Source organism: Pleuronectes platessa, chromosome 5, assembly GCF_947347685.1.
Source record: "Pleuronectes platessa chromosome 5, fPlePla1.1, whole genome shotgun sequence".
Lineage (NCBI taxonomy): Eukaryota > Metazoa > Chordata > Actinopteri > Pleuronectiformes > Pleuronectidae > Pleuronectes > Pleuronectes platessa.
The window spans coordinates 17,224,214-17,368,392 of NC_070630.1; the positions used below are offsets into that span (position 1 = coordinate 17,224,214).

Genomic DNA, 144,179 nt, shown 5'->3' on the forward strand with positions numbered 1-144,179 from the left:
TCTTTCGATAATCCTCACATGCTCTTTCTACTTGTTCTCCTCGTGCCTGCGTGATTCTCCGGCTTCCTCCCCAGGCCCAAAGACAAGCAGAGGGGATAGAGGCTGATTGGAGGCAGGGTTCTTCAATCTTTTTTACTCTGGGTGATAGTTTAACAAAAAGAGAGCTACTCATTTATTTTAATATTTGTAACATTTAGTCGCATAGCTAATTTCCATCCAGACCAGCTCAATAAGCTTCTTTTGTTTGACACAAGTGATTACACTTTGTATCCAACATCATAGATTCAACGGGATGAACATGTTTGTTTCTGTATGTATTTCCTTACATTTAAGCGTGAAGCCCACACTAATGAATTCATTTCTTCTCATTTAGTTATTTTACTTCATTTCCATCTGTCCACATATCACTGTATCCCATCGTGTCCCGTCATCATCTGCAGTTCACATGTATGTTGTTTGTACTGTCTTTTCCCCAGTTAGTGACCAGATTGGCACTGCATGGAGTCAACAAGGGACCTGCAGGAGTGTACCCACTCTGGTTCACTCTTCTGGTCTCATTCAAATGTCATCTGCCTGTCTTGTTCTAAACTTAGACCGAACCAAGCAGATATTTTCAGAGCTGCTTGATGAAGGATCTTAAAGTTTTCTGGCTCTACTAAGTTCCAGAAAGGCTGTGGATGCTGTTGAGATTTGAGCTGGATATCATTTTGGAGGCGTATAACCTCCAGCTCCACCGATTGACACAGAACAGTTCAACCATTCGTCCTGAAATCTCCCTTATGTCCACATTCATGAATGTGTCAACAATAGATGTCACACGGGGCTCATGTATCTATCTGCAAAATCTTGCCTGAACTTGGACATTAGATCTCAATACTTGTGTATGTTGAAAACGTTGGCTGCCCTTGCATGGCTTTCCAACATCTTTGAGACTGAGGCTTGGTGCAGAAACCTTCTGTTTTTCACTTGCCGAATGAGAAATGACAGATTTCTTTGACGCCTTGAGAGCACTGATCAATCACATATGTTTTCATCTTTACCTTTTAACTATAGGTTCAAGTGATTCAGCTTCTCAGTCACCTCTGTCAGGGACGCAAGATCAAGCAGCATCACAGCATCAGACGACAGGGTGGTATCCTCCTCACCTGATTCCACGAAAAAGCCTTGGTTGCAACGAGCAAGGAAAGAATGCAATGTAGTATCCTGCCCCTGCTTAGCCACCTGATTTCAGTGTGGAGAAGTCAATCTCCATACTCAGCAGAAGCTTCCTCCAGGAACAACTTGAAGCCCCTGTGTTGTTTGGCTTTTGCTCGAATGGAATTGATCATCTTTTTTTTTTTTTTTTAAAGATTATTTTTTGGTATTTTATGCTTTATTGATAGTTTTTAGAGACAGAGTTGAAATGGGGCAGAGAGGGGAGTGACATGCAGAGAATGACCGCGGGCTGGAATCGAACCCGGGTCCGCTGCTGGCCGAGGCCCATGGGGGGGACGCCCTACCAACCGAGCTAAGGGCGCCCCCGGAATTGATCATCTTAACAACAGGTATCACGACATATGGCAAATCCCATCACCTTCGTGCACATAGCCTGTTGGTGAATGATACAGAATTTATGAAAATCCTAGTGCTGTTTGCAGTGGGCAACAAATCCTGAGTGACGTCCTGTCAGAGCTGGTGCTGTGTCAGTTGTTATAGACACCAGCTTTTCCACGAGGTATTGATTCACAACATTATAAATATCAATACCTCTGGTTGTAGTTTTCAGTGGAAGTAAGGTTCAAAACTCTTCTTTACTGGAAAATCAACCAACACCATCCGAACAAAGACTACTGGCTGCTTGTTCGCTGCAGTAGGCCGATTTGTCACTGGATTGAAAACCATTTTCACCTGTCAATGACCTGTTCTAGCTGTTTGACTGTATTCCCCGGACAATGCTGACACTCTCCTTGCAACAGTGGCAGATAATCATTTTGTGTCAAAGGAGTGTGGGATGTGTGTGAGCTTGTTTGGATACAAATACAGTATAAACTGGTTTACCCAGTGACTTTGTGTTATCAAATTCATGTGCTATCCTTTGAACCTTGGGCGAAATACTCAGAGACGCTCCAAGAGCTACTGGTAGCTCGAGAGCGACATGTTGGAGACCCCCCCTCTAAAGAAGGTGGGACGTTTTTTTTGTCTCTGTATGTTGGTCCTAGATGGGGAAAGTTAGGGTTATGGTGATGGTCTTTTTATCCATAAAGGATTGGTGGTATGGATGGATTGATGGAAGGATGGATGATGGATGGATGGATGGATCCGATGCTCAAATAGATCCACATTTTTTACCCACATTTTTTCGAGCATTTATAAATGTTGTAGCGTAGGTTTTCCTAAATTGAAACAATATAAGAGTTGGGCTCCAGACAGGGATTCTTCACCTGTCAACATTTATAATATATCCCGGTAGGAGAGGTAACCCGGATAGCTCATTTACCTAGCTACACAAAACATCCAAGGAAAATAAATCACATCCATAAATTAGGTTAATCAGTATATCTTCAATTATATTATTTACTCAGGTTATGAATGTTTCAATTTTAACGTCTGTCAATGGTGAATTATGCAACTGTAAAAAAATGTTTTTTAATTAACTGATACTAAAGGTAAAAGGAGAAGATGAATTAGTCTGAGAGCGGGAGAGAAAAGCCAGAGCTGGGTGGATCCTCACACGAGAGGGGAGGAAAAGAGATGGCGAGATCAAGGCAGAGGTTTGTGACCGCTACATTAGCCTCTGTGCTCGTCTCCTTCCAGTGCCATTAGCATATCATTAGAAAGCATCTGAACTCACAGATGTTGGACTCTTAGCCTGGCAGGCTTGCTGAGAAGCCGACACACACGCACGCAGGCTCGCCGCTATTCCAGTACGCTCTCAGTGTGCGCATGCAAACACACACAGACACTCGCTGTGTGAATTCCCAGATGTTTTATTTTGGCCCATGGCAGGATTCAGAGGAGAGGAGAATGGAGCTGGCACAGATCTGGATAAGAGATCTGGCTGAGAGATGCACAGAGAGATTCTGCATCCAGCATGTTTAAGTGCAATATATTAAAAGATGCGTCTGCAACCGCCACACATGCCAAAGTCTGTCCACTTATATTTTCCTGTTTGCACAAATCCAAGCGCTCGTGTTTAGATCTGTGTTCATGTGCATAGGTAGGCCTACATTGGCATCAGCGCACATTTGAGCGTCAGTGTGCATATGTGAAGCACGTTCATATTATCGAGGCAGTCTACAGCCATCTGCCAGCCTGTGGGGTCGGTGCTGTCTATGATCTGTCAAACTGTTTGTATTTAGTCTGCAGTGCCAGAACCTGGGCAGACCGATTAGACGAGGTGTGTGGAGACGCAGGGCCGTCGCACAAGAGGCTAATCATTACCTGACAGGAACCCGGGGATGGCGTTTTTAATGGTTTTGGCAAGAGGCCCGGCTAAGTCATCTGCCTGTCGGCATCTCCATGGGGTTTATCAAAGACAAAGCAATAGGAACAACATTGTTGACACAGATTGTGTAAAGTCATAAGAAAATACTTGTCCTCTTCATAAAGTATGTTGACAAAAAATGCCAGAGTAACCTACTTATTAATACAAGAGCGAAAGCAGTGAATTCTGGGATTTGTTGTAGAAGTTTTGAAATTTCATCTATGAACAGAAGAATCTTGGAAATGAGGCGTGCTCTGCGCAAAATGTACAGGTCATTTCCTAACACAGTTTTATTTATGGGTAAAATATATTCAAAAGTGATTTTGGTAGATTGATTGGACAGTGCTACCACATAAACCTATATTGTTAATATTATACAGACAACGTAGTGATTGGCAGTAAAGACCTCACACTAGCATTAGGAGTTGAGTGCAGGTTGCTGAGTGTGTACTGCTGTACTTTGAAATTGTTCAACGTCATGGACAGAACTCCTTGTACAAACATATGTCATAAGAGATTTTACAGATACAATCGATGCATATTTACAGCAAACAACACGCTTTTACCACGAAGGGCATTGGGAGCATTCAGTGGGATTGTGTGTGTGTGCACATTTTGTTGTTGAGAGATCATTTCAGGTACAAGCTATACAGACGCAACCCATTCAACACTCCAGTAGTTCTTGAAAAAAAATATCTCTATGCCTATCCCTCATCCACTATATCAATACCTATAAACTGATACATGTTTCCATTCCATACAATTTAATATACATTTTCAAATCCTATGTGATTTTACAGTTTGGTAGGTAATATAATCATATGAAAGTTTACAGAAAACACAACTAAGCATTTTATTCATTGGCAGCTTGGTCGCCTAAATGACTATATAGTATATTACCCCCCCCCCCCCCCCCCCCCCCAACACCTCGGTTTAGTGTAGAGATTTAGATCAGGGTTAAAACAAAAAGGTTAGAACAATTGTAATCCGCGGGAACTGAATGTTTGTACATCTTTATTAAGATTATAGATTTTATTTAAAACATGACACAATGACAGTCTTAACAAATTAAAAGCGTATTTTCAAAACAACAATGAGCACAACTTCACTGGCTTAAATTGTGAAGTATTATCTACCTCGCAAAAAACGGCTTCTCAGCCTGACGTTAATTCTCGCCGCTAGTCATATGGATGCAGCACACTGTCACTGTGTCACTGAATCAAAACCATAATACCATTTATTAACAAGTCACTGTTTATCGGCGCTGTGGGCTGTGGTGTGACAGGTGCGGGAGACTGAGTGGAGCCTGTGAGCGTTATGCGCACGCTCATTCAGTCAATCATCCCTACGTTCTATGAAGACTTTCAAAGTTCCTCAAAGGGTTGAGGAATTGAATTGATATTGCTCCAGCCTCGCACTGCTAAGAACCAGCGGCAAAGAATATTCAATGACACTTTCTCACCCTTTTATTTGCGCTGAAATGTTTAATGGTCAGACACACAGGGGCCATCAACGTCCACTTTTAAGAGAAATGCTTGTTTTCTGAAAATAAAGCTCCAGGAAAGTTGCATAATAATTAAAATAGTTTCCAACAAGGAGAGACACGGATTTGAATAACAATGAGAAGAACAACACCCATGACTCTGTTGCATGCCCACTGCCTTCTGTTCATTACTGCTGGAATATTCCATCCGTCCTTTCAGTGACAAAATCAAACTGAAGTGGCTGAATGGTTCCTGGCGCATGATACAAATGCACTGTTCACCATTGACCTGCATTGATCCTCACCTTACTTAGAGTAATGTGATGAGTCCCAAGCTGCAACCCCACAATGTAAAACCATCAATTGATTTGTATCTGCTAATGTTCTTTTTGTCTGTTTCCAATAAGATACAAGATAGCTGCTGGGGTTATGGGGAGGGAGAGGGAAAGATAGGACTGGCTGTTGAAGGTATGGCAAAAAAAGAGATGTACTTTGAAGATATAAGGATAAATGCAATGTTGCCTGATGTGGTGGGTTAAGTCGGACGGAGAGAATGACTGGGAGGGCAGGAAAGACATGAGAAAATAAAGGGGAAGAAGGCCTGGTGGATACTGATACTGTGCTAATGACACGTAGAAGGAAACGCAGGAGGGTTAAAGGAAGGATGTTAAGTGGAGGGGGGGTACAGTTAGGAGCAGCAATCCTAGAGCACACGGCTGAGGTGGAGGATTGAGCTGTATAGGAGGAGGAGGATGAGGAGGGTGGGGAAGGAGGAGGTGTTGGCAAGAGGGACATTTAGATTGATGAGTCATCACACGCAGGGGATGGATAAAGAAAAAGAGAAGAATGGATGGATGAATACCGAGAGATGAAAGTGGAGGGGGAGGAGGGCTTCTCTTGTAACCTTTCAGTCAGGAGTGATGACTCTAGTTGCCAGGATGAGAACTGGGATCGACACAACAACACATCTGCAGCGCAATCTGTAATGACTTGTTAAGACATGGGATAGATAGATCGATGGATGGATGGTTAGATAGACAGACAGACAGACAGACAGACAGACAGACAGACAGACAGACAGACAGACAGACAGACAGATAGGCAGACGTAGGGGTGATAGATATATGGATGGATGCATGAAAGGATAAGTGGATGGATCGATGGATGGATGGGTAGATTGTTTATTTTCTTTGTCTTTTTACCCCTCTGCGTCTTTATACATATTCTTATATACTTATATATATATATTTTTGTTTTTGTTTTTATATATTTTGTTGTACTATCCACTCCAGCAGCACAAGAACACTTTCCTACTGGACACTGACACAATCATTGCATTCTGTACCATAGGGTCAGACCCATTCCTGTATCTGTAATATGTTCTCCCTATGTATTTTTATAATTTATGTATGTATGTCGGTTAGGTGTATAAGTGTATAAATGTATAAGCTACTGGATGACCTAAATTTTCGACGGGATTAATAAAGTATCCATCTATCTATCTATCTATCTTTTTTTGAAAATCACTGACTCTTTATCTCATCTCCACGGTCTCAGGCTGTTGATGAAAGATTCAGGCAGTAATAGTGATGCTAGATTGAATAACAGTGCTGAGTGTAAGAGTGATGTTGATGTATTGTTGGTCACAGCACAATGCAACAACACACATTCATAATGACACGGATAGATTCACAGGCACAAAATGTGTGATCTCCAATTCTTGGAATCTGATTCTTAAATCTTCAAATTTAAAGAAAATGTTACAAAAAGTACAAATAGACTAAAGCCCTCTTTGGATCCATTGGGTTATATCATACCACATGTTGACTCAAAATAATAAATAAAAAAAAGTGATGAAAACCTTCAACTTATTGAGTAGCAGAGTCTCAACCATGCTCATATTCATTATCTTAGATTATTTTAGCATGTTAATTGCTAATTAGCATGTGATTAGTGGGTTGTCTGGTAATGGCAGGGCTGGCAGTTTAATTCAAAGTATATGTTAAAATATAAATTGGAAACTTCGAACCTCAAATGTTCTCGTTTGTGTGTGTGTGTGTGTGTGAGTGTGAGAGAGAGTGAGAGAGAGAGAGAGAGAGAGAGAGAGAGAGAGAAAGAGAGAGACTGAGAGAGAGAGTGAATGAGTGAATGTCGTGTAAACGCAGTCTATTTTCCCAGCACCAGCAACGACATAACAAACACAAAGTACGAGGATGGATGATTAGAAAATTATACATTTTGCATTTATGTAGTCACAAAAACATTGTTAACAGATTAAACATTTGAACTGATGGGGCCAAGTCGAAAAGGCTGAGGTTCACAATTGAAACATGAGTGAAACATGAACGTCTGTAGAAAATATCATGACAATCCAAGTTACTGACAGCCTGATCAATATCAGCATTGGATTAACTTCCATCAAAGCTTGTGAGTTTGGTCTGGATTCAGACGAAAATCATTTCTGGGTCGAGGCATCAATAACCATGATTTTTTTCCAATTCCTGACTGTTGTGAAAACATTCTGTAGCTGTTTGGGTCATGATCCGACCAGTTTTGGCAAAGTCTTAAAGGCAGTCAAGATGCAGGCAATGGGCCCGATAGACCCATGTCATGTTTCAATTCTGACCAGAGGAGATTTGGCTTTAGAGCGTTCCTGTTGCAGTGCCATCTGGACTATAATCTTCTTCTGATTAGAGACATTTTGCACCATGTAATTGTTCAACAGAGATAATTGGACAGTTTGTGGGAATCATCAAGAAAGATCCAAAAGAGAGGGAGAGATTTGCTCTTTAATATCACTTATTTTCACTCAATATGGTTTGAGTGAGAGTAGAAACATCACACTGTCAATTACCACATTCCTTTAGGACTCTGCCGATGGGTCTTTATTACCAGGGTGGTATATTGACTGTGAACCAAGTAATTGACTTTGGTCCATTCAGCAGACTAAGAGAATGCCGGGAACAATGGCTATATGGATACATTGATTAACATATATTGAATATAGATCTATTGATCAAAGTTGCTGTGAGATATTGGAAGACAAACAATATTTCTTTATGGTGGCATTATCCATGCGCAATCAGCAGAACGAAAAGGATTGTGTGTTTGTGTGTGTGTGTGTGTTGGTTGTTACTTGCACAATTTCCTGAATCTATCATTTCCTTCCTCACAATCCTTAACTTTGGAAAAATCCTCGCAAGGACAAATATGGATTCAATTTGTACTTTTTTTTTTTCAAAAGACATCCTGTGATGGATTATCCTTATACTCAAGGTTGGTTCATTCCATCAGCTGGGCTTCACAAACTAATAATCTGGTAGTTTTGTAATTTTCAGTTGAACTGATTAGTTTGCTTTGATGGTTTCGTCTACAACTGGGTTTACTCTGGAACTGGATTTTGGAAACATAAAATGGTGGAAGGTCCTATTACAAACCTGGTGGAAGGTCGAGCACAAGATCCACTATCATGATCATCTTCCTTTGAGGTCTACTAAAATACTATATAATAATTTTCTTCTTATGTGGTGCCTGTAGCTCAAGAGGGTTGTCTGATAACCAGAAAGCCGTCGGTTCAATCCCTGTCTTCCTCATTCTGAATACAAAAGTGTCTTTGGGAAAGATCCTGAACCCAAGATGCCCCAGATGGCTGCTCGGGTAGTGTGAGTGATGTAGGATCATTTTAACGGAACAATTTTGAAAATTTACCCTCTAAACGTTTGGTCTCGAAGGACTTTGATGGGATATAGTATAGATTCACTTGGGTAAAAATTGTTTAAATATTGTGATGCTTGCTATTGGATAATTGTTTCATGATTATGTATATATACTGCTGATGCAGGACTATTCTGGATGAGATATACCGTATCCCTTTAAAGATGCCTTTGGACACCTAACAAGTTAACCCTCAGTAGAAGGAAACTCATCCCGTGGGGAGATCTCAGAAAAAGTGCTGTGTGAGTTCCATCATGGAGGCAGAGCAATAATGAATTAACATAACTGTTATGTACAAGTAATTGCTTTTAATTAAGTTCATTCTGAACTCCCGGTAATGCTGTTTAAATCTTATTTTGTAATTTCGATTATTTTGTGGCTGAGTGGCATGAGACTAAATACACTGACCTGCCTTTCACGGTTAGTGGTTTTATTGCTCTGGCTGATCTGTTTATACCTATCTACTGTTTGTTGCGCGTACTAATTAAGCTTGTGTAGTTCTCTTGAGAATAAAAAGTGTAACTGTACCACAACCCACAGCACCATGATAAAACCCACTCAGTAAAAACCTCAGGTCCCAAGTTGGGCTGTATGAGACTGAAAAACCTCACAGCCAACACACAGTACAAAGTAATTTTCACATTCAGCGACTGTTCATTAATAAGTAAGAGAGCAGAGTCAATGAACTCCCCTTATGAGACATTTTGTTTCAAAAATCTACATTTGCAGTAATTGTGAGCCAGAAATAAACTGCAATGAATCACCATTAACAAAACAAACAGTCAAACAAATGATGGTGATGATGGGTTACCTGGTCTGCTCTGACATATTCAGGAAAATGACTATAGATGAGCTGGCTGTTTTTTTTAAGCTGTAACCATACAGCGGAACCTCTCATCAAGCTCCTACTGTGAGTTATGGTGTATAATTAATCAGGGGATGAGGCTTTTAAACATGCGTATGTGACAAGCCTGGAAGAACTCAGGCTGTGTTGCTGCTGGTTTGGTCTTTTATCATTTCGTTCTCCTGTTTGGAACATCATGAGAATAAAGAATCACAGTTCTACCATGCATTAAATTGTGAGGAAGCCCGGGCTCTGTAATAACAGCATGATGGCATAGGGACAACCATACTTTATTTCCTTGATAATCAGAATCTGTCCCACTTTTCAATTCAGCCAATCAAGGTTGTAAAGTTGGTACCCCTGGTTCAGTCTATAGGAGGCGTTAGTGCTTCACATGATTACACCCCTGCCAAGGAGGTTGTGTTTTTCATCTATGTTTGTTAGCAAAGTTACTCAAAAAACAATTTCCATGACATTTTGTGGAGTAGGGGGGCGTGACCCATAGAAGAATCCTATACATTTTAGATTCTGGATGTTTTTTTCCCCCTTCCTTTGACATAGTGAGCATTTTTCAACACTTTCCTTCATTCTCAGTGAATAATTCATGGATCTTGATGAAAATCAGGCATGTTTAGGGGACTGATATCTGGAAGTAGTCAATTTAAATTCCCAAGGGGACTGTTGGGCCTAAGTAGAGGAATACATTCTAATGTGTGACATTCTAGTTATTCATTTGAGGATTATTATTAACCCAAAGAAATATCTTTAAAACTATTTTACTATAGACTTGCCAAAATAGTATATTAAAAGTAAAATCTCAGAAACTAAAAAACCACAATATGCACTGTAAGCTTTGGATGTTCCTGCACACATATTATTCTCCTATGGTGGCTGGTTAGACGCCACCATCTGCAAAGAGGATTTTGCCAATTAGCACATGTTCAAACTAGAAGCAAGTTCTGAAACAGTGAGATCTCCTGGTGTGGTGTTTGTTTGGAGCTGTACCTGCAGACTGCGCTCACTCTGTGTAACACGGCATGAGAACAGGGAGGACATGTTCCCCTCTTCCTCCTGCAGCCTGCATGGAACAGTGGGATTTCAGCACCATGGACAGAGCCCGTCAGTCTGCAGACAGCAAGGAGTTGAAAGGTGCTGCGTTGGATTGGTGCTTTTAAAGTTCAACTGAATAATGCTGCAAAGATTAATCAAATATACTATTAAATTGATTGCTTGCTATTTCGATAATCTGTTTATCATTTTTTTATTGAATCAGGCTAAAGTAGAAACTCCATTGTTTCAGCTTGTTAAATGTTATTGTGTTGTGAAGTGAAAATCGTTGGTTCCTGGACAACACAGGACATTTGAGGACATTTTGGGGGTTTGAGAAACACATTTGTTTACAGAATTTTCTGACACTCTTTCGACCAATCAATAACTTGATAAATCCAGAAAATAATCAATAAATGAATCGATAATTAAACAAAATAATTGATTGCAGCCCTAATTTCAACACAGCGTTTAAGCATCCCCTTTTAAGTACCATGGTCTATTGAAACCAACATGTTAACACTGATCAATTCAACCGAGCCTATGAAAGCGGATCTATCTATAGCCACGGGGCACCAATAACTATAAGACACGCTCTTTGGTTGGCTGTATTATCTGTTTGGTTCATAAACCGAGCTTCAACACGGAATTGGAGGCCATCCCTGAGTGTGATGTGATCTCAAGTAGTTTAATGAACACCCAGTCTGTATAGCAAACAAAATGCTGTGTGAAATGTAAGAAACGTTGAACTCGCCTCCAGCCTTATTTGATTTATGCTCTGCAGTCGACCGGGAAAACCCCTCAGAGATGGACAGAGCGCATCTTTCACTGGGACAACCGTGAAGCATCCCTTTCGTTTTGCCATCTGGAGAAATGAGACTGTGCTCTGCACCGTGTAACTGCGCGATCCCAGACCGTCTGTCAGTTTTATACTGACCTGCTACCGGGCAGGATAAGATAAAACCCCCTGCGACTGGGATACAACGTAATGAACTCTAGTCCAGTCCATTTTCACAATTTTATGCTCCCGTTTAAAACCGTTAATTTCTGGCTTTGTGCTATGCAGTTATGGCACTGCACTTGTGCTATCTGTTGTTTTTTCCCCCGTGGCCAGACGTTTGTGCTCACGAGGTCGTGACGTTGGAATAAATATGGTTTTAGCGGTTCCCCAGGGCGCCATCAGCGTCCTGCAGATGTACACGGCTCGAGGTTGTACCCTCTGTGTCAGCTGGCCTGCATGATGCTGCTGCTGCTGCTGTGGTGGGACAGTCAGAGTCAGGTTTGGCTGCACAGTGGACCCATGCGTCAGGGTGGATCATGTTTATAATACAATCAGCTGGGTGCGCAGGCAGGACATCTCTCTTTCTCACTGAACTCTGCCTCAGCATTCAAGACACAGCCCACCTGGAGTCCCTGAAACACGCTCACGTCCCTGCTGTCTCTCTGCCCTGTGCGCAGACACGTGGATTTATGTTGCGATGTGGGGGGGTGGGCAGGGACACGGTTTGGTTCCAAGTGCCTCGCGGAGACCAGCACTGAGTAGCGCGCAAAGACGCACGCACACTCGCTCAGACTGACCCCCTTTTAAAAAATGTTTTTACGCACAAGTCGACCAAGCCATATCGATAAGGCTACAGCTATGAATTTAGTATTACAGCAAGTTGAAGACGGCAGAGAGGGAGGGGAGATCGAGAGAGGGAGGTAGAAACGGACCGTCTCGTAGAGAGAGAGACAGAGCGAGCGAGCGAGAAAGGGATGGTGTATGTATATGAGAGAGAGAGAGAGAGAGAGAGAGAGAGAGAGAGAGAGAGAGAGAGAGAGAGAGAGAGAGAGAGAGAGAGAGGTGCGCGCATGTCCAGTTCATCCATGCAGACTCTTCTCCCAGCTCGCCAATCATTCTAGCGAGTGTCCCCCTCTCTCATCGTCTCTACATGTGCACCGGGCGCGCAGCTCTCCTCTCCTGAGCGGACACTGCAGGGGAAACAGAAAACGAACGAACCCCACAATGGAATAGGAATACTTCCGGACAACACGAGGGGGAAGACAACCTCTCTGTCATCTTTCTTCTTTATTCCCTTTTCCCCCCTTCTGACACCTTTTTCTCTCTGTCTCTCTCTCTTTCGCACCCTCTCCCGCTCCGTCTCCCTCGATGTCTCTCAACAGTTTCTGAAAGGGATTGGAGGAAAGAAAGAAAGAAAAGAAACATGTGGATTAAAATTTTTGCTTGGCACTTTCTCGGGGTGTTTTCCGCCCTATGGGGGCTGGCGACGGGGGCTTTCCCCAGCTCAGTGCAGATAGGTGAGTTGGGAGGTTTTGCTGGTTTTTACGCTCGGAGACTCACATCTGACACACTGCGCCTTTTATTAGTGGGGTTTAGTTGCTGTGGGAAGGGGGGAGTGCACCGGGACCCTTCAGGAACCAAAACACAAAAAAATACCACTGTCAACAAATGCATGCAGGGTTTATTTGACAGAAAACAAGGGATTATAGACACATGCTCCCCTCGGTCCATCCTCATACCCTGTCTTTAGCCATCTGGTTCTGTGTCTCAGATGTGTTCCACCTCTGCTGTGACTCATAACGTTTATAAATGCACTCAAACTCTTTCACTCCAATCCATTCTGTATTACTTAGATGCCTTTATTTTAAAGGTTGTTGTGTTCATGAATGTTTCAGCAAGCTTTGTTCCCTTCTAGTCTTCTTTTCTTCACTGTTTAGACACTGCAGTACTCTTGCTCTCTCCCTCTCTCCCCCTCCGTCTATCTCATTTCCTCGTCACTCTCTCTCTCTTTCTGTATCGCTCTCTCTCTCCCTCTCTCCCCATTTCTATCTCCCTTCCTCATGTCAGTGCAGGAAAATCCTGTTTTTGGTTCATAAAGTTAGAAAAATTCAAAATCAGCATCATCAGTGGTTTGCTCAGTGCATACAGACCACACATGAATGGGATCTCTCTCTCTCTCTCTCTCTCTCTCTCTCTCTCTCTCTCTCTCTATCTCTCTCTATCTCTCTCTTTCTATATATATATATATATATATCTTTCTCTGTCTCTAATGTACACTCACACACACTCCTGCAAGCATGTGTGTGTGTGTGTGTGTGTGTGTGTGTGTGTGTGTGTGTGTGTGTGTGTGTGTGTGTGTGTGTGTGTGATAATGAATGCACTGCATCACTCCGTGTGGGGGGCAGCTAGGAGGTCCTATAATGAGATTCAGCTCCTTGACACTGTCTCCCTACAGCTGCCAATAAACTTAATACGCTAAATATTTTCTGCTTGGCAAACACACACACACAAACACACACTACACACTCCTAGTGTTTTTGAAGCATGTATGTGTGCATGAAGAGTGTGCACATGCATTCATAAAAATCTACACATATTTGCTATGCATATAGCTGCAAATATACCTCTACATGCACGTACACCATGTGACTACACACTATTACATTTAAGCATGCCTACATATGTGCACGCGGGGAACATGTATGCTTGCACATACATAATGTACTGTATGTGGTCATGCAGAAGAATACATCCATCCACGCTTCCCGTCTTGCCAACTGACCGACCCCCATAAAACGCTCAAATGTACTTGATCACTCACTTGGCTCCACAGCAGCTCACTTGAGGAGTCATTTGCATATCTCTGCATTGCACACAAGTCTAATATCAGTGGAGGCACAAGCAGTTGCCTTTTTGTCTATGTGTGCGCGTAGGAGAAAGAGAGTGATAGAGGCAGACACTGACACAGACGAGGGTGTTTGGGAAATGTATTTGAACGACTGGTGCAATACCGAGTCATGTTGTGACACAGGCATGGCCGTGAATGTGTGTGTGCACGCTAATGTGAAAATCCAACCCTAAAACAAAAACGTGTTTTACTGCAATCCAGGTTCGTACCTGTAAACATGAGACTTTGCTTTTAACTAATCAGTAAGTGCAAGACATGCTTTGCACATCACCCACACATATGCAACATATGTTTGTGTGTACATGTGTGTGTGTGCTCAGTGTCTGCCCTCTGTGAGGTGCATAGAGATGTTTCAGAGAGACACACATAAAGCAAGGAGGAACTCTGCATGAATGAGACACATGCAGACAGACAGGTGCATGTAGGTATTGACGAATGCTTCAGTCAATATGTCCTGCCCCCTAACCCCAGCCCGGTTGTCTTTTGTCCCCTCCCTCACTTTCAACCTCTCTCTTGACGCAACGCCAAGACTTCACAGTCTGCAGGGGGATCCAGCAGAGTCTGATTCACTTCAACTTAAGTCACATCAGACTTCGTTTCACTTCAGTCCTAAGTACTACAGGGAGTAATGTGGAAGTGTGTTGTTAGCGTTACAAACAAACGTTATTCTCTTTCACATACATCGCTTTGTCAGTACAGTTTTGCCAGTCGCCCATTCACACACACATTCATACAGATCATCAAACTGCCGAGACAATATGCAGTTCAGTATCTTGCCAAAAGACTATTCTGCACGCAGGATGGAATCGAACTGCCGACCCTCTGGTTAGGGGGAAACCCGTTCCCCACCTGAGCAACAGACAACTTTGCCAATTGCCTCAATTCATTTAGCATGTTTTTGCTATTTTGCATTTTCTGTTACTGATACTGATACATTGAAATCATTGATCAGACCTGAGATGAATCCAAAATGTGTGAAAGCTTTTCTCAAACTGTGGCAGTGATCTGCCATTCTTTACCAAGGACACCAGATCTTTCTCCTTTTCTTTCAGGTTTAACCTCTCCTAACCTCATCCTCTTAAAACCTCTAACTTCACCTTCACAATTTCTTATCATCTCTTTTCTCCCCTCTCATTCTTATTCTGTCAGATGGACCATATTGATGTATATCCTCATTTTTAAAGGCCAACTGACACTTAGCACTCACCTCCCTCTCCCTTTCTTTTTTTCTACGGCCCAGTGTTACTCCTTTATTTAGCTGACACTTTTTGATCTGGCCTTCCTCCTATGATTTCCTTTATATTCTCCCCTACTCATTATCTCTTTGACTGCCTTCCTGTCGGCTTAGTTGTTTCTCTTCTCTTCTCTCTCTCTCTATCTGTCTTTTTCTTCAGTTTCATCAGTGAAATGCACAGTGTGGGTATCTGCAAGTGTGTCTCCACTCATGTTTATATGCGTGTGTGTGTGTGTGTGTGTGTGTGTGTGTGTGTGTGTGTGTGTTTGTGTGTGTGTGTGTGTGAGAGTGAGGATGTGCTGAAAGACAAATTACCTTTTGTGACAAAGCTAATGAAGATCTTGGCATTCTTCTCTCCCTCCCCCTCCTCTGTTTTCCTCTGCCCTCCCTCCCAATCTGTCTTTCTCTCCCCGCATTACTCTTCTTCCTCCTGTCCGTCTCTCCATCTCTCGCCACGCTCCCACCCCACCCCTCTCTGCCCTACAATAACTCACTTCCTCTCCTCTCCGTCATGCTCCTCTCCTCCTTGCCCCCTCTCTCTTTGTCCCTCTCACACCAGGCGGGTTGTTCATTAGGAATACTGATCAGGAGTATACAGCGTTCCGACTTGCTATCTTCCTTCACAACACCAGCCCGAACGCTACGGAAGCGCCCTTTAACCTGGTCCCGCATGTGGACAACATAGAGACCGCCAACAGCTTCGCCGTCACCAACGCATGTAAGTTTTCAAAGTGAGAATAAAACAAATGTGTACCTCTTTCTTTCTCTCTACCTCTGTGGGACTACCTCTCCATATTTGTTTCTCGGTCTCTATCTGTCCTACTCTCACAACGCTGCTGGATAAGGATTGGTCTAATGAGGGATTATTTAAGTGATAAGATTACGATTTCATTATCTCTGTCACGCACAATGCAGCAGCTGAGTGTTCTGTGGTGGACTGTCATGTCGCTGTAATGTGCAGGCGATGCCACTGATTAAGTTTGCCAACAATTATGGCCCCACATTGTTTTTTATTCACACTTTTTGCCCGTCCATATGTTATTCTCATTTATTTCCACTTAGCGCCATCCATCCCATCTGCAAAAAAGATAATGTGGCCCATCACGAAATGCTGCAGCTTATTACAACTATAAAATTGGTCTCGGAAACTGTTGCAGGCGGCGGTGGAAATGAGTCCTTTGTGTTCAGAGCGGAGGGGAACAGTTGGTACTTGTGTCCTCGCTGATCTTTTGAAGGATGTCTGTCTCCGTCTGTTGTCTGGGGCTCGAGATCCAATCCTTCACATGCCCTCTCGATCCGGAGGCCTGCGTCAGGGACTGTTTGTACTAGCAAGTCAGTGTTTACAAGGCTGCTGTGGGAAGCCAAGAGATTAATTGTGTTAAGTTTGAAAAATGTCATAGTAAACGAAAAAGTTATATTATGAGATAATAATCCATCCATGCGTCATCTTTACCACTTAACCTTTCGAGGGTTGCGGGGAGAGCTGGAGCCAATCCCAGCTGACATTGGGTGAGAGGCGGGGTTTACACTGGACAGGTCGCCAGTGTATCACAGGTCCAACATACAAATAACCATTCACACTCACACGGTCAATATAGAGTCCACAACATAACTATTACCAGTCTGCATATCTTTGGACAGTGGAAAGAAGTCAGAGCACCTGGAGAAAACCCACACAGAAACAAGGAGAACATGCAAACTCACAGAAGGACCACGGTAGAACCAAGATTAGACCCAGGAACCCTCTTGCTTTAGGGCGACAGTGCTGAAAAACGCACCACCCTTCCGCCTGAGGGTGGTGCGTTTTTCAGCACTGTGCGTATAATCACATTATATATGAATTCCTGTTAAATAATTAATGTTAGTGATGTCATAGAAAACCGCATTGGGTTTCTCATGATGCCTCAAAAACATTTTACGGACTAGAATGGCACCTACTAGAGAGTATTCGTCTGCCAAGGCCCAACAGTCCTCTTAAATCGAATCAAGCCGCACCAAATTGCACACACTCATGAATATCAATTACCTCAATATGCCTGATACTGTCATCACGATTCATGAATTATTCCCTGGGAAATCATTGAGATTGTAAAAAAAGGCCCATCTCCCTGTGACAAAACATCAGCCCCCATTGTTCATGTTCGTTGGCCCGTAACACCCCCCCCCCCCCCCTTTTTCCACCATGTTTCAAGTTTTTTTCGTGCATCTGGCTTAGAGACAAAACAGCAATAACAACAACATGTCCTTGGAGGAGTTGAACTAGTTGAGAAGTTGTTGGCCCATTCCGACATTTTCAATTTGAATACATACTTTCAACTTGCTTTGAAACATTGTAAAACAGATATTGGTCTGTTTTGTGTTAGAATATTTATGAATGAAAGAATAACAACAAACAAACATGACACGCCGGAACATTTTTCGTCAACAACATTATCTCAAATAGATTCTATGCTTATTTAATATTCTTTCTCAGGGCTCTGTGCTTTCAGCTCATCCCACACTGTTCTCCATAGTAACACACATGGCTGGTGGAAGCAGGCTACGCTAACTCTATTCTAACAGTCTGGGGGTTAGAGGGCCACTTGGGGGCCACTTGCAGCAGCACTCGTTGAAAGCTGCACACTTTACTGAAAATGATCATCTGATCATATTGTGTAATCACAAAGAAGATAATTCATTGTTCTTTTATCTTCTAGGACTGTGGCATGTTCCGTTTCTTGGCTTTTAATCACAGTCCAACAGTTATTTGTTTCTGTCTGTGTCTTCACGTGAAAGAAGAGAATTGATTATTTGTTTTCTGACATCCCCTGAGTGACACTGGTGAAAGCCACTATAATCTGAATGCCTTAAAAGTGCTTAGCTGTGTCTCTGTGTGTGTGTGTGTGTGTTTCTGTGTGTGTTTCTGTGTGTGGGGGTGTGCTCCTGAGTGTTTTCCCCATTTTGTTTATGTTTGTGGTTGGCAACCCATCTCTACAGGACGCCCTGTGCGTAACTCTCTTGCTCGTCTGCTTCCTGGTGAGAGAAGTGCTGCATGAGGGGAGATGATTGATCGCTGTGTGGCTGCAGACACAACAGGTGCTCGTCTGCCAGACAGCGATTGCCATTCTGTGGAAAACTGACTTTAGTGAGAAGTATTGTTTCCTTTAAACTGGCACAAAGAGCTTTAAACTGAAAATGAAATAATGCCAATGTCAAAAGGATAATTACAAAGACGTAATTGCTTTATTTCATGTGACCCATGTGGAAATCATGTTAATTACAGCCCTACCCTCAAGTATAAAAAAGGTTATAGACTATTAAACACATATACACCACAGAAACAATAGTATTGCCGATTTTCGATGTAATGCCTGATGACTGAAAACAGTTCTGTGGCCACTGATGTAACTATTTGGTTACATTCATAGATTTATCAGAGACATACAGTTAAGTGTGTGTACAGGCTTTGACAGTTTGATCCAGAGAAAAGCAGCTGTTTGCAAACTGGGCAACACAAGTGAAAGAGACCTGTCCTTCCTGTGTGCCCACCACGCATGGGAGGGAGATCAAGGTGATATCTGTTGATTAAAGAAAAAAGCATGAGATCATGAAAATCAGTTTGAACAAAATGCCAAGTTGTTCAGTGGTTTCCATCATTGTAGGGTGTGTGTGTGTGCCAAAGGGCTTTTTGTTCTCCTCTGACAAGCTGAATATCACATTGTATTGTATCGCATCATATTGTGTGATCGTGTCCTTCAGACCATACAAGTGCACCGCATCCCCTCCTCGACACTGTCATATGGTTGGTCTTACTTTCCCCTATCTTGCTTCTGTGAAAGTGATTATACTCTGATGTTTTACCTCCATATCCCATCAAACTTTAACAGCTCAATGTCAATGTCAAGTACAGAGCGGGAACAGAATCAATACAGTATATCACAACGGTGCAGTCCTTCTCCTCATGGTATAGTATCAGTGTGTTAGACAGGATACTTCAATTTCCTCCAAGTTGTAAAGGAAAGCGGACACGAGTCGCTCTACTGTCAAACAAGGCTACTGAAAAGAACAAGGATGGTTCACCTCAAAGGGCCTCGAAGTCCACACGACTTTAAAAATCACTTGGCTGTTGATTTGTGTTGTTTTAATGTATTATTAAAATGAATTTAGGCATCCTATATCCCTGGCCAGCCTGGTTAGAGGGTTTTAATGCAGCCAAATGCAAGTCACAAACAATCATAAATCAAATCAAACAGCGTAGTGGTATTTCCATGTTTGTTGTCTCCCACCCACTGCACTGTCGGGCCACATGAATGAACCTTCAATGGTTGGAGTTAATAGTTCGTCCGCCTCCTCCCACTCAAAAAGAAACCTTCCGTGCTGCATCTATGTCTGTTTCCCGTTGATCGGTGTGAGAGAAGGTTTTACATCAGGTGGCTTTTTTATAACATCAGGGGACGGGGATGGATTTTCCCTGGCGATGGGGGAGGGGCTGTGCCGAGGGGAAAAGGTGAGACACAATCATTTCTGAGGGTAAAAAACAATCCAGCAGGTGTTTTATAATCATGCGCCCACACCTTTAGCTGAACGATATATGTTACAATGGGCGACAGAAACTTTGCCCTCTCTTTCTTCTCTCAGCCTTATTTCTATTACAGCCTATCCACTTCAACCGCAGGGACCTGTCAGGGGTTTAGTTGGAAATAAATCATGCTTTACCATGTGGAAGATATCTTGAATGTTTTTACGGTGCAGCCATAAAAACATTTGGCAGGTCTTGGGTTTTAAGATTTAGGCACAACATGTTACAGAATTAGTATGTGACACTGTGTGTGAGGAATATATTTTCTTGATCTACTGCGAAGGAAAGATGCAGAAAGGACAAGGTCAGCAATAATTTGTGAGTGTCAGCAAATCACATTAAAGGCAAACTTCAACATTGACTGTGTTTACGTGCCTACCAGTATCCCAGTTATGAGGCTTATCCTGGTTTTATCCTCTTAACATCCTGTTTATTTTAACTGTGTGCCGATTCTTGTAAATACTCAAGAATCAATGCACCGAATGTGGATGAAATGTAAAGACAATTTATCCCTGTTGGAGTACAGTTTGCTCAAAGCCAAAGTGACTTGTATGTTTGAGGAAATTAGATATCCTGTTTTAAATTGTATTCATGACCCAGTGTTAAAGATTTATGTCTTCATTTGAAACACATGAGGGCTCAGAGCCAAAGGTGAGTGACGTCAGAGAGCACTGAGAGACTAATAGGTTGTTGGCTCATGTTGAAATCACTAAAGTATCTAACTGATGTCATAGCTAAGATTGTTGGAAGGTTAGTGTGTGTGTGTGTGTGTGTGTGTGTGTCTGTGTGTCTGTGTTTTCTCATTTTACTTTAACTTTCTTTTATTTGTCCTTTTCCAGAGATTATATTTTCTTATACATTGTCTGTTTACCTTTCTCTCATACCTTACACACACACACACACACACACACACACACACACACACACACACAGTTACTGGACCACATGAGAGGTATTATGAAAATGAAGCTCTTCCATGTGAACTTCCTGCTCTCTCTCTGCAGGAGACTCTATCTTTCTCCATTTCTCGGTCTTTCACACGCTCCCGTGTCGCCCTCATCTCTATGGACCCTGCCTCCTTCCTTTGCTCTCCTCTCCTTTGTCATATTTTACTGTCCGTCTTCTCCTCACAGGCGTGGTGAATGGATCTCTAAATTAATCCCTGATTCTTGCTCCGGGCACTGAGCAACGCTCCGAATTAGAATAGGGAATTCTGCCTCTGACCTTGGCCAGCTCCTCTCTATTCTAGTATTCAGGAAGCGTGAACGGATCATAAAAATCCCTGGTCCCATTTGCTTTTTCCTATTCACTGAGGAATACAACCTTTTTCTCTCCCAGGGTCACACATCCATAAATCCGCTGCCGCTGTCTTTCTTCCTCTGTTGCTTCCTGTGTGCACGTGGATACCCCTGTGTCTTTATGTTGTGTGGTATATAGATGTCTGCGCGCTGTAGATGTGTACGTCTGTGTATGTGTGTGTGACTGTTTGATGTACCTCTGCCAGAGAAGCACAGTATTCCAGTGGGCTCACGACTGTTACTCTATTCAGTGGCTCATAGAAAATAAGGCACATGAATCCACACCATCAAAAGCTGCAGTGAATGTGTGTGTGTGTGTGTGTGTGTGCACGTGTGTGCGTCTGATAGTGCGTGAGTGCATGTGCAGTGACATTTATGTCCATGCGTGTGTCACTGAGGTGCATGGGTGATGAGTGTGATGAAGAAAGCGATATGGGGAATAAGGGACGGAGGAGAAAGAAATGGAGAGAAAAACAATTCAAACGAAGAGGTGGTTTGTGGGGCCAGAGACAGGAGGAGGAGGAGGAGGAGGAGGAGGAGGAGGAGGAGGAGGAGGAGGTGCTACAGCTGAGGATGAAATATTCTTTTACTTTTTAAAAGCCACACTAACAGGAGAAAAATGTTTAAATTGGCAACACACAAATATTTTTTTTGGTAATTTAGAGTCAATTGTGTAAAAAATGTTTAGTCGAACAAACTTATTATCATTACCAGTTGAAATAATTTGTAAAAAGTGACAATTTGTTCAGTGTAAAACAAATGATAAATTCTATTCTATTGTGGACTGTACTCCACAGCCGTGCCTGTAATAATGATGATGTGTGGTAGTTTAGAAGCTTGATTATTGCAGTGATGCATAACCTCATTTGTCATCCAGAGGTAGAATAGATTGTGCCTATAGTGAATCATTCACAAATCTATACCGTTTATGTATTATTGACTGCCACAGATTGCATCTAGATGGAGGCTGCACCTGATTATCTGACTGAGTGAAGCTGTTTAATCGGAGTTTAATCCCCTGGAGCTTTCAGTCTTTTCTTGTCCTTCTGTAGTTTGGAGTTAAGGGCGATAAATCAACTTGGAGATGTGTTGGAGAATAAGATTCTGAATACATTTTTGACCCAGTTGTTGACGACCCAACCTTAACTCTCTTACTGTATATATTGTTGTTCTATTGTTGTTTTCATATTGTTGTTTGTACAGTGCACAAACCACACCAAGGCAATTTCCTGTATGTGCAAATATACATGGCAATAAAAAGAATTCTGATTCTGATTCTGATTCTGATTCAGGTAATAGAGTATGTTATTACACATTTCCCCTTTAAGAAGTTTCCACATAGCTCTGTGTCGGTGTGCGGGTCAGCTGGATGTGTATCTCTTCCTGTGATCACCTCCCTGATCTCTGACATGTTACTCTCCTCTTGTTTCTTTTGGTTCAGACTTTGCCTCCATTTGTGGATTTTGGACACTTTGTTTGCACTTATGAAGTACCTTAAGACAGGAAGTTTGCCTAAGAAGTCTTTAGCGAAGCAGCTTTTTTATTTAATTAAATTGTTCATAGTCAAACTGTGTAACTGTATTATTAAATATAAATAACATACAAAATTGTTCAGCCAGTTTAACACGTTGTTAAGTCCTATTATTTTTCTCCGATGTGAGAGAATTTATTATTACATCCATTCACATTCATTCATGCGATAATATAATTGACATTAACAATTTGCTTTAACTAACTGATACTGCTCAATGTGCGTATTTCATAAAACTTGGTGGCGTCTCTGTCCATCTGTAAAAGAAATGCATTCTGTGCGCTGAACACAGGGGGGCAGAGTCCTTGTGTGAAACAGAATTACGGGAAACCCAAAAAAGACCAAAGTGTGTGGAAGTGAAGCCTTAGACCCTCAGATGAATTTTCGTACAAATACTTCCAGTTCCATCACAGTTCTTGCACCAGTAGGTCAACTGGTCATTTACACACTGACCAATCACAATGTGAGTTTGTCGACATTATCGTTTACTACAGCTCTGTTGTCTTGTTTGTGTTGTGTTGTCTTTTCAGGTGATTCTTCATCTTTTGATGTCTCTTATCACTTTGCTGTGTGTTAAAGATGCCAAGTAGAAAACTCTCAACTCTCTATCTCTGTGTTGACAAGTAAATGGAGGCCTCTGTGGTGATTTAGTTGTTAATTAAAAAAGGTGTTAATGACTCTAAAGACACACACGTACACACAAACACATGCACACACACGTTTTCACATCCTCCCTAGATGTCCACGCTTTGAGCTTTGATCAAATAGATTGGTTGTGCACCCTGCTACAAATCTGTAGTACCCACCCACCCACACACAAACACATATACAATTAATTTGACATCCCTCCCTCTCTCTCTCTCTCTCTGTACATTAATTTGCCAACCAGTCCGTATATATTTCCGACTCCCGCTACATGCAGCATTCCTCTGTACCTATTCCGAGGCCACTACTTTCATTAAGCAGCTCAGTCATCTTGTAGATGGTTTGAGACGCTCGATAATAGCACTGTACCGTCATCTTTATCGCTGGCGTTTTGCGTGGTCATATGTCTTTTTAATGGCCACACTGGGGGAAATAGAATGAAATGATATCTGAAACCGTGGCAAAGGAACAGAGATTTACATCGCGGCGAGCCTTGGTTTATTCATGTTACCTTCCTGCTGAAAGTGCTGGGTGACTCCGCCTTGGCCCTCAAGGCATTTCCTGGCATCAAGACGCATCGGGGTTTATGTTTCAGAGGAATGGAGAGGTAATAATGGACTGATTTGAAAATCGTCCTTTTCACAGATACCTTCACTGGAGCATTATTTTCTGTCACCAGTTAGTGATAACACTGCATTTTGATTGCTTTATTATATTTTAAAGTTCAGTGGTGAATTTGATCACCTGAAACACATGTGGTAAAGAGGAACAGTACACACAGAGAAGCACTGCAGCTCGGTAGATATATCTCTATGCACACCGCGTGTCTCACATCGTGTCGTGAATCCTGCGCCTGCAAGCTGCAGAGATGGCAGCTCCACTGATGAAGAGGTTCAAAGCGGCCTCTTGAATTAAACGGCTCTTATTTCATCCAGTCAATTTAACCACTTCAACACTAGCAGTTTCACAAAGTATCTGGACTGGACTTCGCAGCAGTGTCGTTGTTTCACTTGTGGGAGTTCGTCTGACGTCCTAGTTGTCAGAGCTGCACAGACAGGACGGACAATACGGAGAGGATGAACGGAAAAGGCTGTAAGTTATGAAATCAGTTAGACTCACTCTCTCGAATAAACACACACACACACACACACACACAAACTTGCAAAGCTTGAGGACTGAAAGTGAATGTGTTGGCTTGACCACAGCCACCGCACCTCTAGTTTCCCAATAATGATTTCCTCCTAAACGTCCTTTAAACATCTTAGAATTTAGTTTTGAAGACTGATAAAGCTTTTGCTTTCAGATCTTTCTCATAATCAGTTTAATGCATTGTGTGGTAGTACTGTTGCAGAGTAAAGCTGTAGTAAGGAAAACCCAACTGTATTGGCAGTGAAGGATTTGTTTCTGCAGAGAGATATCTGGACGTTGTCATGAAATATTCAAGTTACTCACGGATTGTGTTTCAGCAGTACTGAAACCCTTCACTTGAAGGCCAAGTGTTCACAAACGCAACCCGCAACTACTAGGAGCAATGTAAAAAACCCAGGACTCTATTTAACTAAAGCAAAACATGCTTACCATACAACACAGAGGTGGACTGTTGATTTTCTTTACTAGCTTCAGCTCAGGAATAATCTCTATAAACAGATTCTGCATGTGAATATCTAGATTGACCAATCACGTTTGAGCCGGCTTTGGTTTCCCTGCTGTCTGGTTGGAGAGAAAAGGGGGGGGGGGGGGGGGGGCATTTACTGATATGCATCAGCTATCACCTTTTTAATTCACCTCTATTCGTAGGCAATCAGCTTTTAATATAGATAAGCCAAAAAGTTCTGTGTACGGCGAGTGGAAGACTTGACCTGGCTTCCAGCTGTCTACACCAGAAGCCCAAAATATTGTGTGTTGTTAATTAACGCTAAATATGCTTTAGCTTAATATGTGGCATAAGTGGTTGAGTATCTCAGCACAGTATTAGTTTCCCCCTCTTATTTTTATTTTCCTTTAATCACTCTCGGCCGACTTGCTGTATCCACTGCGTGCACGTGTGTGTTACTGCTCGTGTGGAGTCCTGTAAACGCTCCCTGAAGAATCGCTCTGTTGGGTCGTTTCATTCTAGCCTCAGCGGTAATGACCAAACATCAAGCAATACTGTTAGACCATGTCCAAATGAATAGGTTTGCTCCAGGTAATCTGATTTAATTTAGTGGTGTGATAAAACCGACTGATTCTCAGTGCGTCTCGCTCCTTTCATTAAAATCTCCACTGCCGCCAGGGAGTTAAACTGACATCCCTGCACTAGTGATGGTGAGAGGGTTTTTTTTAAGGACAGGAAGTCATTTTTGCATTCACAGCTAATGCAGATGGCTGCGTCTGCTTCGGCAGGATTAGACTACTGTATTTAATAATATTTGTCGACAGCATTTTTGTTCTTTATTAACGATTTTGTGACCTTTTTTAACAATATGTGAGACCTAGTTGTTGCTGAGCGTACACAGCATGTTTTATTCTTTAAACATGGTGCTACTTACAGTGTGATACTGTGATATTAGTTTTGGTTTTAGTATCACATTGAATACCAGATTTATTAAAATATAAATCTACATTTATGGTTTGAACATGGCTCATAACACCACCCACTGTTTTGAACCGTCTGGGACCCTTCAGGGCCAAAGCTTATGTAGAGTTAATCATTTGGAACGTCTCTCCATCATGACATTTATAAATTCAAAAGTTAAACACCCTCTAATCAAACAGCATATGGTTAGGGTTAGCTTTTGTCTTTTACTTCAGTGTTTTTCGGAAACAGTCATCGCGCTCCCTGCTTCAGTTTAGCTCACCGTTTTTCTATCAGCTCTAACACCGCCAAACCACTGGCTTAGCAACCAGCTGCATGTGGAGGATTTCGCAGGTCAAGAGCCAGATAGTCCCCTGATAAAACAATGGAGGGCTAAAAAGAGAATGAATATTGAACGTATGTTCATCAGGTCAGCAAGAACACAACTCAAATTTAATAATTGTTCAGCTGCAGATCTGAATCTTAAAAGCTGATAATGAACCAGTGTTGTGTTTTCAGCTTGAAATTACATGGAGCCCAAGTGGCCAACACATATGACATGTATGTAGGCTTAAAACATGTCACCAAAAACGCCCCAATGCCTCCAATGACATTTCAACCAAACAATGTCGATACATGAATTTAACATCCCGAATATGTTTCTACTGCAGACATCAGCTAGCAATATTTGTTCATAAACTGTAGATGCACAAAGACCATCACTTGTTACAGTGACTCCAATGAAGCCATTCAGATACTTTAAAGATTAAAGATACTAAAACTGCACTGAACGTCATTAATGAATTCTTTTTTGTGATTCTGCAGTTCCTTGAGGCGAGAGGAGACAGAGTGAGTCTCTTCACAGGTTTTATAGACGCCCTACGCCTGAAGCTGAGTTAAATCCTCCCACAGCCTGCTGGGTAGCTTTGTCTGGTTCAAAGAGAAAAAGCTCTTATTAACCGGCTGTGGTCAAACAGGAAGATTTTTTTTAAATCTACATATGAATCTCAGGTCAGGCTGCTTCCAATACATCTGTTTGCTCAAGCCTCCGTACTAATGAAGAGTGAACGATATTATTATCACTACATCTCAGTGAATACCACGGTTCCTTCAATGGTAATGCAACTTCACTTGGATAAAAAGGCAGACTGTGTGTCTTTAACACACCAACTGACCCACACATACACACTTGTACGCACAAACCCCCGCACATAAGAGGCTCTGTCTGTCTAATGTGTTTCATTAAGAACTCTATTTCCCCACTGGGTATGATCGCTGCGCCGTAAACAGAAGAAGGGAAAAAAAAGGTCTGTTTCCTCCGTCTTTGTTTTTGTTAGTTTGGGAGATGAAAAGCATGAGAAGAGATGACAGTGGATTCTAAGTGTTACGCATCGCCGTGGCAAAACACAGGGATGCTTATAGTGAATGGGGCGCTGTTCACAGTAATTGTCTGCGGCGTCTTTTTGTTGTTCTTCACTGTCTCGGCTTAGCTGCCGTTGTTTTCATGTCCTGATCAAAGCGTTTTCCACTTGCTCGACTTTTTTCTCTTTCATTCCCCGCTCTTTGCTTTTTTACACCCAGAAGCACATGCATGCACTTGCACATAATCACAAACACAATATTGCGCTTTGCCGTTGTCTCTCTTGTCTGCCCAGCGCTTTCTGAATTATATATTTGAAAAAGCAGTTTTCTGCTTTCTGCTTGACATTTCTTCTTAATTATAATGGTCACCACGCTCTCACTCTCTCTCTCTTTCTCTCTCTCTCTCTCTCTCACTCTCTCTCTCTCTCTCTCTCTCTCTCTCTCTCTGTCTCTGTCTCTCTCTCTCTCTCTCTTTCACTATAATATGGAGACACACACACACAAAATCTCATCCCTATATCCTCGTATGTGTTCGTATCCATGGATTTATGATGTGGATGAAAGGAAGGGCATTAGTTAATATTGATGAGTGCTGCCACTCAGTCTTTCTCACAGAGGCTCACTTTGAGATGAGAGGTGTGACCTTTACACACAAACACAAACACAAACACAAACACACACACACAAATAAACTGACAATTGCAAACAAAAAATACACCAATACCACCCACGCAGGTTCAGGTCATCCGTTGCTGAATTATTATCACAATAATTGATCTATTCCCACTTCACACTTCTGTGTGTCTTTCAAACCTTAAAGCCAGTGTTGGCCTTGCACCAATTCATTTTTCATGGCCCATTGGTATTCATTGTGTTGGATTCCTATGCAGCCAAGAAGTAATTCATCACACTTACAAATGAGAAGAGACAGCGCAGGAAGTAAAGCAGCTACTAAACAGATCACGGCTGTAAGAGGACTCATATGACAAGAGAGAAACACTCATTGAGAAGAAGGAAGGTATTCATGAACGTATGAACACACACACACACATACTATTCTTATCTGACAGCATTTGTATTCTTAAGTTCACCAGTTTACCTTCTGTGTTCATGCCAATGTCTGTGTGTGTGCGCGCATGTACGTGTGTGTGTCTGTGTGTGTGTGTGTGTGTGTATGTGTATGAATGAGAGAGTGAGAGAGAGAGAGTGTGTTTCTGTGTTTCGAAAGTCACATCACGGTTTGCCCACTCACATTCTGGCTCGTCTTGCTGAGGTAGTGGAGTGCATCAAATAACACACACACGTACACAAAGACACACACACATGCACATACACACACGCACCACAATCGATCTGGCTCTTCAGACAGACAGTGATGGATGGGCAATCCCTTGCTTCTATTTTTACCTCTGACACTCTGTGTGTGCGTGTGTGTGTGTGTGTGTGTATGCCTTCTCATCTTCAAAAGTATAGAGACCTGAAGAAAATCCCTTTATGACAACACAAACCACAGACGAGTCTGTACGTCTGTGCCAAGAGGATATTTGCAATAGTCTGTGTTCCATGACTAGTGTGTGTTTTACACACCCAGCAGGCTTTTCCTGGCTGAGCCACGTCTCTGTTGTTCGGCCTCATGACTCTCGTACATCTGAGACAGCAGTGACACACGGCACCGCTCGCTGCCTCACGAGGAGGTTCCTGAGTGTCTTACTCTTTTTTTTTTAAACTCCTGTGATCAGACAGGAACACGTCGAAGCCCAACACAGTGACGGGTGACAGAAGGCTGGGTCCTGCTTCAGAAGCGTGTGGCTCTGGTGCTTGGGTATGCAGTGTTAACGTTCCACAGTGTGTCTCGTTGGGATTTCTCTTCAGCATAAGAGCGTCGGCAAGGCATGTACGTTTTCCTGAGGGTTGCCTGAAACATGAACACAAAACCATTGGTTGTGCAGGGGCCTAATGATCTCACATACTTACTGAATATACTGTGTGATCGCTTTGTAAAATATCAAGTATTATTTTTGGTTTAAACTTAAACAGCAAAAAACATTAAACATACTTTTAATACTTCAATGCATCAGTTGTTTTAAAACAATAAGGTATAAAGAATATATCACTAAGTCTGCACTCTCATGGATATTTTTATAATCATTTTGCTTATTTTTATTAGTTGGATTTTATCCTGCGATTTTACTACTTTTGGTATAATATAATAAAAAATGGTCTGTTGATATATGGCATGAAACTAAATTACCAAAACGTATTGTCCCATAAAGAATATCTGATCCTCATGTACCGCTACATTCAGGAGCCAGTAGCTACACAGCTGATGTGTGAGTTCAGCAAAGTTGAGAATGAGGTTGAATTTTGTTTTAGTGTCCTGTGTATAAGGACTTAAGTGATGTTCTGGTTTATGTAAAATTTCCTCCAAGTGTGCTGATGTTTGGGTCGGATGGTTTTGAAAGACTTGATTTGTGCTTCAGGAAGGGAAGTTTAGTTTTTTTGCAGATTTTATTTGCGAGGCTCCAGTAAAAAAGGATGAATATTTTACTTAAGACCGAGCTGTAAAATAATTGATGGACTGCTGCAACTTTACTGTTATTTTCGTTTAAACCCCTGAGGGTTGGGCTCTGTGTGCAAGTCAAAAAAAAGTTAAGTTAAGGGAAGTTGCTGAATTCTTCTTCCACCAGTGGATATGGTCACCCTGCTCATGATGCTTACATCTTACATTCTCCAGCTCCTTCTTTTAATGCTGAGAATTGTAATTCTGAAACCTATCATAAGCCAGTCACAGTGAATAAAGTTTCTTTACAACGGGATTGAGGACTATAATATAAAATAAACTGAAGTGTCATGCACTCACACTCAATTAAAAAACAGGAGAATAACCCTTATGATATTGAAAGTAGTCCGGTCAAGCTGTGTGTGTCGAGAACTGTTGGTCTGTGCGATAACCCCAGTGACACTTGGGAAATGTAAACTAGCTGAGCAGCCACATTACCTCTTGGCAGTGCATACTGAGTTCAGAACAAGGTCAAAATCTTCCCATCTGGGGCCTTTTTAGTTGGAGGAGTCACCCGAGGGGGCGTGCTAAATGGGATCACCAACTGCCCGCAGGACTCCACTGCTGTTGTTTGTTTTTTTCCCTTCTCCCTCTGAATTCCTCAAGGTGGAGGGCACTGCTCACTGTCCGCTCCACATTAATCTGCTGCCTCTCTAATTATCTAAAATATAACAAGAATAGGAATTTGTATGTTAAGGATTCTGTCTCTGTTTATAGCCTGATTCTGTTTATAGCCTGTGTCCATCCATCCATCCATATGTCTGCTGTCCATTAAACTGGTTTTAATTCAAGCAGCTGAGCACCATTCATTAGCAGCTATTATTGTCTGTGTCGATTGGGCAGCTTGAGGGAGACACTCTGCTCCCAAGCCCTTGATTGAAAAAGCTTTCAAAATACAGTTTGTAATTACACATATAGAACTCCCATGAAAACGTGAAAATAGGTGTGATAGCGTGTTCGGTGTGTAAAAGACGGAGTAATTACTTTTCTCTGTTTGATTTAGCTCTGCAGCCTCTTTCTTTATTCTTAGTATCAGGGCTACGTTGAAGAAAAGGCTTTTGAAAAATACAATTACGTGAATAAAGGTGAAGGCTAAAGAATACATTTCGTAGAATCACAAGAATAAAATCCTGATATTACGAGAAAAAGTTTGCAAGATTAAATTCCAAATTTTATGAGGATCAAAAAAACAAAAACATCTTTAGGAAATAAGAATAAACCTGTGATAGTTTCACTCACGTGGTTTGTGAAAATTGTGATTAAGCATATTTTAACAAGACGCTCCACAATCTTTCCTTTAACACATCTTCTTTCTTGAAATATTCTGACTTTGTTCCCGACATATTCTGAATTTATTCTTGTAAAATTATTATTATTTTTTATCATAATTATGTTTTCATTGATTTTATTTATGATTTTCGGTTTTGTCATGCATTGATGGCTGGCTGTACAATTTGCCCCTCGGGTATGATAAAGATTTCCTGACCAATTAACATGACTGACATTTCAACTTTCTTTCCCCATTTGTAAAAACTTTTCTCGTAACAATTTTTTTTCTGGAAATATCATTTTTAAGTTTGTTTGTTTGTTGCTTTCTTTCTTTCTTTCCCTTAGAGAAAAATGTATGATTATCATCCCAGACAGCTTCTTTTGGTGCTTGTAAGGCAGTAGGTGAGGGTAGATGGCAGAAGATTTGGGTCAGGGATGTGTTCGGTCTCTGCTTGAGAGGGAGGGAGGGTTTTGATAGAGAGAGAAAGAAGAAAAGAAAGATAACAGCTCATGGCGCTGTGTGTGTGTGTGTGTGTGTGTGTGTGTGTAGTGTGTGTGTACAGTTCTTTGTCGCCATTATAATCGCATCTATCTTCTCAGTGAAAGGCAGACAATGTTTACCTGCTGTGTGATGTAACACACTGTTTTGTGCATGCTTCTCAGCAGTATATGTATATGCATGATATGATAATTGTGTTTGTGAGTCATGAAAAGGAGCATTAACCTCTCAGCTCTGAGTTGGTATAGTACACTGTGTTTTATCATGGCAGTGAAAAAGACTGTGAATTACTGGCACTGATGCACATACACTTTAACTCTCACTCATTCATATAAGTATAATCACACACACAGACACACACACATATCTATCTTTGCTCATTCCCCCACAGGCTCTAGTCCTCAAACACATACTCAAACACAGACACACACACACACACACACACACACATACCCCCCCCACACACACACACACAAACAACACACACACACACACACTCACACTCACACACATGGTCATACGCTCAAGGGGATGATAGGGTGATAGTACAGATGGCATACTGGAGTAATATTCTCCATATGGGAAGGTAATTTCGTCAGAGCAGTCGTGTGGGGAGAAGGAGAGAGGCAGATTAGATCTGCAGAGGGAGAGAGAGGCTTCATTGCTGTAGTACATGGCCACAGGATCATTCAGGACTTAATTTTGTAATTTAAGATAACTGCTCTTTATTTTATAGCAAGAAGATGGTAGTAAATTAAGCTATAAAAATAAAGCTAACACAGCTCTAGGTATCCATTTAGCTATTAGTTATGTTTAATCTGTATGATATTCAAATCCTGCTGCATAGTGACATGTAGCAAATATCTTTTAAATAACAGACGCAGAAACATGTTTTGAAGTTGTTCATCAAGGTCAAAGCCTTAAACAAGAAACAAGAAACAAGAAAAGAATATGAACTCTATACATACAGTGGTCTCAAAGTCAAACAATGACTTTCATAGTGATTAGTTGACTGTTGTTAAGAGAGCACAAGAGATGAAATAATGCACATTTAAGCTTTGTCTCCACTGCTGCAGATATTTCTTGGAACAGTTGTTTTCCCCTCTGTTTAAAAAAAATCACTGTCCACACGACCTTCATTTGACAAAATATCACTTTCCAGACGAGAACACAAATACGACTAAAAAGGCTCTAGCAAGAATGCCGGGCCAGTAGGTGGCGTCTACATCATTGATTCTCAAGTACCAGAGAGGTGGTGCAACGATGCTAAATATAGCTGCAAACTTCTAATCAGACCTAGCAGTGCCAGAACATAGAGAAACTGGAATAAAGCTGCCATTGTTTTTGCTGTTTCTGGCACGTGCTTAAGCATTAGTGGGCATGTGTAAAGTTAGGTATGACACCATCGTTTCCCATATGCTCCCTTTTATATAATCTGCACTTTGGATGGCGTTTGTAAAAATCTCTGTTTTAGGGATTTAAATTGCCGATAGCGTATGGTTGAAAGGCCTAAACGCAAAATACCTGCATTAGTATGGACAGGGCATTAAATGCACACATACGAATAATACACAAATACAAGCTAAAAGTACTAGAAGTGCTACAAGTACAACCCTCCCGAAAAAAACAAGCTAAAAGTCTATTCAGAGAGCTACGGTGTGATCATGGCTTGGAGGTAGGAATGCGCTGCTCCTTCCATCAGCCTATAGATCAGCAGCAGAGTCTTGAGCTGGAATGGAGCTGCAGCAGGGAGAACGTTAACAGGCTACAACTGATGACCTCAGACAGGGTGGGGGCTCACGGGTTACGCACAGTCACAAATACCTGCGAGAACACAGGTGCATTCCTGAGCAGGTGCCTCTTTAAGGTTGATTTCAGAGTCAGCACCCTGGAGAGCTCCTCCACTGGACCGTTCTATTCAGTCAGGCTCACAGGAACACTGCTAAACTAACTGAGCCAAAGATAGACTGTGTTGTCCCAGTGGAAAATTTGCTTCAGACATCACAGATACGTTCATCACACGTTCATCTACACAGATAAAATGTACAAATAGTTCAATATAAAGCAGTGATGGATGGAGTTATTCATATATTTCAGCTGAGGTGGTATTTAGGACTTTGATAGACAGCCAGCAACGGAGTGTTTCAACCGGGAGGAGCAGGACACGACAAAGGTCTTCTATTCTATTCTGTTTCTAAGGAGAGGTATTATCAAATTTAACATCTTCCTAAGGTTTTGGTTCACAGGTTTTGTTATAAGGTATTATTATATGGTTCTGTCTCCACATATTTCCGAAGCTAAAATGAATCCAAATCCTGTGTGCGACAAAAACAATTTTATTTTGAGAACCGTCGGGTTATACCTCCTCTTTCGAGCTTACCAGATAAAGATTATTTTGTGATACTTTTTATTATGTGGCTGATGGATATATTGTAATTACTTTGAGGATCTTTTACTGAAAAGCCGAGCCACTCTGCTGCTTCTCCCACTCAATATATCAGGAAATATCTCTCTGTATTTCTGTGTGTCCCTCGATTTTCTCAACAACCGCTATGCTGATTAACTTAGGACTTGGCGTGTGGATCACTAACGACCCATGAAAGTGCAATATCATCTGTGAAGGGTTTTGGACGAGTGCTTCTTCAGACTCCAATCACCATTGTTTTGCCTCTTATTTTCACAACATAAATGCGTGTTTCTGATTGGCTGCACGGTGTTTCAGCGTCGATATGAAAACGCTTATGTTTTTGACTGGTACGTTTCTTTTAAAACCACTAAACTTAGATTTTCACCTCAATATCAGCCCGACCACATTTTGCTGAAAAAAGCAAGGCATTTTGTAAATCATCTTTAATGCATTTGTTGTTTGTTACAAATCTATCTTGCAGTGTGTGTAACCACTCGACACATTTTAAGGTATAAAACATTCGATAAGAAATGTGCAGACCCTCTTCTACATGTCAGATAGTAATAGAGACACTGAGTGTCATTACTCTGCATACTCGTCCAAATCACTTCCACTTTTGTAGAAACAACTCAAAAAGACTGGAGGCTATAGATTGTCGGATCTTTTTATAGAGCAAATCTATTTTTCATGAGGAGACTTCCGCGTTTCGAGCTCCAAAGACCTTTTGAGTGTTTGCCTGCTGTGGATGTTACATACAGAACAATGCTGCCAACTGAGAGGCAATGAGGGGGCGCAGTCACTGAACACACACATGACACTAACTTCACATTAAGCTGGGAAACATGTCCTTCGTTTTTTAGTGTAGCATGATGGGATTTTTTTTTCCTCTCCGGCAGATTATAGGCGCCAGACTCCAGCAATAACCGAACCTCCTTCGTTTTTGCTCATCCGACCGTCCATCTAAACGCGAGTCATGTCCTGCACACGTCTTTGCACATTTGTCTCCATATTTCATGTCGTGTGTTCAATTATGTGCCCTCTTTGTTTGTAGTTATCTGCATACAAACAGCTTAGCCTGAAGAAAGCGAGAGACTCAGTCATTATCGAACACGGCTCCTGCAAGCCTGATGTGCAGATTAGGCTCTGAATTTGTGTCTGCACATGTGTGATGATGTGTGTATATTGTCGAAGCCCAGTGAAGTGTGTAAATAGCATGGTTTCTGCTATAGGCGAATTACTGAGTCTGACCTATCTCAGTGCATGAATGTTTCATGGAAACACTGTATATCTGCTAGAAATGAACAATTAATTATTTGAGCACCGCAATTGAGACGCATAAAGATATGAGCACTTTATTACAAAATGGGGAAAATCATTGTTGATGCTTGTTTGTTTGTTTATCTTTTAATATGTTATGCATAACAGACATGTTACTTGTTGCTGTGTAATTAGGACAAAGCCCTTGTTTCCAGACTAAAACAATCTTTATGTCATACATAAACGCCAGAGTTTCAAAATGCCTTACCTGAAATACCAAGAGGGTTTTTCCTTCAATCCTGCACAAGCTTTAACTGCTCATAATGTATCTATCTTGTTGTGTCATCAAGCCGTTGTTAACTCCTGTAATTACTGTAAAAACTCCTATTGGACGTTATAATATAATATATGTCAACGTTATGTGACTTGATGGACAGAATTCGCCGAAGCCTGTTCGATGTGGTTTTGGTATATAATTTAAAGTTAGGAAGTTTGCACTGTTATGTGGTTTGCACTGTTGTGGGGTTCTGTTGCCAACAAAAGGTCATAGGAATAAATACACACTGGGCGGTGCAGCAAAAGAGAAAGTTACAGACTTGCTCATCCCAACGGCTCCAACACACATTTTTTTGTTCAATTATTGCTTCCTATGAGTGAAGTCTGGTGGATGTCAGAATAATGGTGTCCATGAAAACAAGTCTTTGGTCTTGACTTTAGAAACTGTGAGTATATCTAGTTTTTGGTTTGTGTAGCCCTTATAAAAATGCAGAGCCGCAGCACATAGGGCAAGTGTTTTTATTCTCTCAACTCACTTTAAGTTCATGAACACTGAAGAAGCTGCTCCGACATGTTATCTTCATAACTGTCATTCACAGTGATTTTCATCATTGTCTGTGTCGTTGTTCATATCCATTATGTCAGGAGCTCATAGAATGTATCCTTTTTTGTTATCATGACTAAAGCTAGCTTTTTCAAACATTATATAGCAATGAAATTAGATTTTCAGGACCTATTTTGACAGGACTTTTGACAGTGCTCTCCGTACTCTTTCTACAGCTTTCAGTACTTTTTATGCAGACTTGTAACATTGCTCATCGCTGTGATGCCATTTTCTGTCCATTCTATCCGAAGCAGTGAACTGATGCACACTAATGTAGAGATCTTATATACTGGATATAAAATATACACACATTTTTTTCTCTACAAGAACTAAGCCAGGAATTCCCTTATCTTTAATCATGTAGCTGCACTCCTTCGTCCATTGGAGACCGCTCTGCACAACCTCTTCTACATTTAATCTTCATCCAGTAAACAGCTTCACTGGAGCACTGCAGATCGAGTCAGTGCCTTGTTCAGGGGCACCTCAGCAGTATCGATGTGGAGAGAATTAAAAACACCATCTATTTCTTTTGCCTACAGCCACACTCGCACCAGTCTTCCTCCGTGCTGGGTTTAGTTTGACATTCAAACATGTTTTGCATGGTTAATTCTCTTGAGCTGCTGCAGCCTTTTAAATGACTGTTGCTGTAATAACATCCTCGGGTTTGCAGTGTGTTGTGGTGTGGAGTGTTTGACCGTCGAGCCGAAACTCGGCTTGTTGAATTCTCTGGATGAGAGGCCTCGGTAAAAAATAAGTCTAAAATATGAATTGTGATATTTTGTAAATGAAAAGGGGACTGAAGAGCGTGCAGCAACCTTTAGAGACATTTGGAGCCAATTCATTATTCCTTCACCGAGAAAGGGCAAGATAAAAATTGCACACACAAAACCAGATAACTTACAAAATAGATTAGATTCGCAGTCGTGGTTTAGAGGTCAGTTTAAATACTTATGTGGGATGTGAAAGCTTTGTAAAGATTTCTGCAGATGGCTGAAGATCAAAGTTGGTCCTTTATGTGCAGTCCTGTCCAGTATAAGGCTGAGACGCACCATAGCCCTTAGAACCATGACCACCACGTGTCTCCAGACCCCATAGAGCTTGAGTGTTTCATTATGACTTTTGTTGCTGTGTTTGCAGTGTTTCACTGACGCTGTGAATTATTAGTAGGTGCATCTGAGCTTATGAAGGTCTGTTGCAGTGGAAGAAGGGAAACTAATAGGCACAAATCAATGGTGATTTAGATATTAATGATAATGATAATAGGAGCGTGTGTGGTCCATGTATTAGTCATGTTGGGGGGACCTTATCTCTCTTCATAGTATGGACAAAAACCAAGTCCCTATAACGTCAATCATTACTTTTTAAGGTGAACTTATATTTAAAGGTTAGGTTAAGTTTAGGTGTAGGCAAGTAGTAATTCTGTTTAAGGTTAGAACAAGCCTCCAGGAAATCAATGTAAGTTCATGTTAAGGCCTTTTAAGTCCTGAAGACACGACTGTGTGTGTGTGTGTGTGTGTGTGTGTGTGTGTGTGTGTGTGTGTGTGTGTGTGTTCGTGTGTGTGTGTTTAACTTTCATCTGCAGAGGTTGACTGTGCTTGGGGACACGGACTGCTCACTGTGCTGCTTCCCCACAGTCTCTGTATGTGTGTGTGTGTGTGTGTGTGTGTGTGTGTACCCAGGGGGATGAAGTGTACTTACACTCAGAGGAAAAAGAGGGGGAAAGGTTCTGTTCTCTAACACAGTCCCGTTCTCTAACTGTCTCGTCACTGCTTCCTCTCTCATTTTACTTTTTTTTAATTCAGGTGCTTTAATCCCTGTGAGCCAAAATGGTTTCTAAACATTCCAGGTATATGAATGGAGCAGACGACATATCATGCAGTGTTGTCTCTGTCGATTTGAATTTGGTTTATTGCTGATTACATCATGCTAATCACCCAGTGTGTCTAGTTTATAAAGTGCAAACCAATTAAAAATCAAGGCAATCACAATGTTTGGCAAACAGACAAGTGCCCTGTAAAATACCAATACTAAACAATATTGACACCAATGATCTTTGGTTTTTCCCTCATGCCTTCTCACAGCCCACTGCGGTATGAGCATGTGTTCATTAAAGGTAAAAAGAAAAGCTGTATATTATTATAATATATAAACATGTTCCATTTGAATTAGTTACAAGTGAGCAATAGTAATTAAGGGCCTGTAGAAGAGTATTCCCCATATGTAATGATCATGGCACATTACTAAAAACACCAAATAAATACTTACTACTTTCCAGATAATGACCCCATTATCCCAACCAGGTCTAGGTTGGCTGGTTGACCTGCTGAAACATGAGGCTCTATTTTTACAACGTAAGCTCACGATATAAAGCACAAGTGCATTTAATCACCAAATCCATATTTGCTAGTTTGACAGCAGGAAAATAAGGTCGCTGCAAGCTTGTATTTTGTCTCATGATGATTAATTAAGAAAGTGTGTTCTCTTAATTAATCATTTTGGGAATAACATTCAATAAACCAATTGATTGATATGATGAGGGTTGAGCTGCCTGGTAGTCAGAGGAAAGGTTTTTCTGCAGAGGACACACACCATCTGTGTATACGTTAGGGAGGTCTGTATCACAATCTTCACAGTGATCCATAAAATAACAGGCTTTTTTTTAGCAATGGTTTTACTCAGAATAGCAATGCACTAACATACAACTGAGCACAACTTGTTTTAAGACGCTGAGTTGGGCTGCAAGTGCATTTACTATTTAAATGAAATATCTAATAACGACACTAGCATCGCACGTTGCACCAGGTGTAAGATAGAGCCCAAGCTGTTTCAATAGATCTGACCCAAAAATTATAATGGTGACTTGCACTCCTCCATTTCCTAAAATGTTTTTTGAGATAGAAAGTGTCTGACCGTCGCTCTCCTCTAAATAAGAAAGTATCACTAGTGTGTTCTCTATCATTTCGTGGGAGAAAACTTTGCTGTTCCACTTAACTGCTACATTCATTCATCTCATGTTTACCAGTCGCGTAGACCTGAAATATGATCGAGCAGGCTAATTACCTAACATCAACTCTCCACCCTCTAATTCAGCACATTACACAACATTATTCAGCGATAACTTTTTAATTAGCGTCATCTGTTGTGCTATGCAACATTTTTAAACCACTTTCCCAAATTGTTCTCTGGAGTTCACTTGAGTCCTGCACAACTTCATTAGCATTGTCATAACCAGACGAGTTTTGTTCACTCGTTGTCTTTAATGATTAACGTTGTGTTTGTGGATTCCCAAACCTTCTGTCTAAGACAGGCTGTGTTTACCCAGACTGGGAGCACACACACTAACACTAGCCACAGTCAGATGATGTAATGACTGTGTCAGTGGATACATACAAACCTGTGCACATAATTTTAGCCTATTCCTAATGGTGCTATATATTTGTATGTCTTATTATATCTCATTGTAGCTGTGTATGTACCTGCTATTTAGCTTTAGCTATAGAGCAGAGGTTTCAGACATTTTAGCCTCCGACTCCCATATAACTGTTCCGGGGCCATACGACCCCATTATCCCAAAGGATATTGATTTGAATGATTTGGCAAGCAATCATCTAACTACAGCCTTTACTGTGGAGCTGTAAAAATAAAAGTCTTTAGTTAGTTTTTGAGTTAGTTTGAGTTTTTCAGTCTCGTTGTTCCGTTACCAATATTACCAGAAAGGCTGGGTCTGGCATCAGCATATATTAGCTTCACTCAGATAAAATTGTTTTTTTTGGAAGTCCCCTCTTCTTTGCCGCTCCAGAACAGCAGTTGTACAGTACGGCCACTGGCAAGTGCTGCTTTTAGAATGGCGAAGAAGAAGTGTTTCCCGGTACTGTAGCGTGAGTGAGAGCTGGATAAAATGTCACCGATTTGTCAAAAATCCCTCAGGTAAGATGTGGAGACAAAGGAACCTAGAAGACTGATGATTATTTGCATGATTTTATTTTCAGTCTAACTAGTCTGTTATGTTAAATATGATAATGATTATAGTTTTTGAATATTTGTTATATCTTTTTTATGTCTCCCAACCCCCCTGGGGAACCCAACACCTCGTCTGGAAACCACTACTATAGAGCAGTTGGTGAAAGTGTTAAGATGGTGCCACCTCTGTACAGTATAAACTGCACATGTACATTATTATGTTCATACCCTATCTTCCATTTCGTCTGTTGTGCAATAGTAGGAGTAGAATTGACGTTGGCTAATTATTAATAATCATGAAATATGATTATTAAAATAACAATTATTTCTTAAAAATAATCAAAAATGATAAAGCTATTAATTAAGAAATGTAACACATTTAATTAGAAATGATACGGTTATCCATTAATAATAGTTAAAATAATTAATGAAAACAATAAAATTATCAATTAAGAATAATACAAATCTGTGATCATTGCTTATTGTTGCGGGGCACCACCCTGGTTACAGGGACCAACGATACAATCTATAAATATCAGTCTCATAATGATAAATGTCAAATCAATAATCTCAATATTTAATATTAATAATTATTTAATTAACAGTGAAGGCTACTAAGTTCGAGCACAGGCAATCATAATCCAGCTGCAATCACATACATATGCACAAATAATCACAGACTACAGATACTTTAATTACAAAAGCATTTATTAAAAAGGGGAAATAAAGTTAATGTTATTCAATGATTCATCATTTTAACAAGCTCCGATATTTCAAAGATAACAACAGCAGCAGCACTTATCACAATTCAGAAAATACATGTAAAACCGGCGGTCTACCTATGTATGTCTGTCTATGTGTATGTGTGTGTGTCTGTGTCAAAGTGTCTCTCTGTGTGTGTGTGTATGTCTATGTGTATGCATGTGAAATAAAGTTAGTGTTATTTAATGATTCATCATTTTAACAAACTCCCATATTTCAAAGATAACAACAGCAGCCGCTTATCACAACTTAGAAAAACACATGTATTCATCTATGTGTATCTGTGTGTGTGTATCTGTCTGTGTCTATCAATGTGTCTCTGTGTCTGTGTGGGTGTGTCTGTGTGTGTGTGTGTGTGTGGGTGTGTGAGAGAGCGAGAGAGAGAGAGAAAAAGAAAGGGGGCGTGGCGATGACGCAGTCACTTGGTGACGTCACATCTAAGATGGCGGCCGATCATGATTCGTGGAATCAAGGCCTAAAAACTCTCAAAATGGCGGATTGACTACAAAACAAGATGGCGGAGCCGTTATGAATTTAGAGCCAGAATGGGAGGAGAGGGAGAGAGGAGGCGTGGCAATAATAAACTCAAAATGGTGGGTTTAACTTGCGTTATTCAAAATGGAGTCTATGTTAATGACACCATGTGGCCGGAGCTCACACTGGTGGTCGTCACATGAATTACACCAAGGGATTTTCAGACAAAGAGAATTCTTTGTCTCTGCTTCGGCGTTCGGCCGCATGGCTTCCAGATGTGTCCAGCCTCTCTGAATATAGATTTAACTATGTTACATGAACTGTATTCTAAATACAGATCGGATGTGTGTATAGGTCGGTTTAGAAGGAGAGAGAGAGAGAGAGAGCATACATACAAGGAGAGAGCAAAGCTCTTAAAAGCACCGTCAGAGACAAGTTACATTTACTTTACCACTCAGCACCCAAGTGGCGTTGTGTGCTGAGGTTTGAACGGTAAAGTCTCTTTAAAGTTGTTCAAACGGTCACAATGAGCTGGAGACGCTGCTCACGGCGCTTAAAAACTGTGGCACAAGGCCGTAACCGGAAACCGGAAGTGGCGAATCGCCGCTAACACTAGAGACTCGGCGGTCTCATACAAAACAAATACATTCAAGTATTAAAACAATACGCTACGTATTAGATTAACATCTGCCCAGACAATAAAGCCTCTTACTGTACCACCCTCGCGGTGTGCGTGCGCGTCGGGCCAGTGAATCACGTGGTCTCTCAAGCGGTCTTCGGCCGCTGGACCGGACAAACAGCGGATTTGCTCGTGCTGCTTCGATGGGATGAACGTCGTCCTTCTTCTTCAGGGATGTGGAGCTCGTGCTCCTCAGCGGAATGAATCTCGCGCTTCTGCAGGGGTGAACAGCGGTAACGCCGCTGTGGATTTGGAAAGAAAGTCTGTGATGCTCGACCGGCGAGCGAGTTCCTGTGCGCGGCCTCTTCAAGTTAAAAGGGCAAAAGTCCTTTTGAAAATAAAAACGTCGACTGAATAAAGAAATAAAAGAAATGAAAATAAAATAACTCTGGTTGATAAACTAAAGTTAAGGTTGCCCCCGTTAGCAACTGAATCAGCTGAGAGGCCCCGAAGGGGGCCTGGTGTTGTCTTCAGAGCAGGGTAAAAATGGCAGCGATGTTTGGGGTCTCAGTGGTTTTGTTCTACCTGAGAGGTCCTCCTCCTTGAGGAGTTGGTCATAGGATGATGCTGGCTTTAAGCCAATTGAGTGTCAGAAATGGATCTGAGTGGGCGGGGCTTGGAACTGAGCAGGGGCTTCTGGGAAAACCCCAGGACATTTTTCCACCACCAGGGGGAGATTCTTGAGCCTGCAGGAGGATGTTTTCCCGCCCAAAGTTTAACAACCCTTTGTTCCTCTCGGCTCCAGTGTCTGGCGGCCCCCCGCTGGGCTCTGGCCCAACACGTCATTTCACTTGTACAGTTAAAACATAAATGTGAAACTTGCGTCTATGCAGAGGACTATATTTTTCTCTCATACATTTGAGTAAGAAAAAATGAATGAGAACATGTCGAATTGATCCAGATTCATAGAAAGACAGTGATGTTAAACTGAAGGTTAGAGGAGCAGAGTCAGCTGAGGAGCAACAGTCCAGAGTCAGTGTGTGGGAGCAGGAGGCCCATCATTGAATAAATACAAACAAATGAGATTTGGTTCTTTTAATTAAATAGCTGCCTATGAGACTCTCAGGGCCTGTGTCCACCAAGCACCTTTTTTTTTTTTTAAAGCCAGCAGCAACACTCAAGATGCTCGGGGTAAGTGCGAGTCACGGCTCCTACTGTTGCTACGCGACGATGTGAGACTCCTGGAAGCACAGACCTCTTTGGGTAAAATAGTTTTTTTTTAAACTTTAATCACACTTGCACATTGGGAAAAAAAAATATGCTCAGCTCTTAGCACTCTGAGAAGCATCTTTTTTTTTCCTTTGCAAACAAGGAGGAAATGAGGCCAGTGAGGACGGGTTCAGAAGATTTGAATTGTGCAACAAACCTCACACATCACGAAATTACATTTTCTAAAAATATGGCGTGGATGTTTGGAGAGTGAGCCGTTTATGATGCACCTTTTGCATTTCACAAAGACCAGGTGCAGTGTAGCATTATGCGGTAGTAGAAACATTTATATAACTCGAGCATCAGAGACTATGCAAATCTATGTACCAGTCTGATACCCGGTCTTTCAAATAGATTTGTCTCAAACAGATTATACTGCAATTGTCTTTTCCAGGAAATCCTTTCTGCAGTGTGATGTACAGCCACTACTTAATACTCTTTTTAGATAGGCGAGGAAGAAGTGATCTCCGGTAGTGTAGCATTAGCCAGAGCTAACTAAAATATCAGCAATCTGTCAATATTTCACGCTGGCAGTAAAACTGTGACATGCACCATATGCAAAACTTCTGTTTCAAGCTAATTAAAGGAAGTAATTGTTGTGCATTCATTTATTTATTTGTGTTCTTTTTCAGATATGACTGTCAAACTAGATAATAAAAGTCTTTCATTGTTTTCAAAGGGTTTAACCTGTGCCAGGTCGTACAACAATGATCACAATCATCACTTCTATAAAGGGTTATCAACATACAGCTGTTTAAATAGTATCAAGGGAGAGGACACTGGTATCGGAAGATCTCTTTTTTTGATTTGGGTGGCCTGAAATTGGAAAAGCACTTTTCTACCAGATAAAGTGATATACAGTTTGTCTCTCAGTCCTCTGCAGATTGCAGTAAAGTTGCGGTGTAATACCTGACAATCAGAAACAATCTGGGGTTCAGTGACTTCAGCTAAATGACACTTCAACCCGAGGACACCAGGAGGTCAAATCACCAATCACAGTTTGCTTTATTGTATTGTTTCTGTGGTCTGAGAAATCAGTTGAAATTTAATTGAGCTGGAAAAAACAAACAAGTAGAATTTAAAAAGAGATGCACTAATTAGCAGATTGAGGAAAAAGGAAGGATGGAGAAGACAGAGGAGACAAGCGGGAGAGTGAGATGGATGGATTGAAAGAAGGATGAGGAACAGCGGGGTGAGGAGTGAGACAGCAGGAGAAATGGGTGGTGGGGTGTCATTTCCTCTGTTAAATTACTGCTCTGTTTATCTTGGGAGCACATTCAATCACTGCAGAGCTGCTGAGCTGGAAGGGAACACACACACACACACACACACACACACACACACACACAGCCACACACACACACACACACAAACACACACACACTAGGACAGGGACCATATTTATTACTTTTTAGGACATTCCATCTAGTAATGTTCTTTCCTTCATCGTGGTTGTGAGGATGGAAAGGGATACACGTACACACCCAGTCGCCCAGACTTGCAGGACTAAGTTTTTGCTCCGATGTTTGAATGACGAGGACATATGTCTCTCTCTCTCTCTCTCTCTCTCTCTACCTTTTCTCTCTCTCGCTCTATCTTTCTACCTTTTCTCTGACCATACAATATTTTATAATCAAAGAGACAAGGTCAGAAATAAAAAACAAAAAAGAGAGTGACAGAGCCATTTAGTCCCGAAACAGAAGGCAACAGTGCTTTCACGGTACGAGAAGATTAAACACAATTTTCTCTGACAGATTTGACTTTCAGTTGATCATTATAAATAAGTCAGTAGCCAACTTTGTTCAGAAGAACTGCAAAAAGTACAAAATAAATCAAGGTTGGACAGACAACTGTGCGATCCAACAATTGCTGTGCCAACCATGAAACTCAAACAGAAAACCTTCATTGTTTCTGAGTTACTTCTCTTACTTGCTGCTTCCTGAGCTCTACAACTGAGCTTTTGTTTTCTCCAGGGAAAACACCAGATGCAACAGTACCTCTGACATGGGACACTATTCCAAATCCTCACTGCTGCATTCAATGTTCTAAATTAGTAGGAATTTGGCCCAAATTGCAGCTAATGTTTCCAGACAGCTGCACCAGTTGAATCAGCAAATGCTCATAAATGAACTTTTTTCCGGGTCAGATTCAGACACAAAACAGAATGCCTAACTGGTTCAAGTCAATTTTCTCCTTCTTCTTCAGGTCTTGGTTCATCAAATACGTATTTTCCATTCTAAATTGTCCTCATGTTGTATCAATCATGTTTAAGCACTGACTCTGAATCTTTTGTCCGTCACTAAAGTTTTTGGAACAGGTTGTTTGGAACAGTGTTCCTTGTTGCATATTCAAACTGAACCACTGACATCCTGTTGTAGATCCTACGGACTAAGAAGCAATCGGAATAATTGCAGAACTCCTTGATGAGAAGATTCAATTCTCTTTGCTCCTGACGGCCTCTCGGGATTTGATGGACCCAATGTTTTGTTTTTCTTTGTGAAGGAACCACAAAATCATCCTCCGTGCTTGACTCCACTTTATCTCCCACAACAACTTTCAGAGCGGATTTTTATTTAGATTTTTATTCAATGACAGATTTAAAAAATACATATGGACTTGGTGTGCTTAAGACTGAAGAACTGTGCTTTTTGATATTTATATCATCTGGTGCTGAGTAACATCTTTATGCTCCCAGCCCTCCTGCTACATGCCTGTTTGTGGTCTGATGTTTCTGACATGGCCTACAGTTAGTAATCTGTGGAATCCCAGTACAGAACACTTATCATGTTTAGGCGCAGCAATCACAGAGGCATTCGTTTCAAAAAGGCCTGTGCGCAAACCATGTCGAGCAAAATGGCTCTATGCACCTGGGGCTGTCGGGCCCGGAATTGACAAGTGGAGAATATTTGAAGGGTTATGCACGGCTATAAAAACTGCAAGGAAAATAAAAGGCACATCACAAGAGAGGAATGCATGCCAAGTGTGCCCTACCAGAGGAAAAGTAGGGTTCTCTGTGTGAAGGCAGATGAAAGTACGGTACTTACATACAGTATGAGTCAAGCATAGTGAGCGAGTTTCTCCTCCTCTCCTCGCTTTCTTCTCTTCTCCTCCTTCCCCCCCTGTCTGGTGTGATGAATGGTTTTGATATTGGCCGTGTGTGCCTTTCTTTTCTTGCTCTGTGTGTGTATGTGTGTGTGTGAGGGTGTGAGTGTGGGTGTGTGTGTGATGAATGACTGTGTTCCTACCGGACAGGCCCGCAGGGCTTAGCTACTGTTAGTAGTGCTTAAAGATGACTGGAGTAAAAAGGCTCTCTGTCACATCTTTCTCTTTTTCTCGCTCTCTCCCCCTCTCTCTCTTTCTCCCTCTCTCTCTCTCTCACACACACACACACATGCTCACACACACACACACAGATTAGCCCTGTTTAAAGGGCTGTGTCCTGGGGGTATGCAGCAGAGCACTATGACAGGTGACATGTAGTTTCCCTCTATCGCTCTTATCTTTTCCCTCCCTCTCTTCCTCCATCTATCTTTTATCTCTGTGGATGCAGACCTCATTCGAGAGGCAATGCAGCACATTGTCGATATAATATATGCTGCTTCCAACGTGTGTGTGTGTGTTTGTGTGTGTGCATGTTTGAGTGCATGTTTAACTGGTATATCATGTAGTGAGCAGATATACTGTGAGCCACATATTTGCCGCGAGCCTTTTTGTGCCAGGTTCAGTATTACAAGATTTATAAGACGCCTCAGTGAACTCAGGTCCTCAGGACATTTTTTAATAATGTTGCGATGATAACAAGCCTTGTTTTATTCCTAGAAAGGCCATGAGACTTAGAACGTTGGGATGTTTATAGTAACTGCAGCTTGAGTGTTTTTCTACCATGATGACACAATGATTTACTGGAACAGGCCTAATAGACCTAAATGAATATTTACATAACAATGCAGTTGAAAACCTCTGTCAGCAAACTTATAATTCAAGGATCCAGATCAAGGAGACTCCATCCATTCTGATTTAAGTGAGTTGTAAATACAGCAGAAAAACCTGCTGTTTAATAGTCTGTAGCTTTTTTGGTGCATTGTGTTGAAAATAACAAGGAACAAAAGGGACTTAGTATTTTTATTCCTTCATAATCTGACAGACAGGCAGTCTGTCTATTGTAGGTGCTGTATTAGAGCTGTAGTCCAAGGCTTTTCTGCTTGTGGTTAATCATCTGAATATCTTTTCACAGCTGTTTGTGCTTAGTATGCAATAGATTGATTTAGCCCTTCACTCAGATCAAGGCTTACGGGACCACCACTGGTTATAGTCATTTATATACTGAAAGCAGTGGCATTCATAAGGCCCCTTTCTAAGGGTTTCCGCAGGGTCTTTAAAAGTCTCAAATTTAATAATCTGAATTTTAAGCATTAAAAAGTCTTAATTATGTTAAAAATATCTATATAAAATATCTCATGTATTTACTGTCTCTGACTGTAGAGAGATAACGTTGCATTTGGAGAGTTATTCTCACTTAGGGGAAATGGTGGTTATTCTGGGACTCTTTACAAAGGTCCTCAATTTAACTGGTTAAAACGTGCAAGCACTTTTATACATACGTCTTTCACACATCCCACTCACACTGGGGCAGTGTCTTGCCAAATTGGTGGACAGAAATTAAAACATCGGCAATCAACCTGCCAATAAGTGGATGACCTGCCGGACTTCTTGTGCCGCCCACACAATCACTACAAATCCAGGAAATCCAGAGAAACTCTTGACTTCAGCAGTTTTGTGGGTGGTAACTTTGTTTGCCTCTTTGTAAAAGCAGTGACTGAGCCCAACTCTTGTGACCGTGTGCGATTGTCTGTGGAGGATGAGCCTGATGTTCCAACTAATGTGCTGAGCTAACACATATGAACTACAGACGCTAATGAGACGTCACCGCACTGTGTTCACTTCCCAATGTCTTTACAGAAAGGAGAATTGCTGATTGGACATGTGCATGGCTCATTGGACTGAGATGGTGCTAGCTACAACCAACGTCAATGTTCAATCGCTTTTGCATGTTATTCCCTCTCCCCCCATCTTCTCGTCATACTCCATTTTCACTGTTGACTAATGCAGAGACATGCCACAAACTTAATAATCGGATGTGATATTTGAAGCTTGAGATTTCCCTAATGTGCAGGCCTTCCCACCACATCACAACAGGTTATTCAAATTATACAGAGAAATCCCAAAATGGCTATTTAGGAAATGTCAATTTCATAGTCTTGCCACCAATTTGGTATTTACAAAGCAATGGGCTTTTTTCTTTTTTCCAAAACATGACTTTCACTTAAATGATATTGGGCAGAAGTCATGAATGTTTTTAAATTATCAGTCTCACTGCTCATACAAGCAGAAAGTAAAAGCCAATAGATTCTACATCCATTCCTTTGTGAACATACAAAAAATATAAAAGACATTCGTGCCTAAGCACAAATGGAAGTTGTTATTTCATGTCAGATGCAAGTCTATGGACTGCAAGAAAACAAGTTTCTATTCCACTAATACATTGTCTAAGAAATAAGGAATTGTTGCTCCTGTGGAAATATGTCTTTGACAGGGAGAAGTGCTTCTTTATAGTTGTCAGGGTGAACAGTGGGAGAATTGAACACAACACAGTGACAGCAGAGAATACAGCAAATACAGCCCTTTGTGTAAGGTTATAAAAATATCAGCAAAATAATCATTTGTTTCATGCTTATCTCAATCTTGAACTTCTCCCAGATTCATGTGCAGCATTGCATATAATTGAAAAAGAGATTTGTTTTTGTTGCTTTGTAGTGTATAAACACATCGACAAGACAGATTGGGAAACACATTTTATCAATTTTATATAACTGTAGGAAAATATCAAAATATAAATTTAATCAAATATTGAAGTCATAATGGGTTCATCAATCACTACAGGAGAATCAATCAAAGGAAAGAAGTAGATTAGCTGTCAAAGAATGTTGCAATAAAGAAACCATAGTTATCGTTGATCTTCCTTGTTTATTTTCCATTGTATCTGTTACTAAAGGCCGATTCATGCTTCTAGCCTACGCCTACGCACGGGGCCATGCGGTTGTGAGCATTCATAGTTGTGCGTAGGTGGGTGCGGTGCCGAAATGCTAGGGCTCCTAGAGTTTCTATGCCACTGTGTTGAGTTTCTTAAAGTTTCTGCTCCACTTATTTAGGAGTTCTCTTGCATTTCTGTTTACTCTAGAACAATGGCGAGTGTTATCATGTTGGAGTTGGAGCTGATAGATGTTGAACAGCAATGACTTTTTCTTAAAGAACTGCAAAGAAGAGAAGAGAGACACCGGAAAAGATGGTCTCTACTACCATTAAACCAAGTGTGGAGATTCAAGAAATACTGTCTGCAGGAAATGCAGTGCTACCAAGTGGACCAATCACAGCTTCAATGCGTAGTTAAATTTTTGGGGATGTTCAGGTCAGGGTATGGCCTAGGGTTCTTTGTACGGTTCACATAGATACGCATAGATTAAAACTTTTGGAATTGGTAAAGCAGCTCGCAGTCATGGTTATGATGCAATCACATGGGGCAATTGCGACAGTTCACCAACAAAAGGGATAAATTGTTATTGTGGGTGTTTGCTAAGAGAATACATATCTCGCTCAACAATAACAATTCTCACTCACAAATGTGCTGCAGATCGTTGTTCCTCCTCTGCTTATTACCTCATTCTCTTTCCATTTTCAAGCTTCAATTTGTTGGAGCTCGTTGTCCGTATACTCCTGCTTTAACAGGTAGAGATGGCCATCACAGTGAAATGCTTCATCGTCCACGTCAGAAAAAGATCCGACCATATATAGTTATTTTCAGTCTAAGTCTAACTCTTCTCTTCAACTCTCTCTTTCTCCCTCAAGTTTCCATCCCCTTCTTCCTGCAAAAAATCTCAAGGGACTTGAGAGTGAGACATCTCGTTGAGCGAGACATGTTACGTTTCCAGAATCTTAGTAAAGACCCAGAATAACAGTTTGAGCCTTTTATTGGTGAAAAAATATATATTTTATGGGCATTTAATTGACGCAGTTGCCCTGTAAGGGTTAGACTGTTAAACTGTTGCTCCTGCCTCCATGCATGGCTGCCAGCGGAGGCCATCTACTTAATGGATTCCAAAAGTTATTGTACACTCATATTTATCAAAATAGGACCAAAGTAAAAATTTAAACAAGATTACAATTTTCATTTATATAGTTTTAAACTGTAAAAATAAATTTGTTAAAATCATCCTCAAATGGGAAATACGTTGTAGTCGATTGCCAGTGAGGTTTTTCTTGCTTGACTGGAGTTCAGAAGAGAGGAGGCCATATTAGCATATTCACTTAACTGCAACCCCCACCCAACTCTTGAGCACCTGCCCTCATTTTAACCAATCACTTTTTCTTAGACGCTCTATTCATTCAGCCTGAGGGACAGGGCCTGGAGGAGCAGAGAAGAAGAACAGGTGCAGAGTAGTGGAAAGATGTAATCAAAGAGAATAAACAAGTGACCGTGGAGTGTGGCAGTCTCACCCAGGAGCCTTTCCTCCCGCTGTCCCTCACCTTTGACCTCATATTCAGCCCTATATTCCCCACCAAAAACATATATATATACTGGATGGCCTTTGAGGCAGATCTGTGCAGTTTGATACTAAGGTCTGTATTTGCTGTTTTCATCTCTACACACACATACACACAAACAAACACACATAGAGCTGTTAGTGCACTTGAGGACTAATTTCCAGCCTTTGCTGACTTGCTGGGTGACAATTCCCTACCCTCTCATTCTGCTTCTTTGTGAATATCTACTTCCAGTAACCGATTGCTCCTGCCCGCGGTCTCTGCAGTGTCTGGCTGGCAGAAGAGGCTCTCCCTCTCGTCAATGTCAGAGCCCCCTGGTGGGTTTTGGAACCGTTCTCATCCTTTCTTGCTCTTTCTCTCGCTGTCCTGGTCTTTTTTCCTTCCTTCCCGCAGAACAGCCCAGGCTCCCCGTCTCTCTGCAGGAGGCGGTTTTGTGAAAGAATAGAACACAGCAAAGCGCACAATACCTGACCACTCTCGATAATCGGTGGCCTGTTGATGACGCTATTGCGGCTCAGTTACCTTGTTAACCTCGAGCTAGTGGAGAGGATCAGATATGAAATCCATAAGGTGGCTGATTTCCCTTGCCAGACTATCGATTGTGAAGCTGTATCTTTTATCTTGTCCTCATAATGCTGCTGATGAGCACACTTGAGGGCTGGTGCCAGCAGTAACACCTCACCAATTAAAGACTGCATGCTGGCATTTTAGATATTTTAAATGCATCCCATTAAACCGGACGGAAGCCAATTACAACACCCATTGGTGTAGATATAACAAGCATATTTCTTTTGGAAAGAAACAGGGTAATTCTCTAAATGTAATTTATGGATGTTGTTTTGGCTTCAAACAGCTCAAACAGCTCCAGTGCATTCTTCTTATTCTGGCTCATATTCTTGTGAAACAGCGAGCATGCTCTCTGAATGAATATTGATCTCAAGGCTTATAGCTTGTCACCGTAAAATTGTCTCTGAAGATGGATGACGAGTTATTATCTGGGTTAAGAATAATTGTATTTATTTATCTGGGAATGGCTGTATTGTAAGGGCATGTGTACAAGTGTTTCAGATTGTAGTTGATAACATTTCTTTCCTTCCCTTTGAGTTGCCGGTGTTATTTTCTTGCTTTTGAGTTGCCCCATTGTTCCTTAATCCATGTTATAGCGTAGGGGAACAAATATGAAATCCATACTGTGACTGTTGTCTCTGCCAAATACAATTGATCTCCTGACTTTGTATTGTCCTTATAATGCTCCTGTGTACTTGTGCACAGGTGCTATTGTCAGTGTAAAACTATTGTTTCCCACTTTAACAAGAGGACACTCATATTGATGTGTTTTTTCTGTAGAACACAGTCACAGTTTCAACCAGAAATGTAGCGCCAAGCTCCTCACACGTTGTTATAAATGATTCAAGCAAGAAACGGAAACTGCATTCGCTGTATTTTTGGGGAGCTGCGCATATGTGTCCTTAAATTGCATTTTTTCTAAGATAATCTACAAAACAAAAGACTTTCAATAATTGTCTTTGGCTTGTTGTCAGTCTTTAGCCAGTACTTCACCTTGTATAGGAGTGTTCTCTTTGCTTTTCACAATGAAGTCTAGACATGATCTTTTGTTTCTACTATGCCTCTGGTCTGGAGAGCTGAGAGTGGCTATCACACACTGGAGAAAATAGGTAGTACTCAGCGATCAAGTACCATCCACCTATAGTGAGAGCTATGCCTCTGAAATGACTGCACAAAGAGAGCTCCCCATTCTTCTCCAATGAATGTTCAACTAACTAACGCTGCCCAGAAACCCAGGGGCATTCAGAGACATTTTAAGGGCAGTGGCTCCATTAACCCCCCCCCCACCAAAACTTTAAGGAAAGGTCCTGATCATTGTTTGGTTTGGTTAACTTTCTCACAACTTCTCTCTGCCTTTGTCAACTCCTTGCGGAGGACAGTGTGGGTGTAAACAATTTGCAACACCTCTGTGGCTAAATACTTCCGCTAATCAAAGTCGGCAATTATCTCTCTGTCTAAGTGCATTTTGGCAGCAATTAAACTTGCAAAGAATTATGAGCTGACTCTAGAGCTCTTCAGTGCCTTTTGGAAAAATGTCTATTAGCTTGAATCAATGTAGTGTTTACTGATATATTTTTGTTAAGTAGCCAAAGTAGTATTGCAGTTTTCTTCGAAATTTGTGTATTAAAGTGCCCCCCCTTCTAATCATTCTGTAGCTTTAGTATTTGTGCAGGAGGTTTTAAATATATCCTCTTTTGCCTCCTACGCTATTGCCAGAGACACTGTTGTATTTAGTTTTGTAAAATTTTTGACATATAACAAATAGCTGTTTGTCTGTTTTTTTGCAATCTAAGCCTCATATTTTGCCTATCATTAGCTAGCTTAGCTATGGATGGAGTCGGATTTTTATTGATGTTTCCGAGTTGGGCTTTTACTATTGTTGTCATCATGTCTGAGATAAACCAGAAAAGTTGTGTTGTGTTAAGTTGAGGACTTAACGATGTGTGCTAGCATGCTCCAGTGCCTCCTTCATTCCAGGGAGCCTCGGTGGAATCCAGCTGTTGCTGTTGTTTGGTTGGCTCGCATTTGTTTGCTTTGCACAATAGCAAATGGCTTCTCCTGCTTTCTTGAGATCAGGAAAATCTGTTATTCTATTGACATTGGTCAAACTATAAAGAGAATTGGAGATGACACTCTGGAGTTATGTATGTCACACTCATATGATCAATGGAGAGATGAAGAAAATTCATCCGGCGCTGTCACTTTTGTGTTAATTTGTTTAAGAGTGGATTTGGACTGAATACACTCGCTTCATGTACTTCTGACCATGTGCTTAGGTTTTTAGGATAGAGCACTTATTGAATTGTCTACATTCTATCATGTTAGCACAATGGTTGCCAAAGTCACATTTGTAAGTAAACATTAAATGGCGATGAAGCCATGTTGATTTTTTATTCTTCATAAGAAGATGTCTTGGTTCTAAGAGGTCCTGTAATGTAGGGGCCCATTGGAAAGACATTTTAGGAGGGGTGAGAAAACACTTCTGTAATAACTGAGTTACTCTTGATGAGATCCCAGTTTGAGTTTAGTATCCTTTTCAAAGGATTTTACACAGCTAGAGAGAATATACTTTGCTTTTCTGTAAGCATGCTGGACTGTTTGTGTTTGATTCTGTTCAAATAGCCTGACAATGTTATCGCCTGCTTTTCACACTCTGGATCTGTGTCAAAAATACTTTGAAGTACATTCTGGGAGATTCATATAAATGTAGGAAGATACAGCTTACACTTACTATTTCTGTCGTTGGTTTTCAAGAAGCCATGAAAGAGTCCCTACCCAGAACCATTCCAAATCAATCAAATATAGTCCATATTCCACCCCCACCATTTTATCTGATATTTATCACTACATTTATTTAGACAAATTAAATTATTTTACCCATAAACCCAATAGAAGGTTAGCATATTAAGAAGCAGAACACATCGCCATAACAGTACCCCAAACCTGAATATAGAGATGGTCTTGGAAAAGAAATAGATTTGATTTAAGAGTCCATTCTGCAGTGAGCTGAAGAATAAACTGAAGGGGAGCCAACAAGCCTATATCATTTAATAGATATGGTCCATGTTTACATGAATTTTATTATGAAATAGCCATCTGACTAAAATGACTAATGGCTTTTACCCTCCTTCAATCTTGGCCTGTGCTACACTGTAGGTCACCCTGAGCAATAACAGGACAAATATACAGAAAGTCTGAACATTGGTGTGTGTGTGTGTCTGTAGTTGGTTTATTGTGCTTGTTTTGTGTGTTCAGAATGTGTGACAATATCTGTATCTGTAAATATGCAACCTTTTATGTTGTGCTGCTGTTTGGTACAATGAAATCAGGAGCAAGTTTATCGCTGAGCATCTGTTCTTGCTGTCACATGAAAACAACACCAGAGAAGCAATTATACAACTAAGAAATGAGCCTGTAAAGTATTGTGTAACTTATCAAGACATTTTCTACCCCATTATGCAAGTTTGACATTAATCTCAATTTGAAAATAAAGGGGGGTCGGGGATGTGTGAGGGATTTCCAGAGGAATGTGAAGTGAATCAGCGAGCGGCAGGGGCAGCTGCAGAGGGAGATGCATTAAGGATGCAGGCTGGACATGCTGTGTGGAGTAATGCAGATAAAGACGGGCTGTCTGTGAAAGATTTATGAAGAAGTCTGTGCAAAGACAGAGCAGCTTGACAGACAGGGCGAGCAATTAAGAGCCCGAAAAAAAAGACACAAACCTGTACAAAAAACAATCGAACATATGGAGATGCTGAGAGAACAAGCGAGAGGAGGTCGGTGAAGGGTAGAGGTAGAGGATGTCCCTGGAGATCTATTGTGTCCGATGCTTTTACTGTGGCCATTCTGCACCATGCCGCCGGTCCACTCCTCTCATTAAAGCTTTATGAAGCAAGCTTAGCGCACGTTTATTACAATGACGCCACTGCCTGGCAAATTCAGTGGTGTTCGGCGGTGAAGGCGGCGGAGGGTGTTGCGGAGAAACAAGCCCGTCGGGAGGTGCATCAGACAGAGAAACAAGGGAGATGAACAAGCCAGAGAGGCAAAGGCAGGATCATAAGGCAGAGATAGAAAATAAGGGAATAAGGGAGTGAAGAGGCGTGGGACAGGGGGAGGCAGCGCTGTAAGAACAAGCGGATAAATGAAGAACAAGACGTACGTTGAGATTTTTGTTATGTGCTCTGGGCCCGTGTACTGTTGCAGATGGCTGTTTAAAAATAGAATGGTTGGGGATTAAGGCTGTCAATATTTCCTTTAGTTGTGATGGAGGCCCAGGAGGTGGGTGAGAAATACAATTTGCAGACAGTGATGTCACAAACTGCATCTAGGCCTGAAGTTTTAGTTGAAGAAGTTAAAAGAAAACGTCAAAGTCAAAAGTTGGCATTGGAGCAGCACATTAGACTGTTCCCCGGAATGTCAGTCCACATGTGTAATGCTTTTTGCTTCCTTCTATTTCCGCTCCGTTCCCCAGAACAGCTGATCCCGCAAACACAACTTAATTTAAATCAAGTGAATTGCATTTTCCATGACACTGTTGTCAAAGAAACTCAATTGTATGTTGATTTTCTTTTTGTCCTTAGACAGTTTAATGACATAATTTCTCTCAGCCAAGAGGCGTCTTTTCTTCTGCAGTAAGCTGCCATCGTGAATAAATGCCAAGTATAATTATCCCTGCGTGCTCTCCTGTTTGCTACAAATGTCGTCATTTCCCTGTTATTTTGATTTTAGATAAACATTCGCCTCTCACCTTCTGAGCACTAAATTATAACGTCAGCTCCAATGATGCAGTTTAAACCTCTCTGTGCATGCTGGAGTGTTCTGGTGTCTCAGTTGAATATAGCACCTGTCATTAAGTAGTTCATCACACGCTTCTCATCTCAATAACCATCTCTCCATCTTGTTGTGTTGGTTTATTCTCTGAAGTGTCCAATAAAAGCGGGAAAAGCCATAAAAAAATAGCATCTCTGAGGACACTAAGTACGTTGACTTTGAGGACACCGTGACTCAGCTCCTTCTGAATGACGCATGCTAAGTGCATAGTATGCTAGTACTCTGAATTGAAGACATTTAGCTCCTGTCATAATCAGAGACTAAATCCCTGCCTTATCGCTTCCTGGGTGCAGAGGCCTCGACTTTGTTTAATTGCCACAAGCCGAACCGTCAAAAGCTGCATCTCCCTCAGTGTTTAGCCCCGCGGAGGCTTATAGCTGACAATGGAATTACTCTGAGTCCCAGGAGGACGGAGAGAGGGAGGATGAGGAAAAGGAGGCAGTCGTAGCGGAGGATACGCAGAAATGTTGGGATGCTGGGAGCAGAGAGAGTCGGGATGGATGCAGAGTCTTCCCCTGAAAACGAGAAGCGAAAGAGAGCAAATGGCCTGAAATGACGTGATTCACAAGAGAGAGGGAGAAAGAGAGAAAAGTGTAAGCTGTGATTCCCAGGCTGTTGCCCAAAGCAATGTCGGTCTTGACGGTTACGCCAGTGTGAGATATAACATGTGGGCCGGACGGTGAACTATGACGCAGGAGAGGAATCACGCTCAAAACATGCCTGTCGGAAAGAATCTCGCTGAGAGGATGAATGGAGGGGTGGGAATAAAAGGATGAAAGAGCATGGAGGCTTACAAAGAGATGCTGTGAAATGGAAAATGTAATTTGCTTAATTCTTGGAAAGTTTTGTGCACATTTTCGTTGTTTACCAGTTTGTTTCCCCCTTTTACTTGTGTTCAAATACATTTTGGGTGGACCAGTGCAGATAAATGTCAAACCAGAGCAACCGACAACTTTGTAGACAGAAGATAGTGCAGGACGTCAGTGCCTCTCTGTCATGGATGAAAGCTTCAGGGTGTTTGAAGACTGAGGTGCAATGTTGCTGTGGAAAATGACCGGAGCTCGCAACTCAGTCAAGGTTTTTTTTATCTTTGTGTGTGTGGGTGTGTGCGTGCGTATGTGTGTGTGTCCATGCATAGATGAATCTTAAGGATGTTAAACTTTAAGCAGGTGGGGTTATTTGACTGTAATTTCCTTCACAGCTGTATAAGCAGCCGTGCAAGTTTTGGCCAGTGGGAATGATTTTATGCTACTAAGAAAAATTGAAATTGCTTGCCGTGGGCTTGTAGTATAGTTCTCCCATAGACTGTTTATAAAGATGGACGACACGTCTGCACCTCCTCCCACTATCTGGAAATGAAGCTGAAATGTTGCAGGTCGAAACGCTGCCTTCTTGCAAATTTGCAGCCTGAGTCTCACTGTAGTGATCTGGAATTGGAGCCGCAGTATCCTGATGCAAGCTCTTGACCAATCGCGAGTCAGTCTCAGCTGACAATCTTGGCGTTACACCCTGTTATTGTATCCTCGTATAACTCTTTAAAACCACCTTTACTGAAAATATTTGCATTTGATAAAACATCAGTGTGACTGAAGCTACATAAAATGACAGACGCCATTAAAATTTGTGACAAGTATTTTGGATATATTCTGGTCCATGTCCCTTCCACTAACATGGAGGAGGCAGGCTCCAAGACCTATAATGCAGCCTACCACCAGGTGGCGATTGAGACGCTTTGGCTTCACTTTTGTGGTGCTGTCCTGTCGTCATGTCATGCGTGTAAATGTGTGGGCTCATGCTTCATAGCTACATATGGGATGGTGGCGAAAGTCATTTATCATATTGTTTCGGATAAAATATTAGTTTTTCATTATAAATGATAATGTTAAAGCTGACACATGGTGGAGCTGTCATTCATGTCAAGTGGTTGATATGTTTAACCAGATTCCACAGATAAAAGGAGTCATTTACAAATACAATGCAAAGCTTTGAAAAACTTTAGATGTCTGTTTCTGATTTCCTTCAATTGAATCTTCCTTTTTTCTTCCCTCCTGATCCCTCTATCTCCAACACCATCTCTCCTCTTCCCCACATCAGTCTGCTCCCAGTATTCAAGGGGGGTGTTTGCCATCTTCGGCCTTTACGACAAGCGCTCGGTGAACACGCTGACGTCGTTCTGTGGGGCCCTGCACATCAGCCTGGTGACACCCAGCTTCCCCACCGAAGGAGAGGCCCAGTTCACCCTGCAGCTGCGGCCGTCCATCAGAGGGGCTTTGCTCTCACTGCTGGACCACTACGACTGGAACCGCTTTGTCTTCCTCTACGACACAGACAGAGGTAAATTCATATTTTATCAAAGAGCTGCGGGTACAGAATTAAATGCCGAAGAATTTGACTGCTTTGCACCCAAGGCTAGGCTTATAAAGATCCAGTGAATCCAACTGGGGCTGGTTGGTCCTTATTATGATGTAAAAGTGCAAAATTAAAAAAATATGTTATGCTGCCTGTCAGCATGAGAAGAGATACGTCCATTTAAAACGATGAAGCCGTCACTGCCCATAAACTTTGAAGCATCGTTAATGTTTGCATATATCGAAGCAATACATCAACTAGAGGTCAGCATTGAGTCAAGAGATCAAACAACAACATACATGATAATGGGAAAGGAGGATGCGATAAACTCTAAGCTACAATAGCCCCCCCCCACAATTTACAATGGTACTACTCCGTTTTGCCTGTTCCATCCATATCCATTAGCTTTCGGAAGCCGGAACAAATACAGACAAAATAAACGCGGAACACAAGGCTCTGTTCATTTCCATATAGTTATCTAATGTTGAGCCTAAATGAGTCTTTAATAAGTGAGTTCTGTGACAGAGGGACAGAAATGTATGAGTTGAAAAAGTTTAACTAGTGTTTTTTAACTAAGACCTGACCTTCAATTATCTGTTTCCTACCCCAGTTCTCTTCCTTGTTGGCTGTAATTTAGGGTATTACAGTCGACTGTCATTGTAATCAAACAATCGAGTAAAAGTGCAGCAGCATTGTGTTGTGATGACACTGCCAGAGATTCATGAGCTCTGCTGTGATAACAAGAGCTAACTGGGTATATCTGCTGTCTTCAATCCCTGGGCCTAAATTCAAAACTCTGTTACAGAAGATTAAAATAGATTTCAAAATTAGTCGGGTTCAAAACACTTTCTTTGCATGAAGAGTTGGCCCTTAATTTGGGCTCATAGGGAAAGGGCACGTGGAGAACAATATTAGAATATCATCGAGTTGTGATCATCTTGTTAAAAGTCGGTTTCCCAGGGATTGTTTTAGCCTTGATTTAACTCCCAAATGAAGCCTTGCTTTCCCACGGATTAAAACACAAAGGCAAGAGCTGCACGATTTCCTGATGGAAAGATACGGCTGCAGAAAAAAAGGTGTAATTGGGAACTTTTTGTGAGAATCTTGGTCTCGGCCTCAACTCATATAGTTTTAACCTCCCTGTCATTTAACCATCCCACGTACCATGTGAGGCAGGCACAGCTGACAGTCTCAGCCTCTAACTGCTGTCATGGGAATTCTTGGCACGTAATCTCTCTCTCTTAGTTTCTCCATCCCTCCACCCCGCCCCATCCTTTTTTCTCTGTATCTCTCTCTGCCACGCACATATGCAGACACACAAACAGAGTCTAATTCCCAGCCACAGGGAGAGACACACAGGTCAAACATGACGCAGCGTCCCCAGACCACAGAATAGTGGCGTGTCCGGGAATCTGTGAGCGGCACAGTGTGTGTGTGTGTGTGTGTGTGTGTGTGTGTGTGTGTGTGTGTGTGTGTGTGTGTGTATTTCAGTGTGCTTTGTCTGTGCCTCTGCCAGCCTCCCTCTGGTCCAGGTTGTCTGGGTTAGTACCCAGGGGGGAGACGAGTGAGCAGGAGAAGGAGAGAGGGGGAGCAAGGGAGACAGGTTAGGTGAGCGAAGCTGGTGGAACTGCCAAAAGGAGAGGAAGTAAAGACAGTATGCGAAACGAAGGGAGGAGGAGACAAGCAAGGTGGAGGGGGGACGAGACCAGAAGAGGAGATTGGAAAGGTTGATGGGAGGTAGTGAAGGGGGAGAAAGGGGGAAATTACAGAAAGGAGGAGAAAGAGGACAGAGAGGATCACAAACCTCTGGGGATATACAGTCGTGTATAGCAGAAAGAGGAAGGAGATTGAGAAAAAAGGAGGGATAAGAAAAAGGAGAAGGCAAATGGAGCGAAGGATGGATGCATAGAGTTTGGGCTGTGCTCACCCGCGACTTGGCCGAGGCAGGGCCCTTCATTATAGGCTCCCATCAGGCCCCGCTGCCGGTAATGTGGTGGAAAATGGGCAGAAACGTTGTGATCTGTTTTATGCTCCCTGCTCTGCTGTGCTCCACACACACACACACACACACACACACACACACACACACAGGTATACGTATCCAGATGTGCATAAATTCGTATCCAGTAGATAAATGTATGTGCGTGCCTGAATGAATGTAAGCACAGATGTTACAAACAAATCACATAAACAGCTCCCTGGCAAGTTCAACCGTTGACACAAATACAGTCATTTAAACTTGTGTGTTTTATCACTGGTAAGACCGGGATGGTAAAAACACAATCACACAACACAAAGAATAACAGGCTCCAATTTTTTACTATGACAAAACTCAATAAAACACACATACACTGCCACACCATGATTGCTGAGGCTTCAGATGTGCTCTTTGCTTCAACTCAACCAGTAAAAAGCTCCCACACAAAAATAGAAAATACAGGGTAGTATTTTGTACTGTTGCACTGTGTGTGTGAGAGAGAGATATTGTGTTGTTGTACACGTGTTTCACTGTGTTTTATGAGGACGTTTGCTGTGTCGATCTGTCAATTTCTCTTCATGCGGACGGGACTTTGGATGAATTGTGACATTTTATGTCCTTTTTATCCAATTCGCATACTATCTCATGGCGAATGTTTCGGATTACAATCGTTATTGTGATAAAAAAAATATACTGTGTGCCAATACTATGAATAAATAATGCTGTAATATTGAGTTATCTTTCATTGTCATATCTTTCCCCCTTGATTTGACCTATAAATCCTCTCTGGCCCAATATAGCCTTCACCTATTACAGCGCTAACTCTTTCTTTCTCTTTTTTTCTTCCTTTCTTCCCTGTTGTCTAGGTTATGCAATACTGCAGGCAATTATGGAGAGAGCAGGGCAGAACGGATGGCAGGTCAGGACACACACAAACACGTGCATTTTTGGTAACAGACCAAACAAACACAAAATCGCTCATAATCTCCTGCAGCATACATATGCAATTGACCCAAACCACACACGCTGCATACACAATATTACATTTTGTTTTTTTGTGGTTGCCTTACTCGCTTGTCCGTGTTCCTAAATGCCGTTTGCATGTATATGTATATATACATACATATATTCATACATGTATTTTCACTCAGGTGAGCGCCATCTGTGTGGAGAGTTTCAATGAGGCAGCGTATCGCCGGCTCCTGGAGGACCTGGATCGACGTCAAGAGAGGAAATACGTCATCGATCTGGAGCCTGAGAGACTACAGAACATCCTAGAACAGGTAATGGTATACAAATATTAACCAAACTGGGTTAGCACACAACGTTAATTACACAACTGCAATCCAATTTCCATATCACACCATTTTTTGAGTGTTAGTACTTTAACTTAAGGAGTATTTAACAATGTTGCAGTGGTACTTCCACCACTTATCAACATATGCTGATCAATCAAACAAAGAAAAGACAAGGTTGCAATTAATTAAAAGCAAAACCATAAGAATATGTTATATAATCAGAGTTTGTTCTAAATCTTTGGTGGATAAAAACACCTCAATCAAAATGAAGAGGCTCAAACTGATAGACATTTAAATCAGGTGGAGATGATTAGTTTTCATTAACTGATCAGATCAGGAAACGTCAAGCTTCCTCCACTTGGTTGTGGCAAAAAAAACTGCTCACTTCTCACAACTGATATGAATATGTTAGTGTTCCTTATTCTTATTAAATAAGAAATTAGAAAATGGAATATCAATATTTTCCCACAGTATTTTTACCATTGTTCAAAACGATTCAGCTGGGACTTGTAGCGCCTCAAAAGATTCACAGAAAGGCAGCTTTGCAAGAAAGCGTTCAGAGACTGTCTGTACTGTTCACTCAAAAAGACCCAGGGAAGAAGGTGTGGCGCACTGGAGGCGAGCCTGCAGCAGGAGCTGGCTCAGAGAGAACAAAAAGAGCAGGAGGATGAGATTCAAAAGCATCTGGAGGAGATCAAGAATTGACCGAAATGCATCGGCTATCATCAGCTTCTGAATGTGTCTGCTTTCATATTGGCCAAAATGACCTAAAATACTAATAAAAAGGAGTTGCTGTTTGTGCTCGGACTGTAAACAGTGCACAGTGAATGGAAGGTGGAGACTTGGTCCAGATATCTGGTGTCTGCATCTAAAGCCTCAAAATATTGGCTGTTAATTCTTTGTCAAACGATCGCCAGTGGGCTGCAACCACACAGATACACATCATTAGCACCTTAGACCACAGTCCACAGAACAGGCTGCGGTTAGTAATGAACATGAGAGAAAATTGTGTAGCATTTAGAGTCAGTACTATATCACTAATTCTTGTAGTATAGCATTGGTTTGTATTTTCCACTGTGTTACTGGTGCGTGTCTGCCTGCTGTCGGCTCCGGTCAGCGAGCTGCAACACAAGTCCTGATGCTTTCTGACATCTGGAAAGAAAACAAGGTTTGAGATTTCCCCTGCAGTTGTGAAATGAACAAATTGTGGCTTCCCCAGCAGCCACATCAGTGTGTTATGGCAGTAAACACACCATACTGTCCACTTCAGATTTTGAGCCCGTATGAACATACACACGCAGACAAACACACACACAGCATATGCACACACTCTGACAATCTATGCTTGTCCAAGTTCATTAGATTATCTGTCTTTTTTTGATGGTTAAGCCTCGAGGTCTGACAGGTGCTGCAGATGTGTGTGTGTGTGTGTGTGTGTGTGTGTGCCCTTTGACTCAGGTTTCAGAGTGACATCCCATTGGTTCTGCCACCTGTCATAACATCTGATCCTGTGTGCACATCGGACAAACTCAATGTCACATACATTTACACAGATGCAAGAAAAAACGTACACACACATGTCCAAGCTTCTTCATTGTGAGGACGTTCATTGATTTGATTAATCCCTAAGGATCTAACGCTAACCTCAACAATCACAACTACTTAACCCGACTTTAAACCTACTTCGGAACATAACAGCGGTTTGAATGTGGGGACTGGTCAAAACATCCTCACTGGTCCTCACAATGCCGGCACATACAAGCACACACACATAATGTACCCTGACCTTAACACTGTGTTTTTCTCTAATTGGACAAGATGTCATAACTTTCACCTTAAGTCTGAAAATTAAGCGTAACCTGATAGACATGCAGACATACACTCATACACACACAAACACATGCCAATCATGCAATCATAAAACTCTAATACCACTAATACATACACATATTAGTACATGCTACAAGCTAGAGACAAACAAGCAGGACACTCACACAAACACAGAAGATTCTGCAGTACATTCACATTCAGCTACACAATCCCACATCAGCAGCAGCATCCTAGACACAGACTGACAGACTGTTTTTTAATTGGCTTCCGTGGTGACTGAACAGACAGACGGACACACACGCACATCCACGCACACACACACACACCCACAGAAGTGTATACTGAGAGGCGTACAGACACAAACACACACTCCCATCACAGTGGCCTCTGCTGTGCTGGCATTGGCTAGTGTTCCTGCTCTGAGACAGACAGTGCTCTGTTTGTCTCGCCCTGCCAGCTGCGATCTGAGTGCATTGGTGTGTGCGTGCATCTGTCTGTATCGGTAGAAAGCTGTTGATATGTGTGGGTGGAGGAAAGAAAAATCCAACGTGAGGAAGTTATTGATTCGGTTAATGCATCAGGTTAATTCACAATGCGCCATATTTCACTCTATCCCAACTGTGCGGATAAAATTATGAAACAAAAAACGTCACACGTTTCAGTTTGACTTCACGATGGAACCAATGTCACACAAACACAGCAGCAGGAGCAGCACATAAGACCGTAGTAATTGTGCTTTAAGTGGAACAGAAAAGGTGTTAAGGTCAATTCAGTGTCAAGTGCCACCGACTTCGCGGACTCTTTTATCTTTTAGTTATCTGTGATTCACCACATACTCACCAGGCTTTAGTGGCAAAGGTTAAAGGGAAATCTGAAAATGTATTTTTCTAATACCTACAATAATTGCTAATACAAAAGTGTAGATATTATTATTCTCAATTTGTATTAGACATTGATTGGTTTGTAGCCTGGCATCTGACGTTGGCACGTTGTCAGTTTGACTATTGTATTGGCAAACTTTTCCGATCAAAGGGCAAAGAGAAAACGTTGCTTTTCAGTTTGAATAAAGAGAAAATATTAACTGATTAATTTCTTTCATTTTGTCGCAACTGGTAAATAAATGTATTGTGACTACCAGTAAAATTAACATGCTCTTCATTCAAACATATCAATAGTAGGTGAAGACTTCAAGCATCCCTCTGAGCCGCTTTCTATCTTTCTCTTCTTTTATTGTTTAACGCTGTCTCAACTTCCTGCAATTGGTCTGAAAGTGAAGCACAGATATACCAAGACACAAATGCATATGAGTCAGAATGGTCCCAACAACCGATGAGGTCACTGCAGGCTCATCTCTACCTCTGCTTTGAATCATAATAGCCATATTCACAAAAGCAAGGGAGCCACAGATCGGTGCAAATCTCCTGAAATGAAATGAATCCTGAATCTCCCTGGTTTGTTAAACTACATGCGTGTCGTTGAACTGAACACCATCTATCTCTCCCTGTGTTTCTTCCAGGCTGTCAGTGTGGGGAAACATGTGAAAGGTTACCATTACATCGTGGCAAACCTGGTAAGAACCCTAAATGCCGTTGCTGTCAGCTGATATTTTGTGATGTGTTTGTGACTGCGCTTTAACATGAAATCAGACAGCAGTTGTTTGAATCTACAACAGGCTGATAAACATTATAAATGTGAAGCTTTAAACCAGCTAGAATCTGCCTTGATATAAAGTCAAGATCCTACTTTCCCCTGATGCAACAGTGGATTTGTCCTAAAGCTGTAAATTGTTCTTGAGCTCTTAGCAGAACAAGCAAGCCATCTTGGCAAGCTCGATGTTTTTAATATTCCCACCAAATTGCAAATTTCCCTTTGACGTCAACATTTGCATATTACCATTAGTCTCCTCTTGACAGAGCCTCAGCTGTCGGACACCATGAAGCCATGTCAGTAGATGAAGTATTGCTACAACCTTAATCCCTGAAATCTGTTGAACAGCAGGTCGCTCAGGGACTGTGAAAAAAGGGACCACCCCGCTCAGGCCAAGCTACACAGGCTCTCAGAGCTTTTAGCAATTAGCATCCATCAACCCAGGATAACCCTCACATGTCTTTACTCCCCGCCTGCCTCTGTCTCTGGCCATTTCCCAAATGGATCCCACTTCACGACTTCTTCACTGTGAAGTGTTGCACTGCATGGAGTCACACTCACAGCTGTGCATGTCACTCCGTATTAAGTAGGGTTATAAATAATCAGGTAAACTGTAACAATATGTGGAGTATGATAACGTCAGCAAAGGGGCACAAGCTCACCCATTTCCACTTTTCACCATCAGATGTTGAATGATTTTACTTTGTATTTTCTTTCTTCCTTTCTTTCTTTGTGTGTCTCTCTCTCTTTCCTTCTTTCTCAGGGTTTTAAGGACATATCTCTGGAGAGGTTCATGCATGGCGGGGCGAATGTGACTGGTTTCCAGCTGGTGGACTTTGGCAGGCCTATGGTCATTAAATTGATGCAGCGCTGGAACAAACTGGATCAGAGGGAGTACCCTGGATCTGACAGCCCACCTAAGGTGAGAACGCATCCTTGAATTTAGCGATTGTCATTTGGAATAGCATTGGTTGCAATATGGACAAAGGTGCACACACATACACTCATATTTAGTTTTGGTGACAGGTCTTCTACTCTATATTCCCTATTCTTTTACCAAATTCAGTGTTTTCTTTCATTCTCCGTGTCTCTTCCTCTGTCACTTTTGTGTGCTTCTGTTTACCCTCTTTGACTCTGACCTTCTTCTCTGTATCTGTATTTGTCCCTCGTTCCTCCCTCAGCGCACCTCTATTGACTGGCTACTGATCTGCAGCCAAGCGCAGTTGATTTGAGAATATATTACCTGGAAATATGTCCAGTGCAACGTCCGATTAAAAATGCATCACAATGCAGCTTTTTGTCCCTTGCTCTCTTGACTCATGCCCACGTGCATGCAGATATTTTCAGGAGATACACACGACATAGCAAACTAAAAATGATAAGGTCATATTCCATCATTACAGGTGTGACATTTGTCACCCAGGGACCTGTGTTAATGGACCAATCATTATCGTCGGATTCACCTGATGAATTCTCATTAGCAGATGTCAATTGTCCCGTAACATTTACACAACGCTCTGTCTGTTAAATGATGTAGCAGTTTGAGAGTGGAAACCCAGTGGACACGTTTAAATACACAAACTCAAGTCAAACACAACTGTGAGTGTTTACATCTTTCACAACAGTAAATATATTTGATAAACTGTATTCAAACATGCTTTCCTTATTGCAGCCCCACAAGCTTGAGCTTTCCCTTGTGCTTTTTGCAAACAAGGAAACAATGGTGAATGATTTAACACAATGATGGGAAACCAGATACCACCAGTGACAACAGCTGCCTCTAAAATGCTGTAGGCTAATTGGTGCTGTGTAAAAACTGAGCTCAGTTAGCCCTGGGCCATCTCATAGCCTCAGGCCAAGTAGAACTAATAATGTGGATTGTGAAAAGCATGGACTTGTCCCTCTTTGCATCGGAGACTGGATTTTGAGCTGTGGCTGCTTTTAGCCATCAATCAAAACTTCTTCAACCAGTGATTCTAGACTGGTGTGCCTTGAAATGAGCTCTTGTGTGCCTGGAGTAATAGTATTATGTAATGAAAATGATCAGTGACCTGGTAAAGTAATATGTGAACTTCATCAAAATTCAGACTCAATGCTTGTGATCACACAGATCTTCTCCAAGTGACAACAGTTTTTTTTTCAACTTCTTCCATTTCACGTTCTACACATTCCCTTTGATTGTGCAAGTGGTTGATGTTTGTGTTAGCATTCTTAATACATAATCGGGTCTGTTATCACTAATTGTGCATGTTAAAATAATTTAATTGTTGCCAGACAACATTGCAAAGCTCATTTTATAAGTTAGAAATCCATGTCCAAATAGATCTTAAGCTACTGTCTTAATATTTAGTTTCAATTTTTTCGCCTTATTTGTAATGAAAAAATAAGGAAATCACTTTTTGGGTATGTCATTACTCTGCCTCAGCCATGTTTCATGACACAGTGTATTGTGATATTATTTATACAGCACTGCAAAAATCATTTTGAACTTCACATATGTATAGAGCACTTGACCATACCCCTCTTTTGACTTCCTTTCATTTTCACAGTGTCATATGAATAACAAAAAGTCCCTATTGTCATAATGCAGAATTCCTACATGATTTGAAATAACACAAGTCTAAAGACGTGCTAGCCGCACTGTGAGGCTTTTCTTAGGTACAGTGCTAACAGGCTAACGTTTAGTTGATAGAAGTGCAACTGAGGCTCTTGGGAAAGTAATTTGTTCTGCAGGTTAGGCTTTGGTCATTATTAGATTTTAGGGCCTATTCAAACACTGATCTGATAATGATAATAGAAGAAAAGTCAGGAGAATATCTTCTCATGACGATTCATCCTATAAAAGTGATCATACCCACGGTGTGAAGTATGAAAAGAGGAAATCTGTTTAGACTTGGTGTATTTGAGTTGAACTTGGAGATTTGAGCTGATCCTAGAAATGTTTTAAAATCCAAAGTGTTCCTGTCTCTCCCCAGACGGAGACAGAAAACTGTGTGATGGTTGGCTCCGTATTCCTGTTGTTTTCTCCTCGATTTGAATTCTATAGTCATCATCTGTCAGTCGCTCGCCTAAAGGCTTCTTTAGTTTCAAAGGGGAGAGATGAGAGGAGGATGACATGGTTGCGCAGCCATCCAAAACACGCCTTGTGGGATATAAATCAAGGGATGTCAGTGAGAGGGGGAACTACCTGCGGAGGCATGGAGAGTATCAGCAGAGTTTCTCAGCTGACTTCCCTCTTTCTTTCCATTTTAATCTCGCCACTTGTTTCTGCGGCGATGTGAAGGCGGCCCGCTGTGTGTTTGACTGCCTCTGTCTGTGTGGTGCTGTGTGTGGGGTGGGTGGGGGTGCTGCTGCTGAGTGTGTGGTGGTGCTCCCCGCTGTGCCGTGTCTTCCCGATAATGAATTTGTCAAACAATCCGTCAGGTTCAACACCACTTTCAAGGGTTTCATCAAGGATCAAGGACTGATGGTCTCTTAGCCTCTTCTTTTATTGATCCTCAGTCTGTCTGTCACATTTCAAATACTTAATTTTGTGTGATTTACTCAGAATCAATTCTGATGTGCTGCATTCATAAACTCCTCTTTGAGATAATGGGTCCCTGGGCGCAGACATGTTAAAAGCCACTATAGCCACAAAGAACCTCCGTCCATGGTCGTTCCTTTATTTGTAGTCATTTAGCAGTTTCTAACAGAGGCACTGCCCATTGTCTGGCAGGCTTGTGCAGCCATTGTGGCAAATGAGGTAGAGTGGGTTGTCCACTCGCCAGAGGGTTTGGTGTTCGATCAGTGTCTTTTGCCAATGTGTCCTTGGGCAAGACACTGAACTCCATATTGCCCATGACGGCTGTTGTGTCAGTGTGTGATTGATGTGTGATAAATAACTGCGTATCGATGCTTGTATGAATGTGTGTGCAAATGGGCGACTGTGCCTTGTAGAGTAAAGCTGGTAAAAACTTCAAAATATGGAGAACAACTCCCATCGAATTAAAATGGAAAACCTTCTTAGACATGATACATAGATCTTGTAAAAAAGAAAAAAATAATACAGATCAAAATACCAGTAATATACAAACATTCAGCAGTAGAATGTGAATATGAAATTAAATGTAACACTCAAGGCCGTTAATTGAATAATTATGTAACAAAAATATTTTATTTTCATTTTTGAAAGTCAAGAACAAATTTACTTAATGAAAGTAATTTCCTGTGTTTTTATTTTATGTATTTTTTTGCATATCATTTTAATAAACAAAAACTGTTTGTCAGGATAAGACCAAATAAAATCATGTTTATAAATCCTGTAATGACTGCAAATGTTATCATATGTGGGAACTCTCTGATGAAGAGGAGTTTTTCAACAATATTTGACCATTTTAATGGATGTCGGACTTTGCCCACAGACTGGATTTAAAAGCAATAACCTGTCTAAAAGTGACACATTTACTGGGATGTTACATTTTCACAAGCTGCCTGCTCCACCTTCACCGGTGTTAACTGTGGAAGTCAAATAAAAGACAGAGCGGTGAGATGGATTAGGACTCAGGTCAGCATGGCTAATGTGGAGTTAAGGTGGTCTGACAGCTGCTGCAGTAGTAGAGCTGTTTTAACTGGTTCTTCCATAGGTTCACAGTATAGCTGATGCATCAGCATCTTTATCAAACATTCTATCTAAACTGATGAAGCCCTGTAGCTACCGTCATTGAGCAGATCAGTTGGACGATTTTTTTAAATGACACTGACCACAAACACGTCATACTTCACAATGTCTGTTGGATTCCAAGACTGTTATATATCCCTTTTATTAATGTAATCATTTTTTATGTTAGTTTGGTTTTTATCAGTAAAGTCTTGAAAAACTGTTATAATTTTGTATTATATATATATATTTATATACTACAAATATACTAAAAGCTTATTGTCAGTGTATAATTTAAAGGTTTATGTTGTAAACCTCAGCTCGGGAATATTCCTGTGCAAAGTTTGGATCCCATTACATTTTCACAGGACACTTTTTAATGCTTCTCTCACATTTCAAATATTTTGCACAACCTGAGAACTACAAGTTTGAGGGGATTAATTTCTGATATACCATGGACTTGGATTTACAAAGGATTTATTTATCTGCCCGTCACCAATGTTTCCACAATCGTCAAAATGGTAAAATGTTCTCTTCCTTCTGTCTGTCTTCTCCCCTGTTCTTCAGTATACCTCGTCTCTAACGTACGATGGCGTTCTTGTGATGGCCGAGGCCTTCCGCACCCTGCGCCGTCAGAAAATTGATATCAGTCGCCGTGGCAATGCCGGTGACTGCCTGGCCAATCCAGCTGCTCCATGGAACCAAGGGATAGATATGGAGCGAGCTCTCAAACAGGTTGGCATGAGTGTGTTGTTTTAAAGTTTAGCATGGACGGCTTGGAAATTACAAACACACAAACGCACACACACATACACACACACATACACACACTGCAGTGTAGCAAGGTGAGCAGTTTGTGTCTCAAAGCACAAAATCATCTTCTGCAGTAGAGTGGTTCTTGCTTTAGATTCCTTATGATTTTTTAATCAATTTGAATTTAGGCTACATGATTTCCTTTGACATCTTAACATCTTATTTCAGAGAGAGAAACCCACATGAAGTTTGACCAGTGATATGTTAGTAAGAATTACAGCAGGTAACAGGGACAGGTTGGAACAAACAGAGGCCTGACATATGAATGTAGGAAAATAAACTAAATGTGAATGAAAGGTCAAAATATATTTAACACTGATCACTGTATCAAGCACATTTATATTGTGTTATTCAAGTTTCTCTTATCAAACAGGCTCACTGGGGCAATGCTAATATACTAAGGAGGCTAAATGTTCACTTTGCTCACTATCTTGGTTTATCACGTTAGCATGCTAACATTTGCTAATCAGATTTGTTGTATTAAGATTTTACAAAAAGAGTACGTGCATAATATATATAATATGTGAGCTGATAATGGAGCTTGTGGAAAATGTGAAGTTGATGGAGCTCCCACACACTACATATATACTTGCAGGGACATTGCATTGACGTAGAATCTTTTGGACTTGGACTTGTAACAATGACAATTACCAATAAGCTCTGCAGCTACACTGCAAAGACCAAACCAAAATGAGACGGCCTTCTCTACTGAGGAATGTATTTGCGCCACCAGCTTGTCACAATGCAATGATGAGGGTCACATTTCATCATAGTCTCTTTTTGAAAAGTAGCTTGTCGCCAGCACCCAATGAATCGGGGGATAAGTTTGCCTGGGAAGAATCCTCCCATTGGATCCTTCATTACTCAGGAATGGGAGGACGCGTTTTCTTGGCTGCATTTGGAGGAGCCGTTGAAATTGGACAACCTGGTCGCGCCACTGTGACGCAATCTGTCTTCAAATGCAGCCTCTGAAAGATGCAACCCCTGACCTGGGAGACTTACTCTAACTTTAATTTAGTTATGAAGTCTTAGCTCTATGACTCTTGTTTTGTCCCCTTGTGGAGAAGAGAATATCTTTTTACTGACTAATGACTTTTATTATTAGAACCACTACAGCTGACATTCTCACAGGACTATCCATATTCATATCCTTGATGCTACTTCAAGTAAAAGATTAGAACATTTGTTGATACTTTCTGCAGTAGCTATTCATTGTGTATTTCTCCACTCCTTACTCTGACTGTTGTTATAAATCCAGGTGCGCATTCAGGGCCTGACAGGGAACATTCAGTTCGATCACTATGGCCGGAGGGTGAACTACACCATGGACGTGTTTGAATTAAAGAGCAACGGACCACGCAAGGTGAGCACTCCGCATGGATAGGAATCCATATAAATGATCCTTTAAATTTGTGAGTCTAACGCCATCGAAAAAAACATACGACCGTCAGCCTATGTAATTTTGTGATTTACTTTTAACCTCCGCTGACAGAACGTACTCGAGACTGACTGTTACTGAGAAAGGATGATTCCTGCAATTTTTTGTGTTTGTGTTGATTTATCCCTCATGGTGGTTATTTAAATTTTTTAAATGGATGCATTTACTGCCCAATTATCCCCATAATTTCGAACAAATAGCTGTGTTAGTGCCGCATTAATATCGTTCAATAACACCAATTGAGCCGTCACAGCGTATGTTTTAGTAGCTCTTTGGAGAAGCTAACAGACAGACTGGTGCAACATAAAACACTGCAGTGACGTCAATAAGAAAAGTTTCAACATCATCCCTCTTCATAATTGGAAAAAGTATGGCGCTAAATCTCTCGTTTCAAGTGCTCATAATCTGTCTTTACTGGGAAAAAAGCATACATGAAGCACCTATAATGAAGACATAACATCATGTTCCAGCTTCTCAAGCGTTCCTTTGACAGCAATGTGCGCTTATTGAAAGTTCTTGGCCCACACTCAATATCACTCAATATCCTCTACAGTTCTTATGGGAAATTTGCTGGAGTGAGCGAGTTCTGTTGAAACTTTTTTAATGTTTCTATTCCTTTCTTTCCATCTGACTCAGGTTATTTTTTCTTATATCTCTTTTATTAGTTTTTTATCTTCTTGATCTTGATTTGTTGTCAGCCAGAGATCCAGGGTCATGTGAAGATGATCACATCGAGGAGATTTAAAGTCTAATGATGTAATCTTAACAGAATAACGTCCTAATTGAGAAGAAAGTCGTGATCGAAATCATTGTAGTTGAACAAGAAAATTTATTATAAATCGAGAATTGAGACTAAATTTGTAATTTAATTAGAAAAATCTCACAGCTTTACAAGAATAAAGGAAAAAAAGCATTTTCTCGGGGGTTATAACCAGGAAGGAGGATTGTTACGATTTAATTATTGTAATATTGTGACTTTATTCCTGTAATTTTACAACTTTTTTCTCATGATATTACAACTTTATTCTTGTTAAATTATGACGTTTTCTTTTATAAGTGGTCTGTTCTACTGTAAAGGCTGATTGATTGAATTGTATTTTTTTCATATCACTCTTATTAACACGCTTCCCCTCCCTTTTCCCCTCTTGTTTCTCTCAGATCGGCTACTGGAACGACATAGACAAACTTGTGTTGGTCCAGAGTGAAAACACCTTATCCAATGACAGCTCAGCGATGGTGAACCGCACCCTGGTCGTTTCCACAATCATGGTAAAGTACCTTGACCTGACTGCTTTGATCTCTGTTTGGTTGTTACCGTTAAAGAGACGTTTCACCCAAATCTCTGTTTCTCCAATTAATTCCAATAAATCACGCTGATGAAAATCTAGGGTTAATTTGCCTCGATGGCCTCACAAGATATATTCAGTGTCAGAAATCATAGGAGTGTAAAAAAGGGAGTCGAATTTGAAAAATCAGGTTGGTACTTGATGAGCTGTACAAGTTGAAGGGAGCTCTCAGAGCACACCCAGGAGGGAGTGGCACTTATCCAGCTGGAAGATTGCACTAATGTCTCATTGGAAGGCAAAACTAAAACTGACCTCAGATCACCATTTAAAAGTGACCTCAGTGCAGTCCCCTCTAATGGCTTCCCCATAGACACCGGTCTGCAGCCCAGTAATTATTCCTCCTTGCTCAAATAAGGATACAAAAAGGCTAATCGCTGGATTTGTGCACATCCTCTGCTTACATTTTATCTCACGTCACCCATCTGCAGCCTTTTTATGGTGGCCATCCCCTTCCTGTAAATGTAATCAGTCTAATTCAATTGGGCATGCAAAGTGATGCAAGTGAAAGCAACTCAAAAGACTAATTTGAGCCCAGAGATAAAAAAACAAAACAAGCCACAGATGCTTGAGCTTCAGCAGCTCAGCATTTTGTTTCGAGGAACATTGATTCATCCAGCAAACACATAAGTACGACACAAATATCTAGTGGTGGTCCCTTCGGTGACGAGACATGAACAAATATCTGAAAGATTGTTCAAAGACTTTGCTGTGGTCATAAATCAATATACTTGAGCGCCCCTAGTGGCTAGACATGGTCAGGTCAGCACAGGGAGGATGCATCGAGCCAGACCCAAGACAGGCAAAAACAAACAATGTCAAATTTATTAGTTTGTGACAAAAACCTCTTTTGAATAGATGCACATTGAGTCAATATACAATACCTTTTAGAACAAACGTATTTGCGGCTATTTGATTTGTGTTATATTAATTTTGTGCGAAACAATCTGACTTCGCTCTTGAAATATTTCGAAGTTTGTTCCTTCCCTGTTGCTCCCCTCCCATGTCCGTCCGTCTGTCATCTGACTTTTTTCCAACGCTGCTATGCTGTCTCTCTCTCTCTTTGTCTCTCTCTCTCTTTGTCTCTCACCATGTCTTGCTGTCTGTCTTTAATTCCACCCATCTCTTCAATCCCCCGCCCGCCCATCTCCCTGTTTCCCCCCTCCACCTGCACATTTCTCTGTGGATGGTGACCTCAGCAGGCCTTGGCTAATGTTAGCTCAGCCGCCTCCTCCTCTTTGCAGCCTCTGATGATGAGGAAGCCTCTGCTGCGACACTGACGCCGGGGTCTGCAGACAGAGCAGAGCAACAGACTGAAAGGCAGACTCACCTGAGTCGTAAACCCTCGGGAAAGACAGAGGACAGACAGTGATAGGCTGAGTGTCTCTCAAGCGCAGAACAAGGACACCCGGTGCTCTGTGTCTGTTTTCTTTTTCTTTCTCTCATGACTGCCTTTCTTTTTTTCTTGATGTATATTTTATTCTGTTTAGAAGTGGTTTGCCATCTATTAAAACAGAATGACAGTGGCACTGGGATGCCTTCCTCTCTGCAGAGCAAGTCTTCAGCTCATAACTAAAGCACAGCTGGACGAGAGCTCTGCGAGGGATACTGTGGCAAAATCACCGGACCACTGGATGTCCCTGTTCATTCTTATTTTACTCTTTCTGAGGACACCGCAATCACCACACTATTCTCTTTTACTCTTCAGAACTACTACAGGAGAAATGACCTCACCAACATTTATTTTGTGTCTCCTGGTCAGTCCTGCAGCCCTCACTTTACTGCTCTCCCTCCATCTTTATCTTCCTGCTCTGTCACACTGTAAATTGACTCCATCTTGTCTACTGTGTTTAAGCTTCTCCGAGAGGTTTTTTAAGTGTAAACATCTGGATGGAACGGTATAATGGAAGAAATTCTTTTATTTTCAGATAATAAACTTTAGTGCCATCACTCTAAAACATAATGACAGCCTGCATCAGGAGGATTTGAATTTTGACATTAAAATGACACAATTTAACACTGACATTGTCATTTTATTTTATAAATATTAAAGGTATCAATGTAAAGTTATGTTCTAAAACCCTCCTGAAATACACATGGATGTGACAGTTTCACCCAAATGTAGGTCGTTCATGCAGGCAAGCACTTAAGCCTTCATTCAATAAGTCACTTACACATGTACAGCACATTACACACACATGCACACTCATACAAGTGAAGCCAGTGTGAGCAAAGTGCATTGACAGGAATTTGTTGTTAAGCCCTTGGACATTAACAATTACTAACGTACACTTGCTGGTCTTGTTAACGCTCAACAAAGCCCCCCCGAGGATTTCACAATCTTTTGTTTGTTTTACTCTGGTCTTAGTTTGCTGCCTCGTAAAAAGGCTCCTTTATTATTGTGTTTAATTGGCTTAGGTAATATTAAATTAAACCTATAGGTCTTAGTTCAAGCAGTTGGATAAGTCTTTAAACTTGCCCCCCTGGTGTATTTATAAACAAGAAGTCAATGCAAGCTCTTCATGAGGACCAGGACAAAAGGTTCAGATGCAATTCAGGAATGTGAGAGTTTAGTTCATCCAGACCTGGTATGAACATCCGTCCTGAGAGATCTGATCAAAAGTGATCAGCTGAGTAGACCCTTCTTCACAATGATCGTAAACTACAGGCCTGACATATGAATGTGGGAACAAAGATATGATACAAAATGTGAATGAAAGAGCAAAATATAATTAACACTGTATCAAGTGTGAATCACTGTAAAAAAAACGAATAAAATATGAAGAGCAATTAAATCATAATGATAAAACTGTTAGTGAAGCTCTTTCAAGTGACATGTGATGCATTTGTATTTACACATCAAAAAGAAAGAGGCCACATGTTTCCAGCAGACCACCTTCAAATGTGATCGTCAACTTCCTGTGGCCACTAACGGATTAGCTGTACATACTTCAGATTGTAAATATCTTATCTTATTGTCCAAATCCTTTTATTGAGCTTACAGAATATTGCATAATCTCTTTTTAAGTGTTAATAATATATTGTTGATATTTTTTTTCTTTAATATTTTCTGTTTTTTTTTATTTATGCTTGCACAAAACCGACCACAGAAAATTCCTTGCATGTGTAAACCGATTTTGATTCAGATTTTGATTGTGAGTGATCAGCTCTCAGGATCCATTTGGGTGCGTTCAGACCTGCACTTAGCTCTGACCACTTTAGGACACATGTTCAAATGTGAACGGGGTCAAAATGTACAATACTTCTGGAAATGTTGGCTTTGGAAACGATATTTATCAAATCCAACTTGAATTGTGACTAACACAAATTATTGTAGATTCTGGTTGACTGGTTGATCGATTGAGCGGCTGCTGACTCTTTCAAATCATTGGCTAAACTGGCATCCAGGTGCGTTTTTGGTCCGCTGGTTCGTTACCTGGTTTGCTGACTTGCTCAGCTGCTAACTGGCCTCTTACTAGCTTTGTGTCTGTGTAGCTGGATGTAATTGGCAGGTTGACTCAGTGACTAGCAGACTGTGCAGTGAGCTGCCTGAATGACTTGTCTGACTGACCTTTATGGCTGAGTAGGCCACGCGTGTGACTGGATAGAATGACGTACTGTAATTTGCAGTAATTAGCGAATGAATGAAGTGATTGACCGACTAAAACATGGCCGTGACTAACCGACTGCCTGGCGGTCCTCTCCGGCCATCTCCAAGAATGCCTGTAGGCTGATTAAACGTCTCGGTGGCTGGGGAACTCGTCCTGTGATGGTCTGGCTTTTTAAACGCTAGACCGATTGAGTGATGGCAGCCTGAATCAATGACTGGACATTGAGGTGACTGCCCAGTTGGATGCCTGTCCTTTTTTCACTGGCTCTCTTATTGGCTTACATAGCATAGTCCTGTCTGCCTCTTTGGCTCCAGTGTGAAGTGTTTCATGTCTTATCAGCTCCAACCATTTGCTTCTACAAAGCTGTTCTCCCTCTTCCACCCACCCATTTCCCCTCTTTTCAGCCCCTCTCCCCCTTTCTCTCCATTTTAAGTTCTCTTCTTCCCTTTATCTCTCCTTCTCACCCTCCCTTTTTACTGTTTCTATCTACTATTCAGCCTGGAGCTATCTCTTACTGTATTCTGAACTGCTCCTTCAGTGTTCTTCCATAGTTTCACACTGCCAAACCGCCATGCATCCCTATCGCCAGTCGATTTTCCACCTTTTTTCTTTACCTTTCCTTCCCTTTCTTTTCCTGTCAACTGCCTGATCTTTGCTCCTATTTTCTCTCCCCCGTTCACCTTCCATTTGTCTGCAATGCCCAGACTCATGATTCATGATTCTCATGATGCTTTCTTTACCAGCAGTAACAGCAGGCACTATCATCCAGTGCACACAGACACACACACACACACACATGCACATAAGCACTATATTGGCATTACTACCACCACACTGAGACAAATGTGTCTGGGGCAAACTGATAACACACCTTAAGGAGCTCTAAAGGGAAACCGTGGCACTGTTGGCTGAGTTCCCATTGGTATGTGTGTGTTTGTGTGGGTGTGTGTTTATTTGCTTACATAATACTAACAAAGCAGGCGGCTCTGATTCAAACACTTGACCTTATAAGACGATAAATCAGAGGGTAATTTAATGGAGGAGGAGGAGGCAGTGGAGTCGGCTAGATTGTCCTTGTTAACAGAAATTAAGGAAATGATTCCCCGTGAGCATTTGAGCTTTAAGATGAAAAATTAAGTTAAAAAAAAAGCACTTACAATTTCTAATGGCATATTCCCTGATATGACAACCTCCCACTGTAGGATCCAATCAAGTAGTCAGAATGTGTGGAGGTAAATAATCAATACACAACAGCTGTTTGTGCTTCTGAGCAGGAGCTTGACAAAATGTCATCATCGGGGTTGATGAGTGATCATCCGAAGGAATCATTCAACAGTTTAGTTATTCACATTCTTGCCAAGGGTTTAATGAGCAGATCAATACCAATGTCACATCTGCCTATTTAGTAAGAGGCCATCAGTTGGTTAGCTTAGCTCTGCCAGAAGACTGGAAACAGGCGGGCTCCGACCAAATGCAAACAACAATCTTTTATTTTGTATTATTGTATAAGCTGAAATATACAGCAAACCTATCTTAATATGAATAAGGGATATCATATAGACTTATTACACATCCTCACAATGGTGAAAAGATGCTCCATACAAAAGTTTTAGATTAATCTTCATCTATGAAACCAAATCCGAGAAACGCCCAAATCAGAGAGGTGGGAGCTCAGGGCTGTCTCTCCTATAAGATAGAAGCAAAGACTTTAGATGTTTGTCTATTTAGACTGATTCATTCTGCCTTTATGTACAAAAAGAGATGTGTCCGTTTCAATCAATGTGATTTTCACTACCATACCTCTATGAGTCCTTTACGTTGGCATGGTTGTTGAACAATTCAGTAGAGGGGAGTGCAGAGTTTCTGACGTCAACAAACATCGCGACAATGAAAGAGGTTGTGATTAATGAACCTCTGAAATAAAAGGTAAGACAGATCCAACTTACCCACTCGCGAAGTGTCCCTTCTGAACATTCAGCCATCGTGGACATTTCTCCCCGGTGTCCTGCGATTGTCTTGCTTGAACTGTTGGAAACACTGCCCCCCCAGGATTTCCAGTGGTACTGCTCCATGTTATCCGTCTGTATGGACACCGAGTTGTGTTTGCGAATACGTATCTAACATTGAGCATAAATGACCCCTTAGTCTCATGGTGACAAGACTCCAGTCTTTGAGTGATACACTAAGATAAACATCTCAGAGACAAATCTCAGAGAAGTAACGATCTTCTCATTTACCACTCACACAGAACTTATTATCATGCAACCTATATTATGTATTGTGTATTTTAAAGGCTGAGAATTTTTTAATTAATTTACAGTGAATGAGATGATTGACTAGAGTACTGACTTCTCTATCAGCTTATGGGTTAATACAAATGTCTGTACAAAGTTGGATTAAAGTCTTTGTTTAAAATGGCACCAGATTCTGGAATTTCACTGGATCCAAAACCCGGCTGCACTGTACCGCAGCATTTTAATCGGTTTCAGTAATTATAATCTTGTTCATCTGGTTACAGTTCTTTCTTTTTGTAATCCATGAGTTTTAATTTACTTTTATTTTGTGGCAGGTTTCTGTATAACCTTTGACTTTGTGTCTAAATGGAGTTATTTTAATATAAGCATGCACCAGATATTACAGGCAGCTTGGTGTTATTCATCTGAAGCAATGCACCAAATGATCTCTGCCATAAATGAAGCCTTCAGGCATGTATCAATAATACATGTTGTGTCCCTCAGCAGCTCATTCCACACCGGGTTGGGAACTATGAAGTTTATGATGGCAAAAAATAACACCTGATGATTAAAAACAAAAGAGGTGTATATGTACAAGTTTGAGGTTACAACTCATCTCATCTGTATTGTGCTTTAAGGCTATTATTATTAAAATCTGAATGTCTTTAGTGTGTATCTCTGCTACAGAGAAGTCTTGGCGGCTTTGTTAACAGAGTGAATTAACTTGAAACTGTTTTGCTGTTCATTAAGACTATGATTCATGTTGAGTCAATGTAAGGAGCCCCCAGGGACCTGCTAATGTCTCTGATAATGACATTTTAGAGAAAATGCTCTAAAGTGAAACATTCTTTTTTTTTTGTGCATTTGGTGACGATAATGATGATGATTGTTCTGTGCAGCATAAATTAAGTTACCAGTATTTGTGTTTTGTTTTTTTTGTATTTTGTTTTAAAAAAACTTATGCTGATGACTGAATAATGTGCACATTTGCATGCTTTTTTTGTTTTGAAATGTGTTTCTTTCACATGTAAATGTATGATTTTTTCTGCACTTAACAAATAAATGTTTTACCACTGCTGGGATTGCATACTAACAATTACAAATGTTTGACTATAGCTAATAAACCATTTAAATGAGGAGAAGTACATTTGTTGATAAATAATGCTGCACTTTTTTGATTTTGAAACAAGAGTTAGCCATGTACATCAGGTATAATGTTTACCATGCTCACGTTTTAGTTTGTTGTCTTCATGCTAAAAGATGAGCTTTTTTTTTAATGATGAAAGTAGTACTTTAGTAGCAGCTTCTAGTAGTAGAAGTACATCTATGTGATTAAATCATCTTACATCTCGGTACATGTTAATCTGTCGAATAATCATGTAGATGTTGAATAAAACTCTCCACATTTATCTGTTAGTCATACACGAGTAGGAAGGAAATTGTTTTACTTGAAGATCTTTGTTTACTACGGAAAATAGATCAATTTCTAAATCCAGCTTCCCTCTGTAGGTCTTGTTTGTATTGATCACATTCCATTGTATGGCTTTTTAATCCGTCTGCCTGTCTCTGCCAATCGACACATGCTTTCAGTGTGATTCACTCTGGTGGAGTGTTACCGTGACCCCTGTGAGACCAACGTTAATACTCACCTGACACCTTTTAAGCCTTGTAAAAATCTCTTTGTTTCCACTGTCCACTTTCAAATGTGAAGCAATTTCTCTGCATGAAGAATTCAATACAAAATATGTTATCGCTTTTATTGTGTTTCATGATCTTCATAAACAGTTTCATAGCTGGGGAGGGTTTGACGATATAAATAAAGCCTGCTTGATTAATTAGATGAGATTAGTCTTTGATTAAAAAGGGTTTTGAAAGCATTTTAATGGGCTTGGTTTCAGTTGGATTACAGGGTGAGCAGCCTCAGGCATAATACCATAACTCACTGCGGCGGATGGATACGCTGTCACTCAAATCCCTTTCTCCTTTTCCTCCTGCTGCTTTAATGTGTGGGCATGATTCTCTGTCAGGACGAGCATGCTTGTGTCTTTGTGTGTCATCATTAATACACTCAGCATTTCACTAGACGGCAGTAAAGCCTTTCTTTGCTCTCATCCCACGCACAGATATCGTTCTAAATCATTCCACTTCTTGCCACACGTTACCATAGCAGTCCTCCTCCTTACATTTTCTTTCATGCTTTTCCCTCTCTCTCTTTTGCATCTTTCTCTTTTCAGCATTAGTGGTGAGTCAGGTGAATGTCCCAATGGAGCCTTCACCAGTCAGACAAAGGCATTGGCCCTAGAAGTCAGAAATACAGGATATCAAACTAAATCTACCCGATTTTATAAACTGTCCAACTGTTTCTATCAAGTTTTTGAGTTTTTTGTGTTTTCTTGACAAGATAATTCACCTGAAAGACACCTATCTCCTCTAACAGCTTAAAACATTTGAAACGTAATGTATAATGTGTGACTTTTAAATTATCTCCTGATAAGTGTATTTTTTGTTTTAATGTTTATTGTTTAGTTTCCTGTTTCATTTCCCCTTATTTTCTCTTCAATTCCATCTGCAAGGAACTGAGCTCCTCTCGGTATAATAAAAAAAAGGAAATATAAGTTTCTTTTGAAAATGTATACACTTATATTTTTTCATTGCAAGTTGTTTTCTTTGAATAATTGCTGTCATGTTCCTCCAAACAGATATGTCTTTCTCCCCTTATGCTGCTTTTGTAGGAGGGTCCCTACGTGATGCTGAAGAAGAACTGGGAGCTTTACGAAGGCAACGACCAGTTCGAGGGATACTGCGTGGACTTGGCTTCGGAGATCGCCAAACACATCGGAATCAAATACAAGATCCAGATCGTACCAGACGGGAAATACGGAGCCAGAGATCCGGAGACAAAGATATGGAACGGCATGGTTGGGGAGCTTGTGTATGGGGTAAGTTTGGATGGAAAACATTTGGACTTATATTGTATATACTATTCTATAAATGTGTCTCTCACTCAAATGTCACTCTTTCATTATTCTTCTAATGCCAGACTACTTATATTAGTTATATCAGGAGCTTTCAGATCCCAATAAGATGCCTTCAAATTCCTTATTTATGTATTTGAATTCAACTCAGCCTCAGTTTATTTATAGTGCACATCAACCAAAGAGTCCCTGGCAGACTTCACAGAATAATGTTCATTACAAACACTGTACACAACTTAGGAACCTCTCATGTCTCAGTACACATGCAGAGAGAATTCCAAGCCCACAGGTAAGAATGTCAGTGGACACCAATATTCCAACATTAGCCCGATTATGACAATAGTCTGAATAAGACACTTATACAGCATTTCCTGATTACCTTAACCTGAATAAGATCATACTTGGAATATAGTATTATGACCCTTAGTCGCATTATGCAGACATTTATACGTCTTACTCACAATATGCCTTTGGTTTAATTGTCTGACGTAATGTTGACATGAGCCAGACGATGCTCTTGTAACATAAAAACAGTAATATATATATATATATATATATAATAACATTTAGCTTGAGGTTACAAGTTAAGAAATTGAATAAAACAACAATAACAGAATTTATGTTATAAGTTGTCATTGAGCATTAATAAGTTGAATGTTCTTCAGCTCAGTTAAAAACATTTTTCTATTAAGTCTTATTTCCGTCCTTGTTGATTTGTTAAACCCAATTTGTTTCTAAATGTTGTTACTGCTACACCTGAAAATGGGTCGAATATGTAGTTAATGAGCAGGCCTACTATATTGGCAGTTGTGAACCAAGGGGTTGAGAGGGTTGTCCACTAAACAGAACGTCAGCAGTTTGATCCTCAGTTCCTGGGTTAACAGTGAATGAATGATGTGTGCCTGAAAAAGCACTGCGTATAGAAGAGTTGTATGAATGTGTGCAAATAGGTGAATGTGCTTTGTGCTTAAAGCCCTTTGAGTGGCCGATAAGACTGAAAAAGCTCAGTACATATAATTTACTGTAGTGTAAGAGAGGATAACTGGTTCAAATGACAAATCACTGTTATGTTCTCCTTTACAGACACGTCACACATTTCTGGACAAAAAATATCAGATAGACTCAAAATATTGCACTTAGACCATAAACCTATCTGGAGCTCTGCGTCTCCTTAGCTCCCACGTCAGTCTCCTTCTGAGTGGCTCTGTCTAGACGCCTACTCTTTATTTCTTTAGAATTTGGCGAGCTGGCTAATTATGCCGCCGTTGACGCACCATGCACTTCCTGCAGATTTTACATCACTGTCTCGATGAAAACTCTATCAACATGCAGAGGACAGCGTCAGTCGGCCTTTAGCGGGAAGCTGAAAACGGAGACGCTGCTGCAGAACAGACCGAAGCGACAGAATCAATTAGCCACCAGAATGTGTGTAGTGGAAGGTGACACAGCAGAACCGCTGCATTGACTAATCAGGTTGGATTTGTTCCAAACACCCGCAGCCCTTTGCAGCGACTCCTCTGCCACAGTCAGGAGATCTCTGCATGTTATCCTCTTCATCTCTTCACAGTCGCTTTTATGTACTTGCCCCTTTCTCTCTGTTTATCTTTGTGGCTTTCTTGTCCCTCGCTTTCAAGTTGAGTAGCATTCGACTCTCGCTTTGCAACTCAAATTTATTTCATCCATTTCTCTCGTGCATTGTGGATTATTTTCCCATATATTCCACTGCCCTCTCCTTCCCTTTTTCTGTTCCATATCTCTACTGATTTCCTTGTCATTGTTATGTTGTTTATCCTCCTTGCATCTTCCCTTGTAGCGGAGGATGTTATTTGATATGCTGTTTGTGCACCCTCTTTTACCGATAACACTGCAGACGCTGTTTAGACACACTTAGCTACTCAGAAACAGATACTCAGTCTGCTGGAGGAATAATGCTTTGGACTTGCAGATTTTTGCTGGTGTGTGCGCACACATGCAAATGCTCACTGATTGATATTCAGGCCGTGTCCTGCTACGTATGAATTACTTCCCTGTCATTCTACTGGTTTTCACTGTAGCTTCGCTCTCTCTTTCAACAAGTCCAAATTTCAATAATCCCCCCCTTGTTCTCTCACCCCCATGCACCAATCCGCTTTCTTTGCCTCCCGTCTTTCTTCCCCTCTGTCGCTCCCGCTTTAAACTCCACTCATCCCATAGTGATCCTGTCTACTATACCTGCCCTTTTGTGTTTCAATTTCCTCCTCCATCCTTTATCTTTCTCCCCAGACTCTCACCTTGTTGAGAAAAAAAAGAGTTCACAGACAGTTCCCGCTCACCTGTTTTACATGAAGTTGCTCCAAATTTACTGCACTTAAAATAATGTGCATACTTCTCCTCCCTTATTGTTTTTTGCAGAAAGCAGAAATCGCTGTGGCCCCGCTGACCATCACTCTGGTGAGAGAAGAAGTGATTGACTTCTCGAAGCCTTTCATGTCTCTGGGTATATCCATCATGATCAAGAAGCCCCAAAAGTCCAAACCGGGTGTTTTCTCCTTCCTGGACCCGCTGGCCTACGAGATCTGGATGTGCATAGTGTTCGCGTACATTGGAGTCAGTGTTGTGCTGTTTTTGGTGAGTGATCATTCAAACCTAAAGTCCAAGGTCGAGCTGGGTTGTGGGATTGTGACATGTGGAAGAATATTGTTATTGAAAGCTTGTGTTTCCCTGGAATTCCAAAAGTGTTCTTTTAAATGCAGTGCTGGGAGGCGGAGCTTACACATTCCTTAACCCCCAAATGTCCCCATAAATATCGTGACGTTAAAATATATATGTAAGCATTGGCCCTGCAAGGTCCGAGACGGTTTGAAACACTAGATGGCATTATTAGCAATATTCAACCCATAAATGTAAATGTATTTATAGATTTAGTTATAAATATGATTTTAAAACCAGGAACTTATATATTTCCTCAAGGAGAAGTCATATAATATAGTTTACAACCCCGAAAACACATTTAAATGTACATTTTCACTTTAACGTCCAGGGTAAACAATAATGGAGAGCCAGTGAACTACATCATGAGAACATTTCTGAGACTCTTCTGGTGCTATGGTTACTTAGTGGTGATAAATCTTGATCTGATAAAACACTGCCTGTATGTAGGAAATATTCAAATCCTCCAATTATGCATTTAAAGCAGTTAACATCTTTTCAAGCATGGTGGCATTGTCTTGCTTCCCCCCAGCCGACAGGGAGTGTCGGTATATTCAAGATTCAAACATTACTTATCTACAGCAGTAACAAGAAATGTACCCTCTGTGTGTCTTTGCATTATTAAACCTTTACGATTATTGCTTAGATAATGTCTCCCAGTGTTCATATTTATATATAGATTTCAATTAGCTTTCTATACACCTGCACATGTCTTTTTTACTCTTATAGACTTCTAAATTGTCCGAATCCTTTTATTTAAATGTTCTTTTCCCTCCCAGGTGAGTCGCTTCAGTCCGTACGAATGGCATGCGGAGGAACCAGAGGAGGGTGCCACCGAGCAGGGCCCCACGGACCAGCCTCCCAACGAGTTCGGCATCTTCAACTCCCTGTGGTTCTCACTGGGAGCTTTCATGCAACAGGGCTGCGACATCTCACCACGGTGAGGGGAGGGAAATGGAGTGTGTGAGACGAACAGAGAGCATTTGTGAATGTGTGTCCGACAGACAGAATGAAAGTGTGCGAGTCAGTCGGCAGGATGTGTTCATAAGAGTGTGTGGGCTGGGAATAGCCTGTGTGAGTGTGTTTGTGAGTGTCTCACTGTCTGCGGTGCTGTAGTATGAGGCTTTTGTGATTCAGACCTTTTACAATGTGAATCACCTCTTTTAGCACTTTGATAGTTTTCACTGAACTGGACTGATACTCCAACACACTGTGTTACAGAACATTAAGATGTCATGGAAATGCACACACACACACACACACACACACACGCAAACACAAAAGTGATGGTGCACACCATTCAGCAGTCATGTCCGTATGGATGTCCAATGCTGGGAGACTTAGCAGTTTTCTAGGTGTATATGAATTTTTAAAGCACCACAGAAGAGGCAGAGTCCAGCTGTATTTTTAGAATATTTAAAGAAATATGGCATTTTATTATTGATAAGCCGAGAATGCAGTTTAGTGAAATATTCATGGACGTCATCCTCAAGACCTTTAGGGAGCAAATCTAAGGAGAGAAGGAGCAGTGAGGGAGAGTGTCAGACCAGACCACAGGAGAGAAAGAGTGATAGATGATGAGCTGAAAAAGGGAAAGGTGAAGTGTCGTGTTGCAGCTGAATACCCCTCACCTCGCCCTCCCCCTCCAAACATGAGAAATAACCTGTGGTGGCCTTCAGTTGTCATAAAAACTCAAAAGGTGTCTAGTTTGTCCAGTCTGGGCTACTGTAAAAAAGATGTTTATATAAAGTAATTGAATATAAAGGGTCTATTCAAGCTTAGAGAAAACACTTCGTACAATTTAGATGAAACACACTCGTGAAAACATCACTAGGATTATTTATATTCAATTTCTGCCAGTAGATCCCTTTCATCTAAATCGTACACACTGGACCTTTAAGGGAATGTCTCCAAAGAAGGTAAAAAAGGTCAGTTCGACTTAAGGATGAACTTTTTTAATTTTGTTGATCAAGGTCATGACCTGACAAAAACACGTATTTGACCTTGTGAATGCAACATTTTGGGGAACACCATGAGGAAATCTCTTCAATTATGGTACATATATATGTCGGGGGGTCAAAGTTCAAGGTCAGTCTGACCTTGCAAAACCCTTTTTCTGCCTCTGGAAAGTAGTGTAAGGACACCTCAAGAGATTCCTTTCAACTTCGGCGGAAATGTTCACATGTTTAAACAATTCTGGTTGTTGGTGGCAAACAACCACATGGCAGTAGTTCTAATTGAGTCTATATCCTTGACTAGATGTTGGGTTTTTATGTAGGATTTTGGTGAGCAGCAATCATGTGCACAGTCATGTGATCATTTGCCTTTACATCATGATTCAACGTGTAATGAAAATGATCTCAGTGTAAACAGAAGCTTCATACACCAAGAAAAGAACGCTCAAGAGAAGAACTCAACTTGTGCATCACCTGCCCAAGCTTCACTTTCTTCCTCCCCCTGTATCGCTCCTCTGCCTCTCTCTTTTGCTCTTTCGCTCCTTCGCTCTTTCACTCTCTCTCTCGTCCTCTCTCCTCCCAACACCCGTCGTCTCCCACTCCTCCCCACTTTAGTGTGACTGACAGGCCAATTCTAGCCCCAACTCACAGAATGGGAGTACGCGCTCACCAGCTGCACACAGCCACACTCACGCCAACACACAGGATGAGCAACATAAAAACACTGACACTGCTCACACACACACATACACACACGTAAACAGACAACAATGCAACACCCACATGCAGGCCCTGTTACAGATGTGTGCGCATAAGCTACAGCTGTCACGGAGATAATGTGATACTTAACATGAAGCCAGTGTTCGTCATATAAATCACCATACCCTGTCGCTTCCACTACAGCACAACTCCTCCACAGGCCAGGATTACTACAGTCATAAACACCAGATTATATTCTTACAACGGGAAATCTGTCACTTATAGACTCTGCTTGTTCATCCTGTTTTGTTTGCTGGAGTTCTCACACAAGAGAAGCAGTTTCAGCGTAAACTTAAGTCTGGGATACTGTCCCAGAGGCAGCTCAGAAAAAAGTGATGAAAAAAACACAGTAATAATAACTTATCATGTAGATTTAAAGACTGGTGTATTAAGTGACGCTGCTTTGTGGACAGGATGACCAGGGAGTGAATAAATGGAGACATTTATTTGAAACGAGGAATTAAAAGCACTGGTGTGTGCGGAACAGATGTACAGCAGCTAAAAAAGAGAAATCTAACTTAGACATTGACTCAACGACGCCAATTAAATCCAAAACATTGCAATCCAACTTCTTTTAAATAAAAGTGTTGTGAGGAGTCGGTAAACAGGTCTTATTTTTACACTCATGTGTTGTGAAATGATTGACACTTTCTTGCTAATGCAGTTTAGGCCATAACAAGCAGCAGAGCACGGGACAGTAAAAGGTTTAGTTTGCATGAAACAAACTTATTTTAGGCAGCTATGGCAAAAGACTTAGAGTGGGACGTTGGAAGGTCAGTGGTTCGATTTCCACCTCATTTGGTCCACAAGTTGAAGTGTCCTTGAGCAAGACACTGAACCCTATAAGCATACCTGATGGCTGTGCGAGTGAAAGACAATTCACTAGGTTTATATGTATGTGTGTGTGTGTATGTGTATACAAATGAAAGTAAATGCGAATGCATGATATGATCTGGTATGTAAAGCACTTTGAGTAGTTTTGAAGACTAGAAATACATGCAGTCCATTCTATTTAAAGCATATAGCATTTCGGTCTGACTTTGACTTTAAACATCTGGATGCTCTATGCTGGATGTTGTATTGAGATTGACAGTTTATAGTTCATATTCATCAACTACCAAGTTATTCGTCATTGTCCTAGTCACACTTTCTGAGACAATTGCAAAAAAACACATATGTGTGACACACACTGCTCTTTGCGCCACTATTTAATCTGTCACGCTCTGATCACGGTTTTGTTTTGCCAAAGCCTCTAATGCTATAACCCCTCACTGCTGGTGTCGCTGCCTCGTCACCATCATCGTCTTTATCATCATGCTGCTGAGGTTTATATCTCCACTCCAGCCCTGACCTGCAGCCACTGATTGTAAAGAAAGGAGGTTAAATGTGTGATTGTCCCTCTCTGTGTGCTGCAGGGAGTGATGACGCTCACCTGACCTGCCCAGAAATCAAACATTCACTGTAACTTGTACTCACACAAAACCCCTTCACAACTGGCTGAGGGCGATACCTAACCAGTGACGCAATCCATGATTATGTAAGAGGGAGAGGTGGGAAACTAAAAATAGGTAATGATCAAAGAGTTAACTAGCTCATTAAATCCAAGAAATTAAATAAGCCTGCCGGCCAGAGTTTCTACAGTGAAAAATCAGGTGATGGATGAGCCTCCGCTGTTCGGCCGTGCTCTGCAGTAACACTAGATCACGTCCTTGGAAAAAAGGACACATGTCATGCATATCATCACGTTCGATCGCCTTCCCTTCACTAGAGATCTTATTTCCTTTGATATACCGCTCTTTTGTTCACCTTAGCAAGGAGGCAAAGTCATGATGCTAATGCAACCCATCGGACATATATTCAATTATATAACTATACATTTTATATATTCAGTAAGACAGCTTATCAAATCACAAGTCTCGATCCCGCTGCCCATGCATCCCCTTCAAGTTTCCTCCGATCAGAATTATTTATATTTACATGAAAAGAATACACAATAACCTGTTCACTCATTCACTTTCTCAGTCTAGCCTCCTGGTAGTAGCTGCACACCAACATCTACAAACAACACACTGAACTAATTACTCGTAAAGGAGAATACATAATAGAACTGGAGAACATTTCTTTCTAGTGTGTCTACCCGCCCAGAGATTCACTTTAGTCCGTTGGGTCCCAATTACCGAGCAGAACTCTCCTCTGTTCAGTGTGCTGATGTAGGAAAGTAAAGGCATGTGCTCTTTTACATGGAAATCAGGGTCTTTTATTTATCTTTTAGCACATTAGGCCTGTGATAGACTGGGGACGTTAATTCATATCTACAACTCTACAACTCTTCAACCTGTGTTGAGGTTGACTTGTACTGGGAAAGTAGGAATATAAAGAAGGAGCCAGCCTTCACCAGAAGAGATTTTCTTCTACCCTTTCTGACTATAGATTATGTTTATTTCACAATGTGTCTGTGTGCGTATGGTTAGCTGTCAGCATTGTTGGCTTTTCCAAAATCTCCTCTTTCATTATCTGTCATCTCTGTCTGTCTGTCTTTCACATGCATGAGCAGCAGACGTCCTGTCCAAGTGTCGACACTTGTTTGACTTCATACACCAAATGTGCGTGTCTGTGTGAGAGTGAGAGTGAGTGTGAGTGTGAGAGAGACTGTGTTTCTTAGGTATTGTGTATTGAGCTGGGATAGTAGGTCCATTGGTATTCAGTGTGGGTCCCTCTCTCTCCCTGCTGCAGTCATCTCTGCAGTCTGAGAGACACAGTGTACCACACACTCCTCCTCAACTCTCTCACTCATCTATTTATCTATCTATCTATCTATCTATCTATCTATCTATCTATCTATCTATCTCTATCTTATCTGTCCGTCTTGTCTGTCTATCTATCTGTCCTCCTATCTATCTGTCTGTCTTTTTTCAGTTACTTTATTTTCAACATGACGTCATTTCCTGCTTCTTTGCAGTGTACAAGAATGGACATTTCCACAAGCAGAAGTCAAAGTGAAAATTTTGCCCATGACACATGTACATTTTCTTTCCCCAAGACACATACAGTACATGCACTGTCTCGTGCAAACCCCCCGCCTCGTGTTTCCGTCACCTTTTCAGTCAAGCAGAAGGTAATGGCAGAGAGCAAACACATTCATACACACACGCATGGATTGCCAGTGACCTTGGGCTGGCACTTTGCACCACCCACCTGTCATCTTTTCATCCCAGCCATTTGGCTTTCTAATATCGCCGATTGACCTGGTCACCGCCCAGAGGGAGGGCGGGGACATAAAGTGACGGACACTTGGGGCGACGGGGCTTGAATTTTTATAGAACTGTCTGTGAATAGATGGCAGAGACAAATTACAGTGTGTGCGTGGAGAAAAGACCAAGAGCAAGCAGGAGAGAGAGTGAGAGAGAGAGAGAGAGGTAAACCTGATCACCAGAGAACATCCCAGGGGGGGTTGGATCCGTCTCTGTCAATAAGCATCTGAAATTTCAGCTCTCTGCTCTCTTCTCCTCCACTTTCTCGCTCTGTTGTGTGTGTGTGTGTGGGTGGGTGTGTGTTGTGTGTTGTGAGTGTCATGTGTAAGTATTGAGTAAAGGGCCGTGGGTGTGTTTAATAGTTAATGGCAGCCACAGATCCAGCTAATGGCATGACCAACTAACACTGAAGCTCCCTGACTAATTAATGATTACTGCCAAGGTCACTCATTAGAACCAGTGAATCCTGTGTTTATGAACTCTACAAGTTACATGTTTTCTCGTATATATAAATCCCATGAACAATCTTCTCTCTGATCCCCTCTCTCTTGGTGTCTTGTAGCTTTTCTGCACGACTCTTTTTGATTACACCTTTCATTATCCGCCTGCTGCACCTAATCTTTAATCTGATTCCCCCTCATGTGTGTCCGTTTGCCTTCACCCCCTTTGTTCCGCCTCCGTTTACTGTAGAGCCCCTCTGACTGGTTTCAATCAATCACTCGATTCACTTTATTTCTCACCTCTGGTCCGTGAAAGAGAGCGAGGACGATAAAAGCATTTTCGCCGCCCTTCATTGTGTCCCAATCAAACATTCATGTCTAACTTTCACCAAACATCAGACACAAGTTGACAATCTCCACGTTTGTTAACATGTCCGTCACCAGCACTTGTCAGAACACATCTTGCTCCCTGATCAGAAATCAAAGCAGCAAAGTGTTGCATTTCCCTGTTGGCATGTCTTAGCCAACAGGGAAATGAGTTTTTAACAAGCTCCTGATTTACATAATCAACAGCAGAGCATGACATCCTCCATGTCTGGTGTGTCCGAAGTCGTTTGAAAACATGATTACTATATATCTCATGGATAAAAGAAAACTTGATGGACGACAAGATAGGTTGACTTTCTTCTCCGTTTACAGTGATCGCTACTTGTACATAGAACGGCTTTAGAATGTCTGGGATTATTTCCAAACTGAATGAAACAGCCTTGTCATTCACTCACAGTGACGTGTTGAACCCAATGCTATAGCTAACATGGTAGCACTATGGCATTCTACCACAGGGACATTCAATTACAATTCAGAGAGGTCCGCAAACAGAAAGGTTTAAGTAAAAGTAAAAGTTAAGGACATCATATTGTCTAACTAGAGTTATGATTCAGTGAAATATATATTGAAATATGAAATCTTGAAGAATCTGTGTGTGATCAACAACTGACTGTCAAACCAAAGAAAGTACAGTGCAATGATGTATTAACAATATTTATTGTTTTCACATTCAACTGGAGGGATTGTTACTAAGTACTATAGTAAAATTTTAAAATAATGTGCTTGATTTTAGAGAACATTTTCAAATAAAGTTGCCCAATATTTGTATTTCAAATTTTCGTTTAACAATCTTAAACTGTTTTTGGACAAGTTCAACATTTGTTATCTCAATAACTAACAGATTTAAGACCTGCTTTATTTTCCTCTTATAACGCCCCCCCCCCCCCCTTTCATTAATTCTCATGAAAAAGAGAACACAAAAGTGTAAAGACAAACTTTGTCTTTACACTTTGAAAAATCTAGACGCATTCTTTAGCTCAGAGCTGTGTGTGCGTGTGGGCGTGTGCCTGTGTGTGTGTAGTTTGTGCTTGTGGGAGTAGGAAAGAGGGACAGCATGCCATTAATCTTTCACACAGAGGATTGCAAAGGCAATCTGTTGGCTATCATAGATGATACATGACCTGCTATAGAAGGACTCTCCTGTTGCATACCAACACACACACACACACACACACACCCCATACAACTACAAGAACAGGCTGCACTGCCTCAAATACACACGCACACTCACACAGGCATTAAAATCAAGGACGTCCCTTCAGAAACTCATCCACGTACACCAAATAGCATGTGTGATGTGTGATGTGAAACAGCAAAATATATGTGCACATACGCACACAACCATGCACATGCATGCCTCCATGCTGCTCTCACGCGTGGGCTCGTGTGAATCAAACATGCTCCATCGGCCTCGGTTAACATGTTCCCCGACTTCGCTGCAAGGCCAAACACCTACGTCTCATATTTTCATTCACACACACACACACACACACACTCACACAGACACACAAATCAAGGACTGCACATTCAGAAGTAGACATGCTGTCATCATGTTGTCCTCAACCAATCCTTCTTCCTGTTCTCTGTAGAATAGCCGTCTTTCATGCGTCTGACACGCACAGGAGCTTTTTAACTGCTCAGTCTTAGATTAAAGCTCCAATCAGCCACATACAATATGATCTCCCCTGATGAGCAAATCAGCTTTTATTCACACCACGATTTATTCAGTCAGGATTCATTTCTGCTCTGAAATGCTTACGTGATCTCAGATTGAAACATGTAGTTTTGTGTCTTTTTACTCTACATTAATTTTGCAAGCATTTTGAGGTACAAGTTATGTTGTCCTAATTGTTTTGTTTTTAAATGCACTGTATGCCTTAAGCTGCTATGACCAGTCATGCGTCACGCCTGAAACATACATAAACTGTGTTTGCTTTTCATATGAAGTATTTTATTGTGTTCATCCTTTGCACTTAATCAGGTTCGTTCAATGAACTCCAAATTCTGACTCGCCTCTACTAATTCAGGGGCCACTACTATTACATTGAACAGTTAGAAAATTCAGTCTTTCCTCCCACAGAGTGCTTCCTCTTACTGCATCCATCCAATCGGGAAATACAAAAACTAAAATGATTGTTCCATGCTGTGGTCATCCTTCTGGTGCCTCCCACACCTTAAGACTTGCATTATAAATAGTTGTATTCAGCTGTAAGGGCATTTTAAAATATGTATTGCTATACAATATTTACAGGCGATCAATGAAGGTTTGTTTAACTATTTATCAATCATTTATCAAATTTTATTTGTAGATATTCACATATATTCACAAATCCAAGTTTCACACAATTTATGCAAAGTGTGAAATCCTCTGTTCTTAACCCTGGAGAAGGGTGAGGGGAAATCAGCCAAAAATACTTTTAACAGTGGAGAAAAACTTCAAAACCTCAGGCAGAGTCACAGTCCCAGGACAGGCAGGAGTGAAACTGAGACATATTAAGATACATTTATTTGTCCCAAACACATGCACAGGCACACTCATGCAGGTAGGGAAATTTAACCTCTGCTTTTGACCCATCTGGTGAAGGACACACAGAGCAGTGAGCAGCCATGTACGGCACCCGGGGAGCAGATGTAGATTTTCTGCCCATAGTCCAAATTTCCGCCACTAGTCCACCGACTGTGCTTTACCATACTATTCCCACTTAACTGTGTTTATTAGCTAGTAAATAAATTGTTTTTTTATATTGTTTATGACTACGGAAAAAAAGAGGCGTTAAAATGTTTCAACTCTTATCACTGAACTAAGAAACAGGGATGGTCCCCAGACTCTGCACTGTAGCTGCCTAATCCTCCTATAGTGTTTTAATGGGTCAAATACACAAGACAGATCTCACTTCAGTGATCAATAAGCTGATCAACATGCTACAGACATTTTAAGTGACACTCCTTCACGGTAATGTACACAAATATGCTCAGCAGTTTGGTCCACTGCTCTCAGTCGTCTCTCCATCTCTTTCTTTTTCTTCCTCTGTTCTGTCCACTCATATCCCACTCTCACTCCATCAGGTTAAAATGCTGCCACAGCCTGTTTACCAACTAACCAATCAGCAAGCCCCTCTAGAACCTATGAAAATGAGTTTCTCAATATGCCTTTAAATTCTTCCTCCTCTAATTCCTCTTCTTCCTGGTCCTCCTCCTCATCTTTTACATTATATATAAAAAGAAAAATCATAAGCATTGTTAATAGAACCGTAACAAATCTATAATTAAATGAATGGTTTTAATCTATCAATCCATCACAAATTTTCACCCGGTGGAAAACAATGTATTGCACTGTCTCCTAATAAGTATTAAACTTCACCTCACAACTGAATCCATCACAGTATATGGCCAGTTTCATTAGTTCAGGTAAACAGATCAATACTTCAAGGACAAACGCTATCAATTCATATTTACGTGGGTGTGTGTTTGTGTGTGTGTGAGTGTGTGTGTGTGTGTGTGTATGTGAGAGAGAGAGAGAGAGAGAGAGAGAGAGAGAGAGAGAGAGAGAGAGAGAGAGAGAGGATTAAGAGGTATACTGGCTTTTGAAGAGCAGCAGAATGAGGAGTTGCTCAAAAGGGCGACAATTTATGTGGAGTCAGGCTTCACTGCACCTCTCTCTCTCTCTCTCTCTCTCTCTCTCTCTCTCTCTCTCTCTCTCTCTCTCTCTCTCTCTCTCTCTCCAGCACACAATCCTTAAAACCCAGGGCATCCTAAAAGTTACTCACGTATCACTGCTTTCACAGCCAAGTGGACATATCACCGAACCAGCTTCCTGTCTTCCTGTATAAACATGTATGCCTGATTTTCTGAATGAAAGGAGTCACATGTAGAGACTAACATGTCACTCAGTGGCCTCCTGTATACCTCCATCAAGGCCAAACAGTCCCCGGATGAGCCCACATTTAAATTCACTAGATCCAGATCCACACCCAAAATTGAATGGGTTCTCTCCTGACCCATAGTCCATCATTTTACCAAGTTTCATGGTAATCCATCTTTTACAAACAAACCAACAAACAAATGGACAGGCCTGAAACGTTAACGTACTTAGCTACCAATAGATAATTATCACATGGTTCTCCAGTTTACTTGTCTGAGCATTTTTTAGCTTATCATTTTCTCTGCCTCGCACGGTTACTGTCTTGGTTCAATCTCATAGCCCTAACAGCATCAACAATCACCATGGAATCCCTTGTTACACCACCACCAGCCCAACAGCCCCATTTAGTGGCTAAATAGACTGATATTTGAATAAAAGACAAGAATCGAGAAAGTGAATTTCAGAGTAAAATTTGCCAGGTAGCCTAAACTAAATACAGATTATTTTTGTAAGACTGTAGAAGATAGAAACAGCCGGCTACACTTAGAAAAACATGCATCCAACCCTCTCCCACCAGCCCTTGTGTCTTCCTCTTACTTATTGTTTTCATTTTAACACCCTACTTTTTATTGTCATGTCTTTGTTATTTTCATATTTCTCTACCTGCCCTCTTTCTCAGTTCCTGTTAATATTGTCTTGCTCTCTATGTGGATGAGGGTGAGTGAATGGGTGGTGGGAATTGTTTGTATTGCTTTTTTTTGTAAAGCCCTTTGTGTTACATTCTTTTTAAGAGAAACGTTTTACAAATAAAGTAAATACTAAACCTTGAAGATGACAAAATGTAATTGCTGTGTTTCCAGCATGTTTTTTCTCTCAAGTAGCCACAGAATGTATTAAACTTTGACTTTCTGCACCTAGAGTGGAAAATTAAGTAAAATGAAATATTTCCAAAAAAACTGATTTTTATGAGAAACATGACCAACACATATTTATTTATACTCTGAATTAATTGTGAATGAAAACTTTTACAACATTTTAATACTACTAAAGAAAAAGGAGGAGCTGTTTGGCCCAATATCCCTCTTCACAGTCTTTCTCCTTTTCTAAAACCTGGTTGTTTTATGTCGCTCTTTGTGTCCATTAGAATTTCATGGCCTTTTATTGACTGCGGCACTTAGGAAAAGAAAACTTAACATTTTGCCACCTTCTCCAATCATCCACTCCTTTTCCTCTAATGTGCTCAATGTTGCTCGCTCATTTCCCTTTTACTCAGTGAAAACAAGTTCATGTAAACAGAATGAATTGCCACTTACTCTGCTGCTTCGGCTCACAATTGGTAGATAAAGAGAGTAAACACTGAGAAAAAAGGGAAAGAGAGATTGAGGTTGGAGGAGCGTCCTGATTACAATCTGTTTCATGCTATTGTTGGTGCTGAATTGGTTGTTGAAAGACAATTGCTATGGCAGAGCTGTCGTTTTCACAATCATACACACAGTGGTGTGGACAATGCTTTGTGAAACTACAGTATATTGTGCTGCATATCTCTGATTCAGGAACTAACTGCAATTATATTTTCTCCCCTCTGTTTTTTCCCCCTGCTTTCTTTCCTCGATTTTCTTTTCATCCCTGTAATCTTCACTCTCATCTTTCTCTTCATTCTCTACTGCTAATTTCTCCTCTGCAATTCTTTCCTTCCTAAATCTTGTCATCTCTCCTGTTCTCTCAAACCACTTCCCTCTCACCTTCCGCCTCTCTCCACCTCTGACTCCCCTCTTCGCTCTGTCTTCTCTCCAGGTCTCTGTCTGGACGGATCGTTGGAGGCGTGTGGTGGTTCTTCACCCTCATCATCATCTCCTCCTACACGGCCAACCTGGCTGCCTTCCTCACCGTGGAGAGGATGGTCTCACCCATAGAGAGTGCCGAGGATTTGGCCAAACAGACAGAGATAGCCTACGGGACACTGGACTCAGGCTCCACCAAGGAGTTCTTCAGGGTATGGACCCATCATATTCTGCTCATTTACCTGATTCCTCTAGAGATTAAAGGCTTTCACTAAGTCAAGTTAATTTGCTCAGGCTGAAAAAGCAGAAAATCTCAGAACCTGTTGGTGTCTTTGGCTGTTTTCAAACATAAAAATGTCATGGTGCATAATGATCTTGCCAGAGAATGCCTCTTCCGTATCTTCACCTTTTTCATAATTGCATTATTATCCATGCATTGGATAATATTAGTAAATAAATTGTTGTTGCCATTAAGATGAAGCAAAAATAAAGGGAGATGCTGTCTCTTCTACTGAAGCCAGTAAAAAGGCCAAGCAGCAGAATTCAGCTCAGACTCTGGGTGAGACTTTGTTCAGGTGGGAGGTGAGCTTCTCTTAAACTTTGAAAGACAAATAATGCAAAGTTTAAAAGTCTGCTGTTGACTTCTTTTGAAGACTCTATGAGAGTTTACAATAAGATAATATTGAGCAGTATACCGATTTGTAATGAGGACCCTTCTGGAATTTTATTGCTTTTGATGACAATTCTCCATACTAGATCGACAGTTGTTTACCATACTCTATTTAGTCCCACTACGGCCCTGTCAAATAATAATAACTATAATAATAATAACACAGAAATACAGCAAAGACACAAAAATAAAAAGTCTTTCAGTTGTGAAAAATAGTCAAAACTAGATATAATAAAACATCATAAAAATAATAAAATAGAGTATACGATCAGAACTAATAACAAATAAAGAGGAGTTTGCCTGATGGATCTCCTTGCAGAGATTGTGCCCGGGGGGAGCCCTGACAGTAAAGGGCCACTTGCCTCTGGTCACATATGGTGTCAAAAGGTCTGAAATGAACTCAGGTGCAAGTCCAGGACTTTCCGTGAAAGTCGGCAATAAAATCTTAAAATCAATTCAATGATTTACTGTAGGTTAAATAAAGCAATCATGATCATGACAGAAAGTGTAGAGCAGTGAAGTAGTGGTGGTCTACAGAGATGCAGCAGAACACAGCCACTACAGGGGGATGTCAACAATTAAGTGTCGAGCAGGAAATTATGGTAGAGTGGATGAAAGTGGTCCAGAGGAGACCTGGAGTGACTTCACCCAGTGACCTCTTCACCCATGTGGATTGCAATTACATAAGTTACCAATAACAAACAGACACACACACACATATACACACACACACACACACATAGGAAAGCACAGTGCTGATGAAGACAGAATTTTCTGCAGACACTGGCAAAACACCAGCATCATTACTTGCTCGACGACAAATCTGCTCCGCCACATAGTCATGCTTTGTAGGAATATTCAGAATCAATTGTGTGCTCATGCATCCTGTGTGTATATTTACCAATTTACAGTTATGCTTTGTGAACACATGCACGCTTCTGTGTGCGTGTCCTGGGACGTGGGGGTGGGGGGGGATGCAGAGGGGTTTTTGCAGACAGTTTGTGCTTCTGTGAGCGGCTCTGGCATCATCAACATAACGAGCGGGCTGAAATCTGCGGAGGGTGAAAAAGCAATTTACTCTCCCTCAGCTGAGAGGGCTTCGCCACCGCCATTAATTATCTGTGTGTGTGTGTGTGTGTGTGTGTGTGTGTGTGTGTGTGAGGATGCAAGCATTTAAGTATGCACATTTAGCCACGTATGCACCGTGTGTTTGCCTTTGTGCATGTGAGTGTCTTCAGCTCACACAAGTTCCCGTATGTGGAAGTGTTCGGATGCCTGAAGGTGACTTGCAGCATCCGTTTCCTCCTTCACAGCCTCACTCATTTCTAAAGAATCTGGAGATTGTCACACGTCTATCCTTACGAGGCCAGATGCTGCTTGATGTGCTTTAAGTGCGCACACCCATGGTCGTCTCTCTCACTCTCACGTAGGCACACATACACAGGAGGATACATACACAGAATGCACAAAGCAACACTCAAACAAGCGTGCATTTTTTTTAAAGAAGAAAATATGAGGTGATGGATGGATGGATGGATTTGATCAATGAGAATGTTGTTGAGGTTGTGATTGAAGAAGAGGATGGGTGAGGGGGGTTTTGATGACGGACAGAAATCGAAAACGAGAAAGAAAGGACAGAGAGAGATGGGCCTGATGGTCCTCTTAGATATGAGTTACAATTTTATGGGATAGGTGTCCGTCACGCTCTAGCGACACACATGCACACACACACCCCTTCCCTGGGTGCTGGTATCAGTGGCTGAGGCCATGGCTTGTCGCTCGCAGAGAGACAGAATAACACTTTATCACCAGGAGAGAAGGGGAAACAGGACGCTTGTGGAGGATGACAGTTTGACTCCTCCACTTGTTATTTTCACTCTTGAGTACACACGTACACACAGACACACATACACACATACACACACATTGACGCTCATCACTTTCAGGGACATTACATACTTGCATCCGTTTTGGAGATTTACCTGAACCTAACTAACCGTAACAGCTGACACCAAAATCTGTATGTGTCCCCAATGGGACAATCCATCCCCAATTAAAGATGGGGTAAGCAATTCTGGGAAAAGGCAGTTGGTATTTGAACTTAAAAAATAACAAATAATAAAACAGCCCTCTCTTCACTGCTCCTCTAAAGGCTCATCCCCCACATCTCAAAAAGTTGGAATTAGTCGCCACAAACATTAGCAAATTGGGGCGATACTATACTGACTAAAATAGAAAATGAAGGAGAATATTTCCATTAGCAAAGAGTAGCCGTGACATTAGTAAACAGCTGTGGTGGTGTTTGTTATCTGAGGCCACTTTTTCATGTCGTCGTCAGGCAGAGGAATCATCACATTATCTCATTTGCGATGTTACAGGTGATGTTTCCACATGTTTTATTCATAAATCCCTCCAGAAAGAGGATTAGTATACCATCAGCGTATACCGTTTAGGTCTGTTCCCATAGAAATGGCTGTTTCTGGTTCAGAGACTTCCCTTTAGCTCCCACTGCCCCTTCACCCTAAACGTGCTGCTGGAGCACCGTGAGAGGATTTGATCCGATTTTGACCAAAAGTCTATTGGATTAAAATTGCTTACCCCAGCTTTAACTCAAGGGGACACAAACACGCACAAACACCTCAGTTCACTCACTCACATGTAAACAAAATGTATTGCTGACGATGTATTTCAGTTACATATTAAAAATCCATGTAACTTTATTACATAAGTTCCATGTATAGGTTCACAGTTATGAGTGATTTCACTTAATATATTGTGTGCTTAATTTATACATTTATCTAAAATTATTTAATCAAATCATTCTCAAGTTATTGTAATTGAAATACATAAAGTCACCGTTTTAGGCATATTTCTTTTAGGCACACATAGTGAAACATTTTATGGTATCCACACAATATAACACAATCTATTGCATCATGCTAAACAGATTGTCCTCTGGAGAAGAGGTGACCAAATTAATATCTGCACACACATTGTTCCAGTCCAGGCTAATTTAAAGTGAAGGCAAACGTTGTGCTGCATTTTAAATATGGTTATAAATGCCAGTTTAGCCTGAGGATCAAAATGGATTCTGTCGTCCGATGGACGACAGAACCCTCCATCAGCGCTGTAATATTCAAAAGCCTCAGCAGTTTGCTCTTCATCATGAAGACCTCGGTACTGGTCTGTTGATTCTATCCACAGAAAGAAAACAAGTGTCAAATCAATAAGCAGCCTTAAGTGTCATTGTCACTGTGTCAACGTAATGAATAGGCCGCTTTGTTTTCATCTCCTCCTATTTGTCTCAGCAGAGATGATTTGAATAATCAAATCTGTGGTTAGAGAAGCTGCTGTGGGCTCCAGTGAGGTGCGAATGTCCATCCATAATTCTACAAACAGAATGGATGCGTCAACAATAACATACCAGCCCTAGTTGTGTATTATTCTTAGGGTCAGCAAATCCCATCAAAGAAGCCCCAAATTCCCTAGCTTATTTCTTAACATTTTAAAATGCCCTTTCCCTGTCTGTGGCCTTCAGCCCTGCGAGCTAATTTCTTCCAAATGAAGACACCAATCTTTTCAAGCAGGCCACGTATATAAATGTCTGGCTTTTAAGGTCTGTACTTAAACAGCTGGAGTTTTAATGTATTCACTCATGAATAGATACTTGATTTGGCTGGACTTGTCAGTAGCGGATTGATTCACGTTTAGATGTCGAGCATTCACAGCAGCAGGACGTTGCAGGGAACCCGGGACACAGTGGTTGTGTTCAGGGAAATGAGTTGATAAAAGAATGCCCCTGTCATAGATGAATAAGATAACTGGCTAGATATAGATATAGTTAATTATCATGCTATATGATTAGTGTGATAGTGTTTCTAACACTCACATATGTTGTATTTTTATAACATAATTTTTCATTCATATAAAATTGTAAACTATTATGAATTTATACCTGTACATATTTATAACATTTATACTATAATAAGTGCAAAATTACAGCCAACTATTCATTTGCATACTCATAATCATTGTGTATTGTGTAGTCATTTTAAATTGTGTTCCATACCTCGTTATTCCAAATATTCCCACCTGTAGTGAAGGTGTATATTGGGAACATATTATCTTTATTTTTATTCAATTTACTTTTAAACTGTCATTGTGTATCAGCTCTTCTTTATCTTATATGTGAGCAAATGAGGCCCATTCATTCCAAATTAACTCCCCCCTCTCTCCTCTCCACCCTCCGCCACCCCAGAGGTCCAAAATAGCCGTATACGAGAAGATGTGGTCGTACATGAAATCCGCCGAGCCGACCGTCTTCACCAAGACCACGGCGGAGGGCGTGGCGAGGGTCCGCAAGTCCAAGGGGAAGTACGCCTTCCTCCTGGAGTCCACCATGAACGAGTACACGGAGCAGCGCAAGCCCTGCGACACCATGAAAGTCGGGGGCAACCTGGACTCCAAAGGATATGGCATTGCCACCCCGAAAGGCTCACAGTTAAGGTGGGTGGAATAGTGTAACAATAGGCGACAGTAACAAAGCTGATGCTGTTGCCGCTATTGCTGCGATATTCCACCTACCCTGCTGTGCCTTTAATACTGCACCTTGATTAACCTGTCACTGCTGTCAGGTGAAAACATCTCGTGTTCAATTTGAGAGTTTGGGTTTTGATATTTGACAACTATTAAGCGCTTGAGGCTAAACTAAACTAACAAAATGAGAAAATACAATTTGTTTTAATTCGTCGGATGATTTCACCCCTCAGCAGCGACTTCCAGAGACAAATGTGTTTAGTGATTGATGTAGATTATGTTTTACATCATGGCATCTTCCCCTTTTATTTCATTGGCTTTCTCTTTCTGGCTCTCTTTTCCTTTCTGACTCCATCTTTTCTCCTGTTAATTTAGAGCCAGTTAGCTCCATCCCTGTGTCCTGTGTCAGTGTCATGTGTCCGCCCCTACGTGCTCGTACCCATCCTCTCTCCCCTGTAGCTCTATCAATCACTCTCTCTCTCTCCACAGGACCACCACACAGGTAACTCTGTCCATTTGCCTGTTGTCTCGTCCCTTTGTTCCTCTCATCCTCAGAAATGTTAGTCATGATGGTGATAATGTTGATGATGATGATAGTGATTAGTGTGATGATGATGATGATAATGACGATAGTGATGATGATTATTATAGGGGAGATTTATTAAATGAATATGGCTGCAAGGAGGGGCAGAACCTCAGACTGCTGCCACTACGTTCAAGGCCGCGAGGGGGAATTTATAGACGGAGCAGGAAACTAAAAGTAAGAGATGGGAAGTAGAGGGGCCTGGACAATGGGGGGACTAGGAAGTAATCAGATTACAGGATCCCAAACCAAAAATACTCACAAATGAAAAAGGATCATGCTACATTTTTTGTTACATTTGTTGGTAATTGAGTAAAACCAAATTAAAACCCAAATCAAGGAATAGTTTTATAAAAAATACATGACAGTGTGCGTGTGTCTTAATAAAGACAGTGGAAGGTGGAGGAAACACATGAGAAAGTAAATAATGGCACTAAAGTTGGTCCTTATATTTAGATTTTCTTTCAGCAGACACTTGTTTATCTGCCTTGTTAACGTGACAGTGCCTATAGGTTGCACAGAGGTATATTAACAGTGAGAATAATTAATTTATCAAGTGCCTGTGACAACGGCACTCAAGACTTTGTCTTCTCCGTGTGACAGGTGCCTGCCGACCTAAAAGAATTAGGTAAATTCGGTAAAGACGGACCACTTGCTCTCTCTTCCCTGCCCCCACCTCTCGCTGCCTCATGAAAGGCAAAACAAACCAAAAAAGCAAATCGGCATCACATCCTGTTCCTATAACTTCCCCCTGTGTGTGGTGCAAACACGCCCCTCGCAACCACAGTCACCGTAGTTTATCCCTTGTTCCTTACTTTCAAAAAAGAAAAGGGTTTTTCCGTTCAAGGGGGAAAAGTGACAGACAGCGGGTGGATAGGTCCCTTTTAAGCCCCTCGCCCCCCAGAACACATTTCTTGGACTATCCACGGTTGTCTCTGGCTTCTCTCAATCAGTGGAAACCTGGTCTCTACCACGCGTGTGGCTGGAAGTGTGCACGTCAGGTGAGCCTGCCTCTCCTATCACCGCTCTAATCATGATGCTAATTTACCTTTGTGATGTTGATGAGGAGGATGAATACCCTGATGATTGAAATGAGCGTTAGGAATGTATGCTTTCTGAAGTAGTGCTACTTTTGACATGGTTAACGATTATTTTGACCTTTATGATGACTCACAGATATGTTTGAACTGCTTTCATACATACACCTCTTATGTTGATGAGATTAGTCATGGCCTGTAGCTTAGATCACCCCAGAGAACACTCTTTCTCTCTCTCTCTCTCTCTCAATCTCTTGTTGAGCTTTACTCAGAGAGCTAAACCTGCAGTGTGCCTTTTAATTTATTGTTTTACCTTCCTAATTTCCTAAAAAGAATCCCGACCTGATGACCTTTCTGTGACGAGCGTGTCTTACATGCAGGCACATCACACAGGACTTCCCAATACACCTGGCATGGCACAGACAAAGGTGCAGATTAACAAACAAGCAGGCAGCGACAGCAGTGACCTTTTCGTAGAGATTAGCCGGCCTGATTACACTATCTCACACACAAAAGAGTTGTCAGCAGAGGGTGGGAGCAGAATAATTAAAAAAACGATAGTCACAGGTAGCTGTAAAAACAAGCAGAGATGTGGCAAGAGAAAGAGGCATGGGACAAAATGAATTTATTTAGGACATCCTTGGAATATAATAAAAAAAATCATTCAGCTCCTGCAGCCACGTTTTGTGGATGTTCTCGAGGGAGACACTTGCAGGAGAAGTGCAGTGGTGAAAACTGTGGCAGATTTACAGTGAACATCGAAGCGGCTGGTGAATATCACATCACCAAAATATATTGTCAGCAAGCAGAGAGTTTGATTCTAAATGGCACAAGGAACAGCATGAGGACGGCTTCCTTTTGAGCAGAATTTAAGCAGAAAAATGCATCTAAATATCCATATTTTAACTGCACTTAGAAATATATGAAACATTTTAAGTGGGATAAAATATTAGCAAGTTGGTTATTTTGAAAAATTTCCTTGAAATAATGATTATGAATACATGCACACAAGCGGCAGCATTGCCCAAAAATTAGCCCTGTGTCCCTGAAAATTGTTTGGAGGTCAATTCCCCTCAGGGGTGTGAGCAGGACGGCTGTAGGGAACTAGAGCTTCACGATCTCACTGACACCCCCACACAGACATATACAGAGAGCAGGAGGGGGCCAGAGCATCAACAGCAGGCTGCAGAGACCTGGTTAACACAATTCATAGCAGCAATCTGACAGTCGCTGTGAGCATCCTCTGCTCGTGCCACCCAGCAACGACAGGGGAGAGGTACATAGAGAAAACCAATGTGAGATGAACAGAATTAAATGTGAAAACAAAAAAGTATCTGAAGTAGAGAGTCAAAAGAGAAAGAGTAGAAGATAATGTTGTCTGGGGTGCATCCTTCCCCACGAACCCACCTTTGTCCATTCGACCCCTCTGATTTCTCCTCCCTCTGCTCCCCCACCCCCCTCCCTCCTTCCTCCTGGCTGTGGTCCCCACATCCATCTTGTCTGTCCCTCCATCCTCCACTCTGACCAAACTATTTTCCCTCCTTTTTTACTTAAAGAAATGCGGTCAACCTGGCCGTGCTAAAGCTCAACGAGCAGGGCCTGTTGGACAAATTGAAAAACAAGTGGTGGTATGACAAAGGAGAATGTGGCAGCGGGGGAGGGGATTCCAAGGTTAGCCCTCTCTGTCTGCCAACCCCACCACTCGGGGGACGGGGGCCGTCGCGGGCTGCCCAGCCGGTGAACGGCCTCCGTGGGAGAGTAGCGCACGCATCTGCCCTGGCAAAGAGTCAGGAAGTGACACCCTAAAATCTCCTAAGACACCCTGCAGCTCCAGAAATAGGCACAGTGTTGCATATGTTGTCAGGGGTGTGTGCCTTTTTTACATAAGAGGTTCAGACTCAGTGACAAAAGTACAACACTGTGCATTTTGAGACACAGAATAAGTGAATGCTATTTCCTGGTAAAGAAAAGTTTTAAAACATACAACAATTTTCTGTTGGCTGTGTCTTTTACAGACTCAAATGTAAACCAAACCGGCTTTCAAAAAAAATCTATTTACACCCTTAATAACATTTTATATTGAATTAACAGAGAAATGTAACATGTCCTCTGTGCAGAAGAGGGTCTGCCAAGATAAATCAATCACTCTTCATAATAATAATTTTCAATTGTGTTTTGGGAAGATCTGGTAGCGTCCCTCTGAGAGGACAGAGTGCCAGGTAATGGGGCAACAGTTCAGTGATGGATTCGTGTCAAAAGGAAACAGCAGTTACTGCCAAAGCTGGAATATTTGCCCCCTAGTGGCAGCTCTGGGGAGAGAAGAGATAAGATGCGAGTCTGGAGTCAAATAGCATGAATGAAAGAAGGACTTCACATGGATCCTCATCGTTGCTTCAGGAGAAACTCATTTGCTCGAGTAGATGGCTAAAAAAATAACAGGTTATAAAACGTTTAATGGTGAATGAGACCAAAGTGAAATCATTGCTCTCAGATTCTTGTAGACTCTTTGATGAATAATTGATTGAAGCAGAACGATGTCACGAGGTTAAGTTTGCTACATCTACTGTTCATTTGTAAAATTTCAACAGTTCCTTTCAGGGTTTTTTCTTCTGTTCACTTTCCTTCGTTGTATTTAAAGAATCAAAGATTCACTCGGCTCCTTTTAAGATTAGGTCCTGAGTATATTTGTGTGTTTTTGGCAAAGCTGTAATTCAACTTGTTCAAATTCTACATCCCACTTATTTTATTTTATTTTGATTTCTCAATACATCCAGCAATCTACAACCATGCTAACACCTGTGTGAAGATCATCGCAAGCGAACATGCTGATGTTTGGCCGACCATTTATGCTAATTTCACCTAGCATGTCCTATTTTGCACAAAACAGAAGATTGAAGTCGTTAGTTTTAAATTAGACATTTGAAGTATTGGACAAATTTGAATTCTGACCAGTTGTTGCCGTTAAAGGAAAAGTTTGGGTTTGTCTGTTTGCATCTTTAGGTTGACTTTGTATATAATGTAAGATTTGCTTTGCGTTTAGTGCGAACGCACCATAAGATAGGAGCTCTCTCTCCCAGTTGTAGCACGGAGCTAGCCTGATGCCAATAGTCCTGGTTTAGCAGTACTTGGCTCTGTTCAGTGCAGGACCAGCTGGGGCAGTATGGGTGTGTTACCTGACGTGACAAAGGTGGGTCCCACTCATATGTCTGTAGCTCGCCTTAGCTCCTCGCTCCCCCCAGCCCCTCCTCAACGAGCCTACACACATGTACTCAGTGGGATCCATGCTAGGTCACTTGATTTGAACAAAAAATGTTTTAATGTGACTGAGCTGTGCAATGCAAATGTGAATTACCCTAATAACATAAAATAACATGACATATGATGTTATTTATGTTATTTTTACACGCGAAGAACCCCGGTAAACCTTGCAGTATTGAAACTGAGCGAAGCAGGCGTCTTAGACAAACTGAAAAACAAATGGTGGTATGACAAGGGAGAGTGTGGACCCAAGGACTCTGGAAGTAAGGTCAGTCTCACGCTGCTGCGGCCCACAGATCGCTAGTCTGAAACTCTCATCCTGAATACGCTCCAGATTACTGCAACTACTGTCTTAGAAATAGCATTTGAAACAGCTTCTCGCTTAGCCTGAAACACATGTGCTCCAAAGTAGACTTTTTTCTATTTTAATGGTGGACCACATTTATCGAAATTTGCATCAGATTAAAACCAGTTTCTTGTTCAGTCTCTGTACTAATCTGTGGCAATCCCATCCCCATTACAGTCAGTCCTCATTAGGACTCTTAAGGCAATTTTCACTCACATGTTTTTGTTTTGATATCATACACTAGCTCATTTTTGGTCGACTGTAACTCATCCACCAGAGGAGAATACCACTGTGTCTGTAGTCATTTGTTGGCAATATTGACTTTATGTCTTGACCAATATATCTTGTTTGATATTTAATCAGGATTAGGTTATAATAATTTATTTCCATAACTTAAAGTATTGCTTTATTTTACGAGTCAATATTTCTCTAATAATATCTAAAGTTATTTTGTGCAAGAACCCTATTATTTGGTACTAATTATAGCTCAAATATTACATATGTGCACTTGCGATAAAATATTTAGGCCAGTTTAAATTAATCACCAGTGTATGAGGACCTGAGTGCACATGAGGTCAACTTATCATTCAGAAAACTGGACTTTTGTCCACAGGTTAGGAAACAATTTAACGAAGTTGAGCCGGTTATATATGCATATAAGCTCGACACAACTTCCTCACTTATAAGTTAAATAACTGAATCTAGTTTCCCTGTGATTAGAACCAAATGATAACGTTCTTGTTCAGTTTCTTACAAAAATATTTGGAAATGACAGACCTGTGAAATAAAGCATTACCATATTTTATATTAGCTTTTCTGCTAATTCATACACTTTTCATTTCAATAGAAGACAGGAAGATTTTACAATGTAAAACATGGGAGTTGCAGTTTAGAGCTGGCGACTGGAGCCTTTAAATCTCATTAAAACCACAGAGAAATGTCATCACCGCTCAAATTAAAGCCTGCTCTGTCATATAATCAAAGTGATTGACAAATTTTTTACTTAATTGTTAAATTATTGTTGAATAAAGCTGTTGTTGTGTTGCAGTAGAAATGTAGATTGTTCGTAATAATGATTGTGCCAGCTTTGTAATATATGTGTGTAGTAGTTGAAGTGCTGACAATAGTTATAATTGTAGAAGTAGAATGTAATAATGTCATATTTCATAATAACATAATAATGTAAAGTAATACATTTAGAATAGTACTGCAGTGACAATTTAATACTGGAAGTTGTTCCTGATTATTTTTATTTCTCTGACAATCTCTTTTTCTTTGTCTCTTTCTGCTTTTTCCTGCCTCTTTACTCATGGCCCCCTCCCTTCTCTTAATTTTTTTTTCTGCGTCTCTTTCGTTCTCATTCTTCGCTGTCATTCTTCTCCCTTTCTTCAATCTTTCAAAATTTTTACTCCACCTCTTCTCCTTGGCCCCACTAACCCGTTTCTCATCGGAACTAACCCCACCTCTTGCCTTCACCTGACACTCGCTCGTCAACTCCACCATTACTCGGCCTGAACTTGACCCTCCCCTCCTCCCCCAATACGACACCCACTTCCTCCCGCACTACGACTCCCTCTCTCCAGGACAAGTCGTCCCAGGCTCTCAGCCTGTCCAACGTGGCCGGGGTCTTCTACATCCTTGTGGGCGGCCTTGGCCTGGCCATGCTGGTGGCCCTGGTCGAGTTCTGCTACAAGTCTCGGGCTGAAGCCAAGCGCATGAAGGTGGACCTTAGCCCCCCCCACTGCCCCAGCCCCTCCCCCAGCACCCAGAATCTAGCCACTTATAGGGAGGGGTACAACGTGTACGGCTCCGAGGGGGTCAAGATATAGGGGTAGGATTTAGCGGCTCCCATATATAGGTGGGGTTATGGTGGTGTTGATCATGGTGGTGGTGCTGTAGATTATTGTATTGTCCATGTGGAGGCTGTCGCAGCAGCTCCAGTGTCGTTCTTCATGTGGTGATGAGATGGGGTCAAGCATTGTGGAACCAATTTAGCTTTTTATGTTTTATTTTGCTTCTTTTGTTTCATATATTGGCCAAATATTTTCTTTTATCATTTGTTATGTTTCTTTCTTTAGCAGCTCGCCCCGAGCAAGAATGGGGTTAGATGTGTGTGACTACAGTTTTGGTTCCATCGTCTTTGGCTGCAGATCATGATGAGGATGATGAGGATGATGCTCTTTGCCAAGGACTTGCTTAGGCACCTGCATTGTAATTTAGCTATCAACAAAATCTTGATCTAGCCGGGATGTACAACTCCAGCCTCAGTATTGTTTTATATGTATGTGTACAGGGCTTCAAATTAGAATTCATATCTAAATACATTTTTATAATCAATTAATAAGAATTTTCTCTCATTATTAGATCACGAAATATCATAAAATAGTGACAATGCCCATTGTTGTCTTCAGAAGCCTGAATGGGAAGTTTTGCATAACTAGTTTTATCTGGCTGACAGTGTTAAAACCTCTAAATACCCCATTAGCAATTATAAAAGTAGGAAAAAGATCATGTGCTCATACACGTGCTCGGTCATTTGCTGGAAATAGTTTGTATTGATAGCAACAACTTAATAATGGGCTGATATGGATAACAGCACTAAATTAAAAATCATCAATTAAAAATCATCATTTTGAGGTATCATCCTAATACCTCAAAACTGTAAGTCTAAATTTTCATGAATTCTAATGCTTCAGTATTTTCTTGGCTCAACTATTATAATTTTTTTAGAGTCTTCTCACCCTGCTGTCATAAAGGTTTGTTAGCGTGGAGTTCCTCATTAAAATCTATGACTGCTTCCAGCTACAAATTAATTAGCTAACACATGGACACCAGTCTTTGTGGATTTGGGTCTGGCCAAGTTATTTTTCGCCCATAATGTGATAGATATCTCAGGAAGAAAAACACTGCAAGACATTTTATACGATGTCTAGACTATCAACGCAATTTCCCAAAACTAGACAAAACTTGTGAGGTGAAGAAAATACCCTGTGTGGTCAGGTTGAGACTGGATTCATGTCAGCTCAAGTTTCTGCTGCACAACAGTTTCTTGAAATACTGGTTTATTCTTGACCACTCATGTAACATTTGCCCCATAGCAGTTTTTTATTCCTTTTAATTGTTGTCCGTAGATAGTAGTCGATCTGCGGCTACCAGCTGATGAGTAGTAGCTCGTTTTTCTCTACTGAATTTCTTCACCCGTACATGGTCCTAATTATAAATCTCTAATTTTCAATCCCATATTGGGATAAAGTGCACTGATCTATAATTCATCACACCAGCTTATCAAAATGTGTGGTGGTTTAAATTGGAATACCCGAGATGTTTGCATTTACAAGCTTTTTATTTTTGTATTTCAAAAGTAACATGTTCGATTTGAAAGGAGGACGAGAAGAAAGGTGGAGAGAAAAAAGAGAGAGATCAGACATAGTTGTGTTAATGTCTTATTTAAGCTCAGTCTGACTGGTTGTTATAATGAAAATGATAAAAGCAACACTTATAGATGTGTTATTAATGGTAGCACCTCAGTTGTCATTAACAACAATAATAATAATGATTTACTATATAAATGTGAGTTTAATGTTCAACAGTGAAAATACATAAAATATGAATTGCTGCTGAGCCGACCTGTCCGAGCTCTGGTGACTTGTTTCCTGTAATCTTCGTCCATACAGTTGGAGTTGTGCACCCCTGCTCTAGACCCTCCAAACAGGCATTTTGTCTCACTCCAGCCCCGACATCTTCAAAACAGCCCAGTTCCTTAGTGTTAATGCAGAGGAATAATTGATGAAACACTTCATATAGAATGGCTACTTAGTGATGTCGTTGTAAAAAACATGAGACATGTTTATCGATGTACACAGGCCGTTAACCAAAGGAAAAAAAGAAACAGTGGATTTCATTTGGATGATCTGCTGAGCGAACCGCTCCCAGGCCTTATACAGTCCTGTTTGATTATCACCTTGAGATAATTAGCAGGATCAATACAGGGGGGGGTACAGCTAAATAAGGTGCACTTACTATCGGCAATTATCAGTTTGAAGGTAACGGTACCCAATTTAAAATGAAGTATAAAGTTTACCACTAATAAACCACTGTGGGAGTGGAAGCGTTTTGGACTGAAATCAGAAGCAATAACCTGGATCTCTACCCTCAGGAACCGAATTTAATTCTGACTTGCTTCATCTCAAGATACAATAATATCGTCCAAACATCTAAAACAATATAGGTTCCAGAAGAAATGGTCTGAGATGTTTCTTTAGAGTAGATACTTAAATTCTTCTATTTAGTTTGGAACCGAGCTGTACATCAAACTGACGGTACTCAGTGAAAGCGGAGGGGAAACTCGTGTTTCAGTTTCTGGCAGCGAGTCACCTGATCAAATTGGCTGTTTGAAAAGTTTGAGCTGAAAAACAGTCAAACATGAAATTGCTTTTAGACATTTTTTACATTTATTTTTTCTAAAAAAGCAGTTTTTCTATATATTTTTTTATAAATCAGAGATGAAAGCAAAAATATGTTCTTGCCAAATTTTCTTTTACAAAGTCTGTAGATTGCTGACGTTGATTTCTGTAAAACCCTGTAAAGTTCTGACAGGTGATTTTTCATTTGACTTTGTGCACACAAGATAATTACCCGCGTGCACAAGATATTAATTTGTGCACGCTAAATATTGTCTCGTTCAAGTTAATATCAATAAATTAACTTGAGCGCACAAGATATTGACCTTTGCATTAATCAACATCTTGTGCGCACAAGTTATGTAACTCAAAAGGAATATGGGCCTCAAACAACTTCAGATGCACTGATGCAGAGAAATCAGCCAATGAAGTTTTATTTTCACCTTGAAATGTCATATAACAGGAGACATACACTCGTCATCAGCAGGAATCACCTGCTGCAGATATACATAAACTTGATCCCAGAAGGTAGTTATCTTGTGCGAACACGATAATAAAAGTGACATCTGTCGGGACTTTAGGGGTTTCATAAAAACTCGAGTTATGGTAGAGACTTTTAAAGTAGTGCCCCAGTGGCACCACATGCACACCATCCATGTGAGAACAAAGCTCTTTGGCTGTCCGTGGTGTGAGGGTCTCGTCCAACAGCAGCGACTGAACGGCCATCACAGTAGCCCGTCTGTGTGAAGTGTCACCCTACTCTGAGCAGTATAGTCCGTCACTCCCTCTCTATAAATCGGACACCTGGAAAGCAAACTCACTCCTTCCTGTTTTCCTCTTTCCAAAGTCCTCACCTTCCAAAATCCCAACCTTTCAAATCCTCACCTCAATCTGTGATCACTCAAACCCAGAACCCAGTGATGCATGGCCACCTATGAAATGCAGATGTCTACAACCTGAGCCCGCTTGTCCACGTTGTCCATGTTTGTTGATTGTTGCCTGCTTTTGCATTTACCTTTCTGTAGGACTGTGCTAATGTTTTGACAGTGTGTTAGCCTTGGTAATATCGGAATGTTTATATGTTTGGGGATGCATTCATGCCACCCACTCCCCTAATCAACACTAGGTAAAGCACTAACTGATGCAGTATTGCACCAACAAAAAAGACTTCCAGCCGGTAAACATAAAGTGTGTCTCAATCCAGGGGCAGCATAATTTGGTGGACACGCTCTACGGTCGTGTCTACTGAGTTTTCAATGATCGACATCAAAGCTTGTGGGAATTTTCAGCTCCATCCTGTTGCAATGGAGCTGAAAATTGGACACATCGAGAAAGTAGTAACATGTGTACCTGTAGCTGTTTAAAGAGATGAAATCTAGTTGCATTCCACAGCCATTACCTTTTTTAAAAAAAAACTGTTTGTCACCCAAGGCCAATGCATTCGGGGATAGGTCGGGCCGGAAAGGGTCCACCTTTAGGAGACTTTGATGCTCCGGGATGAAAGGACGCACTCGAAGGTGCATTTGAAAGAGCCTTCGAAATGGGAAAGACTAGTCGCACGGCTGTGACACAATTGGTTTTCAAATGCAGCCTCGGAAGGATGAAGCTCCTGAATTGAGACACTGCTTCCATAGAAAATACATTCAACACATTACATGAGAATCACTGCACGGAAATAACAAGAAAACTCCACTCCACTACAACCCACATGACCTTTAGTTCCAAAACATCTTTGCATATTCAAATACTCAATTTGTTAGTAATTAAATAGTTGAATGGGGAAAATCAAACTTTTCAAAGAATCGTCTTAACTGGCTGAATGCACCCTCAGACCTTTCTAATTGTTGAGGTAATTGGGTGTTTGTACCGGCACATGCATGTAGACAGGTTTTTGTTGCATGTGCAGAGGACTCTGTTTTTACACGAGTTGAATTCACTGCCCAATTTCTGCCAACGGCATGTTTTTTTTTTTAAACGAGCTCTCCACTCTGCCATCTCCATCCCTCCTCCTTCGTCCTCTCCTCCTTTCTCCCTCATGTAGCTGTCATTTTCCGAAGCCATGCGGAACAAGGCCCGTCTATCCATCACAGGAAGTGTGGGGGAGAATGGCCGCGTCCTGACGCCAGACTGCCCCAAAGCCGTGCATGCTGGCCACGCCTCCTTCCGACACCACGGCCTTGCAGTGGTCTCCTCCGGACTGCCCTGAAAACCAAAAACACCTGTTGTGCCTTAACGACACACACACAAACAAACACACAGTGACTTCGACAAGGACACACACGGGCATACAGTACAATCTCTCACATCCTAACATATCACATATAACACACACACACATAAAGCTACAGAAGCTCAAATACACAGAACACACAGTTTTACACACTTGAATACACAAACACACATTGCTCCTCATCATCACACTTTCCTGTTGCCATTGACTTATTTTACAAGAGACAAGTGAAATACTACTGTGTATTGAACAGCGGAGGAAAAAAGAAGAAAACCAAGGACAAGTTACGGCTATCCCACTTGCCTGCAGCGTTCATTCTTTTTTTCCTTTGTTTTTGGGAGGATACCATCCTGATATCAACGAATCAGCAGGAGAGCCAGCAAAGACATGACATGAAATATGAGCTGTGAACATGACGACCGAACTGATCACGATGATGATCGTGATAAAGATGATGACGGTGACGAGAACAAAAGACAACCAAACGACTCCGCTCCTGCTCCGTGTTCATTGGACATCGCTGGCCTATTAAGCCACACCCCTTGACAACGCCTTACTAAGACTACAAACCTTGTTTTCATCATCGTCGTCGTCGTCATCATCATCATGGTCGCCAATCATCTTATCTTGCCTGCAAAGACTGAGTGCCAGGTATTATCACCCTTAGAAGACCAGAAAACTGTAAAGCTTGAACGTTCGGACTGTGCAAACCCCACTTTGCCATGGACTGTTCCACCTGAATGAAAACGCTTTCTTACCACACATCTACGATGATTCTCTCGTCCCAAAGCGGCGAGATAATCAACCAACATAGAACAGAAGTAACCTCGACACGCGTACGTTTGGCTGAATCTCGGCCAATCAATTCACAGGGGTTTGTAAAAGAAGAAAAAAATGAAGAAGTAAACATTAGTAATTAATGAAGTCATCAACATCATTATCACGACAGTAGAAATGATAAATAGTGATGATGAGGTTCAAGCTGTATATTCAGTGCAGGAAAGGAGAAATGTAGGAGGATCTAAAATGGCCACCTAACAAATTGCGTCTCAACAGAAGCACTGGGCGCTTGTAGAAGTCTGACCGATTGGGGGGAAATGGAATGATGTTTAAAACATGTGGAATAAAAACATTCAAGTTCAGCCTTCGTGAAAAATTCATCCAAATAGAAAATGGAAATCAGCTCATTGTTCGGTGCACGCTCGCTAACAGAGCGGTGTCCCAACCAGGATAACTGGTCTGTGCTGGTGCACCTCATTTAAACTGAACTATATGGATCTATAGGTACAAATTCCTATTTCTCTAAAAGTATAGACACTGATGAACAGTTTGGTTGCCATTTAAGATCCTCTGTGTTTTCCAGTGGCCGGGGGGGGAGGTTCTGTATCAGAGAGCTTGCTTTTTAAAACTGTTGTAAATAACTGCGTAGCAAAACAGAACTCACATGTCTTTTTTAAATCATCTTAGATAACAATTCATTGCAATAATGAATATAAGAAGAAAATGCCACTACTTGTAATTAAGATACAAATCTTTTTTTATAAATCTACATATTATATATAATACAAATAAATATATATCTATAGAGAGCTATAGAAAACATTGATCACTGATTGTCAGAGGCTGTGGCCTACATTCTGTTATATGGCTCTTTTTTCTTTTTTTTTGATAACCTGAGAATATGAATATGCCACAGTGTGTGTGTCCTACTCAACACTGAATGTCCATCTGGTACTCACACGGACACACACACACACACACTAACACGTAGAAACGCACGCACACACACCGCTGCATACACAGGGTCAACTCAGAGTGATCACTACAGCACCATGAGGGGGTTTGGATGAGTTTGTTTGTTCGGTTATTCACTTCTTTTTCATTGTCTAACAGTGTTTTTTATCCCTGAATATCTTTGTTTGATGATACAGTTTGTACTCACCAGTATTCAACACTGAAGTCCGTACAAAGAGACACAGGCCTCACGAGAGGATGGGCCTGTAGGTAAAAAAGGCTGTCTGACATTTTAAAAGTGTAGCATTTGTGTTGCATTGCATATCACCTGAGTGCTTATTGTTGTTTGTCTTCTCGCCAAATGTGAGTCAGGTCCAGTTTGAAAGCCAGAGTTCAGGAGGTTTGCACTTTGTTGATTCATCGTGCCAGACATGAGCAATCAATCGAATATACATTTTTACAACCTGTATGGCAGCCTTCAAATCTACTTACTGTCGACCTTAGGAATAAGAACATTTACATGATGCCTGCGTAGGAACTGTGTCTCTTGTCCGTGGGGAGGAAACACTACGTTTTCTGTCCTGTCCTTGTTTTTCCTTTGCCTTTAAGTCCCAACTTTCAAATGTTACTTATTTTGTGTCCTCTCCCTCTGCTTTCATCTCCCTTCCTGTCCCACCGCGAAAAATAACTCTTTGTTCAAAGTGCAAATGATTTCTGCCCGGATACAAATTATAATAATGGGCTAGACATGAACTGTACAACTCAAGAGACTAGATGACTATCTGAGTTTCATTGCATAACACATGCGTCATGCATCAAATGTACTCAAGTCAGACTCCGCAGATAAAAGCATAAATAAAAATAAGGTTATAAGTATTTCAAACGGCATATTCAATCTTTATGTCTGAAGCAAACATGATGGACAGTTTCCACAGTTTCACCTGTTCTCAGTGCAGCGTATCAGTGCAGCAACACTGCAGCACATCCAGCTTGTGAGAAATAATGGGTTTCTGTAATGGGAGCATTTGTGAGAGACAGCGAACCCTGATCACTAGACCAGACACACAGGCAGTTTAACAGTACATGACATGGTTGTGTTTTTTTTTTCTTTGCCACCTCCAACACATACGATTTCATGCATTGACAGCAAGAAGCTGACTGCTGGCTTTAACACTGTTCCTTTCTTCCTTTATTTCTCTCTTTCCATTTTGTTTCTTTTTCTAGTAAAACATCGATGCTGAAACTGTGTGTGAATCTGTGTGGTCATTTATGAGTCCAGTGCTGCCTCCGGGCTGTGTGCCGTGTTTACAGACAAATTCCTGAAAGGTTTTCTGGGGGTTTTGTTTTATTTATTACCACAATGTGTGTTTAAAAGGGCAAGATGTCTGGCACCCGTTGATGGCGCTGGACAAAAATTATATGAAATAATTAAACCTCATGATGGCACTAGAGGAGTCAGAGGATGATCAACATCAACAGCTCACATCCTCTGGGGACCATGAACAACCAATCCCTTCATTATTTCATAACACGTCAGGGCCAAGGTGATGAGCTGACATTGTAATCCCCAGAGCTTCTCCACCAACATGGCCAGATATGATATTTCAGTAATCAATAATCTCTTGTTTTCACAATATTTGCACCCATCATGGTCTTTTAAAAAATAAAATCATTACAACACAGCCCCTGTGGAGGATTGATCAGGAGAATAAATTCAAACCACAGCCACAATGGGAATCGATTACTGTTTGGCTTTGAAATATCTTCAAGGACAGTCGGCTTCTTCAGCTTCTCCAGAGTTTCTTATCGGCAGCTCTGTGTCTGTGAAGAATCTCTGCTCTCCTGTAGATCAGCATCCTCAGGGTTAAAGATTCCCTGCTGTGATTTTATCATTTGGGATCCTTTTTTCAATCCATGGAGACCTAACACTCCTAATGCAGAGCCATCACTGACAAGCATTTCCCATTATTTCCCATCTCACTCCCACTCCCACCCACTTACATCCCATGCTGGGCTATTACTGACAAGTATTTCCCATTTACCCAAAGATGAAGCCAAATAACAATTTTGAGGCGGTTTTGCCCCTTATGACCTTACACCTTCGCTTGCAAATGCGCATGTACACACACACACACACACACACACACACACATACACTTTCAATCTGTCTCTTTTATCGTCACTGCAAATTGTGAAAACGGCCTTTCCAGCTTTTTATTTTGTTGGCTCATTTCATCTCCTCTCACTCATTCTCTGTCTTTCCCTCTCTTAGCACTGATACAGTACATGCCCTGATCTTTTCAGCTTCTCCTCGTTCCCCCTCCCTTCTCACTCTCTACCAGTCTCATCATCCTCCCTCGTTCCATCTCTCCATTTCTGCATCGCTCTCTCATGGGAATCAATCTCAGACCCGGATTTCTCATTGACCACCTTCCTGTTCTGTCTTTTATGATCCCAGAGAAAACAACACTCACGTCACATGAGCAGTTCATCTCATATGCTGTTTTGTTGTGTTGCTGCTTCTGGTACAGTTCTCAATGTAATACAATAGACCACTGTTGAGAATTGCGGTACACTATTAATCTTTTCATTTCAGATTGAAGAGGGAATCAAATGGAACTAATAACAAGTTGTTAAAAAACAGGATAGATTTCAGAATGATTAATGTCAATATTTTCTATCACAGTGAAAAATGGTTACTGCTTGTCCACTGACCCTCGGGCTCAGGTCAACTACGTGTCACCTTCACGTTCCTGAGAAAAATCCAGAGTGGAAGAAATATTTTAGCACTTTCTTAAATCCACATTGAGTAAGTCTTTTGAAGCAGGGTGTAAAAAGCAGCATATCCCCAGTGTGTCTCTAAAAAATGTACGTCAAACCGTTTTAATCCATTAGTGCATTGATGTTTTTGTGCCACTCAGATGACATACAACTAAATGTGCAACATATGCTTACGTTAACAAGATACATTATATAATCACTACTGATGATCCTGATGAATGCAGACCTATCACATCTGAGCATGCATTAACAAAACGAAAAAAAAGTTTTTAATAATTGTGTTGTTTTCTTTTGTTGTTGCACTCTTGTCTTTGGATCTGATGACAAGGATTGTAGTCTCTGTACAAAGAGAAAGCATTTATATTTTTTATTGATATAATAATAATAATAATACATAATAGTGCTTTCAACAATGCTCATAGTCACTTTAAATAGTATCAAAAAGAAAACCTGTGGTAAAATTTAAATTGTTCAAAATTCTGCAGCTCTTCTGCTCAGAACGACCTGTGGGATTCATTTACTGCTTTTCATATCTCAGACAGGTGGGTCTACTGGATATCAGGGATATTAGACACCTTGGATCCTTGGGCACAGACCATTAAACTACCAGCAGTCAGATCTGTGAGTAATGGGCAACCAGATTGTAGCTTTTATCATCACCCCCTGTGGAACAGTCTGCCAGAGGACCTGCAAGCCTCTTAGTCTGCGGACAGAGTTTGAGCCCGGTATATTCTATCCCTCCTCTGATGGGTTTAAGTTATATCATATACAGCCTAACTAGGCTGCATTACTGTAATAGAAAGTATGTGGATTTGAATATAAGAACTCATACAGTATTATATATGTTCTATTTCACACACATGTATAGTGAGTCCATGTCGCTGCATGCTTCCAGTTTACAGGGAACGTTCCCACAACAATTCAATGGATTTTCTTGGCAAATCTAAATCCAGGTTGAAAAAAAGACACGTTTTTATATGTGGTTCTATAGAGGCAGACAGAAAAAGTAACCATCAGACTGAAAAGTAAACTCCTCTTTGTGACTCTGTAGTTGTGTGGGAGCTCAGGTGATTTCATATTTTGAAAAGGTGTCCCTTGTCTTTAGATGACTCTATGTCAGCTCAAACACCATGGCTTCGGTTTCTTGTATTTGAGAGTTTGTGGCCCCAGTTTGACAGTTTTTAAATTTAAAAAGTCAGATCAGATTTGCAGAAATCCCTAAAGGTCGACTCTTTGTGCAGTTTATCAGTGTTAGACTCTAAGAGTGATTTTTTACATTTGTCTCTTTCTCCTTATATGTTCCTGCATTGATGGTCTGGGAAATCATATCGGTTTCCTGCAGACCATCAATATAGCAGAGAGAACATGAACTGAAATCTTATTCGTAATCTCTTTTGCCATCATTCTTTAAATACAATGCGGAGAACAGAAAGGCAGGACAGGGACCACGGAAGCAGCACTTTAGGGCTTGAATATGAAATTCAGATTTTATTCTCCTCTGATCATCACAAAGATTATCTGGAAGTCACATTTATTTTACTTTACAAAGATCATTTATAAACTCAGTAACATGGGACTGTAAGAAAAAAAGTTGTATAAATACATATACATGCTGATCAGGGATGGAACCATGTGGTAAATTGAATGAAAAGAAAATAATAAAATTGGAATGCTACTCAGGTCATGAGTTCTTTAAAAAGACAAACTGGGACAACGTGTAAAAATAATATTTTGTTACGACATAAACAACAGAATACAGTTTGTGGTAGCCAGTAAAAGTACAATATATGTTTTTGACACAACAAATCTTTTAAGTAAGCAATTCTCTGCTATAATGTCCAACCATGCAAAGCAAACATCCTGCAGCTGCTCACCACAGATCTTCAGGCTCTTTTCCAAGTCCGTATATACTCGTGTCAAAAGCATCAAACCTCAATAGGCCTTTTTCACGGAAGAGATTTCCACACATGTTACATACAGTAAGTAGGAAGAGCACCGGTGTAAATAATACAATTATTAACTGTCACAAAGTCTTAAAATTGGCGGACAAAGTAAACTGTTTCCATGTAAATGATCCTTCAACACAAGAACTTGACAGAAATACATAAAAAGCATTAAAGTACTCTCTGTACAAGTAAACAGTGCTGGGATCTAATTTATATGGACGACTCGAGCACCAATACAGTAGATACATTTAACATCGGGATCCCTTTCTTTCATATAATAAATACCATTTAAAACATTCCTACACTAGAAATGTTGTACTGCAAAGCTATAACCAGCATTTCATGTTTTACACAGCACATTCTGTGCATCAGTGTATCTGGATGGGCCACTGAACATCTGCTCAAACTTGGGTTAGCTGCTGATCTAATAAGCAGCTGCGTGTGCCAGACAAATCCATCTTTCCTGTCCCGTCGCCCCTTTAATGAAGACATCATAAGGCACTGCTTCATTGTGATGGTCATAAATAAACCAGCCCTGCATCTCGGTCTTCTCCTCGGCCAAACTCTAAACGGCACTAATCATTAAAGTGGCGCACACCATCTTTAAGGATATATGTGTGTAGGGCTCATTAAGGAGCAGTGTGCTGCATTATTGTCAGTATTGTTCAGTTTCACCCTCCACTTTCTCTCCCATCAGTCTTTTCCTCAGTGGCTCTGATGATCTTTGTGCAGCTGCATTCTTTCTTTCTCCACCTGGAGGCGTTCTCTCTCTATCTGCAGTCTGCCCGCCTCGAATTTGAAGAACTGCAGTCTCTCTTTCTCCAGTTGCAGTCTTTCCTTCTCCAGTTTCAGCCTCTCCACGTCCAGATCCACCACTGTCCTCCACCCTTTGCCCTCCCGCTCTCTCTCCCTCTGTCCTTCATGAGCGCAGGATAAGGAAGGCGTGGAGGAGGAGGGCGGGCCTTGCTGGGGCGGCAGGTTAAAAGAGGAGTCGGCGGTCTCTGACTTGCTGAGGAGCAAAAGCCTCAGCCGCTCCCTCTCCACCTGCAGCCTCTCTCTCTCCAGCTGCACTCGTTCCCGGTCCACATCCGTCTGGCGAAGTCGCTCCTTCTCCACCGCCAGCCGCTCTTTCTCCACACCCAGGCGTTCCATTTCCACGGCCAGTCGTTGTTTCTCCAGCTCCAGTCGCTGCTTCTCAACAGCCGCCATGAACCCTGCACCCATGTTTTCATGACTGGTGAGACCTCCCAGTGCATGAGGTGGCATCCCCATGAGGGCGGCGGCCATGGGCAGGTCTCTGTTGGTGGTGGAGGTTGGGACCTTGGAAGAGCTGAGTGTGCCTAGGACGTTGTGGGAATAGGCATCGCCGACTTGCCCCTCGCCACGTGACTCAATGTCGCTGAGGAGGGAGGGAATGTCATCTTCATCTAATTCTCCCTCTCCATCTCCCACATCACCGTCACCATCCAGCTAGAGAAGGAGAGAGGGACACCATTAAAGGGACAGCTAATTTTACATGTTGAGTTTAACTCATGAGTCAAGTGTTGAAAAAATCATCTTGGGGGCACAGGTGTTTAATCCTGTAACAGAAAGAAAGAGGTGATCGCATTATGGGAAATGTAGGCATGACCCACACAAGCAATTGTTATCATACTATATTGTTTCAGACCCCAAGACAATGCGAATCTGACGGATCTGGCAATATCAGCCTGTTGTCCTGTCCATAGACTCTTCATTAAGATGGATGACGCGTCTCCATTTCTTCCCTCTTTACAAAAACAATCCAGAACTCGGGTTCTGCTTTTGGCATAAGTTGGTGTATGCACTATAGCGATTATGGATAGAGTCGTGGTATCGAGGTCCTGCTGATACACACGCTCGACCAATCACGAGTCAGTCTCATTTGTAGATGATGACGTTTCACGCTCTTATTGCATCAAACAAAGAGTTAAAACCAAATTTACCCAAATAATTATCGTTTAGTTTGGTATTTGTCCGTCCACTAATATGGAGGAGGCGAGGTTTACGAGCTATACTGTAGCCAGCCACCAGGAAGCGATAGAGATGGTGTGGCTTGACCCTCGGGGAGCTGTGTGCCATCCATGCTTATAAACAGTCTAAAGCTTTGACAAAACAAAAATACCTCTAATACTACTAAATATTGTCCGACTGAGGATATTTATAATTTTAATAGGTTATAATAGAAAAGATTGTAAATGAAAAGTGTGAAAATAACAAGGACAAAAGGACAAATTAGACAAAAAGTCAAGATAACTGTTGACTTTAAACATAACATGTTAAGGGTAAATGTTAGGAGTCAGTCCTAATTAATTAACAGGCACTAAATGTGTCTCTGTCTCTACCTTGTGGACCGATGAGCCCAATCAAAAGGCCAGATTAACAAGAGCCACTTGAGCGACACGTGTTGCATAATCACTGTGATATATTAAACATAACCACCTCTGCTGATGAGGACATTCATTAAGCTAATTAACACATTAGCAAAGACTTGCATGTAGATACCGGCTACTTATCGCTTCACAAAAGGAGAGGCTTTAACACAAGCTCCGTATCTAAAAAGGCATGAAGGTGTTTGAGGAAATCATTTTGTCCTCATTTACATGGAAATCGATTTAGTGCACTCAAGAGGTTTAATCAGAATAAATAAGATACAGAAGGAAACTGTGGTGTAAGGCCAAACCTTCTGTTTTGTGTTGCTACAGTAAACACACACACACACACACACACAAACAGACACACACACAGGCATTATGATGCTGCAGTCATGCTTCTTACTCTGTATTCACTGACATCGTCCTCCATCTTCATGTCCGGCGGTGCCATCATGGCCTGACCGCTCGGCTCGCTGAGACCCACCAGCTCCGGCCAGTCGCAGTGGCAGTCCTTTGGAAAACCAGAAAGGTCCAGCAGCTGGTCGCACCCCGACCCCAGAGAGGCGGCCTCATGCTCGGGGGAGGACTGATCATACTCTGTCTTCAGGGCCAGAGACGAGGATGAGGAGGAGGAGAGACAGAGCTCTGCCTGAAGCTGCTTCCTCTTCATCAGGGCACGGCAATCCAGGTAACGTCGCTTCACCTGCAAGGCGAGGTGTGGGAGTAAAAGAACCGAAAGTCAAGAGATAAGAAAGGAGGAGTAAGTATCTAAAGATGGGATTTGAACACAGAAAGAAACACACCTCAGCAGCAGTTCGCAGTTCCCCCTCCCCAAGTGAATTGACTCCTCGAGCCACTTCCTCCCATGCCTGTCTCTTCAGCTCATTAATGGCTGTGTTCTGTTCAGACAGAGAGAAGAGGAACAAGAATGTAATGATGGTGGTGAAGTGAGGTGATGAAGGAATAAGTTGCTGTGGGACTGTAGTGTAGAGTGACAAACACAGGTTCCTTAGAAAATTATGAAAAAGACAAATGTACTTAACACAGGGCATTTTATATTTGAAAAAGGAACTGCTTTATGTTGGACATGTTACTTCCTAATTAGGCATTTATAGTACTGCAGCTTTATTACTTATTGGCAAATGTATGCTTTGATTTCTGTTCATATTGACAATATATTGACCTGTGCAGTTGACCGGTCTAGCTTTAACCTTTCTCTGGCTTATCTTACTTATATCTTTATACTATTATATTATAATACATAATATTATGTTCCTTTTTAGATTGGACATCAGGTTACTCTATCAAAACCCCCTCAGACATATATCTTACTGTTCCTATTATACCTCTGCAGTTTTGGTTTCAGTAACTACTGTACACTCATTAATCTGTTTACATAGACGTATATTAAAAAGCTAGTTCAAATACTTGCTACTTGAATAGGACAGGAATTCATTTGGCTGTGAGGACACACATCCCAGAAAATCCACACCTGCTGTCTGGAGAACAGCACTTCCCTCCTCTTGTGGATCTCCCTGATGAGAGTCTGTGTTTCTCTCACACTGTAGTTGCTCTTCCTCTTCCTCTTCAGATGTTTCACCTGCAGGAAATCCAGCTTGGCAGCAGGGAAGGGGACAGACACCCCTGGAAATGTAGGGAGGAGAACAGAGAGACGATGAGGGCTAACTGGGGGAGAGAAAATAGAGATAGAGTGGAGAGGAAGTGTATCAGAAGAGGGAGGGGGGGAAATGGGCCACAAAGAGAGATAGGTCAGAGGTCAGAGTAAATGAGGGATCACTCTCAGATGGAGAGAATCTGCCATTTCTGTTGTAAAGAGACTACCTCTGCAGTCCTGCTGGGAGTTAATGTCGACATACTTGAGAAATAAGGATAAGACCACAGACAAACGATATCCTCTTCCTGGCAAAACATCCCTCCATTAGGAGCAGAAGTAGTCTAATTACAACACAGATAAACATGCCAGTACAAAGTAAATAAGTGGGACATATGATTTGTTTCAGTTATAGTGGAAACTTAATTTGAGGTGGATCACTGATGCCACAGAGATGAGGAATATGTTTTAATAATGTATTAATGTATTCATCTCAATAGTATAAACACAAATGCAGATCTGTAGGTTGTATGTAAATATGATAAATTAGCAGGTGTTACAGCAAAGAGATATTACTGATGTGCCATTTTTCTCTGCAGCACATTATAGCAACACAGTTGTTACATTTCCAGTACAACAGCCAAAGATTTAACAATGTCTTATATAATATAGAATATTTCATAGAACACACTGTGTTATATTACATTCAGTGTACACAGATACATTAATTGCCAGTAAATTTGGATAATTGATCCACGTTTTTAATTCATTTACATGCAGACAAAATACCTGCATATGCAATCTGGGCTTCTAGTTTGTGTCCAAATGTATCTTCCTAATATCTCTGATTAAAACGTGTTTTTTTCCGACTGGTGTTGCACTGTGAGATTGTTGTTTCTCAGCGGACGAACACAACACGTTTTGTACTCCACGATCAGAAATGCAACCTGTGGTGTATTGGCTATCCTCCCACCACCTGCATTGAAGCCATAGCTTTGATTTACAGAGAAAACAACTCACCTTGAGCACACAGATGAACCGAAATCAAAACAAAACCGGAGAATAGCAATTTTCATGCTGCTTTCACGGACACAACAAAACAAATCGAAATTCCCGACGCTCTAGTTGTACAAGTGGTAAAACGCAACTTCAATAAAGACTTAAGCTGATTGACTCCTGCATTCTAAAAGTTATATTTTTGTATTTAATTCAGTCCATTACTACCTTTGAATATTGATTCCCATAGGAAGGTTGGGTACGAAAAGTCACTGGGGAATGCAAGTTGCTAACTTTATAGTAGCCCTGCTGGGGTATGACAAGTTTAACGTTTTCGAATAACAAAATAAATGATCTAAACAAATATAAAATGTCTCAGTTGTGTTTTTGGTGCAGTGTATCTTCAGAAATCCCCACGACTTTAACGCGAATTTGTTTTTTTCCCAATATTCCTGAGCGCGTCTGAAGGCATCGTCAGTCAACTGCTCCTATTGGCCAATCCTCCACCGCGCCCACTTATGACGTCATTGGATCTCGTTGGGCACTTCCTTGTTTGTGTTCTGTCACTTTTTTTATGAACAGTCTATGGTTGTCACATGTAAACAAGGAGTTTAGACTTTATGAATGGTGACTCGTCTCTTCTCCGCTGCTGTGTAGCCTCCAGGTGAAACCCTGAAACATTTACAGGCTTTTAAAAACTCCTAGATGCTAACGCACGATGCTAACGCTAGTCGAAGGTGAAGTCGGAGGGGAGTCCTGAGGAGATGGGGTCTGTCCGTTGGGCTTTCCGCTGCGGGTCGTGGACTCCGAGCCGGGGCGAGTGGCTGCTCGCGGCCCGCTGCGTCCAGAGAGAGGAGAAGGACAGGATCGGACAGTTCGTATTCACCAAGGATGCGAAGTCAGCAATGGTGAGTCCCACTGTGAACTTCATCTGTAAACTTTCTGTCTCCACTGCTTCTTGCCTTTCCCGTTTTGGATGTAAATTTTAATAAAATAAATCTATTATTAGTAGTGTTATTTACAGGTTCAGTGTGTAAGATTTAGGTTAAAGGGATCTATTTGCAGACATTTAATATAAAATAAACCAAGTGAGGTTTTCACTGGTGTGTAATTATGTAAATTGAACAAATTGTTGTTTTCATTATACTTGAATAGGCACGTTACAATTTAAATACTTTATATTAACAGGGAGCGGGTCCTCTCTACCGAGGCTGCCATGTTTTTTATAGTAGCCCAGAGACTGTACAAACTAAACACCTTTGGACTTTTTATGACAACTGAAGGCTACCACAGGTTCTCCATCATGTTTGGAAGGGGAGGGTGAGCTGAGGGGGTTCAGCTGGAACTTCACCACTAGATGTCACTAAATTCTACACACTGAACCTTTAATTTGACTTATTTCAGGCCCTTATTATTATTATTATTATTATTACTATTATTGTTCTGATAAATTTTCCATATAATATTGAAACTAATTTGTATGCAGCATCAAGCCATCCCTTTACTTTTCATTTATCTCTATGTTTCTTTCGCTTTATATCTCCAGTTACAGTGTGTTTAATATATGATGCAAATAAATATTTAGTTTGCTCGTGTGAATTTGTGTTTGTACTCTGTTCTTTAATGGTTTTGTGTTTATTTGTGTTTAATGTCGCGATCTTGCATATGTCACGTCTGATGTCTGTTTGTTACTAACTCTGTCTCCGCTTCCCCTCACCACATCATGAAATCTGTGAGTCATTCTCCCTCTGTGTGTGTGGCTGTCTGTTGTCAGGCTGGCAGGTTGTTGCTCCGGAGGTTTGTCTGTGAGAGGATGGGGGTCCCCTGGTCACAGATCAGACTGGAGAGATCTCCCAGAGGGAAGCCTTACTTGGCAGCACCACTGAAGGTTCATCAAAGTTAAATCCTCATATTCCTATGAAACACCTCCTGATCATGTCTCTTCTATTTGACTGAAACAGTTACTGCACTGTAGGAATGGTTAAAGGTCTGAATGGTCTTTATAACGTTTTCCTAATTCTGATGAGCTCTCAAAGCTTGTTACAGTAGAGTTTTGCCATACACTCATTGACACCCCCACATTCATACATCGCATGTATGTGCAGCACACATTACTCAGCAATTCATGGTTCAGTATCTTGCAAAATGTCACTCCAACACATGTAATGGGGGGGACCTGGCATTGAACTGCCATCCGTCTGGTTAGTAGACGACTGTCTCTTCCTTCCTGAGACACAGCCACCTCAGGAATGAAGAGATGTTTAGTGTGTATGTATGTAACCATATTATTCACACTAATATATCTTTAAATCCACTGAACTTTTGGTTTTATGTACTTGCTCAGCACTGTGAACTGTGACACTTGCAATTTTATTTCAATACATAGATACTTTAAAATTTTATTAAGTTAGGCCAGACTGTTAAACTTAAATAAATCAGACATCTTTTGTACTTAGTATCTCTTAGTTTACATTATATAGTTAGTTTTGCTTTATAATAGAACTATAATAGATGTCCTTTCTTCCTGTCTGAACTCCAGGTCAGTTCAGATTCAGGTGGTGTCTGGAGTTTCAACCTCTCCCACCAGGGAGACTACGCCGTGCTCGCTGCTGATCAGGGGGTGCAGGTGGGAGTGGATATCATGAAGACAACCATGCCAGGTAAATAAATACAGTGGTTAGTAGTTATGTGTTTGCGGATACATCTGCTTATATTTAATAAAAAAATATTTTGTGTGAATCTACAAAAGCAAAAAACTTTGTATTTTCCCCAGTCACTGAGAATCAGATTGACTTCAAAAAGAGTTAGGTGATTTTCTCCTTAGATCGGAATGAGACGAAAACTCTTATTGATATTTCAGGATTTACTAATATTTGAGAGATAGATCTTAGATTTTGCTAAATAAATTTCACTTCCTGTCTGTTTTTTTTCTTCAGAGACACTCTTCATCTTAATTAATTCCATAAGCAGAAATCTATTAGAAATAACAATGAGGTCACCTATGGAAAAAAAAAAGAAGAGACAAGGCCTGACAATGAAATAGAACACTACATGAACAATATCTCTCTGTTGCTGGCATTCTGTCTATTTTGCTAGTGTAATTCCCAACTTGACCACAAAGGTTCACTGTTGTATTATGGATGGAAGCTGTTTGGCCAAGGCAGATTGTGTGTACCACTGCTAGGAAGTGTGTGTGTCTGTGTGCGTGCATATGTGTGTACAGTTTATGGTGAGGATAGGTAGGTGGTGGGTTTTAAACATACATAGCTTTATTCTTAAGAACAGTTGTGTTTAGAAACTGACACTTTCTTCCAGCTTCTCACCACACTTCTCTTCTGCCCCCCCGCCCCTTTTCCCTGCCTCCAGGTAGCAAGTCTGTGCCGGAGTTTTTCCGCATCATGACTCGTCAGTTTACACCGTACGAGTGGGGCATCATCCAATCAGCTGGCTCGGAGCACCAGCAACTCGCTGCGGTCTACCGCCACTGGGTAACCATGGCAACCACACTACCTTGTCATCACATTGCATGGCTGCTGGGCCCTGCGGGTGGTGTTGTTGTTGTTGCCTTTGTGTGTGTGTGTGTCAATTAATAAATCAATCAATCAATCAATCAATCGATTGAACATTTGATTCCTATAGCCCGTATTCACAAATCAAAATTTGTCTCATAGGGCTTAACAAGGTGCAACATCCTCTGTCCTTAACCCTCGGCAAGAGTAAAGAAATGTCCTTTACAAGAGACAGACACACACAAACACATACACACATGTTTGTCCATTGTGCACGTTCGTCTGCACAAGTCAAGTCTGTCTTTTCTTCACTAGATGTCATCTCTCTGCATTTCATCCTCAAAGACACAAAATTGCACACGCACACACACACACACACACACACAGATGGACAGCGACAGCATTGGTGGTGCTAAGTAAAGATGTTGTGAGATTGAGAGGGTGGCACAGAGACGTCAAGCTCCGATATCATCACCACCCTGTTGACTAATGGCAGAGCTCGATGGTTGCCATAGCGATTAGCCTTGTAATACTGTTATTGTGGCTCATTGGCTGTGGAGCAGGGCTGGTTTTGGTTGGACACACACAAAGTCCCCATTTTGTATACACACACACACACACTGATATTCATGTATGCATCGTTTCCCATCTGTTGTGGTTTTAGTCTGAGATTCTCAGATTTTTGGACCCCACTTAACAACAACAACACACTCTCACCAACACACAATGAAGCAGAAGCACTCAAATAGAATGTCCTTCTCAGCTCTATCTTATCCCTTTTTATTTCTTCATTAACCTGTGCTGATTTGCTGCGTCTCACTGATCACGTTCGCTCCATCTCCACCAAGGCCCTGAAGGAGAGCTTCATCAAAGCCATCGGCACAGGTCTCGGCTTGGACCTGCAGAGGGTGGAGTTTCACCTGTCCTCTGAACCGCTCACACAGAGCCAGTCGCTACGTCAGACCAAGATGCATCTGGATGGGGAGGAAAAGGAGGACTGGATATTTGAAGTGAGTCTGTATGATGAGTGCAATTTGACACATAAACTCCCCAGATTCCTAAACAGCTCGACATTGTCTTTGTTGTGCATGTTATGACAAATGACAAACTGAAAACCGAGTAAAGGCTGATGCAATGGTTTTGTCACTTTCATAAAAAGTGTGGGCATGCAAACATCCCAGAGAGAAACAGCAACATGTCTGTGCTGCAAGCAGTCTGCTGCGTTTCCTCCTACTGATCAGGTGCCAGATTTCAAAAGGCATTCTGCCAAGCTGTTATATTTTATTCGTGTTTTCTATTTGTGTCGTAGCTTGTTTCGAATGCAGTGGGCTCTCTCCACATTTTTGATATTTGTTTGGATTGTTTGTTCAGTAGTGTTTAAAATAGGCTCTGAATTCTTCCAAATGTTCACTTTCAATATGAAGTCAGAACAAAAAGTTCAATTTCCGTGCTCGTAGGACAGGGAGGAGATTTCTGAGGTTTAACAGCATCACCTACTGGTACATGCACAAGACAAACCATGGACGAGACGGCCTGTGAGTGAGGTGTAGAAATCTGAATAATGACAACTGGGCAACTCCATCTTCTGAGGACAATCATGCAATATCATGCATTTAACAAATAATAGCTTGTCTCGTACACATGAAAGAAGTTGGATCATGGTGAAATGCACAGGTGATAGCAAAGAGAACAGGAACGCTTCTAATTCATTATCCATGTTGGGTTCCACACTCGTAGCTGAGGCTGCTGCTGGTTGTTATCTGTTGGAAAAGGTCATGTGATAGCAACCTAACAAATCATGACTGAAAAAGGCAGTGGCAGCATGGAGTCCTCGCTGCTCGGCTCCACAGTGGCTGTCCCCTAGAGATCATGTGCGAAGTGAATCCCAGGTGGCCCTACAGAGAAGCACACACAAGAGATTCTCTAGGGGGCCTCTCGAGTGGCCCTTCACCCGTCCTAGCACCACCAGGAGAGATTAGAGGAGTGCACCTCCCTGTCAGAGCAGAAGAATCATTGTGTTGCCATCACTCCTCTCCCCGTCTACTCCCCATATCAACTCATCTCCTCTTCTCTTCTCACCTCCTCCCCTCCACTTCTCCCTTAGATGTTTCTCCAATATCTCTTCCACTTTCTTCTCCCTCTTCAGCCTCTCCCTTCCTTTTACTGTACCTGCCTCCTCTCCCCTTTCCACCCTGTGCTCTTTCTCCCTCCCCCTCCTCTCCCTCCACCTCTCACTCCTCTCCTCCATGCCCAGTGTCATAGGGATTAGCAAGTGACTGCTAAAAGGTTACCACTGGTTTGAAAAGGCTGATCCACTCCTCTTTCCTCTCGTGGACGTCTAATGCGTTTTTTGTGTCCGTGTTTTCACACCAGGGACAAACAGCTCACTTGCATCGATCACAGTTTGATGGTAATGTGTCCTTGTTTTAACTATAAATTGTCAGGGGGAAAAATAAGTGACGGCAAAATGCTGTACAGTATGTAGGATGTGTAAAGGGTGCAAATGATGGAGAGATGCAGGTTGTTGGGAATGGAGTGGAGAGAGAGAAGTAGCTGAAAAACACCCACACAGTCTCACTGTACAGCTGCTTTATTTTTGATTAGGGCCCGAGCACCGAATGGTGAGAAGCCCTATTGAAATTGTAATTTAATATGACATTTCGGTCTAAAGGCCTCCATCAGATGGATGAACGAGCAGATAGATTTCCTATTTTTTTCATTGGAGATCCACAAAAAACAATAGGCCAAACTTATAGAATGAAAAACATTGATAAAATGATAAAATAAACAGGTATTTGATACATCAGGTGGTCAAACAGCGTAATGTTGTTATGCAGGTATTTTGATAAACAAATAATATTCACTTCCCAACGAAAAATTGCATTTTCTGATAACAGAATATTTTCCGTCATTGTAAATGAGTTAGTTGCAGCCCTTTATCCTAATCAATCTTAATTATTTCACATAAGAGATTAACTCCACCAAGGCCTAGTCTCCTTAAATTCAATCAAGCTGCAGCAGATTGCGCACACGCATAGAAATCAGTCCCCTTAATATTCCCGATTTAAAAACAAAATTAAAAACCATGAATTATTTCCTGTATAATTGTGAAGATGTTTGAAAATGAAAAAGAAAGCTATGTTAAAGAATGTAAAAAAAAATCATGACACTGCCCTTTTGTCCCTTTTTGTATAATCCTGCTGACAAACAAGCAACAAACAAACGGACAGTGGCAAAATCATAACACAGTCAAGCACATACCTCCAAAGAGACCCAATGGTCGTTTTTCATCAAGATCCATAAAATAATTCTTTGAGAAAAGAAGAAAGTGTCCTGGATTTAATGGGTTCTATCCTACACCCTTCCACCAGGTTTCATGGTCATCGGCTCAGTTGTTTCTGTGTAATCCCCCTCACAAAGAAACAAACAGGGGTTGGCAATATCAACCTCATTGATGCATATCATCAATGAAATATCTGCCAATATTTTCCAAAAGATGAGAGTACAAAAATACATGTCGCTAGCATATGCATTAACAAAATATCATATTTTACATTCAAGTATCATAACACAAAGACCTGCACCCGACTGCAGCAACAACACGTCCTGGAGAACAGTAACACATAGTTATTTGTGATCAGTGAATGATTGCAGTGACCTCGACGGTTCAAATGAAGAACCGATTTCTCTGATTTTTCTCATCAACAAACAGACACACACTCAGGTCTGAGGTTGACCAGAGACGTGAGACGAGCAGCAGTGTCGTTGACCTCACGTCCTCTTGCATGCTGCCTGCTGATTGGCTGTATCAGAGAGCAGCTATGAGACTAATTACTTCCTGTTGACCTGTGGTGATGTTCCCACCACAGGATTTTAGACACAGATGCTGAGGGACATAATAAACTGGACACACACACATACACTTATATTCAAAACACCATATATACAGTATATATATATATATATATAATATAGTATAAACACCAATACATGATGATACAAATCTATTTGAATGCATTTCATAGTGATTTTTCTCTACCTACTTTCTACAAACACACACAGACATTCAAACAGTATTTCTTTCTGAATTAAAGGCAGAATACGTCCTTTTAACAAAAAAAAACTCCATTGGTGTTTGAATGTGGACGTTACAGAGTACAACCATTGACTGTATACAAAGATGGAGGACAAAAAAGTACAGCCAAAGTTTCAGGATTGCCACCTTCTGGCTGGCTGCAGTATACAGTAGGTCATAAACCCTTCCTCCTCCATGGTAGTGGAAGGAACATGGACCAAAATAAAAAGTCAAATAAGGTCTTCTTAAAGATGGTTTCTGTCACTTCTGGGAGTTCGTATCACACTGATGTTTGTTCAATTGTTGATTTCTCTGATAAATTTGGTTTTAATTCGTTATTTGATTCTGCAAATACACGGTGAAAGGCCATGATTGACAGCTCCCTGAGACTGAGTCACGATTGGTCGAGCATGCTCTGGGCTCCAAATGTGTAAGAAGGCAGCGTTGATTTCCAGGATACTTTGACCTAAATTATGGATAGCAGGAGAAAATAGTCCATATTTATATATATGTTACCAAACCCCCCAAAACACTGGATAAAGAATGTACAATCCAGCAGGATTGTATTTACAGTGGTTGTGTGAGTGTGGATGTTTTTTTTAATGTAACCTTGAGATACAAATGCAAATGATTTATGTTAAAGAAATAATGATAAAATCTGCGTAGATCCACACAAGCAGAGCTTTTTTGTCACGTGTATTAATCATTAATATGATGGATTTATTTCTACGACCCCTAAAGTGACATTTTTCAGGGGTTCACTGGCTTCTAATCCAAATGTTTTTTTCTCTGAAGGGACTTGCGACCAGTCAACGCAGCGGTTTCTAGCTGCACCTTCACTCACTTGTCTTAGAAATGGTGCAAACAGCTTCAGCATGTAGATATTCACATGGCTGTCTTCAAGATATTATGCACCAGTGGACCCATGCTGGGATAATGTTTGACTGCACATCTGATAAGGACGCGCAGATGCAGTGTTTGTCATACATTGTGTGTTTGCCTCTGAATTTGAATGAGGTTAAAGGGGATTTTTCTATTCAGTGGGATATGCCAGGTATACGCTGTGTTTATACGTGTGTGCGTGTGTGTGATTCTGCAGGAGAGCTTGCTGGATGTTGACCATCATGTTGCGGTTGCACTCGGACCAACAGATGAACCAGACTCTCCAGTAAGCACACATGATGTTAACATGTTCATTATTTGAAGTCAAGGTGGCTTTTTCATTTTGTCATGAATTAGAAAGAAAGTGTCAAATCTGTCAATTTGTCATGAAATTTAAAGGCCAAGCTACACAACACTCAAACAATTATTAGGTTATTACAATGTATTGTGTAATTGTAAATTTAGAACTTTTTTCTTTTAATTTTCAGACTTTATTTATATAATAATACATCTTCACTCCTTTCAACTATACAACTTTATTCTTCCCATATTTCATATTTAGCCGCCCTTAAAACTAAACAGACTTTATAATAATATGATCGAAAGCACTGTTTCTTCTATTTCCCCCTCAGCCTCATCCTTCACCTCTCCCTCCTCCGACCACATTTACGCTGCTGTCGTTCAGTGACCTCACTGACTCCGCCTCACCTCTGACGGAGGAAGACCCCACCTACTGGGACAGCTTCAAGACAAAGGCTGAGGGTCCACAGAGACAGAGAGAGACACACACGTCCAGACAAGCTGCTGTCTCAGACTGACACTGAAGCTGCTTCTTCATTCAACATGAGTCCAGTCTAGTTTATTTATAAAGCAGAAAACTCACAGGTTTGACTCGGACTCAGAAGACAGCTCTGAATTTGATTAGCTGCCTCCTAATGTTTTGAGTTTGTGTATAGCTGTCTTTCACTCAATAAAAGTAATTTAATAATAATGATGTTACTACAATACACACTGTGCTCATTATTGATTGTTGCATGCCCCAACAGCTCTTTTCATAGATTGAAACACAGTAACAATTAAAAAGGGTCATTTCTATTCCTGTTGTGGGTTAAAGAAACTTTAATATTCACTTTTATACATGTATGCCGAACAAAGCTACTATTATTAATTCGAATTATAATGCCTCTGGGCTTTCAACAGCCACTGGTCGGAGGCATTCTGTTTTTGGTTTGTCCGTCAGTCCCATTCCCATGAACACAATATCTCAAGAATCCCTGAGGGAATTTCCTCAAATCTGGTACAAATATTCACTTGGACTCAAGGATTGATCTGGTTTTGGTGGTTAAAGATGCAAAGGTCATGGAGGCCTCACCAAGTATATTTATGTTTTTCTTGAACAAGATCAGCTTAAGGAAATGTACAAAAGTCAATTTTGGCTCAAAGATTGACTGATTATAATGTGGTGGCTGGAGGTCAAAGGTCAAGGGTCACAGTGACCTCATGTTACTGTGAATGTGTTATATTAGGACAGCCTCTAGGGAACTTTATTTCATCTGACACAATTCACTTGGACCCACTTATAATCTTTCAGTGGTCAAAAGTCACTTCGGCCTTAAAATAACATGTTTTTGGCCCCTTAATTGACTTATCTTTTGATTAAACTTTTGATCAGTTATTACTTGGACTCAAAGATAAAGAACATATGAATTCAGTGTGGTAACTGCAGTAGTCGGCGGAGGCAATATTCAAATTTGATTCTTAAATGTTTGATTTTTATTTCAGTCCTCTCAATCGTAAGGCTTTCATGTGTTCATGCACATAGAGCTGGACAATCATTCAATATCAGCGTGCAGAGGTGTTTCAGATCGTGTGTGTGTGTGTGTGTGTGTGTGTGTGTGTTTGTGTGTGTGTGTGTTTGTCTGTTTAGTCTGTTTTTAACTTCAATCTTATTGCATTCATTTTCATCTAGTTGACCATCTTCTTTCTCTCTCTCCCTCTCTCTCTCCTCCTCCCTCCCTCCCCTTCTCTTTCTCTTTGCTTGTAAATGCACTGTCAGTCTGCACGTCTTTCTTTCTGCATCACATTACTATTATCACAACCTATAATCATGAACCTTCTCACCTTCACCTTGCCTATGATTGGAAAAGTTAATAGGTCGAGTTTGTGATACTACACCTCTACTTCCTGAGATGAGCACGTAAACACATGGATTGGATCCAAGATCAATGCGTTTTCCCACTACCATAAATTTGAAATTCTGGAGGCATAATCACAATTAAAGAAATGAGAATGGAGACGCTAGAAAAATACAAAAGTTTAAAAACAATTTTATTTGAACTGCAGGCAGCATTTTATACAGGCTGAACAGAAGTCTGAATAATGAAGCCAAATAGACACATTGACATGAACCTGCTGTGACAAGCTGATGTGCACACCTGCTGCTCACCGTCACGTCAGATAACCCTCTCTCTGTATCTATCAGGTTTAGTGTTTGTTTGTTCGATCTTTTTTGTGTTCCCGCCCTTTTATTTTCACACCGCAGATTGAAGCATTCGAGTGCAATAGAGGGGAATTGTTGGTATTGATGAAATGGAAACCTGCTGCCCAGATGGCCTCCATGCAGGTCCTTTGTACAGCCAGCGTGTCGGAGTCAGTCAGTCAAGTGTGTATAGGTCAGCGTGTACATGGGCATCTACTGTGAATGAAAGAAAGGAGCTTGTAAACACACATACACACAGTCATTGCCTCCAGCTGGAGTGAATTATTTTGCCTCCTTACCGTCTTAAATCTTCTGTTTTCCGCAGCGCTGCAGGAGCAGTGGGGTCAGACCGGAGTCACAGGCTTTCCTCAGAGAGACAGAGGACATTTTACGTCCCCTCAAGTTTACTGCTGTTGTTTTTTCCACATGTGCGATGGAGACAGGAATGCTTTGGGCATCGCACCGAAAGTTTAGTCTGAGGTGAGACATGAGACCCAGCTCCGCCTGCTGTTAAGAGCGAAGATTGGAGTAGGAGAACATTTTGTCTATTGTCTCACATTTAGACTTTCACTGGTTCTTTTTAAAAATTCGATTCAGTTTCAAAGCTTATTCAATGTTTTTAAGCTTCTTATAAAAAAGAGGGGATGAAACACTTGGTTATATTGTCACCTTGGTTTTCTGAGTGAAAAGACTCCAACTCCTTCATATGTAATATGTGAAAAGATAGTCTCGATACAATATAGAACTTGAAGCTCTAAGGTTGAAACTTGTATGTGATTGGCCAGTGATCCTAATCCAAGAACATTCTAACCCTGTCAAATATCATCTGGGTTTATTATTACCTCTATAATATTAATTATTAAAAAGTGTGTGTGACCTACAGGATGCTCACAAATTCATTAGCGTTGGCCACTGTATTATAGTTAATAATATTAGGGATGGCTAAGCTCATTAGCTAACATACAAATGCTAAATATGCAAAATGCATTTAATTTCTACTGAATGATTTTTTAGATGCAGAAATTCTAAATTTGGTCACCCTTTTTTCCCCTTTTTTTTAATATTTTCTATGTTTGATATGGAAGTAATCCAAAAGTATTCAGAGAAGATAGAATTTGTTAATTCAAATAATTATATCACAATTGTAACTCATCACATCTCTAATTAGAGTAATCAGAGCCAACCCTGTTCACAGCAGTCACGGCCCCTCATCACAAGTGTTCATCCAGAAGTTTGTATTTGGAAAGGAGAGAATTTTGTTCCTGCTTAGTGTGTTTTACATTCTGTCCATCTGTTTTCCCCACACTAGCGTCTGTTAAGGAATTCCTTTAAACATCAGCTTGCTGTTTTTTTTAACGTAATCAGTCATCGCTTTGTTTGTTTTCCCCTGCTCTGAACATGCTGTGTGCAGCCCTACGTGTGATTAGAAAGTCATGCCACATTTGACACAATCAAACGCACACCGACACACACAGGGTAGATATGTAATACTTACACAACTTAGTCAGATATATTAACATGTTTACACTTGTTCTGATTACCGGGGCCTTGTGTGGCTGTCTGCCTAAAGAACAGCATGGCATTGGGGGTAAACACAGTGATGTGTCAGGAACATGTGGTTCAAAATTACATGAACAGTTTATAACTCTGGTATCACTAAGCAACCAGGTTCCTTACATTTGGTATAAACAATATAAAGGCATTAGCACTGGAAAGGAAGCGAAGCCTCCTCCAGTCTCGATTAAAGAAGGCAAACATTCCACTATCACTTGTTATAATGTAAACACAACTGTGTGTTTGCTTTTGAAATTACATTTTTTTTATTATTTTAATTTAGTGTCTATAATCCTCCCGTCAAATGCCTGTTTAATGCTGGTTAATCTGATGTTGTAGGTGCAGCAGGGTATCACACGTCTTCTTGGTAACCCAGAGTATTAGTGCACAGTCTATGTAACGACATTACATGCAGCTGAAAGACCAGGCATGACACAACTGATGCATACTTTAGATCACAGTAGATTACAGGGATTCAGTGCTGCATTAATCACCTGTAGATAAGCTGGAGCCTATTACCCTTCACAATCAAATTTGAAGGACAATATATTTTATACTTTATTTTTAATGACAGGATGTATTACTACACACTGCAACACAACTGCACGGCTTAACTTTAAACTTAACATACGTAAAGTAAAGCATCTGTAGAGTGTCTGGCATTGAAGATAATTTGAGCTTGTCCTTTGTTTTCAAATTCAATAACTAACCAAAAGCTATTTTTGTATGTTACCAAACCAGAAAATGGAAACGTTTGACAGGTTTAAATTGACCATGCATCTGCTCAGTCTTCATGAATTGTAAACAAGCTACCAACGTTGTTTGTATTTGTTCAGTTGGAAGTGAGTTTGGCTGTATGTGCTCCACACAGCTGCAGGTAATCTGCTGACTGTATGACCTGCATAATGCACAACCAAACCTAATAATCCTGATTCTTTCCATAATCCTCAACTCAAACCACGAATCAGATCCTTCCATACTACTCATCTTACACGCACACTGTTGCTCACCCTTCTCCTCCATGTGCAAAACAAGCAGCCGCAAGACACACAAGCACACATTCGCACAACTTAATCACAACCGCTGTCGCTGCCCTATTTTCCATATGTAACTGGGGCACCTACATCCAGCCAGCTGTATTAATGCAGACCAATGTGTGTGTGTGTGTGTGTGTGTGTGTGTGTGTGTGTGTGTGTGTGTGTGTGTGTGTGTGTGTGTGTGTGTGTGTGTGTGTGTGTGTGTGCGTGTGTGTGCGTGTGTTCCCAGCCATCTGCACAAATGCAATCTAGTGCTGCAGGCAGAACTCTAGCATCAGTCACAAGGGGCCGATGCTACAGAGAGCGGGGTTGGGCGTGAGGGCAGCAGGAGAGTTACTGCAGTTTTCTTGTAGAGAAACGGCGAAAGAAAGAAAAAAGAGTGATGCAGAGAAAACGGGGGAAGGAAGGCTCTGGAGTAAAACCAAAAATGAGGGAGGTAAAGAGAATTATACAAGGTCACCATGGAAGGAGTTAAGAAGTAAAATATCCCCGAGACAAAAAGAAAGTTGGGGTCTTGAGCGTGAGGATTAAATGAATTAAGACCAAAAGATTACTAATGTCACTTAAAACAAGCATCGACTTTTGTGGTGGTACAAACTGTGCACAGCAGCAGCTGTAGTCAACTGAATTATTGGGGAATTTATGTTTTTAAATCTTGACACCATGTTTATAACCGATGCCTGTAAATGAAGGGTACATAGGAAAACCTCTGTAATTGGTCAAGTAGACTGCCTACACTGGTAGCTACCATTTATATATTCAATTTTGATTTAAAATGTTGTGCTTGTATGATTTTTCAAATATTTTTGAGCGTGTGACAAGAATTTCATTGCCAGCAATAATTTATTTATTTAGCACACTTTATAGTCTGAATGTTTTCTTCGTGTGGTCCAGTCAGTTAGCACTGCTTCCTTACAACATGAAGGTTCTCAGTTTGAATCCCGAGCCTTTCTGCGTGGAGTTTGAATTTTGAGTTTTCTCTGCGTCCAAACACCTGCAGATGAGTGTTTGGTTAATTGGAGGCTAATTTCTCCCTGGGTGTGAATCATTCTTTGTCTCTGTATGTTGGCCCTGTGATGTACTGGTGACCATAGTCCATTGTGTAACCTGCCTCTTACCCAATGTCAACTGTGATTGGCTAGGCTCCCCCAAGCAACCCTTAAATTAAGATTAAGATTAAGATACATTTATTTATCCCAAACACAGGCACAGACACAGGCTCACTCATGCAATTTTAGGGAAATTTAACCTCTGCTTTTAACCCATCTGGTGCAGGACACAGAGAGCAGTGAGCAGCCATGTACGGCGCCCGGGGAGCAGATGTTGGGGGAGTAAGGTGCCTTGCTCAGGGGCACTAGACAGGGTAGGGAGAATCCGCTTGGATTTTTGGACAGATCAATCCAGGTTCGTCTTTTAGTTTTTTCTCCGTGGAGTCGAACCAGAGACCTTTTCTGCCATAGTCCAAGTTTCTGCCACTAGTCCACCGCCTCTCCCAAATGATAGGCAGCAGAGATACTGGAAGGATATTTTGTCCACATTGTTCACCTAAAGTGATGGATTTTCCTCGTCTAAACAGCACCATGTCCTTGTAAAATGTTTTATTTGGATTTTTAATAAATAATAGGAGCATGCGACTTCCTGGAGGTTAGCCGAACATGCAACACAACACACAGGCAAAGCTTCTGACTGACAAACAATGTCCATGATCATAATAAAAATATTTATGTTAATAATTGGTAAAACCCAAGAATTCAGCTAATTTTAAGTTTATTTATCTTCCCTGGTGATGTTGTTAAGTGGCCAGTGCCCTAGCTGGCTTGCTCTCAGAGATAAAACAGCTCGTTCTCAGCAGCTTCATGGGGATGTAAAATAGTTCACAAACAAAACAACACATCAGACCACAGAGCTCCAGTGTCCTGATATTGTTTGTTTTACTGCCCATCTGGTCAGTTCTTGATACAACCAAGGTCTCGTTAGCCTTCAAAGTGCTCAAGTCAACTGCTTGCATTTAGTTATCAGCTCATTGAATAAGATTAGATAGTCTCGTCTCATTCTTTGTAACCACAAAGGGTTGAAAAATTATCAAAACATTCATAAATTCCCAACAGTTTTCTGATCAGCATGTGGATGAATGCACGTACACACTCACAGAACACTATCATTCTCATACACAGACTCAGTGAGGAGTGTTGTTGGATTGTTGTTGCAGCTGAGGAAGACAAATAGATCAAGCTCACAAAGGTCAAACGTCAAACAGGCCAGGGGAATGTTTGCTGCTATCTGTATTTAAACTCTATGCTTGCTTGTATGTGTATAAGCATTGATGTCCATGATATCACACTACATACTACAATCTGCACAGCATATGTTTATACTCTCTATGTGTAAATGCATATGTGTATACGCCTGAGCCTTTCAAATTTAAAAAAGGAGCTCAGAAGAAGAGATGAAGAGGATGAAACCAGGAGATTATGGAGAAGTCACATTCCAATCCAATGTCTTCACATTAATCTGCTTATGATTTATGAATCTTGTGTTGTTTTTCTTGCGGGGTAAATTTATGTTGCAATCAAACTATCCATGACAGAAAATTAATATCCAAGAAAAACCCATAACACTGTTTTTCGGTGTTAAAAAGAATCCATTAATCTTTTTGGAAGAGGGTTTGAATTTTAAAGGGCTGTTTCATTTTGGCTCATATTGACATATTTTTACATGGAAGAAGCAAGCAGTCTTCACACTTTACTTGCACTTGTGTAACACACAGTATTTACTGTGCAGGTTTAGGAAAAGGAAGCATGGGACTTCTCTGAAGATGGATTATTTTATACATAAATTAGGACTGAGGGATGGGGGGGCACTAAAATTGCAATTTATCTAAAGGGTAGTCTCAAGGTAGTTCTCTATGAATTCAGTGAATTTATACCTTTGTCTAGACAAAAAGGCTAAATATAAAATGTTCATACAGGGAGGGTAACACATTAGCATTCTGCTATTACATGCTGATCGGTCAATAAGGATTACAACTGATTACAACTGGACATGTTCCTCGATGGTACTCGTGTGGGACATAAACCTCAAGTCTGAGGAAAGTGAAGGAAGTTAAACGTTTTTTAAAAGAAGACCAGGAGGTTCATCACGTTTGACTGTCAAATGTAAATCAGGCTAATGAGTCATGGCTGACATATTTTACAGGTATTGAAAAGCTGTAAATCGAATCTAATGGAACTGTACTGTTCCCAAGCCCTATATAAAAAACAGAGAAAATTGTCCAACTTTTTTTCCCCTTGAATGTTACATTTTGCAGCGACAGCGTTCATTCTTGACTACCTCACAAGCGCCCCTTTACCAGCCTGGACTTTGTGAGAGTATAATTTCTCCTTATATTAGAAATGACCTGGTTGCTGTCAGAAGACTAGGGGTGGCCCCACAGTATATAGAAGTGAAAGTAAAGCAGTTTTGGGAATAACATCTTCACCAGCTTCACAAATCCACACTAAATAACTAGTACAGATCAATTGCTGAGGTTTAGCCACAAAACGCAAGGTGTCATACAGACATTTTCTAAAACCATTGTCTCAGAAGGAAGTTAGTGAAGCCGAAGAAAAATAAAGTTTGGCTGCACGTCTCCTTGATGGACATGTTTCTTTGTTCAACCTAGAGATGTCTGTTCCACCTCAGCACGACCACTTTGCCTTCGGATAGACTTGCTTCAAACCATTGTTGCAGAAACTCCCAGGTGTCACGAGATAGAGTTGGAGCTGTCTCGTTGCACCAACATCTTTCCACAGTCAGTGGTCTGAAGACTGACATGTCTGGATTGAAAATAACGTGTGCTAGATTCTCCTTGGAACAGTAAGCGAAACTGTGCTGGTATTTTTAGAGGAAACTTGATAACCTAAAAATGAACAAATTGATGGCAATACTCATTCTTTATTAATCTCCACCATCACATTATCTAGAGCTACCTTCATGATTTTTCTTGAACCAATGGGATACATACATGGGGGACTTATCTTTCATGCTGGATGATGACAGCCTCAACACAAACATTGAGACATTGTTGAGCATGGCGGCCATCAAAAAGTGAAGGGAGACCAGATCAAGGAATCATTTCCCTCCTCCACCTTAGCCTAATGAGAAATTACTTTAAATTCAATGGATGATATTACCTCCCGGTAAAACGAATGGCTATGGGCAAATGCTTTGACCCTGCTCATGTCCACAATACTTCAGCTATATGGACCCACTCTGACTTCGAAGCACTTATGGATACACTAAGCAAACAGCGCAACTTAATTAAAGTGAAACACAGGGGAACCTTTTAGACACTGCAATCTACAAAGGAACGGACTTTGAAAGAACAGGAAAGCAACACATAAAAGTGTACTGCAAACTGACACAAATGCTCTGCCACATAAACAGAGCTTTAACCCGAAGCATGTCTTTGGAGGAATAGTAAAATCCCAATT

The 144,179-nt window shown here is 41.1% G+C and overlaps 3 protein-coding genes across 4 annotated transcripts; 2 read left to right on the forward strand and 1 right to left on the reverse strand.

Moving 5' to 3' along the window:
- Window positions 1-12,755: 12,755 nt before the first annotated feature.
- On the forward strand, window positions 12,756-114,685 carry gria4a (glutamate receptor, ionotropic, AMPA 4a). 2 transcript variants are annotated; one of them, XM_053423512.1, is made up of 18 exons: window positions 12,756-12,849; window positions 16,034-16,192; window positions 58,469-58,708; window positions 61,568-61,620; window positions 61,853-61,984; window positions 65,346-65,399; window positions 66,240-66,398; window positions 70,680-70,847; window positions 72,184-72,288; window positions 73,522-73,632; window positions 82,284-82,490; window positions 84,918-85,133; window positions 85,994-86,154; window positions 97,663-97,861; window positions 102,578-102,825; window positions 106,032-106,146; window positions 109,663-109,800; window positions 114,521-114,685. In XM_053423512.1, the coding sequence occupies exons 1-18, from the start codon at window positions 12,756-12,758 to the stop codon at window positions 114,683-114,685; spliced, it is 2,724 nt and encodes a 907-aa protein (XP_053279487.1). The 2 variants fall into 2 exon arrangements, with proteins under 2 accessions (XP_053279487.1, XP_053279488.1); XM_053423513.1 differs by lacking the exon at window positions 106,032-106,146 and adding an exon at window positions 107,887-108,001.
- Window positions 114,686-120,684: 5,999 nt separating this feature from the next.
- Window positions 120,685-125,495, reverse strand: msantd4 (Myb/SANT-like DNA-binding domain containing 4 with coiled-coils). Its single transcript, XM_053422115.1, has 5 exons — window positions 125,441-125,495; window positions 125,056-125,249; window positions 124,367-124,462; window positions 123,967-124,266; window positions 120,685-122,640 (listed from the first exon to the last, which is right to left on the reverse strand). The coding sequence occupies exons 1-5, from the start codon at window positions 125,493-125,495 to the stop codon at window positions 121,876-121,878; spliced, it is 1,410 nt and encodes a 469-aa protein (XP_053278090.1). The 3' UTR covers window positions 120,685-121,875.
- A 1,204-nt stretch (window positions 125,496-126,699) lies between these two features.
- On the forward strand, window positions 126,700-135,628 carry aasdhppt (aminoadipate-semialdehyde dehydrogenase-phosphopantetheinyl transferase). Its single transcript, XM_053423648.1, has 7 exons — window positions 126,700-127,079; window positions 127,946-128,059; window positions 128,711-128,831; window positions 129,538-129,659; window positions 130,529-130,690; window positions 134,855-134,923; window positions 135,270-135,628. Exons 1-7 carry the CDS (start codon window positions 126,936-126,938, stop codon window positions 135,453-135,455), a joined length of 918 nt encoding a protein of 305 aa, XP_053279623.1. The 5' UTR covers window positions 126,700-126,935; the 3' UTR covers window positions 135,456-135,628.
- Window positions 135,629-144,179: the final 8,551 nt, after the last annotated feature.

What these genes read in the sequence shown, in the direction of transcription:
- msantd4 (XM_053422115.1), bottom strand. Translation starts at nt 125,495, where the DNA reads ATGTTTTGCCAGGAAGAGGATATCGTTTGTCTGTGGTCTTATCCTTAT. An exon ending in GTCTTATCCTTATTTCTCAA is followed by an intron (nt 125,250 to 125,440) that starts GTATGTCGACAT and finishes TCTCTCCCCCAG; the next exon opens with TTAGCCCTCATCGTCTCTCT. An exon ending in AACTGCGAACTGCTGCTGAG is followed by an intron (nt 124,267 to 124,366) that starts GTGTGTTTCTTT and finishes CTCGCCTTGCAG; the next exon opens with GTGAAGCGACGTTACCTGGA.
- gria4a (XM_053423512.1), top strand. Translation starts at nt 12,756, where the DNA reads ATGTGGATTAAAATTTTTGCTTGGCACTTTCTCGGGGTGTTTTCCGCC. An exon ending in CCCCAGCTCAGTGCAGATAG is followed by an intron (nt 12,850 to 16,033) that starts GTGAGTTGGGAG and finishes CTCTCACACCAG; the next exon opens with GCGGGTTGTTCATTAGGAAT. An exon ending in TACAGAACATCCTAGAACAG is followed by an intron (nt 61,985 to 65,345) that starts GTAATGGTATAC and finishes TGTTTCTTCCAG; the next exon opens with GCTGTCAGTGTGGGGAAACA.
- aasdhppt (XM_053423648.1), top strand. Translation starts at nt 126,936, where the DNA reads ATGGGGTCTGTCCGTTGGGCTTTCCGCTGCGGGTCGTGGACTCCGAGC. An exon ending in ACTTGGCAGCACCACTGAAG is followed by an intron (nt 128,060 to 128,710) that starts GTTCATCAAAGT and finishes TCTGAACTCCAG; the next exon opens with GTCAGTTCAGATTCAGGTGG. An exon ending in AGGAGGACTGGATATTTGAA is followed by an intron (nt 130,691 to 134,854) that starts GTGAGTCTGTAT and finishes GTGATTCTGCAG; the next exon opens with GAGAGCTTGCTGGATGTTGA.